The 131,063-nt window shown below is 43.7% G+C and overlaps 1 protein-coding gene across 1 annotated transcript; it reads right to left on the bottom strand.

Moving 5' to 3' along the window:
• Positions 1–7,029: 7,029 nt before the first annotated feature.
• On the bottom strand, positions 7,030–85,711 carry hk1 (hexokinase 1). The gene is made up of 18 exons (XM_063071495.1): positions 85,348–85,711; positions 72,906–73,068; positions 68,316–68,464; positions 57,169–57,288; positions 55,991–56,086; positions 46,596–46,695; positions 45,932–46,115; positions 44,051–44,206; positions 43,218–43,451; positions 39,481–39,785; positions 34,104–34,252; positions 30,055–30,174; positions 28,924–29,019; positions 24,320–24,419; positions 22,598–22,781; positions 18,251–18,406; positions 17,916–18,149; positions 7,030–7,791 (listed from the first exon to the last, which is right to left on the bottom strand). Exons 1-18 carry the CDS (start codon positions 85,408–85,410, stop codon positions 7,650–7,652), a joined length of 2,751 nt encoding a protein of 916 aa, XP_062927565.1. The 5' UTR covers positions 85,411–85,711; the 3' UTR covers positions 7,030–7,649.
• Between the last annotated feature and the right edge of the window lie 45,352 nt (positions 85,712–131,063).

Here is a 131,063-nt window from a genome sequence, read left to right on the forward strand (position 1 = left end):
GGAAAGTATGAAACAGGAAGGGAGCAATCACTCTATTGGGAGTATTGAATACCCCCCCCCCCCATAGCAACAGAGACTCTGAGGTGCAGACCAGGCGGCAGATTTTGGAAAAGTGCAAAAATATCAGTGTTGTTGTCATGGGTGGCTTCAACCTCCTGAATACCAATTGACACCTCCTAAGTGCAAAACGTTTTGATGGAGCAGAATTTATTAGATGTGTCCTGGAAGGATTCCTGACAAAGTATGTAGACAGGGTGACCAGAAGAGAACTCGTAATGTGCAGGACGGATTAAATGGGGAGGGGTGGGAAAATGTGTTCTGACAGGACAGACTGGAGAACTTGTCTACTGAAGCTGTATGGGTGAAACAGGAATTAGAAAGGGATGGCCATGCTAATGAGATTATATTATAGTCAGGGGGATTTAGAGAAACACATTCAAAGCAAGGTTGCATACAGTTACAAGAAACTATGGTTGTGATAGTAGATGATTTTAACTTTCCACATATTGACTGGGACTCCTAACCTGGATGGGATAGAGCTTGTCAAATATGTTTGGGAAAGTTTAGAAAAATCAGTATATAGAGGTCCCAACTAGAGAGAGTATGATACTGGATCTCCTGTTAGGGAGTGAGAGAGGGCAATTGACACAGTGTGTACGGGAACACTTTGGACCCAAAGATAACTTTTGGCCTCGGGTTGAGATTCTGAATTGGAGAAAGTTCAGTTTTGATGGTAATGAAAGTATCTGGCAAGTGTGGATTGGGACAGGTTGTTTTCTGGCAACAGGTGCCTGGTAAGTGGGAGGCCTTCAAAAGTGAAAATTTAAGAGTACAGGGTTTGTATGTTCCTGACAAATTAAAAGGCAAGGCTAACAGGTTTGGGGAATCTTGGTTTTCAAGAGATATTGAAGCTCTGGTTAAGAAGAAGAAGGAGGGGAAAAGTAGGTATAGGCAAAAAGGAACAAATGAGGTACTTGAGGAGTATAGGCATGGTAGTGGAGTGGTTGGCACAACACTTTACAGTACAAGTGACCCAGGTTCAATTCCCACTGCTGCGTGTAAGGCGTTTGTACGCTTTTCCCGTGACTGTGTGGGTTTTTCCGAGTGCTCAGGTTTCCTTGCACAGTCCAAAGATGTACCGATTGGTAAGTTAGTTGGTTATTGCAAATTGTCCCATGATTAGGCCAGCGTTAACTCGGTAGCACGCAGCCCACACCGGTGTGTAGACACGCCCCGGTGGTGGTAAACCAGGTCCCTGGCTGTGGGTAAATAGCCCCACTGCCTCATGGGCAGCCTCGGGAGAGACGAAGGCTATGAGAGTAAACCCAGACAGCAGATCCGGAGTGGAACCCCCAACGGCAGCTGGACGTCATTGAACATCCTTCCCGCAGCTCCTGCAGAAGCTGGTGCCAAACGCATTGCTTTATAAGCTTTCCTTTAATGCCCAGGCTTGTGATGATGATTATCACCACCCATTGTCTTTCGAGACAGATGGATGCCAACCACCACCAGCAAACTGGGGGGAGGCTGGATGGCACGGCTCAAAGGGTCTGTCCGTGCTGTATCTCAATAAATAAACAAATAAATGCACGGGAACACTTCAGAGGGAAATTAGGAAGGCTATAAGAAGGCATGGGGTTGCTCTGGCAGACAAGGTGAAATAGAATCACGAGGGTTTCTACAGATATATTAAGAACAAAAGAACAACAAGGCAGGAAATTGGTTCCCTTGAAGATCAATGCGGTCATCTACACATGGAGCCAAAAGAGTTGGGGAGATCTTAACTGGATTTTTTTGCATCTGTATTTACTCAGGATACGAACATTAGAGTCTATTGAAGTGAGGCAAAACAGCTGTATACAGGAGAGAGACAGCTTGCTGTCTTGAAGCAAGTTAGGATGGATTAATCACTAGGATCTGACCAAATGCTCTGTCATACCTTGTGGGAAGCCAGTGCAGAAATTGCAGGGGCCCTAACAGAGGTATTTAGAAGGTCCTTAGTCATGGTGAGGTGCCGGAAGATGAGAGGATAACTAATGTTATTTAAGAAACACTCTAAGAATAAGCCGGAAATTATAGGCCAGTAAGCCTGGTATCAGTAGTGGGTAAGTTATTGGAAGATATTCTAAGAGACTGGTTATCTAAGTATTTGGAGACAAGGACTGATTAGGAATAGTCAGCGTGGCTTTGTGTGTGGTAAGTCTTGTTGAACCAATCTTATAAACTTTTTGGAGGAAGTTACCAGGAAAGCTGATAAAGGAAAGGCAGTAGATTTTGTCTGCATGGACTTTGGTAAGGCCATTGACAAGGTCCCACATAGGAGACTGGTCAAGAAGGTTCAGTTGCTCAGTGTTCAGGATGGGACATTGGCTTCGTGGGAGAAGCCAGAGAGTGGTAGTAGATGGTTGCCACTCTGACTGGAGGCTGTGACTCGTGGCGTGCTGCAGGGGTTGATGCTGAGTCCATTGGATCAGCAAATTTGTGGATGACTCCAAGACTGTGGAGCAAGCAAGTCTATCAAAGCCTGAAGCAGGATCTGGGCTGGTTGGAAAAATGGGCTGAAAAATGGCAGATGCCCCTCGCTCAACCCAAATGTGCCATAGTGGTGTGTTTTCTCCCCTCTCCTATTTTCTCTGTACACCAGTGACTGCATCTTCAGTGATCCATCAGTTAAACTGATGAAGTTTGTGAATGTAAAGTTGTTTACATTGTAAATACATGCTGCTATTTATGTATATTTTATTACACATCTGTACTTTAACCTCTTATTTTTATATAATTCTTCATTCTTTATAATTATTGAATGTTGTTTTTGTTGCATGTCGTACCAGCATACCACAGCAAATTCCTAATACACGTCAATAAACTTGATCCGTGATCCCTCATTGAGTGCCACGGTACATGGCGGTTAGCGCAGAGCGATCGCTGCTGGGGGTGTCGGAGTTCGGGGTCCCATTCCGACGTCATCTGTAAGGAGTCAGTATGTCTTCTCTGTGGAATGTGTGGGTTTTTTCCAAGTGCTCCAGTTTCCTCCCACAGTCCAAAGATGTACCAGTTAGGAAGTTAATTGGTCATTGCAAAGTTGCCCCATGGTTAGGCTTTGGTTAAGTTGGGGGTTGCTGGGTGGCGCAGTGCGGCACGAATGGCCGGAAGAGCCTAGTCTATGCTATATCACAATAAATAAAAATCCTTGAATTCAATGTGAACAAATGTGAGGTGTTCCTCATTGAGAGGACAAACTAGGGTAGGACTTAAGCAGTAGAGTTCTGAGGAGTGTGATATAGAACAGAGGGATCTGGGAATACAGATCCATAATTCCTGAAAGGGGTTGCTAGGGTCATAAAGAGAGCTTTTGGCACATTGGCCTTCATAAGTCTTAATTATTGAGTACAGGAGTTGCCTGTTATGTTGATGTTGTATAAGATGTTGGTGAGGACTTATTTAGAGTACTGTGTGCAGTTTTGGTCACCTACCTACAGGAAATATATCAATAAGATTGAAAGGGTACAGAGAAAATTTACAAGGATGTTGCTGCGACTTGAGGACCTGAGTTATAAGGAAAGGTTGAATAGGTTAGGACTTTATACCATAGAACGTAGTAGATTGAGGGGAAATTTGATATAGGTATACAAAATTATGAGGAGTATGGATAGGTTTAATACTAACAGTCTTTTTCCTCTGAGATTGCATGGGACTAGAACTAGAGGTCATAGGTTAAGGGTGAAAGATGAAATACTTAAGGGGGAATCCCCTTCGCATAGAGGGCAGGACGAGCTGCTTGCAGAAGTGGTGGATGCAGTTTCAATTTCAACTTCAACATTTAAGAGACATTTGGATAACTACAGGGTTGGGGGGGGGGTGGTTATGGAGGGCCATGGTCCATGCTAGAATTGTTGGGACTGGGGCATTTTTCTTCGGCGTCATACTCTACGACTCTATTTCAAGGGGAGAATAACTGCTGGATGATCTGGGGTTTAGATGTTTCAAATAGGACAGGGAGGGAGGTAAAATAGGTAGGGGAGTGGCATTCCTAATTAGGGCCAGAATCAGGGCTATTGAGTCAGTGTGGGTGGAAGTAAGAAACAGGAAGGGAGAATTAACTCTATTAGGAGTAGTCTATGGACCTTCCCCCCCCCCCCCCCCAATAACAGCAGAGACACTGAGGTGCAGATCACAAGGCAGATTTTGGAAAGAAACAGAAATAATAGTGCTGTTGTCATGGGTACCTTCAACTTCCCTAATATTGTTCGCACCACCTTAGTACACAAGGTTTTGATGGGGCAGAATTGTTGGGTGTGTCCCGGATGGAATTCTGACACAGTATGTAGACAGGCTGACTAGAGGAGAGGCCATACTGGATCTGGTACTCGGTAATGAGCTGGTCGGGTGACAAATCCCTCAGTGGGTGAGCATTTAGGAACGGTCATCCAAACTCTGAGTTTTGGACAGGGACAGAAGCAGACAATATTGGGAAGCATTTAATAGGGGAGGGTGAATTATGATACCATTAAGTAGGAACTTAGAACTGTAATTTGGGAAGGGATGCACTCAGGGAAATGCACAGCCGAAATGTGGAGATTGTTTAGGGGGCACTTGCATGGGTTTCTGGAAAGGTTTGTCCCATTGATGGAGGGCAAGAATGGTAAGTTGAAGGAGACATAGTTGACAAGAGTTATGGAACATCTTGTCAAGAGCAAGAAAGAAGATTACTTATGGTTTAGGAAGCAAGGAACAGACAGGGCTCCAGAGAGTTGCATGGTAGCCAGGAAGGAGCTAAAGAATAAACCTTGGAGAGCTAAAAGGGGTTATGAGAAGGACTTGGTGAGTAGGATATAGGAAAACCTCAAGGCATTCTACATCTACGTGTAGATCAGGAGGATAATAGAGTGAGAGTGGAATCAGGGACAGTGCTGAAGCAAAGTATTCATTAAAGATCTCCCAACAACCTCTGACTCCAAATATATATTTCCTCCAAAGTGAGGGACATTCTAAAGTTTGTGAAGACAGCGTAAAACAGGCTGCTATGCTAAGATGCCAATGTTAAGAAAGAGGATCTTTAGGATAGGTATGTCCCCAAGGATGAATGGGATATATCCCAGGCTACTACAGGATGTGAGGAAAGACATTATTGCAGCTTTGGCAACGATCTTTGTGTTCTCACTGGCCACAGTAGTAGTACCAGATGGTTGGAGGGTGACAATTTTTTTATTTGTTCAAGAAAGATGATAGGGATAACCCTAACAATAGGGTCTTTCAAGAGACTCCTGGACAGGTACATGGAGCTCAGAAAAACAGAGGCTATGGGTAACCCTAGGTCATTTCTGAGGTAAGGACATGTTCGGCACAGCTTTGTGGGCCAAAGGGCCTGTATTGTGCTGTAGGTTTTCTATGTTTCTGTTTCTAACCCTGGGAACTATAGACCAGTGAGTTGTACGTCACTGGTGCAGCAGAGGTGGAAGAAGAAACACTGACAATTAAATCTCTTTCTTTGTGATTAAAACTTTAATGAGGAGAACTCCATGAGAACTGTGATTGCATTGAATACAGGTTGGTATCAGAGAAGACCATTATGTGGATATTGTCTCAAACATCAGGTTCCTGATTCATCCATATGTTTATTTCTTCGTCTGTTTTCCTTTATCATTTTAATTGTTCGGCTATAGGCTCTCCTTGGAGCTCTGCAAAGAGTCAACGTAATTTTCACCCCAGTCTCTTCACAAGAAGATCTTGTGTGCCCACAAGTATTGAATAAGTTCTAATTACCCAGGTTATTGAGAAATTCACCTTTTGATCTCAGTTTTGCTTTTGTGAGCATCAGATACTTGGTTTGATCCCAAGTCTCTTGTTAAGAGTCTGCAGCATCCGTTAACAGGGAGCAATGGTGTAGCAGCATTTCTCTGAACGGAGTCTGTAACCGGTGGTGTTCCACAGGTATCAGTGCTATCTTTGATATATCTGAATGATGTGGACAAAACTGTAGGCGGTCTGATTAGCAAGTTTGCAGATGAAATGAAAATTGGTGGAGGGGAAGGTACTGCAGGGTATCAACTGGAAAATTTGGCTGGAGACATGACAGGTAGTCTTTAATACTGACAAGCATGAGGTAGTGTAGTTTGGAAGTTAAACGCAAGAAGAAAATATACATAAATGGCAGGACCATCAGGAGATTTGATGGACAGAGGAATTCTGGGGTGCAAATCCATAGCTTCTTAAAGGGTGCACCACAACTGGACAGGGTGTTAAAGAAGGTCTAGTCCGACATGTTTGCCTTCAGGTGGAGTGCAGAGTATAAGGTTGGGAGATCATCTTGCAGCTGTATAAAACTTCACTTAGGCCACACTTGTGTGCTATAGAAAAGATGTGGAGGCTTTGGACAGGATTTGAAAAAGGTTCACCTAGATGTCCCATGGATTGGAGAGTATTAGGTATAAGGAGGGGCTGGACAAACTTGGATTGTTTTTGCTGGAGGGCCAGAGTCTGAGGGGAGACTAAGTAAAAGGGTATAAAATTATGAGTGGTACAGATAGAGTAGATGGTCTTTTTTTCTGGGAAATGTCAAATACTAGAGATAATTGCTTTAAGGCAGGGTTACCCAACTCTTTTTATGCCATGACCCGAGGGCTCTGTGGGCCCCATGTTGGGAACCCCTGCTTTAAGGTGAGAGGGGTTCAAATGAGATGATATGAAGTAATTTCTTTTGACAAGAGAGAGTGGTAGGTACCTGGAGTATACTGCCAGGGGAAATGACAGAAATGGGTATGATAGCAATGAGACGTTTAGATACATGAACAAGTGTGAAATGGAGGGCAGATAAAATCATGGTCAGTGCAGACATCGTGGGCCAAATGCTCTGTCTCTGTGCCGTACCATCTCAGTGTTTTGGTGACCAGCTGTGTAAAGATACCACAACATTCTCCAAAAGAAGCCAGGCTTTTCAATGATGCACAACAGATCAACTTTAATGTATCCACAATTTCACTTTAAAACAGAGTGCCTCAACAGAGTGTATAAAATTAAAGGTTCTGCAACATCAGTAAGGCATGCATCTTTATTTATCTTGACGCATTCACCCAGACAAGGTGAAAGTAATGTGTAACACAATACCCAGCTAATTTTTCTGAAAATACATCTCAGATTGCTATAATTGATCGCATTTATTGGGTAAATTTTCAGTTACCAAATATATAGACATACCTTTGTGAAGACACGCCACAGCACTACACAGAATTACATAGTGGACAACAGTGAAGCAGGAATCCTTTGCTGCTCAGAACGCTGTATGACTATAACAAAGTCGGTTATCTGGAACTGGATTCTGGTTTTAATCCTTCAACAGCTCTCAGAGAACTCAATGGACAGACACTTTAAATGCGAAGGTGACATTGAAATTTAAGTTGATACTGAACACAGTGATCATTTTAAATTGGGACTTTTGCAAATCCAGCAGCCTTGAATTAACAAGTACGTTGTTGCTAGTCTTTAGGGTATTTCAATTTTTTTTTGGGATGCTTATCTATGCCGAACTTAGCGCAACATACTTGTAAAATACCTCACCCTGATCATCAAGCCATAGCTCTTTTAGTAAGAGAGGCGTAAGGGATATGTAATACTACTCCAGCCATAGGACTTGGTGCTTCCTGCAACAGGTCCTACTGCCCCAATTCGCGAAGTCTGCATGCCACCGCCGTTATAAGGGCAGCTCCCTTCCCACTGCCGTCTTCCGATAACAGGAACGTCACATTGCATTTCGGAGCCAGTTCCTTTACTGTTTTGTGCATGATCTTTGAAAAGCTGTTGAGGAGAGAGAAATACCAATCTCAGTAAGAATGAAGCTGATCCCAGTTCACGCAACACATCCACGGATAATAAGCAAAGGGCAAGGCTCGGCCCTGGGAGTGGTGAGGTAGATGAACTGACCACCCCAATTGTAGGGAGGGGATGAAATGGGGTGAGGGGAGGTTTGCAATAGGAAGATAGTATTTGCTTAGGCAATGGATGTATGGTTAGGCAGTAATCAAAAGTTTCACAGGGCTGGTAGGATTACAGACCACTCCAGATGAAAAGGAGAACATGATACAAAGCAGAATTAAAATCAGGATTCTAATTATGACCTGGGAATGGGTGTCAAGTTCATCTGTTCTTAAAGGCTCACGGAGCTGCCAAAATCACTTAGCATTACAGAGGTCTCATCACAGCTGGGATTCTCCAGCCTATGCAGTGCTAAACTGGGGCTCCGAGCAGCAGGAAGGTGGTACAGTGCAGCTTTGATACATTAGCCTGCCACTTTGCTGTTTGCATCACCTTTATGAGACACGAGGGGTGCAGGAAATCTTGAACGACGCATACACCATAGCGTAGCAGTTAGTGCGACACTATTACAGGCTCAGGACTTCGGAGTTCGGAGGTCAATTCCAGCGTTCCCTGTAAGAAAGTCCGTACATTCTTCCCATGAGCGCGTGGGTTTCCTCTGGGTGCTCCGACTTCCTCACACGGTCCAAAGTCGTACCGGTTAATAGGTTAATTGTCCTGTGAGTAGGCAGGGGATAAATCTGTGGGTCACTGGACCGGAAGGGCCTGTACTGTGCCCTTCTAAACAAACAAACAAACTGGAAAATAATCCACGCTGGAGGAGCTCAGCAGGCCATGCAGCATCTACGGAGGGGAATAGACAGCGTTTATGTTCTGCTCACTCTGGTTCCTCTTCCCCCTTTGTCCCATCAATTAACTGCAAATATCAGCAGATCCTCTCCCACATTTGGAAGAGGGCATTCCTCAGGGACGGTCATCCCTCGCCCTTTCCCCTCCACTCAACCTCTGCTCACAGAGCAACATTCTCTTTCCATCCACTGGCTGATTTCCTTTGGTGTTGGGCATGAGCAAGGGCTGTGGGGAAATAAGGGGGAGGGGTAATAATCTTGCTCCCCCAGGGGCCTGTGGGCCAAATGGCCTCCTTGTGAGACGGACTGTGTTTGTAGTCTCCACACTCCACCAACACCTGGTTGTATACAGACCGTCCTCACCCCCGCCATTCCTGGCACATACCTAGTGACTAACCAGTCATTACAATAATAACAACTTGCAGCACAACATTCTTTGAAACAAACTCTACTTTCAGGCAGTGTTGAGCTATGCTATGGGTGTTTCTTTGATGTTATCTCAATCCTGACACACATTAAAAAAAATGACACCCCGGGTGATTTGCCGCAATGTTCCTGTTTGTGAATACAATAGGGCAGACGCTCTGCTTTGGTTGCAATCAGTTACCCGGGAACAAACTGGGATCAATTTGAAGAGGGACAGGGACACGATAGCAAAGTAGTAATCACATTAGATCACAGAAGTAGAAAGTAGACACCCTCACCTTGCAGGCCTGTCCCACTATTGCCAAGTTACCCCAGGCCTGAACTGCTCTTTCCCAGCTCCACAGAAACTTCAACTGGCTGATATTATAAAAGTTTATCTACCTCTTTAAATGTTTCTAATGATACAGACTCTTCAACCATCTTTGATAGAGAATTCTAGAGTCCTGCCAGCCTCACAAAGAAAAGATTTCTATACACCTCAATTTTAAATGACTGGATCTCTGTAATTATTTCTCAGATCAACTAGGTACAGTATGCATGGACACACAAGAACTGCAAATACTGGATTCTGGGGCATAAACTGTTGGTGGAACTCGGGGCAGGGGGGGAGCTTGCTTGCATTTACCCTATATTCCTCATAATTTTGTATATTTCTGTCAAATCTCCCCTCATTCTCCTACGCTCTAGGGAATAATGCCCTAACCCATTCAACCTTTCCCTATAACTCAGGTCCTCAAGTCCTGGCAACATCCTTGTAAATTTTCTCAGGAGAGATATCCCATTTATATACTCCCTGTAGGTAGGTGACCAGGATTCCAAACTTAGCCTCCCAATTCCAACATAACATCCCAAGGAGTTCTTCCTGCAGCGGTGGACTCATCTTGAGCTTTCAGCTGCATGTCATTTCAACTCCCCTTCCCTATCTATCCTTGGCCTTTTCCACTGCCACAATGAGACCAGATCCAAACTGAAAGAACACCTCTTGTTCTACATGAGTAGTTTAAAAGCCAATGCTATGAACATGGACTTTTCCAATTTCAGGTAACCCACACCCATAACCCTGTGTAACTTACGCACTTACTCTCTACCTAACTACTCTCTTCCCTTGGTTCACCTTTTCCGCATCCCGTAACCGAGATTAGTTTTCCTGCCTGATTTCATCTGTCCCTCATTCACACAGCTAATCGCCTGGGTTTCTTCACCCATCTGTTTGCCTCCACAGATGCTGTTTGATCCTGAGTTAGACTCGTACAGCATTACATCAAAGAAACAGGCTCTTCAAGCCCATGTGGTCTATACCAAACTATTATTCAGCCTAGTCCCATCGATGCACACCTGGACCATTACCCTCCATAACATCCCATCTATGTACTTCTCTGAAATGTTGCAATCGAACCCATATCCCTCCTCAGGTTTCCCTTAAAATATTTCATTTTTCACCTCTATGACCTCTAGTTCTATTCTCACCCAACCTCAGTGGAAAAAGCTTGCTTGCATTTATGCTATCCATACCCGTCATAATTTTGTATACCTCTTTGAAATCTCCCCTCCTTCTCCTACTCCCTAGGGAATGAAGTTCTAACCTATTTAATCTTTCCTTATAAATCAGGTCCTCAAGTCCTGGCAACATCCTTGTAAATTCTCTCTGTACTCTCGACATCTTATTGACATCTTTCCTGTAGGTAGGTGACCAGAAACCAAATTTGGCCTCACAGATGTCTTAAGACAACTTCAACATAAAACCCCATTGAGTACTTCCAGCAGTTTGTTTTTAAAATCACATATACTGTATGTTTCAGCTAATAATTATACAGATTTGCTGAAACATTTTATGTAGACTTATTACTTTTTAAAATAAGCTGTTTAGAATACAAGAAGATGAGTGCACCTTTGAGAAATGCATGCGCCATGTAGCATTCCTTTGATACACTGTTAACTGAGTGGTTGATATAACAAAGGATGTTTTGTTAGATAAAATAACCCCAGACACTAACAACTAAACTCTAGTTAGTTCGGAGCAGTAAGCTCTTCTGTAAAGTCAATAAGCACATTGGCGAGACCCTCAGCGATGCATTCACTGTAACCACTTCTGAGAGGCAGATCTGCTTCCTCAGTCATTATACAGCAACACAGCTAAAATGCAGGCCCAACGAGTCCATACTGAGATCAGTGCCCAGTTTCCTGCGTTTGGCCCATATCTCTTTAAGTCCCATCCCTTTAAGACTCACCCCTCCATCTACCTACCCAAGTGTTTCTTAAATTTTACCCCATGTCAACCATTTCTGCCAGCTTGTTTCATAATCTTACCACCACTGTGTAAGCATGCCCTTTAAATCTTGCCCCTCTCACAAATCAATGCCCCCCTAGTTTTGGATTCCTGTACCCTGGGGAAAAGACTTACTGGACTTCTCTCGATTTTAAAGATTTCACCCCTCATTCTTTTATGTTCCAAGGAATAAAGGCGGACCAATTTCCTAAAACCGTGAAGCCCAAATAAGTAACTCCTGCGTGCCTGCACTAAGCCCATAACCCGCCTTTCATTTCCACGTCTCTGTCCAAATATTAAAGATCAGTCACACATACATCAAAACATACAATGAAATGTGTTGTTTGCGTCAACAACCAACATAGCCCAAAAGGTGCGCTGGGAGCAGACTGCAAGTTTAACCATGCCTCCAGTACCACAACTTACTAACCTTAACCAGTACCATGACTTACTAACCTTAACCAGTATGTCTTTGGAATGTGGGAGGGAACTGGAGCCCTCTGAGGAACCCCACAGTCACAGGAAGAACATAAAAACTGCTTACAGATAGCAGCAGGAATTGAACCCTGATCTTCTGACAGCTGGTGCTGTGCTGCAAAGCGTTCTGCTACTGTGCTGCCTTTTCAACACTGTAATAGTATCTCCCTTTACCAGCAACTCTTTCCAGACCACCACCACCTTCAGTGTGGAAAAACCACTGACCTATAAAAACCCCTCTCACCTTAAAGCTGTGTCTTCCAGTTCCAGACTCTCTAGTCCTGGAGAAGATGACACTGAGTATATGCAGTAATCCATCTCTTCCCTACATAAATATTACAGGTCGACCTCCACTAATCTGACTACCTGTAATCCGGTTCCTTTGCTTACCCGGCACTGATAATTCTCAATGTGATCCTTCTGTAATTCGGCATTTTCACTAATCCGGCACTCCTCAGGTCCCAATGGTGCTGGATTAGTGAAGGTCGACCTGTACTAACTTGTATGTGTTCATGGCCTCAGCTTCCTATATTTCAGTGAAATAAACCCAGCTTTTCCCAGCTCTCTTCATAACCACAGCCACCCATTCCAAGCAACATGGTGGTGAACTGCTTCTACACTCTTTCTGTACAGCCTTCCTGTAGGGTGGTGACCAGAACTGTACACAACACTGCAACTCAGTCTAACCAATGTTGTCTAGACATCTACTCAATGCCTTGGCTAATGAAGGCATGCATTACAAATGCACACTTCACTACCCCATGAACTCACTTTGCCACCTTCATGGACCTATGCACTGCACCCCAAGATTCCTCCGTACATAAATGGTCCAAAGGTTTCTGCCACCTGCTCTATGTTCTATCAGTCTTTTTCAAAGTACAGCACTTCAGACTCGTTTGTATTAAATTTCATATGCTCCACCCAAAATTATGGGTGATCTACTGTACATCCCGATCTATCCTACCTCACTCTCTCTGACTCCTTCAATTTACCAGTCATCTGCAGAATTATTAAATCAGACCATGTACATTCTTGTCCAAGCGACAAAGGAGCATTGCATACACCATATATTACAAATATCCAGTCAGAAAAGAACCCATCCACCAACTACCCTCTGCTTCCTATTGTCAAGTCAATATTCATTCCAGAATGTCAACAGGCCTCAGATCCCTTACACCTTTACCTTTTGGACCAGCCTACTACGTGGGACTTCATCAAAAGTATGAAGTCCATGTAAAATACCACTACCACTCTGCCCTTCATCAATTTTAGTTACTTCTGCAAAAGATTTAATCAGGTTTGTGAGACATACTGATTTCTCCTAATCAGTCCTTGCCTTTGTTGGTGAACGTAAATCCTGCCCATTAAAGATTTCCCCAACAACTGATACAAGGCTCACCAGCCTGTTGTTTCCTGCCTTGTCCTTTTGGCCACCTCCAGACTGTGGTTAATGAAGATACAGAAGAGATCCATCACCACCCCAAGCAATATCCTCACTTGCTCCTCTAAGTATCCTGGGGTAAACCCCATCCAGCTCAGGGGATGAATCTGCCCTGAGGTGTTCCAGTGTTTTTAGTAACCTCCGTCCCTGATAAAGACAGCTCCAGCAATCAGTGTCCTGCTTTAACTCTCCAACCTCCCCCATTTTGACTCACAGTGAGAAATGCATTCCTTCCAAAGCTCCCTCATATCCTTTAACTTCACGCAGATATTAACACACTGGTCCTCAAGGGGACCTACCCTCTTGTCTCCAATATAAAAGTTATTGGGGGTTTTGAAAGAGGTGGATCTGGAGGAAGTGTAAACACAAGAAATTCTGCAGATGCTGGAAATCCAGAATAACACAAACGAAATGCTGGAGGAACTCAGCAGGTCAGGCAGCATCAAGGGAAATGAATCAACGGTCGACGTTTCGAGCTGAGATCCTTTATCAGGACTGACAAAGAAATGGGGAAGATGCCAGAATCAGTACATGGAGGGAGGGGAAGGAGTATAAGCTAGAAGATGATAGGTGAAAGAAGCTGGAAGGTGAAAGGTGGAACAGGTAATGGGCTGGAGAAGAAATCTGATGGGGAGAAGAGTGGACCGTGGGGAAAGGAAAGTAGGAGGAACACCAGGGGAGGTGACAGGCCTTCTAATCCATGTGGAGGAGGATGCATCGGGAGCAACAGATATAGTATACCCCAACATATTCGCAGGTGAAGTGTTGCCTCACCTGGAAGGACTTTGAGGCCCTGCATGGAGATGAAGGAGGAGGTGAATGGGCAGGTGTAGCATTTCTGCCGCTTGCAGAGATAAATGCCAGGGAGATTAGTGGGGAGAGATGAATGGACAAGGAAATACTGAGGGAGTGATGTCTGCGGAGAGCAGGGGAGGGAAGGTAAGATGTGTTTGGTCGTAAGGTCCCGTTAAAGATAGAGTCATAGAAAAGTACAGCACAGAAACAGGCCCTTTGGCCCATCAAGCCTGTGCTTAACCATCAATCTGCACCTGCACCTCGACCTGCACCTGGACCATAACCCTACCTCTCCCATTCATGTACTTATCCAAATCTCTTTTAAATATTGAAATCAAACCCTCATCCCCACTACTTTCCCTGGCATCTCATTCCATCACCCTTCCCCCTTTTTGTCCTTTTTGCTCTTAATATATCTGCAGAAGGCCTTAGGATTCTCTTTCATCTTGTCTGCTAGAGCAATCGCTTGTCTTCTTTTAGCTATCTTAATTTCCCTCTTTAGTGTTCAGTTGCATTTTATACATTGCTCAAGCACCTCATTTGTTCCTACTTGCCTGTACCTGCTATGCACCTCCTTTTTCTTAACCAGGGCTTCAATATCTCTTAAAAACCAAGGTTCTCTAAGCCTGTTTTCCTTGCCTTTTATTCTGACGGGAACATTCAAACTCTGTACTCTCAAAATTTCACTTTTAAAGGCCTCGCACTTACCAATTATATCTTTGCCAGAAAACAACCTGGCCCAGTCCACACTTGCTAGTTCCTTTCTTATACCCCAAGGACCAGACCTATCCTTTTCCATAATTACCTTGAAACTAATGGCATTGTGAACACTAGATGCAAAGTGTTCCCCTATACAAGCTTCTGTCACGTGCCGTCTCATTCCCTAATAGGAGATCTAGTATCGCACTCTTGCTTGCTGGGACTTCTATGTACTGATTAAGGAAACCTCCCTGACATACTTGACAAACTCTTTGCCATCCAGCCCTTTTAGACTATGGGAGTCCCAGTCAATATGTGGAAAGTTAAAATCACCAACTATCACAACTTTATGTTGCTTGCAAAAGTCTGCAATCTCCCGATAAATTTGCTCCTCTGAATCCCATGGACTGTTATGTGGTCTATAATATAATCCCATTAATGTGGTCACACCTTTCTTATTCTTCAGTCACTACCCATAAGGCCTCACTAGACATGCTCTCCAGTCTGTGCTGTGGAAGCACTGCCGTGACGTTTTCCCTGACTAGTAATGCCAACCCTCCCCCTTTAATCCCTCCCACTCTATCACATCCAAAAAAATGGAACACTGGAACAATGAGCTGCGAGTCCTGCCCCTCCTGCAACCAAGTCTCAGTATTGGCGACTACGTCATAATTCCACGTGCTGATCTATGCTCTAAGCTTATCCGCCTTTCCTGCAATACTTCCTGCATGAAATATATACGCAGCTCAGGACGCTAGTCACAGCATGCTCAAATCTCTGATCCCTAATTTTGTTTGAGGTCTTAACAACATCTATATCCACAACCACTCCACTATCTGTTCCGGCACTCACTGTTCAAGAAAGGCTCTAAAAATACACCAGGAAATTATAGGCCGGTAGCCTGACATCAGTAGTGGGAAAGTTATTGGAAGGCATTCTGAGGGACCAGATATGTAATTGTTTGGATAGACATGGACTCATTAAGAATAGTCAGCATGGCTTCGTGTGTGTTAGGTCTTGTCCAACGATTCTTTAGAGTTTATCGAGGAAATTACTAGGAAAGTTAATGAAAGCAAGGCAGTGGATGTTGTCTACATTGACTTTGGCAAGGCAAGGTCCTGCATGGGAGGTTGGTCAAGACAGTTCAGTTGCTCAGCATTCAGGATGAGGTAGTAAATTGGATTAGACATTGGCTGTGTGGGAAAAGCCAGAGGGTGGTTGCCTCCAACTGGAGGCCTGTGACTACTGGAGTGCCGCAGGGATCGGTGTGGGGTCCGTTGTTGCTTGTCATCCATATCAACGACCTGGATGTTAACTGGATCAGCAAATCTGCGCGTGAAACCAAGGTTGGTGCATGCAAGCTCGATTTCAACATATAAGAGATGGTTGGATAGGTACAAGGATGGTAGGGGATGGAGGGCTATGGTCCCAGTGCAGGTCGATGGGAGGAGGCAGTTTAAATGGATTAGATGGGCTGAAGCTCCTGTTTCTATGCTGTACTTTTCTAAGACTTTGCAGAGGCAAAGTTGATGAAATTGATGAGCTCAGTACGGGTGCATAATTCAACACCAATGCAGTCCTCAATGTAGTGCAGAAAGAGTTGGGGAGCATTACCAGGGAAGGCTTGCAACATGGACTGTTCCATGTAGCCAATGAAAAGGCAGGCATAGCTGGGGACAAGGCTACACCTTCATTTTGGAGGAAGTAGGAGGAACCAAAAGACAAATTGTTGAGGGTGAGGACCAGTTCCGCCAGACGGAGTAGGGTGGTGGTGGAAGGGAACTGGTCGGGTCCGTTGTTGGGAAATAAGTGGAGAGGTTTAAGGCCTTCTCGATCGGAAATAAAAGTTCATAGGGTCTAGACATCCACAGTGGAAGTGAGGTGATCAGGGCCATGGAATTGAAAGTGGTTGAGGAGATAGACAGCATGTGATGTGTCACAGATATCGGAGAGAAGGGACTGAACCAAGGGGGATAGAATGGAGTCGAGTGATGTTCACACAAGTTTAGTGGGGCAGGAGCAGGCAGAAACAATGGGCCTAGCTGGACAGTCAGGTTTGTGGATCTTTGGTAGGAGATAAAAACAAACAGGGTAAGGGAACTATGAGGTTGTGGCAGTGGATGGGAGATTCCCAGAGATGATGAGGTTGGTGCTGGAGTCGGAGACAATGTCCTGATAGTCCTGAGTGGGGTTCGCTTCGGGGGGGGTAAGGGAGAGGATTGAAAACTGCCGCCTGACCTCAGCAGAGGTCATTCTGCCAGACTACAACAGCATCCACTTTGTCTGCGAGTTTGATGGTGAGGCTGGGGTTGGTGCAGAGAAGGTGGAGGGGGACAGTGCGTTCGGGGGGGGCGGAGGGGCAAGGTCCAAAGAGAAGAGAGGAGTGCCAAAGTCAAGCTGGTTGAGGTCTCGTCAGCAGTTAGATACGAAAAGGATCCAGAGCAGGCAGAAAACCAGAACTGGGTATCCAAGAGGAGGAAGAGGGTTGGAAATGGGAGAAGGGGACTCCCAGCTTCTTACCTCATCTCCTCCCCACCCACCTGGCTTCACCTATCACCTTCTAGCTTCTACTCCTTCCCATCCCCCCACCATCTTATTCTGGCATCTTCCCTCTTCCTTTCCAGTCTTGAGAAAGGTCTCAGCCTGAAGCATCGTCTGTTTTTTTATTACCATAGATGCTGCTTGACCTGCCGAGTTCCTCCAGCATCGTGTGTGTGTTGCTCTGGAGAAGGTAGATGTTCTTAGTGTATTCTTGAGCCTGTGCCCACTGATTCAAGAAAAGTTCCTACAAATTGAGGGCTATGTAGGAGGGGAGGTTAGAATGATCTTGGAGTATGTTAAAACATTGACACAACATTGTGGGCCAAAGATCCTGTACTGTTCTATGTATAAATTGGAAGGAAGCAGGTGAGGGAGAGATTGAGGAGAACAAGGAAGGTGAGAGAGAAATGTTCAGATTAAAGGCCAATGATCAGTGTGTGCTGTCAGGATCAGTGCTGGGTCCCCTGTTGTTTGTCATATTTTGATGAGGTAGGTGACGTAGTTATTAAGTTTGGGGACTGGCAGCAAAGTTGGTGGTCTGGATACTGTTTTAAAACAGAAACTTGATCAATTCAACAACACACAAGAAATTTTAAAGAAGTCGAGCACTTACTGTGGATGAAGCTTGTAGAGAGTTCCATCAACGCCGACAGTGATCTCCAGGTGGTCCAAGCCCCGGTTCTCCCTTATTTTGTCAACGACCGCAGCCATCCCTGCGCCACAGAGCTGGGCAGCTCTCTTAGAAACAACACCACACACCTCCTTCACGATGATACTGTCGTCACAAGTGCTGTCGAGGCCGAGGTTCTGGAGGATTGCACGGACCTGCAGCAGAGCCAGGCAGTCACTGCATCCACAGACGGGTAAAGAACCAAAATGACACGTCAGCCACCAACTTCAGCAGAATCAAGCCAAATGGCTAAAATCTTAAGGAAGAAGTCTAGATACCTTTCTATCTGGGAAAGAAACTTGGTTTCAAAGATGCTTCTTGTCTTCAGTCTCTCCGAGATTTGCCCCCTGAACAGGAATCCTCGTCTGGTGAAATCGGTAACCACATTTCGCACAATCTCACCCAGGTACATCCCGCTGATCATCTTCTCATACCTAGAAATGACAGTGACAACAACCCTTTCAGCACTGAAGTATCACTTCCAATTAATCTCAACTGGATGTGAATACAGGGCACATGATTGGTACATTTGGGGATGACACAAAAGTTAATGGATTGGAGGAGTTTAGTTGAGGAGAGAGATTACATAGGCTGGACTCTTTTTTTCTGGAGTGAAAGACACAGTCAACAACACAGGAAGCATTTCTTCCCGAATTTCATCAGATTTCAATGAACACCAAGTCATTATTCCTTCTTTTGCAGTATTTTGTAATTTATAGGAATCCGTATACTGCTACTGCAAACAAAAAAATTTGCATCATATAAGACAGTGATAATAAACCTGGTTCTATCAAAGATTATACCCGATTTCACCACCTTCTTTACCAGAGAGGTTTTAAGAATTAACTACTCTCATGTGTTTGGGGGGGGGGGGGGGGGCAGAATGCCATTTTGCCCAAATTCCCATTAAACCTCATTCCCGTCATCTTTTGAGTCTGTCATTACCCTTACCATGGGGAAAAGAGCCTGAATTTCTGCCCCAAGTTCGAAGTAAATTTATTATTAAAGTACATATTTCTCATAGACATTTAAACAGACACTTAAAAGGGTAAAGCACAGGATTCATGTTAGTGAGGGCAAATGGAATTATTGTAGAGATTTGGAGTCATAGAAAAGTACAGCACAAAACAGGCCCTTCAGCCCATCTAGTCCATCTCAAAACTATTTAAACCTCATATCCACATTGACCTCCTCTCCACTCCCTACTATCCATGTACCTATCCAAACTTTCACGACCCTCTGACTGAAGAATTTTCCCTCATGTTCCCCCTAAACTTTTCACCTTTCATCCTTAACCCATGACCTCTGGTTATAGTCCTGCCCAACCTCAGTGGGAAAAGCCTGATTGCATTTGCCCAATTTCTACACCCCTCATAATTTTGTATACCTCTATCTAATCTCCTCTCAGTCTTCCAAGTCCTAAGGAATAAAGTCCTAACCTATTCAATCTTTCCTTATAACTCAGGTCCCCCAGTCTCAGCAACATCATTGTAAATTTCTCTGTACTCTTTCAACCTTATTTATATCATTCATGTAGGTAGATGAGCAAAACTGCACACAATATTCCAATTTGGGCCTCACCAGCAACTTCAACATAACATCCCGTCTCCTGACTCAATACTTTTGATTTATGAAGACCAATGTGCCTAAAGCTTTCTTTACAACCCTAGCAACCCGTTACACCACTTCCAATGAATTATGGACCTGTATTTCCAGATCCCTTTGTTCCACCAACTCCTTAGAGCCCTGTTCACCGTGCAAGACCTACCCTGGTTAGTCCTACTGAAATGCATCACTTCACACTCCTCAGCATTAAATTCCATCTGTCATTTTCAGCCCATTTTTCCAGCTAATCCAGATATTTCTGCAAGCCATGATAGTCTTCCTTGCTATCCACATTGACACTTGTGTGTCAACTGACTTATTTTTGTGCTGTACAACTCAATGGCCTCATTGTTATAGTAATGTTAATTATTTCTATTCATATTCCAATAGCTCTTACATCTATTTCATAATCAGCATTTAAGAATCTGTTTTGTAGTCATAGAAATGCATGTGAAGTCCATTATGTAAAGATAACCACCTTATCAATACTCAAGGCTGACTAGGCACCAAAACATTTTGTTGCAATCACTTTGAGTTGAGCAAGATGTTCTCCTAAGACCTTGTCTACTAGTGGGTCCTCAGGTGGCTGTAGAGGCCAGTTGGGTTCCACATATTCTGGTCAGCGTGGACACGAGTAAGTGGAGGTTCATGGTCAGTGTTTGGGTCTTTTGGTTGTTCAGTCTCTCCTTTTGCAGCTGCTGCTTCTTCTCTGCGACACAGTGGAGGTCGTTCTCATGTAGTGCTGCTCCCTCTTGAGTAGATTTCCTCCTGGTGTATCTATTGAGTGCTATGTCCTCACAGTTTTTAGATGTAATGTTGAATTTCTTTAAGCTGATTTTAATGTTATCTTTGAAGCATTTCCTTTGAATGCCAGGGGTTCGCTGACTTTCCTTGAACTGGGAGTAAAGGATCTGTTTGGGGAGACGCAAGTTAGGTATCCGGATGATATGACCATCCATCAGAGTTGGTGTCGCTTTATCGTGATGGAGGTGCTGTTCATGTTGGCTTCCTCCAGTACGCTGGTGTTAGTGCATCTGCCCTTCCAGCTGATCTTCAGAATCCTTCGTAAGGTTCTTTGTCTCAAGGCTTTCGGGTGTCTACTATAGATAGTCCATACAGTAATGTAGGAAGGACAAGTGCTCTACAGGCCAAGAGTTTTGTTTGGACTTGCAGGTCGTGGTCTTCAAAGACTCTTTTCCTTAACCCACTAGCACTACTCAGGCTGTGGTTGATGTCTGAGTCGATGTCTGCTTTTAAGGAGAGTGTGCTGTCAAGGTAGGTAAAGTGGGTCTAGGGTGATATTGTCAACTTTTAAGGAGGGCTGGATAAATGGCTGGTTGGGCAGTGGCTGATCTTGGACAAGAGCTAGGGCTCTATATGCCTTAGCGAAGGCACTCAGGATAAACCGGAGGTCTTCTTCAGAATGTGCCACAATTGCATCATCACCTGCCTACAGAAGCTTCACAATGGTGAGTGGTGCTGACCTGGTTCTTGGCCTTGAACCATTTGAGGTGAAAAACCTGATGTCTATTTTACATATGATTGGGATTCTTGTGGTAGGTCTTCACTAATAAGGTGAAGGATGTTAGCAATAAAGATGACAAATAGGGTCAGCACATTGACCTGTTTGACTCTGGTCTTGACAGTGAAGGGTTCTGATTCAGTGCCACTATTAGTGAGTACTGTGACTGACATGCCATACGCAGTAGACTCAGTATTCATAAGTACTTGTCAAGCTAAGTCTTGATACACTGTCTGTGCACTGCTAGGAGACTGTACCATCAATTGCTGGACACTGTTGCTCAGTGTCTTGGACTATATATGTTTTTATTTTCCAAGTGAATACGCTTCTTTGCTCACTATTTTGAATTATGTTACTCGCTATTTTTGAATGTTTTGCACTTTAGAATCAGAGGAACATTGTCTTGTTCAGCTATATCCATGTATGGTTTGAATGATAATTAAATTTAATCTGATTTGATATTATACTTCAGAGAGCTTGGCAGTCCACTATTTAAAATGCTTTGGTCAAATCTATTAAAGCCAAGTACAAGGGCTGCCTTAGGTCATGGCATTTTTCCTGTAATTGGCGTGCTGTGAAAATCATGTCTGCTCTACCTCCAGATGGGCACAAACCTGTGATTCAGGAAGTACTTCTTCAGATAGTGGAAGGAGTCAATTGAGAAGGATAGGTGCAAGCACTTTCCCTGGTGTTGACAGCAGGGAGATGCTGCTGTAGTTGCCAATTGCTTTGTCTCCCTTCTTGAATATGGTCACTATCCCAGAGCTCTGAGGGCAGTTGTTCCCTTTCCCAGACCTTCAGCAGCACGGCATGAATGTGGTGCAGGAGTGCTGGTCCATCTTCCTTAAAGATCTCTGCTAGTATCCCGTCAGGACCAGCAGCTTTGTTGTTTTTCAGGCTGCTGATGTCATCATGGACCTCTTTCATACTAGGAGGTTAAAACATGGCTGGGAACTGACAATGCTCTGCCGTTGATGACCTCAAATTGTACAGTATTTCCAAAAGCTCAGATATCAGAAATAAACTAGCACTTTTCTCTCTGGAGTGACTGAGAATGAGAGGCAACTTGATAGAGGTGTACAAGATGATAAGAGGCATAAATCAAGTGGATAACCAGATACTTTTTCCCCCAGGGTGGAAATGGCTAACACAAGGGGGGGCAAAGTTTTTAGGAGATTGGAGAAAGGTATCAGGGGATGTCAGAGATGAATTCTTTACACAGAGAGTGGTCGGTGTGTGAAGGTCCTGCCAGGACATTTAAGAAACTCTCAGATAGGAACATAGGTGATCTAGAAAAATGGAAGGCTACGCAGGAGGGAAATTAAACTTTAAGTAGTTTAAAAGGTCAACACAACATCGTGGGCTGAGGGACCTGTACTGTAATGTTCTATGTTCTATTTTCTGGCTGCCCAGTTGATACTGCTCAACTTTGGGGTACCTCAATTCACCCATCACGATTATAGACTAGGAGGTAAAAATTTGCATTGTATCAACCCACTTTTGTTTCCCTTGGTTCAATGACAGATCGTCCACTGCTTTATCGTACTCCGTCCTGATATCATCAAGGCACCCGTTGTCACCGAAAGCTCCCCACTCCATGTTCACGCACATGAGCCCCTCATCTCCCTCCACGGTCTCAACGTTCCTCGCCTCTTCCATGTAGCAGGTGTTGCTGCCAGTCCCTGAAGAGGAACAGTGACATTTGCTGAAGAGGACTGCAGCAGCAAAAGGTTCATCTCACATAGTTTCAGATACAGATGAGAAAATGGAAGCAAAGAATTCAGCAAATACAAATAATCAAGAATAAAATCGCCAGTTTGCGTGTAGTGTAAACATGAAGCTTTTCTCCTGGCAGATGAATGGCGTCCTGGCACATAGACAAGAGAAAAAGGTTAATTACTTTGTAACAGTGAGTGAGTTTGGAATTACTGAGCACTACAACAAATGAAAAACGAGAAAGAAGTTCAAGTGAAAATTGGGCAAACCCAAAGTAGGGATATTCAGCACACACTTCCGGCCCTCTTGGGAAATCAGTTTCTTTACTTTTTAAGTAGGACTTTTGTTAGCCCGAGTACAATTTTTCTATAATAAACCTTCCAATTAATACGAGCATCAAAACAACATACACAGTCTGCAGGGAGAGTTTTCTACCTCAGGTTTTATGCACCAAGATTGAAGTATATTTTTATAATCCTGTTTTTTAAAATCTGAAACCAACTCTGAAGCAAAACTCGTTTTGCAGCTTTTGCCCTCAGTGCCAGCTGCGACTTCCTGCGAGGCTGAATGTGTGTGAGCCTTCGTCATGGGGCCAGGGTCACTGTCACTCTCCATTTCCTCAACTCAGGATAGACACCAGGTTACTGCTGATCGGTGCCACACCTCAGTTTGCCAGGCAATGCAGGGAGAAAAAAAAACTTCACTCCACTTCTCTCACCGAGAACGACAGGATGGGCACAGATATTTACACGTTTCCCCAAAGTATAGAAACTCAACAACAGAATTGATGCCCTGCCCAATCCTTTTTATTTGGAAATTCATTTTAATAACAAGTAAATCTAGTATTTTGCTTCAGGGCAAATCGTGAATCTATATATTATAAAATCAGACAAAAGCCAATGTGAATGCATTTGGACAGCTTCACTCCATTTACTACAGGGTTACACTGGCAATGCTGCTGAGTCGGACCCGAGCTGTGCTGTACTGGGCTGTGAAAGGGAACAGATCCATACTGATTCACCAGGTTTGTTAACCAGACATTGATAACATGGTTGTGGGCTAACTGACTTTATTTACTTGCCCAGAACCATCTCACTGCTACCCCATTTCCCTAATTAGAGCCTCTAAAATTCAAGTCCACTAATGGCTGTATACAAACACAAAACACAATTAGCCTGTCTCTCCTGTCATCACAAAAAGCTCCAGCTTTAATATATTCTAGCACTTAATCCATGGTTTTAGGCCGACTCCTTTGCTATCAAAAGACAAAGAACTACAAATGTTGGGTATCTGAAATATAAACTAGAAATGCTTAGTAGGCCAGGCAACATCACTGGAGAGAGAAATGGACATAACGTTTCAGATTGATATTCTTTCATCAGAAATTTTCCATCAGAAGAGTCACTGTCCTGGAACTACTAACTCCAGCACTTTCAGTTTGTCTTCTACTTCATTTACTGACAACTAAATGAGCCAAATGCAGTGGGTGTCAATACTAACTCACCAACAATCATTCCAACTTCACACTGTAGATCTTCATATGCGCATGTCATCATCGTGCCCACCGTGTCATTCACAATTGCTACAATATCCAGCTCAAACTCCTAGATGGAGAAATTATAGAATAATCAGGAAGAATTGTAGTCACTTTGAAACCACGGAAGGCTGCCCAGCAGCAGACTATCCATTACATCAGATAGATAACCCACCTGCTTCAAACATTCAGAACTCATTTTTCTTCTGGTAGAATTCAACCTAGGAAGCCTAAGATTTGCTCCAATTATTTTAAATCATTATAATAATCTACAATCAATTTTTTTTCAGATAATATTGTTGTGGGCTAATTGACTTTATTTACTTGCCCAGAACCATCAGACAGTAGGTTTACCGGTGTTATTTGCGGAAAGGAGGAAGAATGTGTGTGACAGGCCAGTTTTCCGTGCTCGGTGTCAGATGTGGGAGGGTCCTGGAGTCTCCCAGCCTCCCGGACGGCCATATCTGTACCAGGTGTGTCGAGCTGCGGCTCCTTAGGGACCCAGTTAGGGAACTGGAGATGCAGCTCGATGACCATCGCCTGGTTAAGGAGAGCGAGGAGGTGATAGAAAGGAGTTATAGGCAGGTGGTCACACCGCGGCCACGGGAGACAGACAAGTGGGTCACAGTCGGGGGGGGGAGGGGAAGAGTCAGGTACTAGAGAGTACCCCTGTGGCTGTACCCCCTGACAATAAGTACTCCTGTTTGAGTACTGTTGGGGGGGACAGCCTACCTGGGGGAAGCAACAGTGGTCGTGCCTCTGGCACAGAGTCTGGCCCTGTGGCTCAGGAGGGTAGGGAAAGGAAGAGGAAGGCAGTAGTGATAGGGGACTCTATAGTTAGGGGGTCAGACAGGCGATTCTGTGGACGCAGGAAAGAAACTCGGATGGTAGTTTGCCTCCCAGGTGCCAGGGTCCAGGATGTTTCAGATTGCGTCCAAGATATCCCGCAATAGGAGGGAGAACAGGCACAGGTGTGGTACATATTGGTACCAATGACAGAAGTAGGGAAAAGGAAGAGGTCCTGAAAAAAAGAGTACAGGGAGTTAGGAAGGAAGTTGAGAAACAGGACCACAAAGGTAGTAATCTCGGGATTACTGCCTGTGCCATGCCACAGTGAGTATAGGAATAGAATGAGGTGGAGGATAAATGTGTGGCTGAGGGATTGGAGCAGGGGGCAGGGATTCAGATTTCTAGATCATTGGGACCTCTTTTGGGGCAGGTGTGACCTGTACAAAAAGGACGGGTTGCACTTGAATCCCAGGGGGACCAATATCCTGGCGCGGAGGTTTGCTAAGGCTATTGGGGAAGAGTTTAAACTAGAATTGTTAGGGGGTGGGAACCAGATTGAAGAGACGGAGGAAGAGGCGGTTGGCTCACAAATAGAGAAAGCTTGTAGACAGTGCGAGAGGGAGGACAGGCAGGTGATAGAGAAGGGACGCGCTCAGACTGATGGTTTGAGATGCGTCTATCTTAATGCAAGGTGTGTTGTGAACAAAGCCGATGAGCTTAGAGCATGGCTCAGTACTTGGAGATAGGATGTGGTGGCCATTACAGGGACTTGGATAGCTCAGGGACAGGAATGGTTATTTCAGGTGCCGGGTTTTAGATGTTTCAGAAAGGACAGGGAGGAGGGAGGCAAAAAAGGTGGGGACGTGGCACTGTTGATCAGTGATAGCGTCACGGCTGCAGGAAAGGTGGACGCCATGGAGGGATTGTCCACGGAGTCTCTGTGGGTGGAGGTTAGGAACAGGAAGTGGTCAATAACCTTACTGGGTATTTTTTTATATAGGCCGCCAGGGATATTGAGGAGCAGATAGGGAAACAGATCCTAGAAAGGTGTAATAATAACAGAGTTGTCATGATGGGAGATTTTAATTTCCCAAATATCGACTGGCATCTCCCTAGAGCAAGGGGTTTAGATGGGGTGGAGTTTGCTAGGTGTGTTCAGGAAGGTTTCTTGACACAATATGTAGATAAGCCTACAAGAGGAGAGGCTGTACTTGATTTGGTATGGGGAAATGATCCTGGTCAGGTGTCAGATCTCTCAGTGGGAGAGCACTTTGGAGATAGTAATCACAATTCTATCTCCTTTACTATAGCATTGGAGAGAGATAGGAACAGACAAATTAGAAAAGCGTTTAATTGGAGTAAGGGGAATTATGAGGCTATCAGGCAGGAAATTGGAAGCTTAAATTGGAAACAGATGTTCTCAGGGAAAAGTACGGAAGAAATGTGGCAAATGTTCAGGGGATATTTGTGTGGAGTTCTGCATAGGTACGTTCCAATGAGACAGGGAAGTTATGGTAGGGTACAGGAACCGTGGTGTGCAAAGGCTGTAATAAATATAGTCAAGAAGAAAAGCTTACAGAAGGTTCGGAGAGCTAGATAATGTTAGAGATTGAGAAGATTACAAGGCTAATAGGAAGGAGCATAAGAAGGAAATTAGGAGAGCCAGAAGGGGCCATGAGACGGCCTTGGCGGGCAGGATTAAGGAAAACCCCAAGGCATTCTACAAGTATGTGAAGAACAAGAGGATGAGACATGAAAGAATAGGACCTATCAAGTATGACAGTGGGAAAGTGTGTATGGAACCGGAGGAAATAGCAGAGATACCTTACTTAAGTATTCACTATGGAAAAGGATCTTGGTGATTGTAGTGATGACTTGCAGCAGACTGAAAAGCTTGAGCATGTAGATATTAAGAAAGAGGATGGGCTGGAGCTTTTGGAAAGCATCAAGTTGGATAAGTCGCCGGGACCGGATGAGATGTACCCTAGGCTACTGTGGGACGTGAGGGAGGAGATTGCTGAACCTCTGGCGATGATCTTTGCATCATCAATGGGGATGGGAGAGGTTCCGGAGGACTGGAGGGTTGTGGATGCTGTTGCTCTATTCAAGAAAGGGAGTAGAGATAGCCCAGGAAATTACAGACCAGTGAGTCTTACCTCAATGGTTGGCAAGTTGATGGAGAAGATCCTGAGAGGCCGGATTTATGAACACTTGGAGAGGTATAATATGATTAGGAATAGTCAGCATGGCTTTGTCAAGGGCAGGTCGTGCCTTATGAGCCTGATTGAATTTTTTGAGGATGTGACTAAGCACATTGATGAAGGAAGAGCAGTAGATGTAGTGTAGCAACACACATCAAAGTTGCTGGTAAAGATGTATTTCAGCAAAGCATTTGATAAGGTACCCCATGCAAGGCTTATTGAGAAAGTAAGGAAGCATGGGATCCAAGGGGACATTGCTTTGTGGATCCAGAACTGGCTTGCCCACAGAAGGCAAAGAGTGGTTGTAGATGGGTCATATTCTGCATGGAGGTCAGTCACCAGTGGAGTGCCTCAGGGATCTGTTCTGGGACCCTTACTCTTCGTGATTTTTTATAAATGACCTGGATAAGGAAGTGGAGGGATGGGTTAGTAAGTTTGCTGATGACACAAAGGTTGGAGGTGTTGTGGATAGTGTGGAGGGCTGTCAGAGATTACAGCAGAACATTGATAAGATACAAAACTGGGCTGAGAAGTGGCAGATGGAGTTCAACCCAGATAAGTGTGAAGCAGTTCATTTTGGTAGGTCAAATATGATGGCAGAATATAGTATTAATGGTAAGACTCTTGGCAGTGTAGGGGATCAGAGGGATCTTGGGGTCAGAGTCCAAAGGACTCTCAAAGCAGCTGCGCAGGTTGACACTGTGGTTAAGAAGGCATACAGTGCATTGGCCTTCATCAATTGTGGAACTGAATTTAGGAGCTGAGAGGTAATATTGCAGCTATATAGGACGCTGGTCAGACCCACTTGGAGTATTGTGCTCAGTTCTGGTCGCCTCACTACAGGAAGGATGTGGAAGCCATAGAAAGAGTGCAGAAGAGATTTGCAAGGACGTTGCTTAGATTGGAGAGCATGAATAGGTTGAGTGAACTCCGTCTTTTCTCCTTGGAGCGACGGTGCATGAGAGGCATTGATCGTGTGGATAGTTAGAGGCTTTTTCCTCAGGGCTGAAATGGTTGCCACAAGAGGACACAGGTTTAAGGTGCTGGGGAGTAGGTACAGAGGAGATGTCAGGGGTAAATTTTTTACTCAGTGGTGAGTGTGTGGAATGGGCTGCCAGCAACGGTGGTGGAGACAAATACGACAGGGTCTTTTAAGAGACTTTTGGTTAGGTACATGGAGCTTGGAAAAATAGAGGGTTGTAGGTAAGCCTAGTAATTTCTAAGGTAGGGACATGTTCGGCACAACTTTGTAGGCCAAAGGGCCTGTATTGTGCTGTAGGTTTTCTATGTTTCTATTTTGAGCTAAATTTCATAACTGAGTCAAACCAAGTAAACCATGAGGAGGAGGAGGAGGAAGTAACAGAGGTCTACCTTGTTGGACAAGGAAAGACGGGATGAGAGTCGGAGCTGAAGCAGATGTATTACCTGAATAGCCCATTATTGCACAGTGTATTCAATCGAATTATATATACACATAATAATTACATCAATGATTAACGCCTCCTCCAAATCTCCTACAATAACATGTTCATTTACAAGGAACTGGTAACTTAAACAAATGAAGGCGCATTGATGGGAACTTACATCTCTTCGTTTAATGGCATCCCTGAGCATCGTAACTACATCCTCTCCCTCACAATCTGTTGCCTTAAAGCCTTTCGTCCATTTAAGAAGAATACCCTGAGAAAAGACAAAACTTATCATTTAACAGCCAAATGCAAAAAAATCACTGTAGAATGGAAAAAACTACTGTGTAGTGTCAGGGCATTGCTGCTGGGAAGGGCACTGGGTGAAGAGAGTTGAGCAGTTTGAAAGGCTGGTTAGGACAGACTCTGTAGTTGGACAGAACAAAATGGACCAGAATAAATATAAGGACAGGAAAAGTCATTTACTACAAGCTAGGTATGTGGAATACTAGATGTTCATAGCAATTAGTGCCATGACCTCTTTAGGCGCTTTCTCATCAGTGGCACAAGGCCTCAGCCCTGGAACATCTAAGTCTACAGAAAGGTACATCCAAGGTGAAGGCAATGTGCAGAAAGCTGTGGGAGAGAGAGGCCACTGCTTGAATCTGGATTTGGGTGGCAACTGGGTGAGCAGCTGGTGAAAATATAGTGGTAATCAAATATGTTGCTGGTGGAGGGCTACTGAGAAGGTGGGAAATGGCATGAATGGTGCCTGGGTTGGGTCCGGTATCAGAGAAGTGGGTAGAGTCATGGAGGCTGTACATCAAGACCTCCATCGACATGCTCAGGAGTGCAGGGGGTTGGTGGGTGGATTGCGATGAGACGCGTGCTTGGGAGTTGGCCTGCACCATTGTACCCGGAATGTTTGAAGGATCAAACACCACGTACAGGATTTACATTGGTGTGGTCCCAATACTGCATGACATCACAATGACCACGTAGTTTCAGAACAGTGTCGGTGATAAGAGTCTTAGGACAACTTAGTCTTCATTTCATAAGGAATGTTAGATGGGCCTAAGACAAGGAAATCACACCACATGTGCAGGCAAGACTCACAACTCAATTGCTTAGTTAAATTTCCATCTGGCAAACAGCCATTACTGCATCTTACATAATTCTGCATTATTACATTTTCAATTCAGTTATGATTAAATTAACAATGCTATCCAATCCAATTTCAAGGCTAGAATTCATTAAATCCACATTAGAGCAATATTTTTCTTCAAATGTTTTAAATAAATGCACTTGCCTCATCTAAACTCCTCTGCTCACAGGGGAAAGAAAATGTGAAGCCAAGAGGAAGCCGTGCTCCCTTCATGCCCATGTAGTCAAGGAAGTCAGAGATGCAGTGAACGATGTGGTCAAACAGCTGAAAATTGAAAGAAAGAATCGGCTGGTTATTATTGATAAATTACCAGCGCGGTTTCACCCGACAATAAGGCTTCTTTTCCCGGCAACACACACAAAATGCAGCATCTACAGAAGAGAGTACAGTCGACGTTTCAGGCTGAGACCTTCAGCAAGAATGCTCATCTTTTTTTTTCTCCAGTCCTGCTGAAGGGCTTCGGCCTGAAATGTTGACAGTACCCTTTTCCATTGACGCTGCCTGGCCTGCTGAGTTTCTCCAGCAATTATTGTACGCAGCATGGATTTCCAGTGTCTGCAGATTTTCTCTCCTTTTCCCTAACTGCTTTGTTTTTTTTTTGAGGTTTTTTCCTGGTGAGATTAAACAATTTTTTTAAAAATTACTTCAGCAGAATGCATCAGTTCCTTGGGTTTCCATTGAATGTGCAAGACCTTGAGCATGTTGCCGGAACGCAGTACATCCTCCACAGGATTACCCAAGTGCCAACGTTAACATCTGAAGAGGCTCCAGACATACAACAGCATTACAACTCCTCACTATCAACATCTAGAGGGTTAACTCTGACCAGAAACTGGAACAGGAATGCACACAATGAAGCTATAAGACAATTAGAGGCTAGGAAACCTGTGGTGAGAAACTCACCTCCTAACTCCCCCAAAGCCTGCGTACCATCTCAAATCAGGAGAGTGAAAGAACACCCTCCTCCTGCCTAGGTGATCGCAACTTCAACAATACTGAAGAAGCTCAAAACCACTCAGGACATAGCAACCCTCTTGACAGGCACCCCATCCATAGTTCATTCACACCACCGTCACCGCGCAGCGACGTTCATTCCAACAACAATACAGCAGCGTTCACTCCACCAACGTACAAACACTTTGTACCATCTACAGAAAATGACAACAACTCACTAAGACTCTTAGCACAGCACCTTTCAAACAGATGGCCTCTACAAACTGAAAGGACAAGAACAACAAAAGCACGGGGAACACCAACTGGAAGTTGCCCTGACTTGGAAAACACATTATCGTTCCTTCACTGTCAGTGATCAAAATCCTGCCTGACCGCACTGTGTGTACAGTGACACCTCAAACACTACAGTGGTACAATTAGGCCACTCTCCATCACCTTCTCAAGTCAATTCAAGTCACTTTTTATTGTCATTTCAACCATAACTGCTGGTACAGTACACAGTAAAAATGAGATGTTTTTCAGGACCATGGTGCTACATGAAACAATACAAAAACTACACTGAACTACGTAAAACAACACAAACACTACACTAGGCTACAGACCTATCCAGGACTGCATAAAGTGCACAAAACAGTGCAGGCATTACAATAAATAATAAACAAGACAATAGGCACAGTAGAGGGCAGTAGGCTGGTGTCAGTCCAGGCTTTGGGTATTGAGGAGTCTGATGGCTTGGGGGAAGAAACTGTTATACAGTCTGGTCGTGAGAGCCCAAATGCTTCGATGTCTTTTGCCAGATGGCAGGAGGGAGAAGAGTTTGTATGAGGGGTGCGTGGGGTCCTTCATAATGCTGTTTGCTTTACAGATGCAGCGTGTGGTGTAAATGTCTGTGATGGGGGAAGAGAGACCCCAATGATCTTCTCAGCTGACCTCACTATCTGCTGTAGGGTCTTGCGATCCGAGATGGTGCAATTTCTGAACCAGGCAGTGATGCAGCTGCTCAGGATGCTCTCAATACAACCTCTGCAGAATGTGGTGAGGATGGAGGGTGGGAGATGGACTTTTCTCAGACTTCGCAGAAAGTAGAGACGCTACTGGGCTTTCTTTGCTATGGGGCTGGTGTTGAGGGACCAGGTGAGATTCTCTGCCAGGTGAACACCAAGAAATTTGGTGCTCCTAACAATCTCTACAGAGGAGTCGTCGATATTCAGTGGAGAGTGGTCGCTCCCTGTCCTCCTGAAGTCAACAAACATCTCTTTTGTTTTGTTCACATTCAGAGACAGGTTGTTGGCTCTGCACCAGTCCCTTAGCCGCTGCACCTCCTCTCTGTATGCTGACTCATCGTTCTTGCTGATGAGACCCACCACGGTCGTGTCATTGGCGAACTTGATGTGATTCGAGCTGTGTGCTGCAGCACTGTTGTGGGTCAGCAGAGTGAACAGCAGTGGACTGAGCACACAGCCCTGGGGGGGGCCCCATGCTCAGTGTGATAGTGTTGGAGATGCTGCTTCCAATCCGGACTGACTGAGGTCTCCCAGCCAGGAAGTCTAGGATCCAGTTGCAGAGGGAGGTGTTCAGGCCCAGTAGGCTCAACTTTCCAATCAGTTTCTGAGGAATGATTGTGTTGAATGCTGAACTGAAGTCTATGAACAGCATTCGAACGTACGTGAACTGAAGGGTCATTCAGATTTGGACAATTAAATGCTGGCTCAGCCTTCGGAGCCCAGATCACCTGAATGAATAATGTAAAAAATCTTTTATCCCAAGGGTGAGCAGCACAGCACCAAAGAGCAGCCAAACTATCTCTTCTGACAGTGGGAAAGAGCCTCTGAATATTCTAAAGACAGGGAACACAGACTGACTGTTACTACGTGGTCAGATCCTGTTTATTCTGCAATATCACTTCTCAGCTAATGGGATATCAATCCAGAGTCTAAATAAAGAGTTGCTCAATGAGAATAGCTTCCGCTGAGTGGTATTTACACTTTGATAAGGTGCTCCTAGCAGGCAGAAGGTGCTCTCAATGTGGTTATCAGCCTAATGGAAGTGAACTGCTCTTTGCTCACAGCTTTTCGCAGGTCAATAGCAGCTCTTTTCCTTTTGGCTCATCAACTGGAAGACAGGAGTTGGTGGCTGTTCAAGAATGTTCAACAGGCACTGTTCACAAAGGGAGAGAAAAATAAACTGAGCTAATGCAGCTGAGGACAACTGCCTGAAATTCATGAACTGAGTCATAAATTAGTCCACCAGGTAAGCTAACAGAGAATCATTATGGTTGAGAACTTTGATGGAGAATTTGAAAAAAAAAACTGGATAAAGGGCATCTGGATACCAACTATGTGGACTTTCAGATATGGTTCTTCTCAGACATTTTACTTACTTACTGCTTGTTACATCGTTGGCGCTTGGGGCAGCAACGAAAGTTCTTCATTGCTGATTCACTAACAATTTTGTTTGACCAGTCAGGGTTATTAACCCTGAGAGGTGAACTACTCTTAGTCTGGCTTCTACCCTTTGACCTGTTTGGCATGGGTGACCCTACCAAGAATCAAAGCACAAGGCCCTGACTCCAGCCCACGTAGCTCTCCGGGTCACCGGAGGCTTTCCAAACCCGACGACAAGATTGTGGTACTCTTGGAGGTCTTAAGACATTTTGCTGGTAAATAATTAGCACATGGTTTAATAATATTGCTGTGTTCCTCGCACCATCTACAAGGCTCAGGTCAGGAGAGTGCACGGGCGAGTGCAGCTTCAACAACACTCGAAAAGCTCAAAACCACACAGCCCTCTTAACAGGCACCCCACCCACAGTTCAGTCACTCCATCACCAACGTAGATAGAAGCAGTTTATACCATCTACAGGATCCATTACATAATAGCTGCATACTCTGATCTGTGATACTTGTGAAACAGAGTCCAACAGGGCAGAGCATGAGCGGGGGTGAACACACACAGAAGATTGACATATTCCCCCCTCATCTTCTACACAGCCTGCTCTGGTTGCCACGGGATGAGTAACTTTAAAATCAGACGCATCTCAGTACAGTATTAAAGCAAAAGCTGCCGCTTTTAAACACTCCTGACAGGAACCATTCCAAACTCATTTTTACACGCAGTTGAACAATTTCACTAATTTTTAAGTGGGGCGGGGAGGCCAAATTGTGCATTGGTACTATGTAGAGCACATTTAGTGCATTAAAGCAGGATGAAAAGTAAGTTTTATTAAGAAAATTGCCCACCTCTTCACCTGTTCCTTGCATGATCTCCAGAGGAATAGCGTAGATTTTGTTGTGCATTTCAACTGTTCGCCTTTTGCCACTACGGATTTTTACAAGTAGAACACGGAAGTTGGTTCCTCCAAGATCAAGGGCCACAAAATCCCCATTTTCTGTTAAAAAGATTTTGAAGAAATGTATCATGTTTTTGATGCTTAATTAGTGTTGATACATGACTTTTATCTGAAAAAAAAATACCAGAACACAAGAATGAAAAAACCTGGAGCAGGGGTCAGCCGATTAGCCCCTTAAGGCTGCTTCACCTTTCAGTAACATCAATCATGGTCTCAACACCACTTTCCCGATTTCCCTTTCCCCCTACTCCTTAATGTCATTGCTATTCAAATGTCTGACAATCTCTGCCTGCCATATATTCAGCGGTTCTACCTCCACAGGTGTTTGGGTAGAGAATGCCAAAGATCGGCAGTGAATATTTATTTCAAAGTACCAGATGTACCCTTCCAAATTATTTTGTCATTGAATCATAAATAGTATTTGATTAACTGTTCATACTGGCTATAAGTAAGCAAGCCGGTTAGCTCTTGGCTCCTTCCCACCTCCATCTGAAAGGGCAGCCCCTTATTCTGAAATGATGCCCCTGCTTATGGATATCCCCACTGGAAAAATATCTACTCAGCTTCCACCCTCTCGATTCTCCTCCCAACTGTACATCTTCCAGCAAGGTCACACCTCAACCCTCTAAAATGCTCTCAGCATAAGCCCAACCTGTTCAATCTCTCTCCATAAGTCAACTCTTCCATCCAAGGAATCAATCTACCAAACTTCCTTGAAATCAGAATCAGGTTTATTATCACCAGCATGTGTCATGAAATTTGTTAACTTGAAATCACCTCCATCACAGTAAAAGGCCAACATTCTGAAAGCCTTCCTAACAAACTAACATTTTGTGTTTCACATATTAAAGCACACAAATCCCTTTATACGGCAATATTTTTTAGTCTCATTCAAGTAACTGCTAATGAATTCTTTCAAAGAATTCACATGTTTCAGCATTATACTCCACATGCCAACTTGTCCACTCATGATGGAGTCCACCCATCTTTGAAAACTGCTGCAGAATTTCCGGTCTCTTCATCTTCATCCATTGTGAATTCTTTAACTCTGGAACACTTTTGAAAATTCTGAGTGTTTGATAATGTGCCACATTAAAGCAGACACTCTGTGCTTGACTGTTTGCTCTCAAGCTAATGGAAAAAAAAACTGGAACTTACAGCAGAGAAAATCAATAGCCCTCTGATGGAAAAAATTCATCATTTGGATTTAAGCTTTAATCTCATTTGCCATCTTTTAGATTTTCCTTTTCAGTTATCTGTGCAAATCGCCTTTAAATGTCTAGGCCTAGAAATTCAGCAAAGCATACCTTTCTTTCCGTAGAATGCTACTTAAAATATTCCTTCCACCATCCTCCTTGAATGAACTGTAACAATGGCCATATCCAGGTTAGGATCCAGGGTTAGACCCTAAACTTAAAAAGCAACATCCCACATTGCATTGGGAAGTATGAGCTAGATCCGCAGGCACCACCTGGCACAGCATATATCAAAGTCATACTGCACAGAAACAGGACACGTGGTTTACCTGGTCTGTGCTCACCAATGGGCAGCCATCGACATTGGCTGGCTGGCTGGCAGGAGGCAAAAAAAATGGGAATAAAGAGGGCCTCCAACCTGATGGCATGAACATTGACTTCTCAAACTTCCGCTAATGCCCCATCTCCCCCTCGTATCCCATCCGTTATTTATTTATATACACACATTCTTTCTCTCCCTCTCCTTTTTGTCCCTCTCACTATTCCCCTTGCCCATCCTCTGGGTTTTCTCCTCCCTCCCCCTTTTCCTTCTCCCTGGGCCTCCTGTCCCATGATCCTCTCATATCCCTTTTGACAATCACCTGTCCAGCTCTTGGCTCCATCCCTCCCCCTCCTGTCTTCTCCTATCATTTTGGATCTCCCCCTCCCCCTTTCAAATCTCTTACTACCTCTTCTTTCAGTTAGTCCTGACGAGGGGTCGCGGCCCGAAACGTCGGCTGTATCTCTTCCTAGAGATGCTGCCTGGCCTGCTGCGTTCACCAGCAACTCTGATGTGTGTTGCATAAAGAGGGCCTTTTCTGGTTGGCTGCAGGTGGCTAGTGGTGTGCCACAGAGGTCAGTGTTGGGACCGCTTCTTTTCACATTGTATGCTGAAGGAATTGATGGCCTTGTTGCCAAGTTTGCGGACGATACAAAGGCAGGTGGAGGGGCAGATAGTGTTGAGGAAGTGGGGTGTCTGCAGAAGGACGTATGGGCAAAGAAGTGACAGGTGGCCTACATTGTAGGAAAGTGCATGATCGTGCACTTTGGCACAAGGAATAAAGGTGTGGACTAATTTCTAAATGCAGAGAAAATTCAAAAATCAGAGGTGCAGAGGGACTTGGGAGTGCTCACGCAGATTCCCTATAAGTTGACTTGCAGGTTGAGTCGGTGGTAAGGAAGGCAAATGCAATGTTAGCATTAATTTCGAGAGGACTAGAATACAAAAGCAAGGATGTGATGTTGAGGCTTAATAAGGCATTGGCCAGACCACACGAGTATTGTGAGCAGTTTTAGGCCCCTTACCTTAGAAAGGTGTGTTGCTATTGGACAGGGTCCAGGGGAAGTTCACAAGAATGACCCCAGGAATGAAAGGGGAATACAAGGCGCTCTGGGCATGTATTTGCTGGAGTTTAGAAGAATGAGGGAGGATCTCATAGAAACTTATCAAATATTGAAAGGTTTGGATAAAGTGGATATGGAGAGGATGTTTCCTATAGTGGGGGAGTCTAGGACCAGAGGGCACAGCCTCAGATTTGAGGGATGTCCATTTAGAACAGAGATAAGGAAAATTTCCTTTAGCCAGAGGGTGTGAATCTATGGAATTCATCTCCAGATGAATTGGGTATATTTAAGGTGGAAGTTGACAGATTAATCAGGGCATCAAAGGTTATGGAGAGAAAGCAGGAGAATGGGATGGAGAGGGATAATAAATTAGCCACAGTGGAATGGAGGAGCAGACCCAATGGACCAAAAGGACTCACTCTGCTCCTGTCTTATGGTCTTCAAAGCTTAGCTGATTCCATTGCTCATCCAACACTGTTTACATTTTGTTAACAACTCTGCTTCCTCCAATCTCACCAGCACCGTATCCCAGGTACACACCACCCTGTGTGTGGAAAACATCCCCCTCCAATCGCCATGAACTATTTTATGCTTTACCTTAAATCTCTCTCCTCCAGCTTTATTAATCTTTGATACTGGAAACAACTCCAATAGTCTGCCCTATCTACATGCCTCATCATTTTAAATCCTCAATCGGCTTTCCTCTTGACCTGCTCTACTCCACAGAAAACAGATCTATCCACCGCAGCCTCTCCTCAGAATGAAAACACACCGTCCCAGGTACCATCCTGTCCTGGGGAATCTCGCCTGCATCCTCTCCAGCACGATCACATCCTTCCTGAAAGATAGTGACCAGAACAGCACCGACCAATGCTTTATATGGTTGGAGTGCAACTTCCCTGTAAGGCTTTTGAAAGATGGGATATGTGGGCACACCCTCTCTTTACCCTCTTGCTATTGAACCCACATAGCGACAGAGAATGTACAAAGTCAGCAACAGAGGTCAGGACTGAAGGACTGAACCTGGGTCACTGGGGCCAAGCCAGCAGCTTTACCACTCCGTACATCTTTTTGGTTTGGTTCTTGCAGGCAAGCTGCAAAAACACACAGAGTTAATTTAAATGCAGCACATTACCAAACGTTCACAATTTTCAAAAGCGCTCTGCCACTAATGAATGAAGGGACCAAATGTCCCAGAGCATGTCACGAAGACAGGTGGTGTCAGAAAGCTGTAAGTGGGAAAATAATTGAGTAGACAAGAGGCACCATAATAAAATCAAGAAATGTCAGTACACCTCACCCACAATCACAGTGGCAGCTTGCATTCCTGCCTATGGTATCCAACACTGCAGTGCCAGACAGAAGACACCTCAATGCTGTTGTCACTGTGAATGGTGAATGTAAAAAAAAGACACCTAGGTTTCTAAAGCAGAAAAATGTGACCCAGTTTCTCCTGGGGATACAGCAGAAACATACTGTCATTTGCATATCTGATATGCCCAAGTCCCTGCGTGCACTCGTATGCAAGGTGTAAGGTGTATAGAAATGCCGGTGTAATTTGGATAGAGAGTTGTTGTGAAACTTCATGCACTGTTATGTGTGGAAAACTTCTACCTCAGGTTCAAGCATACACCAAGACTTTTAGTAAGACCCTACGATAATTATCAGCTAGATGGATAAACACAGTATAGCATTTTTATTACTGCTGTTTATTATTGCATCCATTAATACTGCTGATATTGTTTGTGGGGAGGCTCACTGGGAGTCTGAGTGCGGTAGAAATATCCGCCTCGAGGCCTCACAACTTGGATGAATTGCTGCCAGGGACGAAGTGTGTGGGTGATATCAGGAGTGTCTGCATCTTGTACTTTTTGATTATTTTAACAATGGCATTTCCTTTATAAAGCAAATAGAGGCAGCTGCATAAAAATAATGAGGGTGATAAACCCTATGAACTTGTGTTGGTACGCTCGACCCTGTAGCATATTGTCAGTACCCATTTCCAGAATCTCCAGTGGTGGTTTCTCTGACTCACTCATAAGGATTAGAGATGTTTGAACTTGATTAGAACATAGGACAGTACACCATGATCTTGTGTTGACCTTATAAACCTACTCTTCGATCAGTCTCACCCTTCCCTCCATTTAACTTTAATCCATGTGCCTTTCTCAGAGTCTCTAAAATGTCCCTAATACATCTGCCTTTACCACCACACCCAACAATCTCCCCCACCAATACTTTCCTCTATTCAGCTGAAAATTATGCCCCCTTGTGTTAGTTTAATTGCATCAGAGTGCACAAAATCAAGCTGCACGAACTGCTATCTCCATCTCTTCCTGGAGCACAGAAATTATATCACTGTGCTAGTGTTCTCACCTTTAAAGTCTCCAGGAACACAGGCAACAAAACTGAGCAGCCTTGGGAACATCACCAAGGTGTTACTGGAGTTTCAAAGGTCAATAGGTGTTTATGACTTGACCAACTCATTCAACTTTACTGTTTCATGGCGATTTCTCTCTTTACCCCACTCAGCCATAAACAGATACAGAGAGTGAGAACACTCTTCTCCTCAGCTCTTTAAAGCAGCTGCTGAAACTTGGCACTAGCTTCACACTTGTACTCAGCTAGCAGTTCAACAGGAGATGCGTAGCTCAGACAGCCCCGAGAGATTAACGTGTAACTTGGTACCTGTCCCATCTGGGGTGCTACGAACAAAGGTTGGTAACATTTTCACAGTGGCAGTGTCATGAGTTTTCTTCTGTAAACCCAACTCCATCTCCTTCCTCATTCTCTTCTTCACCTCAAACAGCTGCTCTTGTGTGAGTGTAAAGCTTGCCAACGTCTTGTCCATTTCCTTGCGCTGTGACACCAGCCTCTCAGCCACCGCGGTCACCATGGCAGCCCCTTTCCCACTGCCGCTCTCCGAAAGCAGGAATCGGACATCACAGTCAGGAACCAGGCGTCTCACCGTTTTCTGGAGGCGCCTGGCAAACCTGCAAGAGACGACAGACCGTAGGAATTCTCCTGCACAGCAGAGGAGTGGAAGATTACCCTCATAACAAATGGAAGATGCGTGGAGCCGCCCTGGTAAATTTACACAGTGCAGGGTCCAGTTTTGGTTCCTGTGCTGAGCCACACCAGGTACCTGCTGAAAATAATAGTTCAAAACCATGGTTATCATGCAAGCTCGTCAGGGGCTTGTTTGGTCAGTTAAGGCCTGTCCTGCTCCTTCCCAGCATTTCTAAGCTCATTTGTTTCACAATAGTTCTAAATGGAACACCATTCCAGAGATAGGATTTATTATACAGTGACAGTTCTCCAGTCAAGATGCTTGCAATCTTGTTGAGTACAATCAGAGATTCTAGATTATTAACCAGATACAAGTAAATGTTTTGCACAGTGCGAGGGAGGAACCAGTCATTTCTGAACACCGTGTTCAGTCTGACAGGCAATTACTTCCACTGACTGACAAGCTATTCCTATCCTAGAAAGTCCCAGTAAATACTTCTGAGGATGTTTCAGGAGCTAAGATGTCAACAGTTCGGCTTTGGAGCAGGATGCCAGGAATAGTTCAATGGGATTCATGCTATGAACTTTACTGGTGTCCAAGCTGTTTGGCACAGAAGAACGGGTGTGACAAAATTCTCTTGACTGATTATGTGCTGTGAGGCTGGAGTCGAGAGGAGCAGGGCCGTGCTCTGCAGGGGAGGGAGAAGGGGATCACACTTCACTGTGTTGTATCAAACAGTGAGGGGCAAAAAGAAACTGAAGGTGTGTACCCTGACATGGTCAGGGAGTTCACACTGTGGGAAGATTAAGGCATCTTTTGAGGGCCTGAACAGGTCACTGAGCTAGGACTTTAGGGGGGCAAAGGTCAGGGCTGGGACTTAGTAAATACTGAGGATGGAGGATTGAGGCATGCCTGGGCCTCATTGAATGAATGGGACAGCAGTTTGTGGAACCGGGGTCTGGGCTTCAGAGTACCTGGGATCAGGATGGAGATCAGAACAGTGTGTGGGGGTGGGCCACCCAGAGGTTGAAAGGTAGCTACAGACTTACCTGAGAGGGGTCCCAGGCTAGTGCTGCTGGGAAGACCAGGGTGTCCCGGGAGTGTCCAATGATGGTCGCTCCTGGGACATGGTCCAGTTCCCCTGCAAGGCTCCAGACAGGGAAATGATGTCATCCATCGCACCCTGAAAAGGAAACCGCGTCAGAGGCACAAAGGTAACTCCAGCCTGGAAGTGCCTGGTCGAACAGCTGGAAAGGCGTGAAGCAACCCAGAAACTTTCCATTCTGGTTTCACTCCAGAAAAGTAAAATTAACTTTCAATCACAGAACACTGAAAAATACAGCATTAAGCAATGAAATTTGGAGACACGAGATATCTACAGGTCAAAATCCACCTTTTGCTTTGAGGCAAGTGATTAAAAAAACACACACACACACAACACACACGTCTTTTTATTCCTTGGAGCACAGGAAAATGAGGAGTTACCTTAGAGAGGTTTATAAAATCATGAGAGGCATAGGTATAGTGAATGGTCACAGTCTTTTCCCCCAGGGTGGGGGAGTCCAAAATTAGAGGGCACAGATTTAGGGCAAGTCAAAATATTTCAAAGGGCCTTGAGGAGCAACTGTATCACACCGAGGGTGGTGAGTATATGGAGCAGGCTGCTAGAGGAAGTGATTGAGGCAGCTACAAGTAGCTCTTGGACAGGTCCGTCTGGTGGAGGGGTTTAGAGGAAGGTGGGCTGAAGGCAGGAGATTGGGAATAGATAGGTGCGTACCACGGCCGGCAGGGGCTTGTTGTGCTGGAGGGCCGTATTACTGCTGCAGTGCTCTCTCACTCTCCTCCTCCCTCCGTACAGCATGGGAACAGGCCCTTCGGCCCAACACATCTGTGCTGATCGTGGTGCCAAATCAAACCAAATCCATCTTCTTGTATGTGATCCATATCCCTCCAATTTCTGCCGAAATGCCTCTTAACTACCACTATTGTGTCTGCATCCACCACGACCCCTGGCTCTAGGAACCTAGCACTGCCTAAAGAAAACTTACTCCATACACCTTCCTTAAAAACTTTCCCTTCTCACCTTAACGCCACGTGCTCTAGTATTAGACAACTCTACTCTAGGAAAATGACTGACTACCTACCCTATCAATGCATCTCATAACTTTGTAAAGTCCTATTGGAGTGCCCCTCAACCTCTGACGGCCCAGAGAAAACAACCGAAGCTCGTCCAACATCTCCTTATCACTCTCTATTCCAGGCAGCATCCTGGCGAGTCTCCTCTGCACCCTCTCCAAAGAGGCTCCATCCTTCCAAATACGGGGTGAGCAGAACTATACACAATACTCCAAATAACAGAATTCCTATGCTACTCCTCAAAAGAGCTTTGGAATTAGTCAACTGATAAATCAATATTTCTTTTCTATAGACCAGCTGTAATACGACATCACGTTGATACTCATAAACGACTAGGAAGGATAAAATTAATTTAACAGATTATTCAAATTTGTGAAGGACTGACCGCCTTATTGATTCTGCCATTGCTTGGGTTTAGGCCCGTGCAGTTGTACAGCCGTGTAGCCTGTTTGATGTGCTCTTTTCTCAGTTCAGTTTGAGCTGTTTCACAAATGGAATCTTACTGTTAGGAACACACTTAGTCCGGGTACGTTTGCTACTTGGCTGTTTCTGCATGCTGTGTTGAAGGTTTCTGGGTTTAAAACGGTCTCTACAATTGTGCTGTGCTTGACCATTGAGGAAGCATTTTGGTTAGAAGGAGTAAAAGCTGTAGGAACAAAGCTGAGGTTGCGATATGCTCTGGTCCTGCCCTGGCTGAGTTGCTGGAGCCACAAAAGCTCCTCTGTCATTGGACAACGCAGGGAAGTCATCAGTACTAACTGCTGAGAAGGGAAAAGTTGGCAAAAAAAAGTCCAACTGATTCTTGACTACTGGATAATGGATCAATGGATGTGCAAAATGGATTTGCCCTTGTATTTGTGAATCACTAGTTATATGCATGGAGCCTGTTTTATTTATACAGATTAGTCTATTTATAAAATGAAGCAAAACATATTAATGACAGAAACTATAAAATCTTTGCCCACTAAGAAGAATAATTCCACCAGACAAAAGCAGTGAGTACTGGATGGTTACACAGACACAAAATCCACAAAAGTAACCTCAGCCAATTACTATGTACCCAGACAGAATGGGAACTAATGTCCACAGACTACTGGCATAAACAGTTAGTAAATCAGATTTCTGCTAATTGGCTTTCAATCCTTAAATTTGGCAGCTGAGGTCTACTGAGACCAGACAACCCCTCTGAAGCAGATGGGTTCTGGCACCTGACACTTGCATCCCATTTAGGAGCGGCAGACCAGTTTAAGAACTGCGTGACGCGAGGGCGGAGACTTACTGTGGGTGCATCTTATACAGCGATCCGTCCATGCCCACGGTGGTCCGCAGCCGTGGCACCCCCTTGTTGTCTTTAAGGCGATTCAGGATGGCCCCGAGAGCGGCAGCGCACAGGTTGGCCGAGCGGAAGGAAACAATTGTACAAACGTGCTGGACAGCAATGCAATCCTCCTCTGAGGGCTCCAGCCCCAGGCGCATCAGGATTTCCCTGGCCTTCGCCAAACCTCCTTTGCTTCTGCAAATCAAAAGCAGGCCACAGGATCACCTGAAGAGTTGGGGAACTAGAAAACCATCTGGAAATATATTTGTTTAAAAATTCCAAAATACCAGATGAAATATGCAACTACATTGCCCAGGACTTGTGTTTCATTTCATTAAACACTTTCCATTTCACTTAAATTCTGAAAACTACCTTAATATCCCCAATACCTTATACTTGTAGAAGATCTGCTCCAAATACATCAGCCTCAACCACTAGGGAATTTCCAAGCAGCAAAGTCCAATCTGAATGGGTCAGAGAGAAGGCTCTCAATAGCTGTCTGATCTCAATCAGATGGATAGCTTATCTATTTCCTTCTAAATATCTGAGCAGGGCCGACTCAGGCACCCTACCAACAAACCTATATGTGGTCTCTACCTCATCTGACTTGGAAGCTCAGCCACTTAGTAAAGAGGAAGAGAGCTTCCTACTCCCGTGGAGCTGATCTAAGAGTCAGGAACTAGAAGGTGACAAATTAATTCAGGATTTTAACCACGTTGCTTAAAACTGAAACCAAGAACATGTTAGGAAGGGACTGTCTTATGGAATTAATATTATTCAATGTTATTACTTACTTCTCAATAGCAGATACGTGCTTTGTTTCCAATTTGCCTTTGGTAAGAAGCTCTGGTGTGATGTTTCCTTCAAACAGCAGCCCTTCCTTTGCCATCTTTACGAGGATGAGCCTCACAAGTTCCCCCATGTACATCCCGCTGATCAGCTTCTCAAACCTGTGAATTGTACATCAGTGAGCTTCCATGTGGCACCGCCAAACAACAGCCCCTTCTGTGGCTGGACACTAGCAGCATCAGGTTATCAGAATTCTTTATTCTCATTGTTCAGAAATATCTGTTTTGCTGCTGGTGGCATCCAGCTTGCTCCTGTGCTACTGACAAAACCAACCATCCGAACTGGAACACAGGACACTACATCACAGTACAGGCCCTTCAGCCCACAAAGTTGTGCTGACCTTTTAACCTTCTCCAAGATCAATTTAACCCTCTCCCCCCTCAACATAGCCCTTCATTTTTTCTACCACTCATGTGCCTATTTATTAATTCCTTAAGTGTCCCTAATGCATGTGCGCTGGTACCACCCCTGGCAGAGTGTTCCACACACCCACCACTCTGGCATTCCCCCCCATAGTTTCCTCTAATCATCTTAAAATTTTGCCCCCTGGTATTAGCCATTTCCACATTGGGGAATATCTCCTGCTATCCACTCTATCTACACCTCTTATCATCAAGTACAACTCTATCAAGTCGCCTCTCACGCTACTTTGCTCCAAAGAGAAAAGTCCTAGCTCACTCAACTTGCCTTCATTAGACATGCTCCCTAACGCAGGCAGAACCCTGGTAAATCTCCTCTGCACCTCCTCTAAAACTTCCACATCCTTCCTACAATGAGGCGACCAGAACTGAACACAATATTCTGAGTGTGGTCTAACCAGGGTTTTTATAGAGCTGTAACATTAACTGTGGCTCTTGAACTCAATCCCCAACTAACGAAGGCCAACAGACCGTATGCCTTCTTAATCACCTTATCAACTTGCACAACCTACGTGAGCCCCAACATCTCTCTGTTCCTCCACACTGCCAAGAATCCTGCCATAAACCCTATATTCTGCCTTCAGATTCAACCTTTGAAAGTGAATTACCTCACACTTTTCCCCAGCTGAAAAGGGCAAATTAAACAATTCTCTATTCTAATGAAAACTAACTCCTTCTCTGAAATATTAACTGTCTCTTCATTCATAGATACTGCCTGGCTGCCGACTATTAACAGTATTATTTTTACAAACTTCACTCATCTCCTTATTAGTTCTGACAAAAGGTCTCAGTCTTGCCAAAGGGCCTTGGCCTGAAACATAGACTGTACCCTTTTCCATAGAAGCTGCCTGGCCTGCTGAGTTCCTCCAGCATTTTGTGTGTGTGTGTTTGTTGCTCTGACCTGAAGCGATGACTCTATTTCTCTTCTCACATGCTGCTCGACCCACTGAATTCCTCCTCGTTATTTCTTCATTCTCACAGATGTGCACTACCTACTGCCTATTTCCAGCATTTTCTGCTTTTGTTTTAGTTTTCTAGCATGTTTTTTTTTAATTTTCACCAACTGCATAATCTTTTTTTAATTTCAAGTTTCACACAGCCACAAAGGTTCTAAATAGAATATCTAAAAATAGTTCTTATCAGGCAGAAGCAGGGAAAGTGAATTTTATGCACAAGCAATACCATCTCAAGATGCCCCAAAGTAAAGTCTGGTCTGTACTGTCTCAAGGCGGAATCAGAACTGGGCTTACTATCCCTCATTAACGTCATCTCATCACCTCATATATGGGCGTCAATGGGAAAACAACGGGAGTTACTCCCTGATAAGTTAAGACTGATACAAAATGTTGTAAAGTTCCTTAAGCAGCTTTTAATTTAATAAACAAGCACGTAAAATGTGAGACTTACAGCTGTTTTCCAGGATTGAGGGAACCACGATCTAACTCCCGATCAAATTCTGTCCTGATGTCTTCCAACAAGCCGTCATCGCCGAACGACCCCCACTCTGTGCTAATGCACATACGCCCTTCATCACCTTCCACCAGGTCAATGTGTCGCAGCTCCTCCATGTAACAGGCGTTAGTTCCAGTACCTGGGTGTAGAATGTGACAGACGGTGAATAACTCAGACACAGCTAATATGCCATTTCGTATAAATGAATGTTCTGTGCCCCCTAGACCTCTGAGTTAAGCTTGTTCTCCTGTGTCTTTGTCCCAGTCTCAAACAGGCTGATGAGCACAGCTGGTAGTGGGTTCACTCAGGAACCCCAGTGGGATGGCATGTACACACATCAACGAGATGGTGCAAGCACACATAGTGATGGGTACGGAGATTCCTGAGGTGGACGAAGCACACACACCCTTAGTGATGAGTACACACTCAGATTACTGAGGTGTCATTCTTAGAAACCACATGTCAAGTGCCCAGTTCTGCCCGACCACTTCCCATGCCAATGGCAGACCTGTGGGCGGGAGGCTGCCACTGGTGGCTCAGGTAATGGACTCCAGTCATCAGTGGCAGGAGAGGTTTAGCCCAAAAGTAAAAGACAAGAAATGCTGCATTTTTTTTTTACCAATAATGAGGCCAACTTCACAGCGCCGGTCATCAAATCCACAAGTCATCATGGTGCCGACAGTGTCATTCACCACAGCCATAATATCAACATCATAGCCCTTGGGAGGAAAGGAAACATTTCTGAGTGATAAAGACCAACAATAGTCCAGGAAATAAAGAATGCGACAGATAAATTGGAAAAGGCAAAGGCCGATCACACACTGGTTCAGGTCACAGACTCAGAATCACCCAGCACAGAAAAAGGACCTTCAGCCCAAATGGTCCAAGCCAACCAAGATGCCTCTGTTTGCTCTGTAACCTTTTAAACCTCTCCTATCCCATGTCCCTGTCCAACTGATATTTCTTTTTTACTTATTGTACCTAACTCAACTACTTTGTCTAACAGCTCATTCCATATGTGTACCACCCTCTTTGTAAAAAAAAATGTCCTTTAAGTTCTTATTAAATCTTCCCCCTGTCTTCTACAAGGACCTACTTCGTCACATTGTCAAAAAAAACTCAAGTTCATAAAACAGGATCTCCCATGCACAAAGCTACGCCGTCTACCCTTAATCAAACCCTGCCTTTCCAGGTGCACATATTTCTTCTGTCCGTGAATCCTCTGCAGTAAACTTACCCACCACAGATATTAGGCTTACTGGTCTATAGTTCCAGGATTTTCTTTGCAGCCCTTCTCAAAACATTCACTAACTTCCATTCTTCTGGCACCGCACCCAGGTCCACTTTAGTACAGGTCTTCAATTAGCATGCACGGGGGCATCAGGGCTCTTTACAGCCAAAATCATTGTTCCCATGGGCTGGTGCCACAAGAGCTGGCAGGAATCTGAATCACACAGCTCTGAGTGTCAATGGATCCAAAAACCCTGCTTCCGAGGACACGCTGTTGCTCCCTTTGACAGCTCCCAAGTAGCAAATGCTTGGGCACTACTTTAAATTCCTCTGGACAGTCAGGGAGATGTACATTTAAAAAAATAATTCAAGTAGGTTAAATATAGCTTTTGAGTTCAAGAGTAATGAGGCAATTTTGCAGCTCTGTGAAACCATGGTTAGTCGACACTTGGAATATTGTGTTCATTTCTGGTTGCCTCATTATAGAAGGGATGTGGAACTTTAAAGAGGGTGATTTACCAGGCAGCTCAGTAGACTAGAAGGCACGTCTTATGAAGATAGGGTGAGCGAACTGGGGCTTTTCTCTTTGGAGCGACCACGCATTAGGGGTTGGTTGAACGTGGGGTTCACCTCCAGTGTGTCTGCCTTCAGCAGCGTGTCTGTCTCCTTTTTGCCGCATCCAGCATCAGCTCTAACTTTATGAGTCTGCATGTGGACGGCACTACATAAAGGAAAATGAAAAGCAATATAAGATATGACCGCCTACAGGTTAGGGTCCAAAACTGGAGCAGTTTTGGGGGAATTAGGCAGGATCTCCTCCAAGACGACCACACTTGTTGTGGTTTGGAGGCTTGCATGTCTCACTGACCCAGAGAGCTATGCTGGCTGGAGTGAGGGTTTTATATATTGGCTCTTAATAGGATCACCTTGGCCAAATAGGTCAAAGGGTAGAGACCAGACAAAGGGTGGTCCACCGGTCCTCCAGGTTCGGAGTTTAGCTCAGGGCTAACAACCCTGACTGGTTAAACAAAACTATTACAGAAACAGCAATGAAGAATCTTTCTAGATCTGTGTGCGATGGTATGATGGCAAAGAGCAGTCAGTAAGTATGGCAGGATCTAGCGGAGGTCCATTGGGTGTGCATGTTTGAAGGGAAAGGAACCAACGGCAAGTGGGAGGCTTTTAAGAGTGTGATATCAAAAGGCCAGGAACAGCACTTTCCTGTTAGGGTGACGGGAAACCCTGGCAAGTTTAGGGATGAGCAAATCCCTGGATGATTATAAGAAGATTAAGAATATTTTTTAAGAGGGAAATCAGGAGAGCAAAGAGAAGGTATGACATGTAAAGTTAAGGAAAATTCCCAGATGTTCTGTAACTATATCATAGATGGTACATTGCCTTCCGGGTGCCAGGATCAGGGATGTCTCGAAAGCCCACGGCCTTCTAAAGGGGGAGGGTGAACAGCCAGAAATCGTACTACATAATGGTACAAACGACGTAGGGAGGAAAAAGGAGGAGGTCTTGAAGAGAGAGTATAGGGAGTTAGGTATAAAACTGAAAAGCAAGACCTCCAGGGCATGCACCAGTGAGGGTAAGAATAGGATGATTTGGCAGATGGAATTGGTGGCTGAAGAACTGGTGTGGAGGGCACGTTTTCAAATTTCTGGATAATTGCGATCTCTTCCAGTAAAGGTACAAAAAGGATGGGTTGAACCCAACAGCTATGCAGGCCAAGTCACTGGGTATGTTTAAGGTGGAGGTTGATAGGTTCTTGATTAGTCAGGGTGTCAAAGGTTATGGGAATAGAGCAGGTGAATGGAGTTGAGAGGAATAATAAATCAGTCATGATGGAATGGTGAAACTAACTTGATAGGCCAAATGGCCCAATTCTGCTCCTATATCTTATGGTGTTATGGTCTTATTTAATATAAAGGGAAGGGGTGGCTAGAAAGTAGGACCAGGAGAGCTGCCTGTGTCTTGAGCCACATGAGATGGGTGGGATCTTTAATGACTATTTCTCCTCTGTGTTTACTGAGGAGAAAATAAATCATGGTTGCTCAAGAGATAAGAGGCAAGTAGAGATGTTTTGGAGAACATTCTTATTACCAGGGAGGAGGCATTTGCAGCCTTGGAGGATGGCGAGCACTGTATTGCACAGAGGGGAGGACGGTAGGCTGACAATTGGTGAGTGCTGTATTGCACAGAGGGGAGGACGGGAGGCTGACAATTGGTGAGCGCTATATTAAACAGAGGGGAGGACAGTAGGCTGACAATTGGTGAGTGCTGTATTGCACAGAGGGGAGGACAGTAGGCTGATGAGGTGCGTGAAGTGCTTTTTCCGAGAATTGCATGGACTCGCCCATTTTTATATTTTATTAACCCCTGTGTTTCACAGACATCTCTGATGGTCCAATGTGGTGACTTTTGAGTTACTATCTTCCGAGTCATTTCACTGCACTAGTGCAAAAATGGACAAAAGAAAGTCCACCTTTACAATGAAAGCTACTGTCAATGGGTTTTACAAGGACTGGTGATCCAAGTTGTCCGATTCCATTGTGCCTAGTCTGTGACAAACAACTTACAATTGCAGCAATGGCTCCAGCAAAATTGAAAAGACACTTAAGTACAAGTCACTGCCATATGGCTCATAAAAGTGCTGATCATTTTAAACAGCTTTTGGAGTCTCAAAACTGAATAAAGCATTTGTTAATTAAGTCACAGTTAGTAAAAAAAAAAAGAAAGGGCCTAGGAAGCAGGTTACTTAGTAGCAGAACTTATTACCCAGAAAAGGAAAAGTCACGCAGTTGATGAGAAACGACTAACGCCAGCTTGTAAAATTATAGTGGGTAAAATGCTAGGACAAGATGCAGTTCAAGAAATTGAAAAGGTTTCACACTTAATGATAATGATGGCTGGTTCTTCGCTTGTGAAGATCAGGAAGGAAGAGTCCTCAGGAGCGACGGCATGATTGTTGGTGACTGTCGAGGCCAATTCTGGATCTGCAGACTCTGGAGCAATAGGAACACGGGAACATCTGGGATGTGGGCGCTTGGGCAGTAAGATCCTTTCTGCGTCTCCACTCTCTTCAACATTCGGTGTTCTGGATTCCTCAAAGTTCTTGGTTGCTCTGTGGATCAGCATTCTCCAGCGGTGTCTGTCACAAGCCAGCAGCTGCCACTCGTTGACATCGATATTTACCCGAGAGAGCTGCTGCTGCTGAAGTTGGCCTTTGTACCTCTTGCACAGGGCACCATGATCTCTCTTTCCCTGACAGAGTTCTCCATAGAGCACTGCTTTCGGTAACCTGGAGTTGTCCGTGTGAGACACGTGGCCTGGCCAGTGGAGCTGCCCAAGCAGAAAAGTGGCTCAACACTTGGAAGTTGAGCCTTCTCCAGGACCTCGTTGTTGGAGACACGATTCTGCCAGATGTTACCCTTGATGGAGCGGAGACAGCACTGATGGAAATGTTTGAGCAACCGGATTTGCTTACGGTACAAGGCCCAGGCTTCGGAGCCAGATACAGTGTTGTGATGCTGGCAGCCGTGTACACCTGGACTTTTGTGGACAGACGCAGCTTGGTGGTTCTTCCACACACGTTTCTGGACATGCCCGAAGGCACTGCGAGTCGACTGTCAACGTCCCCTACTACCATAGTGTCACTGGAGATGACGCTGCCCAGGTCAGTGAACTGCTCAACTGTGGTGAGAGGATGGTTGTCAATGGTTATCTGAGGTGGGTTGTAAACACCACCAGCGGGCTTCTTATTGAGAATCATTGTTTTCTTCAGACTGACCGTTCACCCGAAGGCCCTTGCAGCCTTGGCGAACTGTGACTGCAGCCTGCAGCTCATCCTCTGTGTGCGTACGAAGAGCACAATCATCCACATACAGTAGCTCAAAAATGGGCTCTTGCATGGTTTTTGTTCGGGCGAGAAGGCGGCCACTCTCAAACAGTATGATAAGGCAACGTATTGATAACAAGTCTCACGAATTGGTGAGGAGCTTTTATGGGATAAACTGAAACAGCTTCTCTACCCAGGATGATGAGTCAACAAATTTCACTAATAAATGTCAAGTTGGAGCATTTATAAAATTTGTAAATGATGGTGAAATTCAAGGTAACTTTTTCTGTCGTAAAGAGCTGCCCAAAGCAAGCAAAGTCCAAGATATATTTAATGTTTTGTCTTCAGAAGGTCTGTCTTGGAGGAACTGCGTTGGCATCTGTACTGATAATGCCCCATCAATGGTTGGCTCCATGAGAGGTTTCATTTATCTTGTAAAAAAAAATCCTGACATTGTTACAGCACACTGCTCTCTTCACAGAGAGGTCTGGATGATGATACAAAAATAGTTAACTTTATTAATATTAAACAAAGACCAGTTCACGCGACGATTTTTAAAAACTGTGTGAAAGCCTGGACAAAGAACACACCAATCTCCCGCTCCATACAGAAATCCGGTGGCTTAGCAGAGGAAGATTTACCAACTGGGTGTTTGAGCTGAAAGGTGAATTGCAGGAGAACTTCCAAGAAAATAGTAGGCCAGGTTTTGCTGAGTACTTTGAAGATGAAGAATGGCTGCAGAAACTAGCCTACTATGAAGACATTTTTCATCATATGAACGAGTCGAACAAGTCTTTCAAGGCCCCGGAGAAAATGTTTTGACTTCAAGTGACGACATTTTTAGATTGAAAAGGAAATGTGAATCTTTGGAAAAATCATGTTGCAAAAGGAAATCTTGAAATATGTCTATTCTGCTTGGGCTTGAGAGTGAGGAGGGATAGCAGAAAGTCTCAAATCTTATAGAACAGTGGTCCCCAACAACCGGGCCGTGGACCAGTACCGGGCCGCAAAGCATGTGCTACCAGGCCGCGAGGAAACGATACGAGTCAACTGCACCTTTCCTCATTCCCTGTCACACACACTGTTGAACTCAAACGCACGCGAGGTCATTACCCACGCGAGGACATCAGTCGGTCATTAACCTACGACTACCCTGAGTGAAAAACAAACGTCCCTTGAGAGTTTCTTTGGAAGAAATGGTAGGGGACATAAAAGGCCTAACGATGATGATAACGCAGAGACTGCTGAGGCCGACACTGCAAAAAAAAAGCTTCCTTAAACAGAAAATATGACAAGTTGTACATAAAATATGGCTTTATTGTGACCGGTGACTCGCACGCTCCAAGCCCCCTTGTGTGTGATATGTGGAGACAAGCTGTCTAATGAGGCAATGAAGCCCTCAAAACTGCTTCAGCACCTTGAGTCCAAGCACCCTGCACTTAAAGACAAACTGGATGAGTTTTTTGAGCGGGAAAAATGTGAGCAAGTGGGACAGAAGGAAGTGCTGAGAGCCACCACCTCCAGAAACGCTGCTGCTCCGAGAGCGTGGTACTTCGTGGCTGGCCGTATTGCTAAGGCTAAGAAGCCTTTCACTGTTGGTGAAGAATTGATTCTGCCTGCTGCCAAGGACATGTGCCGTGAACTGTTGGGAGAAGCTGCAGCTAACAAGATGGCACAGGTTTCTCTTTCAACTAACACAGTTTCAAGGAGAATTGATGACATAGTGGAGGACATCGAAGCACAGCTGTTGGAACGGTTTCATGAGTCTGGTTTCACTACCCGAGTCAAAGTAGTTGCTCCTGAATGCCAGTCTACACACTGTGTCACACACGGAAATGCTGGCTAGCCGAAAACATGTCACCTGATCTTAACAGCGTATTGAGTGACGTTGTTGAAGTTATCAATCACATCAAAGCAAAAGCCCTTAACGCACGTCTGTTTGAGCAGCTTTACGAGGAAGTGCATGCAGAGCACAAACGCCTTCTCTTACACACTAAAGTCAGGTGGCTATCAGGGGGGAGAGCCCTGGCCAGGGTTTTTGAGTTAGGAGAGCAGCTACAGAGATTTCTTTCAGGAAAGAAGTCACCATTGGCAGCACACTTCAGTGACGAGGAGTGGATAGCAAAACTTGCTTGTCTGTGTGACATCTTCAACCTGCTCAATGAACTCAATTTGGGGGAGAATGACAACTGTCTTCAAGTTGGCAGATAAAGTGTCTGCTTTCACAGCCAAACTGGAACTTTGGAGACGGCAAGTGGACAGGGGCATATTTGACATGTTCCCAACATTAGCTGGGAATTTGGGAGAGACTGAGGCTCACAGCTGGTGCACGAAAACCTATCTTCACTGTCGACAGAATTCGAGCGTTACTTCCCAACTGCAAATGACTCAAGACGTGCAAAGGAATGGGTCTGTAACCCATTTGTGAATGTCCCTGGTGAATCATCCATGTCAGCGCGGGAAGAAGATCAACTCCTCAAGCTTGCAAATGACGGTGGGCTGAAAAGTATGTTTGACATAACATCTCTGCCAGCATTTTGGATCAAAGTCAAGGCTGAATATCCTGAGATAGCCACGAAAGCACTGAAAACGTTGCTTCCATTTCCAACATCACATCTCTGCGAAGCGGAGTTTTCTGCAAATTGCGGAATAGACTGGACATAAGGAACCCCCTGATGACTTATAATTGACTTATCACTATATTCATGTGAGGAAAATATGCACTGTGTGTTTAATATTAAATTCATTAGATAAACCCTTTTAGAAACAAAATTGAGTTTATTAGCCACTGATAAGTGACTTATAGTTGACTTATCACCTATATTCGGTCGTGATTAACCACCACCCCGCCACCCCCATCAGTCGGTCCACAAGAATATTGTCAATATTAAACCAGTCCGCAGTGCAAAAAAGGTTGGGTACCCCTGTTATAGAAAACCACCTGCAGAACAAAATTGAACAGTATTTTTCCTCTTTTTCAACACGTGTATGACTGGATGAGGGACCCTTTCTCTGAATCTTCTGCTCAGCCTGAGGACTTGACTTTGAGAGAAGAGGAAGAACTTTGTGAGCTGCAGTCTGATTGTACTTAGGAGATTTACTGACCTGCTCTGGACAAGTTCTGGATTTCAGTGAAAGAAGAGTATCCTGCCATTCATAGGAAAACAATGAACATTTTGCTGCAGTTTTCAACTTCTTACATGTGAGAGCAAGCCTTTTCTTGTTTAGAGCGAGAATAGAGATCGTCTCATTTCAGTTGAAGGTGAAATCTGTGTGTGCTTATCTCATTTGACTCAGAACGGAGTAATTGTGCAGCAAAACACAAGCACAGATTTTACATGCCAGGCCTAAATTTGAACCTGATCATGTCACTTAGCAAGAATATGTTTTTTCAAAGTCTTATATAAAATTGTGTCTATATTTTCACTCATATTGCTTTGGCTTATGGTTTTTGGTAAATTTATTATTCAACATTGTCAATAAATTTTCATGTTATAAGTAGCATTAACTAAAATCAATTTACAACCCTTATTTAAATTAAATCTACCTTTAGAAAAATTAAATCCCATTTTGGCTTAAGCCAGTCATTTAACAGAAATGCATTATGTTTGCCTTGTGCATTTAAAAAATTTATAAAAGGGAAAGAAACATTAATTTCAAGAAAGGTAAGCTTAACTACCTGCTTTCATTTTTCGAAAAAGGTTGGCTAACAATTCATTCTCCATGCAAAAGAGGATTGACAATTATTTTCGGATTATTATATCTACAACTTACTGATCACACAACGTACCGTGAGCTGTAGATTTAATAATTGTTACACAAAGGTTCCCTGAGACCTGAAAATTATTTCAAGGGTTCCTCCAGGGCAAAAAGGTAGAGAAATCCTGATACAGATGACAAATATCATCGATCCCTGTGGCACACCACTAATCACAGGCTCCAGTCAGAGAGGCAACCCTCTATGAGCACGCCCTGGCTTCTCCCACCAAGCCAACGTCTAACCCAATTTACTACCTCATCTTGAATGCCGAGCGACTAAACCTTCTTGACCAACTTCCCATGCGGGACCTTGTCAAATGCTTCGCTAAAGTCCATGTAGACAGCGTCCACTGCCTTGCCTTCATCCACTTTTCTGGTGACTCTGACCAATCTTAATCAGATACTCCCTTTCTACACTACTTATTTAACCTCTTTATATATTTCTTGTTGTAATTTATAGCTTATTATTTTGTATTGCAATATACTGCTGCCACAAAACACAACACATGTCAGTGATATTAAACCTGATTCAGATTCTTCAAAAGACACTGCATTTACCCACCCAGGCCACTCCTACAACATCTCCCAAACCTGCAACTAACATTAGCAAGGACAACAGAACTTAAGAACACCACCACCTGTGGGTTCCCCTCTGTGTCACATGCTACCCTGACACAGAAGTATACCACTCTCTGCTTCTGGAAACCTCTGAGCATCAATACAATGGGAGTACTTTCATCAGAAGGATTGCAACATATCAAGATGACAAAGCACCACCGACTCTTCAAGGATACTTAGGGAATTACAATAAAAACCGGGCTCTGCAGCAATGCCCATGTTCTGTGAATGAATCTTTAAAAGCTCTACACACCTTATCATCTCCCTCCAGCTTTTGAGAGCTAATGGAAAATCACAAATCCTACACAGGAGAGGGATTCTTCAGCCAACACTTTTGCTCCTGTTGCCCCAGAATCGAAAGGTTAAAGTCACAAGATGTGAGCGTGCTGGGATATTCCCAGCAGTCTGCGTGGTGCTGGCATAATGACAGCATTCATTCCCTCACTATCTATCCCGGAGGGTCGATTGTCAGCATACCTCAATGGCCTCATCTGCACAGCGGCCACAGAACAATCAAAGAAAGAAAGAAAGAGATGGTTTACTAATTCCCAGAGTGTTCAGCATACCCCCTTCTTGTCGATGGCCTTGCGCAGCAGCTTCACCACATCAGATCCCTCTACTCCGCTTGCCTTGAATCCTTTTGTCCATGTGATGAGAACACCCTAACAGAAGAAAAACTAGCTGAATATTTAACAGTTTTTTTGTATTATTCCGGTAATGCAGAATGTAAACATGTATTGAAATCAAAGCTTATCCAAAGAAAAGGACAAATCTATAAAAAACAACTATGGCCTCTGTTAGTCCTAATATAATGTGACAGCTTCTGCTTTGGAACAGCCCATTGTTCAACTTGATGCATAGCAAGTATAGGGCAGCCAGATCTGACTGTTAACTGCCTGGTACTCTAACTGGGCCACTGGCATTCTGCATGATTTGGCTAGAGAGTAGAGGACTGTTGGAGCTTATGTTCCTGCGTGACGATTATGTCTCGTACAAATGGTATTAATGATGTGGCAGAGCCCAGCCTAAGCCTCATTAGAATGTATCCTGATTAATAATTTACTATTCAGATCAATAGAATTCACTGCAATGAATATCTAAGACATTATTGTTATCAGATATACAATTTCATTTATCAACAGCCTTGGACACAAACCATAATAGCCCAGACCCTGGAATCCAAAGTCTTTTCGCAGTATCCACCTTTAATACCCTCTTGTTACCGATTCAGGTGACATTACATTGGTGTCTGTATTACCTCATGCAGCTCCATTCAACATGAGTTTAAAGCTTCTTTCTTATCGTTTTGTGCTTTTTGCAAATTTGTTGCTGCTCACCTGCATCGTTATCCTATCAATCATTTCTTATTTTAATTATAAATGTGCAGCACTCCATTTCCATCACCAGCATGTGATGAAAGAGATTTTATCATCAACTAATAATACTCTCAAATGAATTACCCAAACTGACGTATGCCTTCATCAATCTTAATTTTGCAGTGTAGTCACTGTTGACCTATGTGCATTTTCGCACAATAAAATAATTAGTTACGTTGTAACAGCCTATCTAACAATTAGATTCATTCCCAACAATTGACTCAGCAGAGGAACGATTACTTACTGTGATGCATTCTTTTGCTCCACCCAATGGAGACAGATATTATTCACCTTGAACTCTACTCTTTGAACACTGTACTTTATTACACAGCTCCAGCCGAGCAAACTTTGATTAGCCTCACACTCACCTCATCCAGTTTGGTTTGTCTGCAGGGAAAGGAAAAGGTGAAGCCAAGTGGAAGCTTTTTGTCTTTTATACCTTGCTTCTCCATGAAGTCTCCCAAACACTCAGCGACGTGATCGAACAGCTGTAGGGCAGAGTGTTGAGCACAGATTAGAAAACCTTTCTCAGATTCTCACCCAGTTTGCGAACACAATCTTGCCATCTTACACATTGGAACTAAGCTGTGAATGTGAACACAGCAAGTTAATTAGGCATGGATTTGCACCTTTCTAAAACTGAGAGCAAGAAGAATTAATTAAATCACTTTCACAAACAAAACCTCTTCCAGATGAACATGAGTTGGCAAATGTTATTCCCAGTACCCCGCGCTGTGTCCTTCATTTAACACTCTATACATTTGTGATGCCGTCTTCAGGGAGCTATGGACTTGCACACCAAGATCCTTCTGTACATCACTGTTCTCATGGCCCTGCAATAAACCTCCCAAAATGCAATTTCACACTAGTCTGAATTAAATTCCATCTGCCATTTCTCCACCAATCTATCTTGCTGCATTCTTTACCAACTTTCCTCACCGTCCACAAATCCACCAATTTGTGAGTTATTTGCAATCTCACGAATCAGCCCGGCTGCATTTTCATCCAAATTATTTATATATTGCAAGCAATAGTGGTCACCATGCTGATCCTTACAGAACACCACTGCTCGAGACGTTCAGTCAGAGTAGCATCCCTTCACCTTCCCCATCTATTGTCTATAAGCAAGTCAGTTTTGTATCCGACTTACCAACTCTCAGTGGATCTTGTGTGCTTTAAATCTTCTTAAACAGTCTTACCATGAGGCATCTTGTAAAATGCATTTGTAAAGTACATAGAAACAACATCCACTGACCTACCCTCAAACATGGAGAAGGTTCCTGCTATCAATCCTATCCATCCTCATAATCCGGCATTCCACCATCAGGTACCCGTCAGCTTGCCCTGCTCCACGAAAACAAACCCAGCATGGCCAGACTCTCCTTGTAACTGTAATGCTCCATCCTAGGCAACATCCTGATGAACTCCCCTGCAACCTGTCCTGTGCAGTCATAGTTAACCTAGTGTGTGGTGACTGGAACTATACGTAGTACTTCAACTGTAGCTTAACCAATGTTTTAGGAAAATTATAACCTCACTCTGGGTGGTGGGGTGGAGATATGTTTCTACAACAGGAGGTGCAAGATGCTCCTTCCCTCCACTAGGCTGTAGATCACCCTTGGGCAAACTGTAGCACCTGCTTAGCCCCCGTCCCCCCTCCCTCCCCAACTGATCAGGCTCACATAAAGTCATGGGAGCAGGTGATCGATGGTCGTATGAGCAGCTGATGAACATCACGTGACCACTGATGTCAGGCAAGCTCCAAAGAGTACTGATAACGGCTAAGGTCACCATCTGCCCAGAAGGCGGCAATGACAAACCACTTCTGTAGAAAAGTTTGCCAAGAACAATCCTGGTCATTGGAAAGACCATGATCGCCTATGTCATACGACACGGCGCATAATGATCGTGATAACCTCACTGCCCTTATACTCCATTCCCTGGCTAATTCCAAATGACTCCTTCACTGTTTTATCTTCCAATACATCTTGAACTTGTACATCAAGATACCCCTGTTTCTCAATATTCCTTAGGGCCTTACCTTTCTTATAGCTTCCTAAATGTATCACACTTCCCAGGATGAAGTTCCTGCTACACAGCTGTGCCCATTCTACTCTGAGGCCTAAAACTATATTCTCACTAATCATACCAAGTTTCAAGTCATCTGCAAACTTACCAGTCATATTTCCTACGTCATACCCAACCTGTTAATGTATACAGCAAACAGCAAGGGTTTCAGTTGAGATCACAGCTAATCACAGGCTATTCCTCCACCATCACAAAAAACTTCCTTTACTATGCTAGTTTTGGACATAATTTTCTAACTTGCCCTGGTGTCTAACCTTTTGAAGCAGTATCCGATCTGGGACTTTGTCAAAGGCCTCACTACATCAGCCACACTGCTCTGATGATCACATTTTGTTAACGCTTCAAAAAAAAAAAAAAAAAAAAAAAATCAATCAATCAAATATTCAGACAGGATCCCTCAGTGAACCATTTTTGATGGTCCCTGCCTTTCCTAATTTGGATTAATTCTATCCCTCAGGACTGTGTCCAACACCTTCCCTAGCACTGGCAATAGACTTACAGGCCTGTAATTACCTGACTGTATCTCTGCTGTTCTTCTGATGTCTGACCTGCAACCAATGAAGTTAGGGTTCCAGTACTTTCCTCTCTTGCCTTCCATAGCAGCTGGGGATGTATCTCATCAGGCCCTGGGTACTTATCTACATCTCAAGACAGAAAAAAAAATCTAACAACTCCTTTTTTTAAATGAGGACATTCTAGAATTGCATTGTCTCCCTCCTTAAAATCTCCTACAACTCCCTAGAGAATAGAATGTCCGACTATTTCTTAGAGAGTCGATGTGAAGTATTCATTTTAGACTTTGGCTCCATACATAGATTGCCACTTTGATCCTTAACTGGGCCTTGCTCTTTCCCTACTTTCACTCTTGCCCTTAACATAATTATAAAAAAATGCTTTGGGATTTTCCTTAATCTTGTCTAACAGTGATAACTCATGCCTTTTTTGGTTGTCCTTTCCCTTTTTAAAATACCTCCTTACACTTTCTGCACTTGTGGGTGTTGGGCATTTGATTTTCCAGTAATATTTGAGTAATATTGTAAATATATTGTTTGATTTAAACGTTCTTATTCATTTAAATAATTTATTGTAAAGTGAATTGGATATGTCATGATGTTACCACCTGAAACTTGCTCGCCTTGCTTAAAGACAAACGTACATGAGTTATTTCCGGGCTCCTTGTTTTGCTTTCAATTACTTTTAATGTCTTGGAGTTAAGGAAACAGTGGTGGTGAGGAAGTTTTGAATGAACCAGAGACAACTACCTATCTGTTGAAACTCAGATGTTAGAATTTAAAAAATAGCAGTGCAGCACATGTTTCTTCGCAAGGGGACAGAGACATCGAGTTTTTAAAAAGGCAGGAAATGGAAAATTTCACAGATAAATAAACACTGATAATGATCAGAAATTTTTTTAAAAAAGCAGAAATGGCTGGCTACATTGGAAAGATGGACGTGTTCGACTGCACAAGAGATAACTGTATTTTGTATACCGAGTGAATTGAGCAGTATTTCAAATCAAATGAAATGGCCAATGAGAAACGGGTACCAGTTTTGCTGAGTGCACTGACAGCTTGCTTAAAGCTTTGCTGATATTGTGAAAATAATGCAGGAACATTTTGAACCAAAACCATTGTTGATTGCAGAACACTTTAGGTTTCATAAGCGGAATCGAAAGGAAAGAGAGCCCATTTCAGCATACATAGCTGAAATGAAGAAACTGTCTGAGGAGACCAATGCAGATTTAAAGGCAAAGCTTGTAGAAGATGCTACAAAGTAAGACACATACAAAAACAGCATGTTGGGCAGACAAAAATATATGGACTGCACAGGGAAGACAAAAAGATAAAAAGTCGAGCTGTAGTTTCAAAAAGGGCACTAATCTGTGTGCTGTTGATGAAAAATCTGATAATAATGAGTGACAGAGGACAGAATAGCCTTGAGATTTACAATATGAAAACTAACAATAGAATTGTACACTGGCTCAGCTCTTTCAGTCATTCCACAAAATTAGTTTGAATGCTATTCCGAAGATACTGAACTGACGCCTCCAACTAAGAACAGGAGAAAAGATCATTCCCGTGGGAATGACATCCGTAACAATAAAACACAGCAACCAATAAGCCACCAACAAACAACAGGAATTCTGCAGATGCTGGAAATTCAAGCAACACACATCAAAGTTGCTGGTGAACACAGCAGGCCAGGCAGCATCTCTAGGAAGAGGTGCAGTCGACGTTTCAGGCCGAGACCCTTCGTCAGGACTAACTGAAGGAAGAGTGAGTAAGGGATTTGAAAGTAGGAGGGGGAGGGGGAGATCCAAAACGATAGGAGAAGACAGGAGGGGGAGGGATGGAGCCAAGAGCTGGACAGGTGACAGGCAAAAGGGGATACGAGAGGATCATGGGACAGGAGGTCCGGGAAGAAAGACGGGTTGGGGGGGGGGGGAACCCAGAGGATAGGCAAGGGGTATATTCAGAGGGACAGAGGGAGAAAAAGGAGAGTGAGAGAAAGAATGTGTGTATAAAAATAAGTAACAGATGGGGTATGAGAAAAATAAGTAACAGATGGGGTACGAGGGGGAGGTGGGGCATTAGCGGAAGTTAGAGAAGTCGATGTTCATGCCATCAGGTTGGAGGCTACCCAGACGGAATATAAGGTGTTACATTGGCTTGTATGTAGTAGAAACAGGAGGACCAGAATTGGGGGGACACAAGTGGCTGAGACAACTACAACTTCACTGGAGATCCATCCACCATTTGCATGCTACCCCTCCTGCAAAAGAGTCAACTGAAAATGAACTAAGGGAGGTACAGTGGTACAGTGGTTAGCACAATGCTTTACAGTACAGGCGTCCTGGGTTCAATTCCCGACACTGCCTCCAATCAGCTTACATGCTTTTCCTGTGACTGCCTCGGTTTCTTCTGGGTGCTCCAGTTTCATTCCACAGTCCAAAGAAATGCCTGTTGACAGATTAATTGGTCATTGTCAATTGTCCCACGATTAGGCTAGACTTAAATGAAAATGCTGTATGAATGTCGCAGCAGTGTTCAAGGATGGTATTGGAAAACTCAAACATATCAAGGATGAAATATCGCTAAATGAAAAGGCCACAATCAAGTTTTACAAAGCCCCTCCAGTTCCTTATACCATCTGTAGTCAGTGAGCTAGATCATATGGAGGCTGAAGAAATTCTCTCCAAGGTTGAATGGCATCCATGTGCAACACCGGTGGTCCCAGAAGCCAAGAAGAATGGGTCTGTCAGGATGTGTGGTGATCTTAAGATCACCGGCAACCCTGTAACAAAAGTAGATCAGTATCCTCTGCCCAGGATAGAGGATATCTTTGCAAATCTTTCTGGAGCTCTTCCAAAGAGCTTCTCACCAAAAACACTCACAAAGGAGTTTATCACCCTAATAGGCTTATTTCTGCAGTAGCATCTGCGCCTGCACTCTGGCAGAAAGCCATGAACCAGGTGCTGCAAGGCTGGTACATGGATGACATTATTGTTATCGGTGAGAACAACAAGGAGCATCTCCAACATCTCAAGACAACGTTAAAAAGATCAGCAGATTATGGGGTTGAAGCATGACGCCACAAGTGTGAATTCTTTAAACCAAGCATCACTTACTGTGGTCACACCATCCAAGCACAAGGCTTACACAAGTGCGCTGAGAAAACTTAAGCAGTGGTAGATGCTCCAAGGCCAAAGGACGTGTCACAGTGTCAGTCCTTTCCTGGAATTGTCCATTACTATAACAAGTTCCTGCCAAAGCTGGCCACTGTGCTCCATCCCTTGAAGTCATGACTACAGATCGGGAAGAAAAGGCAATGCTCAAAGCAGTGTGAGGTGGCTTTCAAAAAGGTAAAGGAAGTGGTGATGCCAGACACCGTACTCACACATTGTGATCCACATCATCCAGTGAAGTTTGATGTTACGCTTCACCTCGTGGTACAGGTGCAGTTATGTCACATGTGACGAGTGATGGAAGTAAACGCCCCACAGCCTTTGTATCATCTTTCCTTGCAGCTGCAGAGAGTAATTACACAGAGACTGATAGAGGCCTTGAGTCTGGTTTGGGGTGTAAAACATTTCAACCAATACTTGTATAGGAAAGAGTTTACCCCCATTGTTGAATATCAACCACTAGTGTCCATTTTCAATCCACAGAAGGGTGTTCCACTAACAGCAGCAGCAGGAACGCAGATATGGGCTCTGTTTCTTCGAGGACACAAGTACAAGATCAAATTCAAGAGGATGACAAATCATGGAAATGCTGATGGATTGCAACCCTTGGAAAAGGAAATACCTAAATAATTTACAAAAGAGAATATTCCTCCTGATGTATTCTCCCTAACGCAAATTAAATCTCCCTATTACAGGAGAGTTGATCTAAAGGGAAACCAGAAAAGATCCCACACTGTCTCAGGTCTACATGGCCACCCAAATTGACTGGAACGTGCAGCAGAAAACCCAGTTCCACCATTTTTACCAGTGCTGGGGTGAACTTGCCCTTGACAGAGGTTGCCTTATGCGGGGATTGAGAGTTGTTGCACCATCCAAGCTGGAGGAGCTACATGCCGGTCATTTAGGCATTGTCAAAATGAAAGCGTTGGCTCAAAGTTTTGTCTGGTGACCTGGGATAGATCAGCAGCTCAGAGTCTAAGGAATGCACCGCAAGCAATGTCAACAGAACACTCTACACTAGCACAGACTCAGAGCTCCCCAATTTCCTCCTTGCATATGGCAACCAACAACTCACCAGCTGGGTCGTCCCTTGTGTAGACACTTGGATTTCCTCAAACCCAGTCTCAGAAGGAGTATGCAGGAAAAAACAGCTGAGGCAAATTGAAGGCTCCTCGAACAAGGAGGTGTGATGTTTCACTCCTGGACAAGCAGTCCTGGCGAGGGACTACAGAGGTGATCAAAAATGGTACTCAGAAAGATTAAAGACAGAACTGGACCACTCTCCTACACAGGGGAGATTGTGTCTGATATCATTTGGAGACGACACATCAATCAGATCAATCAGTCGAGGAGAGCGGAGTCAATCGTGAGAGAAGAAAGGTGACCAGAGCTGTCCAAACCACTTCCTGCAGTGCCAGAGTCAACTCCTACAACCAACACGGAGGAGCCTCCAGAACCAAGGAGAGTACCTTGACTGGTCGCATCATTGCCTGTCATGGAAACAGCAGTAAGCAAGAAGAGAAAAGCCAACAAAAAGTATTGGACACAGCCCAGTCCATGTCAGGAAAAGCTCTCCCCGCCGCTGAGCATATCTATCAGGAACACTGACACGGGAAAGCAGCATCCATCACCAAGAACCGCCACCTACAAGGCCATGCTCTCTTCTAACTGCGGCCTTCAGGAAGGAGCTACAGGAGTTTTAGCCCCCACTCTAGAAGGTTTAGAAACAGTTATTACCCTTTAACCATCAGGCTCCGGAACCAGCTCGGATAACCCCACTCACCTCAGCAATCAACAAATTCCACAACCTATCGGCTCACTTTCAGGGGCTCCACCACTCATATTCTCAGTACTATTAATTTATTTATGCTTTTGTTTTGTCAGTCTGTGTGTGTATTTTTCATTGATTCTATTGAATTCCTTTGCTCTACTGTGAATGCTTGCATAAAAGCAAATCTCAGCGTAGTACATGGTGACATAAACTTTGAACTTTGACGGAGCAGTCATTCTTCAATATGGGCATCCGATGCTATGAGCTGGGGTGTATGGTGCATGTCTAGTCACCACTATTATACACCACATCGCTCTCTAGCTTTTTTGGACTCACCACCTTCAGAAAGTATTCTCCAAATAGCTTTGGTGCAGTCTTGTTGTACGCCAATGATACATGATTTGTTTGCTCTTAGTCCACTGTCTTGAGACAGTTGGCTTACTCCTGGACTGCACTGTGGCACACTGCCACCTCACAGTTCCACAATTCAGGTATTCAGAGAGAAGGCAGACACATTTTTGAAAGATGAGGGAATTGAGGACCATTAGAACAGGCACAAGAAGAGGGTCTGAGGCAGACCATCACGAAGACGCTGCTGGGCCGGAGGAGAGGTGAAGGGCTGAATGGTCTCCTTTTCCCACTTCGTGTTATAATCCTGACCTGGGCGCTTTCTTTGAAGTATTTACACATTCTCCAAGGACTGTATAGCTCCCCCAGTTCCCTCCCATTCCCCATCAATATGTGCGCTGTTCGGTTAACTGGCCAGGTCAAATTGCTCAGGTACACTCAGGTGAGTGTAGTTGATCTGCAAGTCAGGGATTTAGAAATGGGCTTGCTCGGAGACCTGACAAAAACTCAATGGGCTGAACAGGTTTCTGTATTGTAAGGAATTGGGAGAAACATACATTGTACTTAGTTTCCCCACGCACTAACATGCTGCCAGGGATACATCTAGTAAGTGTTCCTTCAATGGAGCTCTCATTTGACACCAATACATTGAGTTCCACTGGTACCTTTAACCAACCTTGATTGTCTCCACCTGTGCATAGCTCATCCACTCCATGGGCATTTGATGTCTATTTTATTGTGCGCTCTTTGTAGAAATGCTCTTTTAATCCATGCCATGCATTACTTTTCCTACACAAGGCCAATATCCCACTGACTGCAATTATGTCCTATCATTTGCCTGTCCTTCCTGACAGTCTCACTACACACTGCCTCTACTTGTACACCAACTGTGCCAACCTCAGCTCTATCAGTCCGGTGCCCGTCCCTCTGCCAAAATTAGTTCAAACCCTCCCCAACAGCTCGAGCAAAGCTGACCGCAAGGATATTGATCGCCCGAGTTCAGGTGTAACCCACCATTTTTGTACAGGTCACACCTTCCCTGGGAGGAATCCCGATGAATCGGAGATCTGAAATCCTGCAACAATTCCTCAGCCATGTTATCATCTGCCAAATCATCCAGACGCGTAGCACAGACAGCAATCCAGTGATTACTACCCTTGAGGTGTTGCTTTTCAGCTTTCTACTGAACTCCCTATATTCTCTCTTCAGGACCTCATCCCATTTCCTACAATGCTATTGGTACCAATAGGTAAGCACAACCTCCAGCTATTCACCCTCCCCCGTCACCCAATGGACCCAATCCGAGATATCCCTGACCCTGGCAGCTGGGAAGCAACATATCATCCGCATGTCCTTTGCCTGTCTGTTGTTCTAATTGTGGAACCCCCCATCATTACTGAACTCCTCTTCTGAGCCACAGAGCCAGGCTCAGTGCCAGAGACCCCATCACTGTGTTTTCCCCGGTAGGCTAAGCCCACAACACTTCCAAAACTCTCTGCTTATTACTGAGGGGCACGGCCATAGGGGTACTCTGCATTTGCTGCCTATACCCTTTCCCCCTCCTGACAGTCACCCATGTAACCGTCTCTTGCAACTTTGGGGGATGCCCACCTCCCCGTAACTTCTATCTATCACCTCCTTATTCTCCTCTACGAGCCGAAGGTCATCCAGCTGTAGCTCCACCTCCTTAAAATGGGCTCTAGGGAGCTGTAGACCAATCCAATTCATGCAGATGTAGTCTTTCAGGGATCCAGGAGGTCTCCCAGAGCTACCATATCTCACACTAAGAATATAGAGTGCCTATATAGAGTATTCACTCCCCTTGGAGGTTTTCAAGTTCTATTGTTTTACAACATTGAATTACAGTGGATTTAATTTGGCATTTTTTGACACTGATTAACAGAAAGTGACTCTTTTGTGGTACTCTACAAAGTGCTCTAAATTAACTACAAGTATAAAACACAAAATAATTGATCGCAAAGTATTCACCCACTTCAAGGCAATATTTAGTAGATACACCCTTGGCAGTAATTACAGCCTTGAGTCCGTGTGAATAGGTCTCTACCAGTTTTACACATCTGGACTCTGCAATTATTCCCCATTCTTCTTTACAAAACTGGTCAAACTCTGTCAGATTGCACGGGGATCATGAGCGAACAGCTCTTTTCAAGTCCAGCCACAAATTCTCAAATGGATTGAGGTCTGGACTCTGACTTGGCCACTCCAGGACATTAACTTTGTTGTTTTCAAGCCATTCCTGTGTAGCTCTGGCTTTATGCTTGGGGTCATTGTCTAGCAGAAAACAGATCTCCTCCCAAGTTGTAGTTCTCTTGCAGACGGCATCAGGTTTTCCTCCAGGCTGTCCCTGTATTTTGCTACATTCATTTTACCTTCTACCTTCACAAGCCTTCCAGGGCCTGCTGCAGTGAAGCATCCCCACAGCATGACGCAGCCACCACCAAGCTTCACAATAGGGATGATTTTTGATTCTCGGGGGGTTTGGCTTACGTCAACCATAGCATTTAGTCTGATGGCCAAAAAGCTCAATTTTGGTTTCATCAGACCATAGAATCTTCTTCCAGCTGACTTCAGAGTCTCCCACATGTCTTCTGGCAAACTCTAGCTAAGGTTTCATGTGAGTTTTTTCCAACAGTGGCTTTCTCTTTGTCATTCTCCCATAAAGCAGCGACTGGTGAAACACCCGGGCAGCAGTTGTTGTACGTGCAGTCTCTCCCATCTCAGCCACTGAAGCTTGTAACACCTCCAGAGTTGTTATCGGTCTCTTGGTGGCCTCCCTCTCTAGTCCCCTTCTTGCACGGTCACTCAGTTTTTAAGGATGGCCTGTTCTAGGCAGATTTACAGCTTTACCATATTCTTTCCATTTAATGATCGACTTAACTGTACTCCAAGGGATATTCAGCAACTTGGAAATGTTCTTGCATCATCTCCTGACTTGTACTTTAAATAACCTTTCCACCGAGCTGCTCGGAGTGTTCTTTTGTCTTCATGTAGTTTTTGCCAGGGTACTGACTCACCAGCAGTTGGACCTTGCAAATACAGCTGTATTTTACTACAATCAATTGTACACAGGTGATCGCCACTGAAATAATTATGTGACTTCTAAAACCAACTGGCTGCACCAGTGATGATGTGGTTTGGGGGCGAATACTCACATAATCAACTATTTTGTGTTCTACACTCATAACTAATTTAGATCACTTTGCAGAGATCTGTTTTCACTTTGACACAAAAGTCTTTTTTTCTGTTGATTAGTGTCAGGAAAAGCCAAAGTAAACCCAGTGCAATTCAATGTTTTTAAAACAATAAAACGTGAAAATTTCAAAAGGGGGGGGGATGAATACTTTTTATAGGCACAGTATAACCTTAACTCTGGATCCATTCTCACTGTTCAAGCCATGTACTAATAACTTTTAATTTCACACTTTCAAAAGAAAAGCTTGGAGATGTGGAAGGGAAAGGGTAATAGAAGGAAGTGTGATGGTTCTCCAAAGATACACTCCTGTGTAATTATTCAACTGAACATAATATAGTTTATGTTGTGGTTATTTATTTCAAATACAACAACTTCCAAATGAATAGAAGTGAATGAAATGATGGCATACCCGTGACCCACTGCCGTGCATGATATCTTCCGGAGTAGGATAGATCTGGGATTCCATCTCCACCTTCTGCTGTCGCTCGTCAGACACCTTCACGCGCAAAATTCGAAAAGAGGACCCTCCCAAATCCAAAGCAAGGAAGTCCCCTTTTTCTGTAGGGAATACCAGAAGAGAGAATGATTGTTTTGTTACGGCAAGTGCAGAATGTTGGAATTAAATCCCTGAGGACATGTTCTAATTTGCATTTCCACCTTAAGGAAGAACATAAACATTAACCCCACCAGTTCAAACAAGCCCTGCCACTAGCCCATGACCACGTAGATGCCAATCCACTACAACACATGCTACATCCTTCCAACGACACAAGTTCCAAATTCTACTCACATCAGTGAGGCTCATCATTTACTGCACTTCCACTGACGATAGGAGAGGCAGGTGGAGTTCACTGAGCAGGGAGCCTGCAGAAGGACTTGGACTGATTGGGAGAAGGGACAAAGTAGTGACGGATGGAATATACTGTAAAAAAAACACGAGGCAGAAAGAGTATCTGATGGCTCCCAGTCACCCAGCAGAAAATATAGGCTTTGGCCACTGGCTGGGTTTAAAATATTCCGCCCCATGGGGGCATGCTCCTTTGGATCATCAGCTGCTGCCGCCACCCAGCTTGCAGGATGGAACTCTGCTCCCTCCCTGTGATACTCAAGCTTATCCCGGGAGCTCATGAACTGGAAAACGTTTCGAAGATACGATTAACAAAGTGGAAACACGACTGAAACAGTGAACAAAGAAAACTTGATAAAGACAGAGGACCTAATCTCGTAAACACGAGGAATTCTGCAGAAGCTGGAAATTCAAGCAACACGCATCAAAGTTGCTGATGAACGCAGCAGGCCAGGCAGCATCTCTAGGAAGAGGTACAGTCGACGTTTCGGACCGAGACCCTTCGTCAGGACTAACTGAAGGAAGAGTTAGCAAGAGATTTGGAAGTGGGAGGGGGAGGGGGAGATCCAAAATGATAGGAGAAGACAGGAGGGAGAGGGATGGAGCCAAGAGCTGGACAGGTGATTGGCAAAAGGGATATGAGAGGATCATGGGACAGGAGGCCCGGGGAGAAGGAAAAGGGGGAGGGGGGGAAAAAACCCAGAGGATGGGCAAGTGTTATAGTCAGAGGGACAGAGGGAGAAAAAGGAGAGAGAGAGAAATAATGTGTGTATATAAATAAGTAACGGATGGGGTACGAGGGGGAGGTGGGGCATTAGCGGAAGTTAGAGAAGTCAATGTTCATGCCTTCAGGTTGGAGGCTTCCCAGACGGAATATAAGTTGTTCCTCCAACCTGAGTGTGGCTTCATCTTCACAGTAGAGGAGGCCCTGGATAGACATATCAGAATGGGAATGGGATGTGGAATTAAAATGTGTGGCCACTGGGAGATCCATTTCTGGAGGACCTAATCTCGCTCATTTCAAGAGAGGTATTGGCTAACAATTCCCAAGACAGATGTGAGAATCTCACTGAAGTGTATTGTAATTGATCCTTCTCCTAACCACAGCCCCTCCCAAATGCTGCTACACAGAGAATTAATATGAAATATGCTAACAGATATATAAAATTGTCCAGTGCATAACCTAAACAGGATAAAATAACTACAGTGGCAAAAATCTGCAGTGGATGATGGGTATAATATAACACAAATCAAATATAGCTTTTCCTCCCCTAAGTGACGTCAGTTCTTGGTGTATTTCTAACAATGTGACCTTGCAGTACACAACATCCAGCATGCAACATCATCTGTAAGAGTAACTGTGCAAATGATAAGTGTTCCACTTATTAACCTGACAGCCCACTCCAAGAGGCTATCAGCCGCAGTCATTTTAATTGCATTAATAGTCTGTGAATGAAGGAGAACAAACAGCGAGTTGCTGGGCCTCTGGAAAACTCAGTCAAACCTGCTTTTTTTTCAGATCTGGTTCTGCGCACTGAGGTGACGTGAGTCAGCAGAGGCAAAGGGAAGGCGAGTGGAGCCTAGCTGGCAGAATTGGATTTAAACAGTGAGATAAGGTGCAAAAGTATGATTGAGCAATATGAGGAAGTGAGAATGAATTTGAGTTACAGTGTTTAAATGTTTAACTTTTACACCTAATTCACCCAGGTGTCACTTGTATATTCACATATGAAAACATATGCAGTGCAATCCTTCCAAACAGATCAACAATTGTAAGACGTTTGCTGAACAACCAAATAATTATGCATTGTTTAGCCTATTCACTCTCCAGAACTAGGCACATTGACTCTACCCTACCTGCAGCAAACCTTTTTGAAAGGGTGTGCCCAAATTAGTGATAATCTTCATAAATACAGGCTCTCATGTGCCACGGTAAATTTAAATACAGATTATCACTGACTTGTGAATTAGTAACAATATTTATGGACTTCAAGGAAAAAGGATTGAGTCCTGTTGCTTATTTACTGCTTTACTATTGACAGATTGAAATAAATGAGGCACATTTTAAAAATACAATTGAAAGATAACATCATTTCTAAATAGTGCTGTTAATGTAACCGCTTACTATCAAAATACTGATGTGTACTCCAGGTCTGCAAAGATTTCAGAATGTACCATCCAATGTTACGTGCAACCACCCAGCTGGCGCCATGAGACTTTTCTTGTGAAAATATCTCGCTAACCTCGGGTCGTAGAAAATCATTCACTGTTTCATTTGAGCAATAAAGCATTATGTATCTGTTTATTATGGATGGAGTTTACCAAATAGAGGAATTGCACTGCATGCCACGTATCAACAAATTTTCTTCGCCACCGCCCAGGTTAGACCAATCCTTCCAGTCCAATTCAACAGAAGATCGGCAACACGTTTCCAAATACAGATGTGTACAGCAGCTGTCTTTACCTGCCAGTAACATAATCTGGTTTTTAACATGAATGCTAATGATCAATCCAACTCTAGCCAAATACAGCAGCACACATAGCTAGCTAACATGGCTTTTCCATCCAGGTGGTACCCTAGTCATAGTGGAACTTCTGCACAACACACAAAAATTACCAAGCAGTAAGAAGTCCATGCAGTCCACTTTTTACCATCCAAAAACAATACTGGTGATGTTGACTAGGCATGGCAATCAGCCTGTAATGACTAGCCTACATCACAACCAAACAATAGGTGGAGAAAACCTCAATAGCAGAGTATGTCATTGACCTTGAGAAGCAACCATGCCAAGTATCAAAATTATATCTAAACAACAGGAATTCTGCAGATGCTGGAAATTCAAGCAACACACATAAAAGTTGCCCAGGCAGCATCTCTAGGAAGAGGTGCAGTCGACGTTTCAGGCCGAGACCCTTCGTCAGGACTAACTGAAAGAAGAGCTAGTAAGAGACGAAGGGTCTCGGCCTGAAACATCGACTGCACCTCTTCCTAGGGATGCTGCCTGGCCTGCTGCGTTCACCAGCAACTTTTAAATTATATCTAAGCTGCTTTTGAAGGAATTGATTCTATTCGCCTTGACTTCTTCCAGGACAGTCTGTACCACAGAATGGCCCCCATAGTTTCTGAACTCTGTCATACTGGCCCTCCACCACTTTAATAATTCCCAGATCCTTTTCCATGGACATTCTCTCCCTGTACACCACTAATCCACACTAGGATTATCTGGGGGCTCTCTACTTCTGACCCAACCAACTCCCCTCATTATCTCTTTCACCAGGCTGAAAATGTGTTCACAAACACTGAAGTTCTCCTATGGGTCATTTTCTGTCAATCAAAGATGCCATCACAGGAACACACACAGCTCCAGTCTCTTTCTCCATTAAACTGATGACTGTATCGACACTGCATCCAACACGCTCAATCACCCTTGTTGACCTCGTGATCTTTGCTCTTGCCTTCACACGGTCCCTAATGGGCTCTTCCATTTCCTATCTCCACCTCGGGGCACCACTATCCTCAGCAAGCCCACAGATTAACTACAGGAGCCCTCATCCCCCATGACGCCCAATGAGGGCTATTTTCCATTGTCCCACGTTCTGCGGCTTCTTTCCATCTGTTCTAACACTTTCCACATCAGATGTCTTGGACATTCAGGCAGCTGTACCTTCCTCTCCATCGAAATTATTATTATGAGAAATTATCTACCATCAAGTTATCTACAGCGTTTCCAATTCAAAACAATTCCTTCCATCCAAACCCACCCCCCCATCACTGCTGCCTGATCTAAGTTCCTCCTGTAGATTATTTCTTGTTCCCTCGCTTCCTTCCTGTTCAGGAGTCTGTCTAAATGCCTCTTAAATGTTGCTTCTACCACCTCGCCAGCAGCACATCTAGGTATCTACTATTCTGTAAACAAAAATTGGCCTCACACAACTTCTTTAAGATTTGCCCTCTTTGAGGAGAATAAAGATACCCTACCTATGCCTCATAATTTTATATCCTTCTATCAGGTTGCCCCTCCCAACACCATGTTACCACCAATGTACATTCTCCTCCTCATTTAACATACATCTCCATCCACTACACCTTCCTAACCAGGAGATGTAGAATATCTCACATTGCAAGATAATTCTCTGCAGAGAGCACCTCACCTGATCCATCCGGAGTTGATCTAACAAAAGTGGGCAACATTTTGACTGTTGCCGTTGGATTAGTGTCCCTTCCTAGTCCTTTCTCCATCTCCGTCCTGAACCGTGCCATCACATCAAGTAGAGTTTCATCTGAGAGGCGTGCTGCATATAGATATTTGTCGATCTGTTGAAGAAAACAATGTTTTAGTTACAGCCAAGAATACACACACACATACACGCACTCAGGCCTCTGCTGTTCACGCTGCTGATGCTTGACTGCATCCAGTTCAAACTAAGTCATCAAGTTCGCCGATGACACAACAGCGGTTGGTCTCAATGACGATGACGAGACTGCATACAGAGAGGCAGAGTGGCTGGTAGAACAGTGTAAGCACGACAATCCGAGTCTCAACATTGACACGGCCAAAGAGATTACTGCGGACTTTAGGAAGGTGTAGGCTGACCACTGCTCACTGCATACACAGCTCCTCTGTGGAAAGCACAGAGCATCTCCATTTCCCGAAGAGACTGAGGCAAGAAAGGCTGCCCCACTCCCTGTTCCCCCATTTTAACCAATTTTTACAACACCATCAATTCCATGCTAGCACCTTTCCTGTAATATCATGGGCTCTTGTTAAGCAGCTTCATGTGTGGCACCTTGTCAAAGGCCTTCTGAAAATCCAAGCACACAACATCCACTGATTCTCCTTTGTCTATCCCATCCGTTATTTCTTCAAAGAATTCTAACGTATTTGTCAGGCTAGATTTCCCCTCAAGGAAACCATGCTAACTACAGCCTATTTTGTCATGTGTCTCCAAGTACCCTGAAACCACAACCTTAACAATCAACTCCAACATCTTCCCAATCACCGAGGTCAGACTATTTACTGTTTACTTTTTAAACTTGTATCACATATGCATCTTATTTTTTGTTAACTTATTTGTGGTAATATTATTTTATATGTTATGGCTGTGAGTTATATGTAGTGTTATGCACCTTGATCTGGAGGAACATTGTTTCATTTGGCAGTGGATATGTGTACGGTAGAATGACAATAAACTTGAACTTGAAGGCGGACTTAATAATTACTCAATGCAACAGCACGTGGAGAACAATTCGACTCTAATTTAATTCAATCAGTGGAAATGATCTTCATCTAATAAAGATGTTATTGTTCTTCAGTGCGTCATCTCAACATTAATCCAGGCTCTGCTCAGCTGGCTTCTGTATGTCCAAGGCCTTCCAAAAAACTGTTCTGTTCCAAAATCCAACCATCTCCCTAAGTTTGTATTTATCACTGTGTAGACTGATGTAGTGGGAGTTTATGTTACTGCTGTAAATGGAGACCAGTGCATCTCCAACAGCATTGCATGCCCACAGTGCTCCACGTAGGCCCTGAACAAGACCATGTACAACCAAAGCACCAACTCACCTCCTTCCCGCTGCATTTCAATCCCAATGGATAAAGGGTGACAAGTGCAAGTTTCCAAACAAGTGGCATGGGATCAGGTAGCCCTATATTTACAAAGTTCACATTTTGTGCTATGGTAGGCCATGCAGCCCATCTAGAATATACTAGTTCTTGCAGCAATCACGTTCATCCACTTGTAAATTATGCTCTCCCACATGCCTATTCACATCCCCTTGACTCTCACCAATACTTGCCACAGCCAATTAACCTATCAAGCAGCACAGATTGGGAACATTGAGCTGTATTATCATACGAGGAGTGTTTGATGGCTCTGGGCCTGTATTCACTGGAGTTTAGAAGAATGAAGAGGGAGATCTCATTGAAAACTATCAAATATTGAAAGGCCGAGATAGGGTGGACATGGAGAGGATGTTTCCTGGAATTAATTCGGAAAATGTGTAGGTGGTTGATGGTTGGGTTGAGTTGTTCTCTGATCTTGGCGATTTACTTGCAAACGTTTCGTCACCATGTGAGGAGACATCATCAGTGTGCTGTTAACTGTGGTGTGACCTCCGAATGCTTGGTCTTTATACACTCATCAATCAGCTGATTGGTTGTCATTTTGGAAACTCAATTGTGATTTGAGGAGGAAATCTCGTTTGCTGACTGGTTGTGTGGCGAACTTCGCCCGTTGTGGTCTGGAATTTTGCCCACATTGGATCAAATAGGATCCAGATCTATGTTGGAATACAGAATTGTTCAGGGAAAACTGCGCTCCGGGAATTCTCTCCATGACTTTCACTAATGCCCAGTCAAATGTGTGCATTAGGAAGGGGAAAAAAGATTATGAGAGAAAACTGGCAGGGAACATAAAAACGGACTGTAAAAGCTTTTATAGATATGTAAAAAGGAAAAGACTGGTAAAGACAAATGTAGGTCCCCCGCAGACAGAAACAGGTGAATTGATTATGGGGAGCAAGGACATGGCAGACCAATTGAATAATTACTTTGGTTCTGTCTTCACTAAGGAGGACATAAATAATCTTCCAGAAATAGTAAGGGACAGAGGGTCCAGTGAGATGGAGGAACTGAGCGAAATACATGTTAGTAGGGAAGTGGTGTTAGGTAAATTGAAGGGATTGAAGGCAGATAAATCCGCAGGGCCAGATGGTCTGCATCCCAGAGTGCTTAAGGAAGTAGCCCAAGAAATAGTGGATACATTAGTGATAATTTTTCAAAACTCGTTAGATTCTGGACTAGTTCCTGAGGATTGGAGGGTGGCTAATGTAACCCCACTTTTTAAAAAAAAGGAGGGAGAGAGAAACCGGGGAATTATAGACCGGTTAGCCTAACGTCGGTGGTGGGGAAACTGCTGGAGTCAGTTATCAAGGATGTGATAACAGCACATTTAGAAAACGGTGAAATGATCGGACAAAGTCAGCATGGATTTGTGAAAGGAAAATCATGTCTGACGAATCTCATAGAATTTTTTGAGGATGTAACTAGTAGAGTGGATAGGGGAGAACCAGTGGATGTGGTATATTTGGATTTTCAAAAGGCTTTTGACAAGGTCCCACACAGGAGATTAGTGTGCAAACTTAAAGCACACGGTATTGGGGGTAAGGTATTGGTGTGGGTGGAGAATTGGTTAGCAGACAGGAAGCAAAGAGTGGGAATAAATGGGACCTTTTCAGAATGGCAGGCGGTGACTAGTGGGGTACCGCAAGGCTCAGTGCTGGGACCCCAGTTGTTTACAATATATATTAATGACTTGGATGAGGGAATTAAATGCAGCATCTCCAAGTTTGCGGATGACACGAAGCTGGGTGGCAGTGTTAGCAGTGAGGAGGATGCTAAGAGGATGCAGGGTGACTTGGATAGGTTGGGTGAGTGGGCAAATTCATGGCAGATGCAATTTAACGTGGATAAATGTGAAGTTATCCACTTTGGTGGCAAAAATAGGAAAACAGATTATTATCTGAATGGTGGCCGATTAGGAAAAGGGGAGGTGCAACGAGACCTGGGTGTCATTATACACCAGTCATTGAAAGTGGGCATGCAGGTACAGCAGGCGGTGAAAAAGGCGAATGGGATGCTGGCATTTATAGCGAGAGGATTCGAGTACAGGAGCAGGGAGGTACTACTGCAGTTGTACAAGGCCTTGGTGAGACCACACCTGGAGTATTGTGTGCAGTTTTGGTCCCCTAATCTGAGGAAAGACATCTTTGCCATAGAGGGAGTACAAAGAAGGTTCACCAGATTGATTCCTGGGATGGCAGGACTTTCATATGAAGAAAGACTGGATGAACTGGGCTTGTACTCGTTGGAATTTAGAAGATTGAGGGGGGATCTGATTGAAACGTATAAGATCCTAAAGGGATTGGACAGGCTAGATGCAAGAAGATTGTTCCCGATGTTGGGGAAGCCCAGAACGAGGGGCCACAGTTTGAGGATAAAGGGGAAGCCTTTTAGGACCGAGATTAGGAAAAACTTCTTGACACAGAGAGTAGTGAATCTGTGGAATTCTCTACCACAGGAAGCAGTTGAGGTCAGATCATTGGCTATATTTAAGAGGGAGTTAGATATGGCCCTTGTGGCTACGGGGGTCAGGGGGTATGGAGGGAAGGCTGGGGCGGGGTTCTGAGTTGGATGATCAGCCATGATCATAATAAATGGTGGTGCAGGCTCAAAGGGCCGAATGGCCTACTCCTGCACCTATTTTCTATGTTTCTATGTTTCATGGGTAGAGACGAGGGAGAGTTGGTCATGTCGCTTCACAGCCAGTTGATGTTCATGGATCCTTGACAATAGTTCTCTTCCAACTTGGCCAACATATTTGCTGCAGTCCCCACTTGGATTTTGAAGACCACATCGGTCTTGTCCAATAGCTTGGTTTGTTCTTTTGGTCTGCAAAGCACTCTCCTCAACATTGCTGTTGGCTTTTGTGCAACCACCATTCAATGTTCTTGGAGCAGCCGGGCTGTGTCATTTCGAAGATATTTTGAATGCATGGAAGACCAACCCACTTGGTTGGTGTGTTGTTGACCTCGTAGACATCTGCATATGAAATTCCATTGGTATCCATTTCATGTGAATACCGTAAAGAAATATCTTGGAAATGACGTCCCATGAAGATCGAGAGGGGCACAAATTCCACTGGGCATCAGTGAAAGTCATGGCGCAAGCGAACATGTGGCATGTAAGAGAATTCCCAGAAGCGTGGTTTTCCACAAACACTTCTGTAAACAAGCACGTAAACTTCAATCCTATTTATGAGCCAATACAGGCAAAATTCCAGACCACAGCGCACGATGTTTGCCACACAACCAATCAGCAATGAGACTTCCTCCCAACATCACAACTAAGTTTCCAAAATCCATCAAAGTTGCTGGTGAACGCAGCAGGCCAGGCAGCATCTCTAGCAGGAGGTACAGTTGACGTTTCGGGCCGAGACCCTTCGTCTCTTACTAGCTCTTCTTTCAGTTAGTCCTGACGAAGGGTCTCGGCCCGAAACGTCGACTGTACCTCTTCCTAGAGATGCTGCCTGGCCTGCTGCATTCACCAGCAACTTTGATGTGTGTTGCTTGAATTTCCAGCATCTGCAGATTTCCTCGTGTTTAAGTTTCCAAAATGATGGCCAATCAGCTGGTAGGTATATAAAGGCCAAGCATTCCGAGAACACACCAGAGTTAACAGCGCACTAATGATGTCTCATCATATGGTGACAAAACGTTTGCAAGTAAATTGCTAAGATCAGAGAACAAGTCAACCCAACCAGAATGTTTTCCATAACGGGAGATTCAAGGACCAGAGGGCACAGCCTCAGAATACAAGGATGTCACTTTATAACAGTGATGAGGAAGAACTTCTTTAGCCAGAGCATGGTAAATCTGTGGATTTCAATGCCACAGATGGCTGCGGAGGCCAAGTTATGCAGTACATTTAAAGTGAAGGTTGATAGGTTCTTGATTAGTAAGAGCGTCAAAGGTTATGGAGAGCAGGCAGGAGAATGGGGTTGAGAGGAATAATAAATCAGCCATGATGGAATGACAGAGCAGACTCGATGGGCCAAATGGCATAATTCTGCTCCTACGCCTTATGGTCTAAACGAAAGTACGAGGAAACTGCAAAACCCAGGAGAAATCATTGCAGACACAGAGGGAACCTGCAGACTCCATACAGGTGAGAACCAAGCAGGTCCCTTGGACAGCTGGAAAGTCTGTTCTCAGTCAGGACAGGGTAGAGAGGAGAAGCAGCTGTACCCAACTGGAACAGGAAAGTTCAAATTAATTGAAGGTTTCTTTCAATTGTTACACTGAGGAGATAAGGGTTAATATTTGCTTTTGATGGAATCTGCATGGATTTCAAATGAGGTTATTGACAGAACTCCACTCAGTAGTCTGGTCAAAAAAGTAAAAGTCCAAGAAAAAAAAATAATGACAAATTGGGTCTAAAATCATCTCAGTGGCAGGTAACAAATTGCAAAGGTTGTCAGGGTTTGAGTGACAGGAAGGCAGTTCAACGGGGTTCATGTCTCAGTCCCTTGCCGTTTCCAATATACAATGATTAATAAATGAGTCTAGAATGTTTGCAAATTCTACAAAAGCTGGCCATGAGGAAAGCATTTTCAGAGAACAGACGAATCGTCAGGTCAGTTGCATAGAAAAGCTGTAACTGTGGTTTAATACGACGATGTGTTTTACAGCATGGATTTGCAACAAGACAAGGAAAAGTGTAACAGAGCAAAGGGCATTTCAAAGTGCAAGGTAAATTTATGATCCAAGAACATACACGTCACCATCTACAACCCTGAGATTCATTTTCTTGCAGGCATATTCAGTAAATCCAACAACCATACAACAATCAATGAAAGACTGCACCCAACAGGGTTAACAAACAACTAACATGCAAAAGACAGCATACTGTGCAAATATAAAAGCAAATAATAACAATAAAAAATAAGTAAGCAATAAGTAGAGAACGAGATGAAGAGTCCTTGCAAGTGAGTCCATAGGTTGTGGGAACACTTGACAGAGAATTGGTAGTCCATGTCCAAAGATGCCTAAAGGTAGCAGGACACATCCATAAAGTGACTAAAAGGACACGTGAGTGCTTGCCTTTATTCGCCTCGATGCTGGGGCGAAGTTTGCTGGAACTATTTAACATTGCTAATGTGGAGGCTCATGGTCACCATAGAAGAGGAATGATGAGACATCATTCAACAAGATGTAAAAGATATTTACAAAGATGTTGAAGGATTGAGGCCAGAGCTTTCTTTGAAAGAAAGGACACTGAAGGGCCTAGTCAGAGGAACCCAGAGGGGTTTAACAACCAGGTACAGTAAATGATAGAAAAGTTCACATGGAGCTGAGAAAATGCTTTCTTTTACAGAGTGATGTGGGTCAGGAACTCAGCCTGATGGGATAAAGGAGGGAGAAACCTCGAATGCTTTGGGCCAATATGGGTGCTGATGTATAACAGTTCCCATACTAACTGAGGTACAGTCTTCTTCCTTCATGACTGCATGGGGTTTACCCCATGTGATTTGGTTTTCCCAAAAAAACTTGGTAGGTTAGTTGGCCACTGCGAATTGCCAATAGTGTGGGCAGATGGTTAGAGAATAAGCCATCATTAATGGGCATGAGAGAGAGAATCTCCGGCTGTCCATCGATTTTCGATGATGACTGAGACCTGGGCAAGGTTGTATGGAAGACTGGCAGTTGCCCATGCTGCAAGTCTCCCCTCTCCACGCCACCGATGTTGCCCAAGGGAAGGGCACTAGGACCCATACAGCTTGGCACCAGTGTCGTCACAGAGCAATGTGTGGTTAAGTGCCTTGCTCAAGGACACAACACGCTGCCTCAGCTGAGGCTCGAACTAGCGACCTTCAGATCACTAGACCGATGCCTTAACTACTTGGCCACGCGCCACACAGAGAGAGAACAGGTTACAGGAAAATATGATTAAATGTCACATGCACATAAAAAATGCAATGAAATACGTAGTTTTATGTCAAATCAGTGAGGATTGTACTGGGCAGCCCACAAGTGTTGCCAGCACAGCATGCCCACAACTCACTCAAGCCAAAACGTACATCTTTGGAACATGGGAAGAAACCAGAGCACCTAGAGAAACCCACAAGGTCACAGGAAGAACATACAAACTCCTTACAGGCAGCGGTGGGAATTAAACCATGGCCAGCGATCGACAGCAGGCGCTGTAAAGCAATGCGCTAACTGCTACACTCCCATTCATTTCTAAGATTAATGAGGTCGCTCTAGAGCTGACATGAACTCTAATGTCCTCTCTGTGTCTCAAGTACATACTGTAAGAATATGAATATGAACACCACAATTAAGTAGTGCAAAAGTAGTTGAAGACAGACATGGAATAACGGCCCTATTCTGTGCTGTCAATTTTCTACAGGACACTGACTGTGCCTCTGTTCAAGAAGACTCTGCTCGTTTTGTGCAGAGATTCCTGTTCATTTATAGTCACAAGAGGGTCTCAAAGGACCATGGTTCCTCTGCCATACTTTCACTGCTCTCTGACAGGGAGCATTATCCTCAGCCAAGCTGATGAAAGGGACGAATTTTGAACCTGACTGATCACAATATCTAGCTTTTCAGTGTTGGTGATCTCTGCCTGGCTTTTGAGAAATACCTTTCCTGGAACAAATGACTAGGAATGCATTGAGAATTATGTTAAAACTTACCCGACCACTATTTTAACCTTGTAGATTCCTTGCTCCTACCAACCAGGAAGCAACTAGCTACAACTGCAAAATGCTGCCACAAATTTCACTGTACAAGAATTGGATTATCTCTTCAGTACATTGCCTTCATTAGCCTCAATGCTGGAGGGAAATTCGCTATAACTATTTAACATTGCTAATGAGGAGGCTCATGGTCACCATAGAAGAGGAATGACGAGGCATCATTCATCAAGTTGTAAAGGATATTTACGAGGATATTGAGCAGGACTGAGACCTACACTCTCCACACAAACACTGTCCTTTTTCCTTGCTCCAGAGGTTACTGTATTATCCCAAGGTCAGAATGATACACACCTGCGACTGTGCTGGAACGTCACTGAAATGCTCCACAATGTATTAAATTTCAATTACTCACCATCCTAGTTCAGCATCAGCTATGTAGTGAAGCTACTGGGTATCCCAATGTAATGAACACATTCTGTTCTTACACACGGCCATAAGCCAACTTTGTCCACAATTTACAGAATGGACAAAGTTGCTTCATATGGTAACCATACCCCCTACAATATTGAAATGAATGGCAAGACCGATACCAAAGAATAACTACTAAAAGTGAACAGAGCCTGTCAGATTCATATTTGACTTTTAAATCACATGTACATCAAAACATACAGTGAAATACTCCATTTGTGTGCCAGGGACAGCCTGCAAGAATCATCCCCAATTCCGGTGCAAACATAGCACGCCCACAATGTTCAGCAGAACAACACAAGCAGCGACAGCAACAAATGTATGTATGGGAATCCATTACTTGGGTGTTTGAAACCCAGGGAGATGGCCCGTTACAGTTCTGTTGTGACGACAGGAGATTCCAGGTGAACGTGATGTCCACAGCTGAACAGTGAGTCAACATCTTGACTCGTAACTGATGAGAGGCAACTGCTGAGGTTTGGGAACGTACAAGATGCTCAACGAATCCAAAACCACCGACTTCAGAGAGGCACAAATTGACTAATGAAAAAATAAGAGGTTTGATGAGCTGAGGAATAAAGGCTTCAGCCACATTCCCCTGGCAATTCGTTCTTTACCACTCTAGGTTGCTTCACTATTAGAAGACTTTGGGTATATACAGGGATTTTGAACCAATTACCAAGTCCACCATTCCATTACTGTCCTGAGGGAGAAATACATTGAACAAGCATGTTGTTCACACAGTTCTGTATTACTCTTCATCCCTAAATGCTCCCCACAGGACACTAAGATGTCACAAAGGCCAAGCTGGGTAAGCACACCTTAGGGAACTAGATGAGATGCATGACTATAGTTGGTCTACAGTCACCGTTACCGTGACTAGATTTTATTTCAAACTTAATGACTTGAACTTAAATTTCTAGTTGCCATGATGGGGTCCAAACTCATATCCTAGGTCAGTGGTCCTGAACTCAGGGTTCCCATTCTGTTAGTTAAGATCAAGTTCCAAATGCCTGCTGCCTGATTCCTAATTGTATCAAGTGCTGGTCACTTAATCACACGTAGTCCAGGCTGGCAATAATGGCACAAGTGCAATAAATATACCGTGTAAAATTCTCTCGCTTGTCTTCAGATCCTTTTAAAGTCTAGCCCTTCCATTTCCCATAACCTAGTCTAGTCAAGCAATGCTCTCATCACCTGTCCTCCTCTTAATCTGGCCTCCTGATGATTCCCAGATTTAACTGCTACCCTAAGTGCTATAGGGACACCCAGGTGGTACGCTGCCTCCCAAGTGCCAGGGTCAGAGATGTCTTAGATTGGGTTCACAACATTCGAAAGGGGAAGGTGAGCAGCCAGAATTCTTGGTACATATTGGTGCCAACGACATAGGTAGGAAAGCCGAGAAGGCCCTGAAGAGAGATTTTAGGGAGCTAGGTAGAAAGTTAAGTTACAACAGGAGATAGAAAAAGCATGTCAAAGGGGCAATATTACAATAGTCATAGGGGATTTCAATATGCAGGTAGAATGGAAAAATCAGGCTGGTGCTGGATCCCAAGAGGGGGAATTTCTAGAATGCCTACAAAATGACTTTTTAGAGCAGCTCGTGATTGAGCCCACTAGGGGATCAGCTATTCTGGTTTGGGTGTTGTGCAATGAACTGGAATTGATTAGAGAGCTTAAGGTAAGGGAACCCTAGGGGTCAGCGATCATAATATGATAGAGATCACCCTGAAATATGAGGAGATGCATCTGTATTACAGTGGAGTAAAGGGAATTACAGAGGCATGAGAGGGGAGCTGCCCAAAATTGATTGGAAGGGAACACGACCAGGGATGACAGCAGAGAAGCAACGGCTGGAACTTCTGGGAGCAATTTGGAAGGAGCAGGATAGATACATCCCAAAGAAGTATTCTAAAGACAGGATGACACAACTGTGGCTGACAAGGGAAGACAAAGCCAACATAAAAGCCAAAGAGAGGTCATATAATACAGCAAAAATTAGTGGGAAGTTGCAGGATTGGGAAGCTACTATCCAATGGAAATAAACAACTTTCAGTTGCATTACAGATATAAATATATAAAACAAATCGGTTTGTTTGTTTGAATATGATAAAAGGCAGAGATAGCCAGGGAATTTCCCAAGGTAGAGATAGCTAATCAAAAAAGAGCAATTTTAAGCTGATTGGAGATTAGTGGGGATGTCAGAGGTACGTCCTTTACACAGAGTGGTGGGTGCGTGGAATGCCCTGCCGGGTGGTAGTAGGGGCTGACATTAGGGGCATTTAAAAACTCAGGCACATGGCTGAAAGAAAAATGGAGGGTTATGTGGGAGGCAAGGATTACATTGATCTTAAGAGTAGGTTCAAAGGTCAACAGAACATCCTGAGCTAAAGGGCCTGTACTGTGATGGAATGTTCTATGTCTATGAAAGCGATTGTTCACAGATTATAAAAACTGAGAAACTCCACAGCTGCAAGTGGGCTGTGCTCACAGGTCACATACATTTCTCACTGAAAACACAGCATTCTGGATGCACTAGAGGACAATAGGGAGAGGAAAGTTCAAGCAGATGAGTGGGATTTCCATAGGGACGATATATTATGCAAAAGTCTCAGAACTGTGTGAGCTTGCACCCTATACAGGAGGCACAAATAATATAGCCAATATCAGACCAACTGTTTGAGCTCCATGGACTTGTTAACAAATGTGTTTGCTTTAAAGGTCAGAGGTGGTGAATCCTCTCTCTCTCCAGTTTGTGAAGTGGTTTAAACTAAATATTGCAGATAATAATTAACATGGCTTTATTTTTTGAAATACTTAGTTGAACAAGGACGAAATGTGTCACAGTGACACTGTGTCATTCAAACCAAAGAGCCATACAATAGGCCTTATGGAGTACAATAGGGTTCTTCAAAAAAAATGCTGCCTAACCTGAAGGAAAGGGAGTGGCAATATGACCCAGCAAACAATCAACTGTCTTCAAGATGGTGCATAGGGGTCATCAGTTATTAAAAGGTCCAAGGCAAAGCAGAACGTCAGAATTTTTTCCATTAATCCTTTGGTCCAGCTGATTCAGAGTAAACTATAATACTGTTCTGTGGCAATCACTCTTTTAGTTGTAGTCACTTAGCCCCTCAGCTTTCACAATTTAACTAATATAGTTAGTTAAATTAGCGTGACTTATTGCAATATCTTTCCTAGGGAGAAAAGCACAGCATTTACATTAGTTTAAACAGGGTCATTCAGATAAATTAACAAACCATTAATAATGGATTTGATACGGCTTAGCCAACTGAGCATTTCCTGTTGTCATTTTAGGGTTCCAGCATCCAAATAATTTTGTTTTGGAATTCACGGATAATGCTCGTTTCCAACGCTAACATGATATCCGGTGGGGAAGGGTTAACGCTCTTAATCCGGAATCCCACGCAAGTGGGGGGGGGGGAGAGAGGGGATTTACTAAAGAAAGGAAAAGCCAGCAGAGAATTCTGCCGATTCTAAACTTCAAAATAAATGAATCCACACACACAGGCATGATCTTTGTCCACGACCACTCCGGGATTCTATAAAACACAGCATCCGCTGACATAGACAGCCCCTCTCTGAATATAGTATGAATGACACCGCCATGCTGGTTTCAAGGACACTGCAGTGAGATTAAGGAAGCCATTACAAATCCTTTCAGAATTATACTCACAGATCAGGTTACAAAAGTAACAATGCAAATTTAACAAATAGCCCCCATTTCTCTTTATGCCTTTTCTTTTGCGATTAACGGGAAATTCAAGTACAGTAGATGTCATGGGTTAAAACTCGCCTGGGAGGGGACCACTGGCGCAATATCTGTGTGAACAAGGAAGCTCACCTTTTTAACTTGGTCGGCCTTCAATTCTGTGAAGAAATAGGCCAAAACTTGTGCGGCTATCATCCTGCCGGGACGCTAAGGGACTCACACGCTTTGAGGAGGACAGAGGCGGCAGCCTGTGACTCGGAGCAGGTACGGCGGCCCTCGGTGAGCACGGGGTGGTGGTGGTCGCCTCTCCACAACAGCTGCCTTCTCCCCGGCACGATTCGAGATGCAGAGAGGCCGTTTGGGAGCGATGATGGCAACAGCCCAGAACCGATTCACTTCCTGTGTTGTAATCGGATTGTAGAGGGAGCCTTGCTGCATAAGGGAAGGAGGAGAAGTGTGGAGCTGTGAGTGGCTGCCCCCACCTTGCCGGCACAGGAAGCGACTCGGCTGCGGGGCTGACTGGTTGCGGCTGATGCATCCGCGGCACGTTCCTCACGTCCGAGCACCATGGTTGGCATCCCCAGCCGGGACCCAGACACCGCCGCCAATTTCATCCTGCATTGTACAAATATATAACCAAACTATCTACAGAGCTGTCAATCTCGCGTCGCCGACGCATACTTTGAACCAGGAGACCCCCCCCCCCTTCAAAAATCATTTGGCGCAATTTACCGTCCGGGGCAACGTGGGATTTATGATTTAGTTAATTCGTTTGTTTGCACCACAGCGAACCTTGCGAGATAAATGAATTTCGGCTGCACAGTACGCGACTGGCCAATTTCGCGTTACAGACGCCACATTATAATCCGAGAACATTTTAGTGCCTAGTGCCCTCCAGTCAGACTGGAGGGGGAGGGAAAGGGAAAGTGTACCCAACATCACCCTCATCCTAACGACCATCTTCACGGGTGCTGTGTTAAGCCTGTCTGCAGTATTGCCAAAGAGGGGCCAGTATTCCGCCTGGAGGTCCACAACCCAGGGGCATAAACATTGAAATCTCCGATTTCCAGAAAACTGCGCCCCCTCTGCCCTTTCGCTCTCCTCCTGATCTACCCAGTTCTTCCTACACTCGCCCCAGCTCCCATCACCCCGTTACTGTCCCCTTCCCCCATTATTCCCACCTCCCTTACTTGACACCATGCTCCACCTTCCCTTTCTATCAGTTCCAAAATCTGCAACCTATCACCTCCCAGCCTGTCACTATTCCCACTCACTCCTCCTCCATCTGCCATCAGCCCTCCTCAGCTGAATCTCCCAATCAATTACTTGCTCTTGTTCCACCCCTTCCCATCATCTTTTTCACACTTACATCCTCTCTATCTCTTTCAGTCCTGAAGGATCTCAACCCAGAAACATTGACTATCCATTTCCCTGCACAGCTGCTGCCTGACCTGCTGAGTTCCTTATGCATCTCATTTGTTGCAATGTTTCATTACATTGGATATCATCATAAGACCAAAAGACATAGGAGCAGAATTAGGCCATTCAACCCATCGAGTCTGCTCTACTATTCCATCATGGCTGATCCCAGATCCCACTCAACCCCACACACTTGCATTCTTGCCATATCCTTTGATGTCCTGACCAATCAGGAAACTATCAACTTCCACTTTAAATATACCCACGGACTTGGCCTTCACCGCAGTCTGTATCAGGGCATTCCACAGATTCAATTCCCACTTAGATAATAGTCTGCACTATTGTTCCTTTAACCAAAATACGTTATCATACATTTCCCAACACTGTATTCTATCTGCCACTTTTTTTGACCATTCTTCAAATTTGTCCAAGTCCTGCAGCAATCGCATTACTTCCTCAGCACTACTTATTCCTCCACCTATCTTTGTATCATCCGCAAACTTTGCCACAAAGCCATCAATTCTATTATCTAAATCATTGACAAACAATGTGAAAAGTGGTGGTCCCAAAACTGACACCTGAGGAATATCACTAGTTACTGGCAGCCAACCAGAGAAGTCCCCTCTTATTCCCACTGGCTGCCTCCAGCCTGTCAGCCATTCCACTATCCATGCCAGTATCTTTCCTGTAATGTCATAGGATTTCATCTTGTTAAGCAGCCTCATGTTGGACACCTACCAAATGCCTTCTGGAAATCCAAGTAAATGACGTTCACTGCCTCCCCTTAGCCCACCCTGCTTGTTACTTCCTCGAAGAACTCTAACAGATTTATCAGGCAAGGCTTCCCTTTTCAGAAACTATGCTGACTTTGACTTATTTTATCATTAATCTCCGTACCCTGAAACCTCATCCTTAATAATAGACTCCAACACTCTCCCAACCACTAAGGTTAGGCCAATTGGCCTATAGTTTCCTTTCTTTTGCCTTCCTACCTTCTGAAAGAGTGGATTGACATTTGCAGTTTCCCAGTCCTCTGGGACCATGGCAGAATCAAGTGATTCTTGAAAGATCATGACAGATGCATCCGTTATCTCTTTAGCAACCTCTCTCAGGACTCTGGGATGTAGTCCATCCAGTCCAGGTGACTTATTCACCTTAAGACCTTTGAGTTTGCCAAGTTCTTTTTCCTTTGTAGTAGCACTGGCACTCACTCTTGCTCCCTGACTGATGCAAAGTACTCTAAGTTTATCTGCCATTTCTTTGTCCCCCATTATTACCTCACCAGCATAATTTTCCAGTAGTCCAATATTAACACTCACCTCCCTTTTACTCTTTATATAACCGAAAAAACTTTTAGTATCCTGCTTTATATTATTGGCTAGTTTGGCTTCGTATTTAATTTTTTCCTTTCTTATAGCTTTTTTGGTTTTTTGTTGGATTTTAAAAGTTTTCCAATCATCCAGCTTCCCACTCACTTTTACTACCTTATATGCTCTTTCCTAGGCTATTATGCAATCCTTAACTTCCTTTGTCAGCCACGAATGCAATCATATTATCATCACCGCCTCCTAAGCATTCCTTTACGTTAAGTTCCCCGATAAAATCTGGGTTATTACACAACACCCAATCTAAGGTAGCCCTTCCCCTAGCAGGCTCAAGCACAAGTTACTCTAAAAAGCCATTTCGTAGGTAATCAACAAGTTCCCTCTCTTGCGATCTGACACCAACCTGATTTTCCCAATCTCCTTGCATATTGAAGTCCCCAATTACAATTGTGACATTACCCTTATAAGATGCCTTTTCCAGCTCCCTTTGCAATTTCAACCCCACATCTTGGCTGCTATTTGGAGACCTATATATGATTTCCATAATGTTTTTTTTAACCCTTGCGGTTTCTTAACTCCACCCACAAAGAGTCAACATTCTCTGACCCTATGTCACCTCTTTCTAAAGATGTAATTCCATCTCTTAGCAACAGAGCCACACCACCGCCTATGCCTTCCTGCCTGTCCTTTTGATACAAAGTTTATTGTTTAATGTTCTCAACTCTGGCCTTCTTTCAACCACGAATCAGTGATGCCCACTATGTCATACCGACCAATTTCTAATCGTGCCACAAGCTTGTCCACCTTATTCCGAATGCTACATGCTTTTAAATACAGCACCTTCAGTCCTGCATTCTTCACCCTTTTGAATTTTGCCTCTGTGGTACAATTTAACTCTTTACTCTGTCTGCATTTGTACCCAATCATTGGCTTGTCCTTCCTTACATTCACGTTACACCCATCATCTACTTGTAAACCTGCTGGTTCAACCTCAGCTCTATCATATAGGTTCCCATCACCCTGCCATATTAGTTTAAACCACTCCCAACAGCTGTAGTAAACCTGCCTGCAAGAATATTGGTTCTTCCCATAACCCTTGACACACTTACTAATTAAGAACCTATCAACTTCAGGTTTAAATATATACCAAATGACTTGGCCTCCACAGCCACCTGTGGCAATGAATTCCACAGATTCACCACTCTCCGACTAAAGAAATTCCTCCTCATCTCTGTTCTAAAGGGATGTCCTACTATTCTGAGGCCGAGCCTTATGGTCCTAGACTCCCCCACTATAGGAAACATTCTATCAATGTCTACTCTATCTAGGCCAGTGGTCCCCAACCACAGGGCCGCAGAGCTTGTGCTACCAGGCCATGAGGAAACGGTATGAGTCAGCTGCACCTTTCCTCATTCCCTGTCACACACTGTTGAACTTGAACATAGAGTTGCCAACTGTCCCGTATTAGCCAGGACATCCCGTCTATTTGGCTAAATTGGTTTGTCCCATATGGGACCGCCCTTGTCCCATATTTCTCCCACTAAGGTAGAACGTTCCTATGAAACCTTTCGTGCCGAAATGGCGTGAAGCGCAGAAGCAATTACCATTAATTTATATGGGAAAAATTTTTGAGCGTTCTCAGACCCAAAAAAATCTACCAAATCATACCAAATAACACATAAAACCGAAAATAACAGTAACATATAGTAAAAGTAAGAATGATATGATAAATACACAGCCTATATAAAGTAGAAATAATGTATGTACAGTGTAGTCGGGAAGATGAAGCCAAAACTGATTTATGGGAAAAAAAATTGGCACGTATGCACATGTGCACATCATATGTGCACGTCACGCATGCACACACAGGTGCCTGTGCAAGGCTTCATGGTCATGGTAGTCTTTCCTGGAGTAAACACAAGTGTCCCGGGATTTGACTGCTACTTTTGTCCCTTATTTGGGAGTGAGAAAGTTGGCAATCCTAACAGTAAAAGACACGCTGAGGTGGGTTTAACCCTACTTGAACACCCCCACCCCCCCCCACCCAGGTCGGCCGGTCTGCAAGAAAATTGTCAATATTAAACCGGTCCGTGGTGCAAAAAAGGTTGGGGACCCCTAATCTAGGCCTTTCAATATTTAATAGGTTTCAAAGAGATACCCCATTATTCTTATAAGTTCCAGTGAGTTCAGACCCAGAGCCATTAACCGCTCTTTATATGTTAACCAAAGGTTATTCTTGTGAAATTCATCTGGCCCCTCTCCAAAGTCGACATATCCTCTCTTAGATAAGGGGCCCAAAGCTGCTCATAATATTCCAAGTCTGGTCTGACCAATGTCTTATAAATCACCAGCATTACAGCATTGCTTTTATATTCTAGTCCCTTTGAAATGAATGCTAACATTGTATTTCTCTTCCTTACCGCCAACCCAACCTACAGGTTAACATTTAGGGAACCCTGCACCTCTGATTTCGAATTTTCTCCCTGCGCAGAAAATAGTCTATGCCTTTATTCTTTCTATCAAAGTGCAGGACCATACACTTCCCTACACTATATTCCATCTGTGGTCTGGCAGACCTCAGTATGTGTGCTTGCAACACTGTGTGTCCGACAGAGTGATCAGCAGCACTGGGGCTCCACAGGGGACTGTCTTGTCTCCCTTTCTCTTCACCATTTACACCTCGGACTTCAACTACTGCACAGAGTCTTGTCATCTTCAGAAGTTTTCTGATGACTCTGCCATAGTTGGATGCATCAGCAAGGGAGATGAGGCTGAGTACAGGGCTACAGTAGAAAACTTTGTCACATGGTGTGAGCAGAATTATCTGCAGCTTAATGTGAAAAAGACTAAGAAGCTGGTGGTAGACCTGAGGAGAGCTAAGGTACTGGTGACCCCTGTTTCCATCCGGGGGTCAGTGCGGACATAGTGGAGGATTACAAATACCTGGGGATACGAATTGACAATAAACTGGACTGGTCAAAGAACACTGAGGCTGTCTACAAGAAGGGTCAGAGCCGTCTCTATTTCCTGAGGAGACTGAGGTCCTTTAACATCTGCAGGACAATGCTGAGGATGTTCTACGAGTCTGTGGTGGCCAGTGCGATCATGTTTGCTGTTGTGTGCTGGGGCAGCAGGCTGAGGGTAGCAGACACCAACAGAATCAACAAACTCATTCGTAAGGCCAGTGATGTTGTGGGGATGGAACTGGACTCTCTCACAGTGGTGTCTGAAAAGAGGATGCTGTCTAAGTTGCATGCCATCTTGTTCAATGTCTCCCATCCACTACATAATGTACTAATTGGGCACAGGAGTACATTCAGCCAGAAACTTATTCCACCGAAATGCAGCACAGAGCGTCATAGGAAGTCATTCCTGCCTGTGGCCATCGAACTTTACAACTCCTCCCTTGGAGGGTCAGACACCCTGAGCCAATAGGCTGGTCCTGGACTTATTTCCTGGCATAATTTACTTTTTACTATTTAACTATTTATGGTTTATTACTATTTATTATTTATGGTGCAACTGTAATGAAAACCAATTTCCCCCGGGACCAATAAAGTATGACTATGATTATGACTATGACTATCTGCCACTTTTTTGCCTATTCTCTTAATAAGTCCATCTGCAGACTCCCTGCTTTTTTAGCATCACCTGTCCCTCTACCTATCTTCATATCGTCCAAGAATTTGTCACAAATCCATCAGTTATGCAATCAAAATCATTGATAGATAACTTGAAAAGAAGTGGTCCCAACACTGACCCCTGTGGACCACCACTAGTCACCAGCAGTCGGCTAATCTACCATCTTTCCTGTAATATCATGAGCTCTTATCTTGTTTAGCAGCCACACGTGTAGCACCTTGTCAAAGGCTGTCTGAAAATTCAAATAAACAGCATCTATTGACTCTCCTTTATCTTCCTGCCTGTAATTTCCTCAAATCATTCCAACCTATTTGTCAGGCAAGATTTCCCTTAATGCTGATTTTTGCCTGTTTAATTATGTGATTCCAACTACCCGAAAACCCCATCCTCAAGAAAGGACTCCAGCACCTTACCAACCAGTGAAGTTACCATTCGTAAGAAGGTCCTTTCAGTGCAACATCTTTGAACACGTGTTTCACATTGGTCAGCAAGGCCTGTGGGAGAAAGGCACGGTGGATGTGAGGGAGGAGGCAGCCAAAGCATCTTGGCAGAAGGCCTCACCAACAATCACTTTGCTGCCATTGAGGGGGGCACTCCCTGCCAGAGCCTTCCTGCCGGATTGGGGCTCTCGCTTCCAAAGAACACTATCCCTCGGAAGGCTGTGATGAAGATGGGACAAGTGTCCTCACCTTCACGAACTGTGCTTTTGCAAAGCAGTTCCGGAGGAGGATACGAGGTTTAAAGTTCATCTCGGTCCACTGTGTAACGGGGGGTGCCCTCCGCTCTCGGATCAGAGGTGCACATTGAGTGGTGCCGGAACTCAGTGAAAGACGCTTTTTGGTCCACCGGAAATTTGTTGAACTTCCGGCACAGCAGGGATGATGGCAGTGCAACAGGGAACCTGGCCAGATAAATGGGATATGTCTATTCATCTCAACCTGTCCAGCTGCGAAGCTCAGTCGCGTTCTCTATTGCAGGAGATACGGAGGAAGAGGCCTCAGGGCAGTGGCAAGTGGAGGGAGGAAGAGTGTTCAGAAAGACCTTTCCAGAAGCAAACTGGCTCCTGACCACGACAAGATGAGGGGAGAGTTCAACAAGTGCTGATGGTGGGTGGCCGAAGCTGTTCATCCTCTGTGGACAGGTGTGTTCATGCAGGTCAGTGCTACAGGGGAATGGAAAAGAATGGGAAAAAGGGAAGCCCAAGTCAGGAGTCTGTGAGGGTAGAAGCCAGCCAATTGCCCCCATCCCTCCACCCTGATTGAGAGCGTGTTCTGTGTGTTCATCCATCGTCAATGTCGATGAGGACCTCAACAACATTATGATGGTGTTGAGATTAGCGCGCGATTTGGATTTAAGTGAGGGAGAGTTGCAAAGCGTCTGCCTCACTCTCTCTTCCCAACTCCCATCTGGACCCAGTGGCGAGACAAGAGTCGAGATGGCTGGAGATGGGACTAGACGCAGTGGATGACCTTCTGTGTCTTGTCCTGCTCTACACGTTCCATGACGCTTGCAGAGACCACCTTCTTGACCGTTGGACCTTCCATTGGTCTCGTCCGCTCAATCTGCCGGAGTCTGTCTTCACATGCTGGGATAGGCAACTCCCTATCTCACCGGGGGTATGAGACCCGTTGACTACCCTCACCTGGTTTAGCCGGCTTGTCGAAGCCGTTGCCCGGGGTGTGGCCGCTGTCGCATGCAAACAGCTACAGGAAGCCACAGGTGAGAGCTAAGTGCCAGGTGGGGACCAAAGGTGGACTAACCACCTTGAAAAGGACGCAACATGTTCCGCCACCAGAGGTGCTACCCCTCCCTGACACCCCATACACCCCCTGACTGAGAGTAGCGCGGTGTTTGACACACAGCAGCTCCGGATATGGAACAAAATCAGTGTCCAAAGCACCCAACTGTAGTGTAGGGGACAAAGAATAACACAGTTTCCCATTGACCCCAACTGTATGGGACAAAGAATAACAGTTTCCCATTAACCCCAACTGTAGGGGACAAGGAGTAACACTAAGTCTCATAGATTCAGTTGTGTGAGGACCAGGAGTAACACAATGTCCCATTGATCTGGGTGTGTGAGACCAGCAGTAACATGGTGTCCCATCGATCCAGGAGTAACACAGTGTCCCATCGATCCAGTTGTTTGGAGCCAGGAGTAACACTTTGTCCCATCGATCCAGCTGTGTGAGACCAGGAGTTACACAGTGTCCCATCAATCCAGGGTGTAGGGAATGAGCTGCCAGAGGAGATGGTAGAGGATGGTACAGTTACAACATTGGACAGGTAAATGGATAGGAAAAGGAACAGAGGGAAAATGAGCCAAATGCAGGAAATGAGATTAGCGCAGATAGCCACTTGTCGGAGCAGACAAGTTGTGTCGAAGGCCTTTTCCTTTCTCTGTGTACAACTCTATGAGTCCTAAAGGGACAGCAAGTGGTACAGGTTGTGAGGGAGGTGGGCTGGATTACAGAGCTTGTCCCAGATGTGCCCTCATCCATACAAAGGAAAGGAGTAACAAGTCCTCAAAGAAAGAAAAATCCTCCCCCAGGCCTGACTACAAGTTGAAAGGGGGAAATCCAGATGAAGCACAGTGTCAGCCCATCGCTGATCTGGGAATCTAGTACAAACGTAGTGTCCGCACGTCACTGATCTGGGAATCTGGTATAGCACAGTGTCCGCCCATCACCGATCTGGGAATCTAGTACAAACGTAGTGTCCGCACATCCCAGAACTGAGAATCTGGTATAACACAGTGTCTGTCCATTGCTGATCCAGCAATCTTGTAGAACATTAGTGTCTGCCTATCACAGATCAGGGAATCTGGTACATCTCAGTGCATCTTGGCTCTGGGTGTCTGTGTGTATATAAACCCATTTTATATATAGATAACAGTGACAGTGTTGAGATTTAAACAAAACTTCGCGTAGTTAACATTTGGAACTATTATGTCTGGTAGTTAGACATCCTGCCTCCCTGTTTCACGATGACTGCATGCAACTTGCATCTAATTAGTTCACAAACACAGACCGGAGCATCAAAGAAATCCTGTCTAGACAAACAGACACATGCCACTGACAGATAGACACCAATATGTGCACACACTACAAACAGATGCCAACTTGCCCTCACACACTACAGAAAGAGACAGACACACAAACACACACACACCACAGACAAAAAGACACAAACACACACTTACATACCACAGACACAAAGACTCACACACCACAGACAGACACGGACACACATCACAGACAAAAAGACTCAAACACACACTTGCACACCACAAACACTAACACTCACATACCACAGAGAGACATATACACACACAGTCAGTCAGCACAGATAGTCACAAACACACACTCAAGCACTACAGAGAGACAGACTTCTTGCCTCTGGGATTTTCAACATGATATTTGGGAGTGTTCAAATTAGTTGGCGAGAGATGGAGATCAGAGCACCACGTCTTTAAGTAGGGGGATTGAGAGGAAGGTAGATGTCATGACTATCTATAAGGAAGAATGGACAGGGAGAAGGTAACCAACACAATGGGAAGGGAGGTTATTTTAATGCTAAGAGGATTATAGGTAAGGGAGGGGAATTTAGAGCATTGATCGGTACATGGGAGAATGATGTTGTAAACAATGCAGAAACTTGGTTGAGAGAGTGACAGCAATGGATGCTTCATGTTTCAGGGTTTAAATGTTTTAGAAAAGAGAGAGGGAGGTAGAAGGGTAGGAGAGAGTAGGGAGTTGCATGATTTATCAGGGACAATATCACAGTTGGACTCAGAGGGAACATATTAGAAGGCACATCCATTGAGTCTATACCAAGAAAGGAATCAGGAGAGCTCAGAGGGGCCATGAAAAGTCCCTGGTAAGTAGGATTAAAGTGAACTCTGAAGCACTCTATACCTAGATCACGAGCTAAACTCTTGATGTAAGATAAACTAATCAATAAGCTTCAAGACCTTGGCCTCAATATCTCAGCATCCTCGATTTCCTCACTTGCATACCCCAGTCGGTTCAAATTGGGGGAAAAAGAACATCTCCTCCACAATCTTCATCAGCACAGGTGCACCACAAGGCTACGTGTAAGCCCCCTGCTCTACCCTCTTTATACTTATGACTGTGAGAATAAGCACAGCTCCAGTGCCATACTTAAGTTTGCTGATGACACCACTGTTGTTGGCTGAATCAAAGTTGATGATGAATCAGCATATAGGAGGGAGATTGAAAATCTGGTTGAGTAGTGCCACAGTAACAGCCCCTCTCTCAATATCGGAAAGACCAAGGAGCTAATTATTGAGTTCAGGAGGAGGAAACCTGAGGTCCATGAGCTGGTCCTCATCAGGAGATCAGAGGTGGAGAGAGTCAGTAACTTTAAATTCCTCGGTGTTATTATTTCAGAGGACCTGTCCTGGGTCTAGCACCTAAGCGCCATTACAAAGAAAGCATAGTAGTGCCTCTACTTCTTTAGAAGTTTGGAAAGATTTAGCAAGACATCTAAAACTTTGATAAACTTCTATAAATGTGTGACGAAGAGTATATTGACTGGCTGCAGCACAGTCTACTATTGGAAACACCAATGCCTTTGAACAGAATATTCTGCAAAAAGTAGTGAATACGGCCCAGTCCATCACGGGTAAAGCCCTCCTCACCCTCCTCACATCCACATGGAATGCCGTCGCAGGAAAGCAGCATCCATCATCAATGACCTCCACCATCCTGGTCATCTCACTGCTGCCATCAGGAAGAAGGTACAGGAGCCTCAGAACCCATAACACCAGCTATAAACCCCTCAACCATCAGGCTCTTGAACTAGAGGGTATATCTTCACTTATCTTCACTTGCACCATCACTGAACAGTTCCCACAACCTATGGACACACTTTTGAAGACTTTTCATCTTATGTTCTCGATAGTTATTGCTTATTTATTTATTATTATTTTTTATTTTTTCTATGCTCAAGCTGATAAAACCTAAGGTATGCACAGCCAGCTCAGATCATGGAGATGTTGTACTCTTCCATTGGTTAACCTTTTCTTCTATGGTGATAATTTCTTCATTTTTCGGGTTGTGCTTTCATTTAGGTTTAGTGGTGTATACTTCTTATCGGAATTGCATATGCTCGTATGGAGTGCTGAATCCTGTTTTCGTTTATAACTGTTGTGTAAATTTTTTATGTCTGTTATTCTTGTTCCTCCTTCTGTCCCAGGTAGTGTTAATCTAAGTACGTTCTAGTGTACATAGTGTTTTCTGAAATTTGTCATTTAATTTCTTATTTTTCTTTGTAAGTTTTCCAGGTTGGGTTCAGATCAAGATAATATACCAAAAGGATATGTTAATATGGGTATAGAGAGAGTGCTTATTGCCTTTGTTATATTTTTACTATTGCATTCTGTTTGGCAGATTTTCTTAAGCCTTCAAGTAAATTCTGTCAAAACTTTTCCCTTTATCGCAGTATGATCTATGTTCTTTACTTGTTGATATCTCAAATACTTTTATGTTTCATATTGATCCATCAGTTGTATTGTATCCTTCTGCTCTGTTTTAAGTTCTATTAGCTATTTGCACCTTTTTTATGCTTAATGTTCTGCACTTATCTAGTCCAAAGTTCGTATTTATATCTTTCAAAAGTAGTTCCACTAATTGAATTAATTGCTTTAGCTCTACTGATGAAGGACCATATAATTTCAAGTCATCCATGTGTAGATAGTGTGTGGAGGTATTACTCGTTTGGTTGTTTCTGATTTGATGCCCTGTTTTTGTCCGATTCAGTAAGTTAGAGAGCGGATTTCAAGCTAGACAAAACCATAGTGCGTTCAGAGTCAGCCTGAAAAATGCCTTGGTTTATTTAGATAACAGTGGTTGTTCTGTTTTGGTTGTTAGTAGATAGGTTGATTATAGTACGCAAATGCTTCAGCAGATGTAGGAATTTCACAAGTATTGGGTGTAGTTTATATATGTAAAGAACTTTTATTAACTGTTATGTTTTGTAACTTCAAAATGGTAAACTAACTTGCAGGAAGACACCGGAGTCTGAAATACGGGTCTAACTTCGAGTTTACTTTAAGTGAGGTGTGCGTGTATCATGATGACATATACAATTCACGTATTTATATATATATAACCCATAACAAATTATTTAAACAAACAAGAATACTTAATCAAACAACATCTACACAAGATTACTAAAATATCAAATACACAACACTCCTCACTGCTTAGATATAAACTCCAACTCGACAGAGTATGTGTCTCAACTTTTATACTGTGTAACACAATACTATATACAGACATCTACAGGATAGTACATTTTAAATTGTCCCATTCAGTCCTAAAGATTTCATAGTTGTGGAGCCTTTCTTACTCTTGTGGGATAATGTCCTTCCTACTATGGGGATCACTTTACTTGGCAAGCAAGACTTGTCATCATGAAACAATCGCAGGTTCAGAGGCCTCCTCCATGGTGGTTGTTAGAGCTGGCACTGAGACTGCAGGAAGTAGTTCTGATAGCAGAATCCACCTTTCTTCTTCTTCCTTTTACTTCTTCTAATTTGTGCTATTTGATCTTGGGAAGGTGCATTTAGTTCACTGGAGTATTCTCTTACTAATCCTTCTATTGCTCCCTTTACGACCTCATCTCTCCTCTTGGTTTCCATAACCATAACATCATCTGACGAATCCTCTGTTTTCATATCTCCAATGACCCCTTTCTTTTTGGCCTTCCATCCATCCTACTGAAGCCTTGGTCTTTGCATCTGCTTTTACGAGCAGTTTTTTTCTCCCACTTGAAGTTCATGCAATATCCTTAATGCATGCAGAGTCCATTCTGGTTCTTTGTACCCAGAAAAGACAAATGCTTGCAACTTTCCTGAAGCTTCTTGAACTCTCTTCCAATTTAAATCCAAGCCACATTTCGCAAGAAACTGCCCAGTTAACTTATCAGAAGCTTTATCAGATATGTTGCCTTCCAAAACTGTTGTAGTCGGACTACTGAATTTTCTCTTCATGCTTCCTCCAAGCAGCATAGTCCTTCCTTGGTCCAATATGCTTCCCAACCGGAGTCATAGAGGTTGGCACCAACACCTGTTTGTCCATCTTGAGCCACAGTTCATGGTGTTCAGCAGTAGACAGTAGTAGCATCATCCAGTACATTTCTTAATTCACTTTCAGTTTGCTTCATTGCAGGGGATGTGGCATACAAATGGTGGATGGATCTCCAGTTAAGTTGGCTCAGTCAATCACTGCCCCCACAATGCAGATCCTTTGCTTTCAACCATGTTAAAGCTCAGTGTGGCTTGTTGGTTGTTGTATTTCACTATTTCAACTGCCATTCCCACAGGAGTTGTCTTTTCTCCAGTCTAAGTTCTTAGTTGGATATCTGCAGGCTTCAGTTTGATATCTTTGAAGATGCCATTCAAACTTGTTTTGTGGAATATCTGAAACAGCTGAGCTGGTGTACAATTCTCTTTTAATTAATTTGCCGTTCACTTCTGGTGTAAGCCATATTCCTTGTCTATTGTTAATTTTCACACTGTAAATCTCAAGGCTATGCAGTCAGTTGTCACTCTCATCATTATCAGATTTTTCATCAACAGCATGCAGATTAATGGCCTTTTTGAAACTGTGGCTTCACTTTTTTTCTTTGTTTCTTCTCTGTGCAGTACTTGTTTGCCTGACATGCTCTTTGTATGTGACCTACTTTGTTGCACCTTCTGCGTGTTTTGTTGTGAACTCTGCTTTTGTATAGAGTATGTGAGCCCCTGCCACAATGGTAACTCAATTTGGGAAGCTGGTTTCTGTTTAGATGCTGCAATTTTATTCACATTCACTTTCATTCCTGACTGCAACTCAATTGTGTCTTTGTCTGCAGTTTCCATTGAAACAGCAATTTCAACTGCTCTTTTAAATGTCAGGTGGGCTTCTGTTAGGAGCTGTTTTTGAATGCTTTCTTTTAAGATTCCACAAACAAAGCGATCTCTCAGTGCAGTATTCAGCTGACAATGCCCAGACAATCTCTTCAAATCAGCCACGTATGCAAACACAGACTTCCCTTTTTTTTGATTCCGCTTATGAAACCTAAAGCTTTCTGCAATCAACAATGGCTTTGGTCAATATAACAACACAAAAGATTTCTGCTTTTCTTCCAGGCTTGATTTAGAATTACCGAATTTTTAATCAGTTGTTCTTTACATCCTTTCATCTTTTCATATCTTTTCTGCGCTTCTGTTAGGATATTGTGGTTATCTAAGTGAGTGGTGATTAGTTGCGAGATGCATGATGTTACGTTTTTATATATCGTTTGTGAACAAGTAATAGGATGATATTTTGATGGGTCATTTGTAATTTGTCCTTAAGGTAAGAGATATGTTTTACCTTCTATCAAAAATTCAGGCACTTTTTCAGGACTTCTAAGAAAATTGTTGATATATATTGATAGGTATAGATGAAGACAAGTACATTTTTTTTACCCAGAATTATGAATATTATCACTGCCAGTGTTTTTCCTGTTGTGAGTATTTTTATAGCTTCTTTTAGCATATCCATTGTAACTTTAAATATTTGAATGTCTTCAATTGTGTGTGCGTTCTTTTTCTTCCCCAATCCAGCTTGCTTCTTGATTGTGTGTCACTCTGTTTGACCAGCTATTAAACCAAAAGTTCATTATCTCTGTGTTTGTTGGCAATTCTGTGCCAGGGTTGGTGACATTTTGGTGCATCAAATTTATTCAATGTCCTTTATAAACCGTTTTCATTGTTTCTGAACTGATAATTTTGTTTTCTTTGTCTGGTGTATTTCATGTATCTATTAAGTCTGGCTTTGTGTGCACCAAGCTTTTATTTTAGTGTATCTATTAACTCTACAGTACTTTTGTTAGGCTGATCGTGTCTTGTATGGATCTTATATTTCCTCAGTATTTCCTTAGCTTTTCTCTTAACTTTCTTGCTCAGGTTATCCTTTTTATACTCCATTAAATGGGCTATTTCTGCTCTTAAAGTTTCAATTTTGTTTCTTAATCTCTTCTGCCATTTTGGTGTTCTCATTCCATTACTCAGTTTTGGATTTCTATTAATGAGAGCCTCTATTTTGGAGCCATTGCACTGCACTGCCATTAATGCTGCACAGTATATTATTGCGTGTAGTTCTTCAAATGTTTCAAGTTTTCCTAAATATTGTGGTAATATAATATTGTTGAGAGTATTAACAATTTTTGCTAATTTTGGTGACGTCATTTCTTTTGGTCGGTAGGGTGTTCTTTTGGGTCAATGCCCATGTATTCTGTTAGTGTGATGTTAAAGGTTAGGATAATTTTGTTTGTAAGTTCAGCTTCATCATAAGCATTCTGTGGAGGCTCTATATCTGTGTTGTTACTATTACCATCAGGTTGCAGAACAGTTGCTGAAGTAATTATATTTTCATCAGCACTTCTTGGGGTAGCATCTTCATTAATTTCTTGTATAGCATTGTCCTGGTCTTCTTTCCAGCTCTTATGCAACTTCATGTTTTATTTGGTTTAAGATGTCTATAGGGATTAAGTTATTTTCCACATTGATCTGCTATTCATTGTACATTTACTTGCATGAAGGGATATTGTGCAATATAATGATACTTGCTTCATTTTTCTGGGTTGTGCCTTCATGTAAGTTTAGTGGTATGTACTTCTCATCAGAATTGCATATGCATGCATAGAGCGCCGAATCCTGTTTTCGTTTGTGAAAATATATCCTTAGATTTTTTTTATATGACTGTTGTGTAAATTTTTAAATATCTGTTATTCCTCTTCCTCCTTCTGTCCCAGGTGGTGTTAATCTAAGTACATTCTAGTGTACATAGTGCTTTAAAAAATTTGTTATTTCAGTTCTTATTTTTCTTTGTAAATTTTCCAGATAGGTTTGGATGAAGATGTTGTGCCAAAAGAATATGTTAATATGGGTATAGTGAAAGTGTGTACTGCCTTTGTTACATTTTTACTATTGAGCTCCGTTCGGCAGATTTTCTTAAGCCTTGAATTAAATTCTGTCAAAAGTTTTTCCTTTATCACAGTATGATCTACTTTTGTTGCTTGTTAATATCCCAAATTCTTATATTGTATGTTTCATATTCATCCATTGGTTGTATTGTATCCTGATGTTCAGCTTTCTATTCTATTAGCTCTATTGCACCTTTCTTTATGATTAATGTTCTGCACTTAGCTAGTCCAAAGTTCACGTTTATATATTTCGAAAATAGTTCTACTATTTGAATTAATTACTTCAGCTTTACTGATGAAGGAATGTATTATTTCAAATCATCCATGAATAGAAAGTGTGTCAGAGTATAATTTATTTTGTTGCTTCTGATTTGATATCCTATTTTTGTCCAGTTCAGTAAATTAGAGAGCAGATTTAAAGCTAGGCAAACCATTGTGGGCTTAGAGAGTCACTCTGAAAAATGCCTTGGTTTATTTAGATAACAGTGGTTGTTCTCTTTTGGTTGTAAATAGATAGGTTGATTATAGTGCTTCATTAGATATTTTGGAATTAAACAAGTATTGGGTGTAGTTTATTTATATTAAGAACTTCTATTAATCATGAGTGTGGGGCAGGATTAAATATTATTTTTTTTCCTTTTATATTTGCACAGTTGGTTATGTTTTACACATTAGTTTTCCGTTCATCCCTTTGGGTGTCGTCTTTCATTGATTCTGTTGTGTTTCTTGGATTTACTGCATATGCCCGCAAGAAAATGAGTCTCAGGGTTATATATGATAAATAGATACTTCATTGGTCCCAGAGGAATCTACAGTGTCACAGTAGCATTGTAAGTGCACACATATACAAATATTAGAAGAGAAGTAAGAAAGAATAAAAAAAGAAGTTAGCTCAGACAGTCTGACAGGAGGGGGATCATCACTTCCCCGGCTACAGATTGACTCATTATAGAGCCTAATGGCCGAGGGTAAGAATGACCTCATATAGCACTCTTTGGAGCAGCGCAATACTTTAATAATAAACTTACTTTGAACTTTAAGAGCACCGACATCAAGGAGGAGGTTAGAACGACTCAAGGATAAAGAAGAGTACTTGTGCGTGAATACAGAAGATGTGGGTGTTTATAAATAAATACTTTGCATTGACATTTACCAAGGGGAGGAAGTGGAGGATAGTGAGATCAGTGTGGAGTATATTAATATTTTAGGGCATTTTGAGATTAAGGCGGAGGTAGTATCGGGTGTCTTGAAGGTGGATAATTTAGGGTGGCACGTAGCTACTGGCACAACATATTACAGAACCAGTGACCTGCGTTCAGCTCCTGCTGCTGCCTGTAAAGAGTTTGCATGTTCTCCCCATGACTGTGTGGGTTTCCTCCCAAATCCCAGTCTCGTATGGGTTAGTAGGTTGATTGGGTGTTGATGGGATATATCCCAGACTGTTGAGAGAGTCAAGAGAAGAGATTTCTGGGACCTTGACCTGGTATTTTTTTCCGAGTTTAAAATATCTAGTACAGAGGACATATATTTAGGGTGAGAGTGGTTTGGTTCGAAGGAGATGTGCTGGGTAAGCTCATTTATACAGAGGGTGGTGGTTATCTGGATTGTGTTGCAGAGGGTGGTGGTGGAGGCAAATAGTAGAAAAGCTCAGAAATATGCAGAGAATGGACAAATATAGACTTCAGTAGGCAGATGGGATTAGTTGAGCAGTCTTTTAATTACTAAATTAGTTCAGCAAAATATTGTGTACCAAAGGGCCTGGGCCTGTGTTGTACTGCTCTATGTTTTATATTAATTAGGAGTCATTAGAACATTTATTTTTAACAGTTGGTAATAAACCAATGGAAATAATGTTAAAGTCAAAAACTGTTTAAGCAAGAAAAAGTAGTTTTTGGGTATGTCTTTACCTCCAAAACTGATTGCAACTCTTCAAAGTTCAAAGTACATTTATTATCAAAGTACATATATGTCACCATATACAACCCTGAGATTTATTTTCTTGTGGAGGTCCACAGTAAGTACACAGGATTAAAGGTTGAACTTGAATCAACAGAGGATGCTCGACAATTGTGGCAGAGCTTGAATATTATCACTTCTTATAAAGTTAAATCAAACAACGTATGTACCAACATGGCCTCATTTCCAGATGAGCTCAATGCTTTCTATGCTCACTTTGACCATCAGAACTTGGAGGAACCATCACAAACTTCCATAGCCTCCGACGATCCTGTAATCTCAGTCTTTGATGCAGACATGCGAGCCGCCTTCAGAAGAGTGTACCCACGAAAAGTGTCCAAACCAGACGTTGTACCTGGCCAAGTACTAAAGACCTGTGCTGATCAACTGGCTGGAGTGCTCACTGAGATCTGTAACCTCTCAGTCTGGTAGTCTGAGGTACCCAACTGATTCAAGCAGACTTCAATTCACAATCAAGTAAAATATCACCAGCATGTGTTGTGAAATTTGTTAACTTAGCGACAACAGTACAACGCAACACATGATAATATAGAAAATAAATAAGTAACTAAATCAATTACAGTATGTATGTATGTTAAATAGTTAAATTAAAAATAGTGCAAAAACAGAAATCATTTTTAAATGATTTTTGATTCGGAGCAAGAAGGCTGCGGGTGAACAGCTAAGGATTTCCGGAGCAAAGGCTGTTTTACTACTCGGGGTAAAAAGGAGGCAAGACTGCGCAGGCATGTGACATCAGCCAGTAGAATGGGAAAAGTTTAAAAAGAAGACCACCATATCCAGCGGGCAGTGGAGTGAGAGGTGGCAGAGTGCTAGGGCTTTGGCTCAATGGGCTTAGGCGGTAATGGGACAAGGTGAAGTAGGTTTACCTGTGTTAATAGCGGAAAGGAAGTAGTATGTGTGTGATGCCGGTTTTCTGTGCTCGGTGTCAGATGTGGGAGGTCCTGGAGTCTCCCAGCCTCCTGGACACCCATATCTGCACCCGGTGTATTGAGCTGCGGCTCCTAAGGGACCGTGTTAGGGAACTGGAGTTGCAGCTCGATGACCTTCAGCTGGTCAGAGAGAGTGAGGAGGTGATAGAAAGGAATTATGGGCAGGTGGCCACACCGGGGCCACGGGAGACGGACATGTGGGTCAGTCAGGAGGGGGAAGGGGAAGAGTCAGGTACCAGAGAGTACCCCTGTAGCTGTACCCATTGATAATAAGTACTCCTGTTTGAGTACTGTTGCAGGGGACACCCTACCTGGGGGAAGAAACAGTGGCCGTGTCTCTGGCGCAGAGTCTGGCCCTGTGGCTCAGAAGGATAGGGGAAGGAGGAGGAAGGCAGTAGTGATAGGGGACTCTATAGTTAGGGAGTCAGTCAGGCGATTCTGTGGACGCAGGAAAGAAACTCGGATGGTAGTTTGCCTCCCAGGTGCCAGGGTCCGGGATGTTTCAGATCGCGTCCAAGATATCCTGCAATGGGAGGGAGAACAGGCACAGGTTGTGGTACATATTGGTACCAATGACAGAGGTAGGAAAAGGGAAGAGGTCCTGAAAAAAGACTACAGGGAGTTAGGAAGGAAGTTGTGAAGCAGGACCACAAAGGTAGTAATCTCGGGATTACTGCCTGTGCCACGCGACAATGAGTATAGGAATAGAGTGAGGTGGAGGATAAATGCGTGGCTGAGGGATTGGAGCAGGGGGCAGGGATTCAGACTTCTGGATCGTTGGGACCTCTTTTGGGGCAGGTGTGACCTGTACAAAAAGGACGGGTTGCACTTGAATCTGAGGGGGACCGATATCCTGGTGGGGAGGTTTGCTAAGGCTACTGGGGAGAGTTTAAACTAGAATTGTTGGGGGATGGGAACCGAACTGAAGAGACTGGGGAAGAGGTTGTTGGCTCACAAATAGAGAAAGCTTGTAGGCAGTGCGAGAGGGAGGATAGGCAGGTGGTAGAGAAGGGACGCGCTCAGACCAATGGTTTGAGATGTGTCTGTTTTAACGCAAGGAGTATTATGAACAAAGCGGATGAGCTTAGACCGTGGATCAATATTAAAGGGGCGACACAGTAGTGTAGTGGTTAGCACAACACTTTACAATACAGGCAACCCGGGTTCAATTCACACCGCTGATTTGTAAGGAGTTTGTACATTCTCTCCGTGACTGCGTGGGTTTCCTCCGGGCGCTCCAGTTTCCTGCCACAGTCCAAAGATGTACCAGTTGGTAGGTTAATTGGTCATTGTAAATCGATCTATGTATTTGTGGTGAGTGTGTGGAATGGGCTGCTGGCAACGGTGGTGGAGGCGGATACGATAGGGTCTTTTAAGAGACTTTTGGATAGGTACATGGAGCTTAGAAAAATAGAGGGCTATGGGTAAGTCTAGTAATTTCTAAGATAGGGACATGTTCGGCACAACTTCATGGGCCGAAGGCCCTGTATCGTGCTGTAGGTTTTCTATGTTTCTATGTTTCTAAAAAGTGAGGTAGGGTTCCTTTTAGGAATTGGATGGCAGAGGGGAAGAACCTGTCCCTGAATTATTGAGTGTGTGCCTTCAGGCTTCTATACCTCCTTCCTGGGTGATGGAGATCCTTAATAATAATGGATGCCACCTTTCTGGGCCATCGCTCCTTGAAGATGTATTGGATGCTATGGAGGCTTGTACCCAAGATGGAGCTGACTAATTTTGCAACTTTCTGTAGCTTCTTTCAATCCTGTGCAGTAGTTCCCCCCCACCCCCCGCCAATTACCAGATAGTGATACAGTCTGTCAGAATGCTCTCCATGGTACATCTATAGAAGTTTTCAAGTGTTTTAGGTGACAAACCAAATCTCCTCAAATTCCAAATGAAATATGGCTGCTCTCTTGCCTTCTTTGAAGCTGCATCGATATGATGGGACCAGGTAAGTTCCTCAGAGATACTGACACCTAGGAACTTGAAATTGCTCACTCTCTCAACTTCTGATCCCTCTATGAGGATTGGTTCATATTCCCTTATCCTCTCCTTTCTGAAGTCCACAAACAGTTCTTTGGTCTTACTGACATTGATGCAAGGTTGTCACTGTGACACCACTCAACGAGTTGGTATATCTTGCTCCAATACGTGCTTTCATCTCCATCTGAGATTCTGCCAACAATGGTTGTATCATCAGCAAATCTATAGATGGCATTTGACTTATACCTAGCCACACAATTACACCAGTGCCTAAGAAAAACATGGTAGCCTGCCTCAACGACTATTATCCAGTAGCACTTACATCCACAGTGATGAAGTGTTTTCAGAGGTTGGTGATGAAACACCTCAACTCACGGCTGAAGAGCAACTTGGATCAACTCCAATTTGCCTACCAGCGCAACAGGTCCATAGCAGATGTCACTTCATTAGCTCTTCGTTCAACCCTGGAACATTTGGACAGCAAAGATGCATATATCAGAATACTGTTTATTGACTACATCTCAGCATTCAATACCATCATCCCCTCAAAACTAATCAATAAGCTTCAAGACATTGGCCTCAATGCTGACTTGTACAATTGGATCCTTGATTTGCTCACTTGTAGACCCCAGTCAGTTTGGATTGGCAACAACATCTCCTCAACAATCTCCATCAGCATGGGTACACCACAAGGCCGTGTGCTTAGCCCCCTGTTCTGCTCACTTTACACTTATGACTGTGGCAAAACTTCTTCAGGAAACGATGCTGACTTTAGCCCATTTTATCATGTGCCTCCAAGTACTACAAAATCTCATTGTTAAAAATGCACTCCACTATTTTACCCAATACTTAGGTCATGCTAACTGTCCTATCATTTCCTATCCTTTGCCTCTCTCCCTTCTTATTGAATGGAGTGACATTTGCAATTTTCCAGACTTCTGGAACCATTCCAGAATCTACTGATTCTTGAAAAATAATTGCCAATGGCTCCACAATCTCTTCAAGCTACCTATCTTAGACCCCAGTGGTGTAGTCCATCTGCCCACAATGTTTGGCACAGCATTGTGGGCCGAAGGGCCTGTATTGTGCTGTAGGGTTTCTATCTTTCTATGCTCCAGGAGACCTACTGACCTCCAGACCTTTCAGCTTCCCAAGCACCTTCTCCTTAGTAATAGCAACTACACTCATTTCTGCTCCTTGACACTCATGAATTTCTGGCATATTGCACAGTGAATACTGATGCAAAATACTTATTTAGTTTATCCGCCATTTATTTGTCCCCCATTGCTACCTCTCCAGTGTCATTTTCCAGTGGTCCAATATCCATTTTTGCCTCTCTTTTACTCTTTATGGACTTGAAAAACTTTTGGTATCCTCTTTTATATTATTGGTTAGTTTATATTCATGTTTCATCTTTTCTCTCCTTATTGCTTTTTTAGTTGCCTTCTGTTTGTTTTTAACCACTTCCAAATCCTCTAACTGCCCATTAATTTTTGTTAAATTATATGCTCTCACTTTTGCTTTTATGCAATCTTTGACTTCCCTGTGAGCCACGGTTGCCTCATTCTCCATTTAGAATACTTCTTCTTTGAGATGTATCTATCTTCTGTCTTCTGAATTACACCCAGAAACTCCAGTCATTGCTGTTCTGACATCATCCCTGCTAGTATCAAATTTGGCCAGTTTCTCTCTCATGCCTCTGTAATTCCCTTTACTCCACTGTAATACTGATACTCAAACTGCAGGGTGAATTCTATCATATTATGATCACTGCCTCCTACAAGTTCCTTTACTTTAAGCTCCCTAATTAAATCCAGGATTGCCTTTCCCCTCATGGGCTGAACCACATGTTCCTCTAAAAAGCTATCTCATAGGAATTCTACAAACTTCCTCTCTTGGGATCCAGCACCAACTTGATTTTCTCAACCTACCTGCGTACTGAGGGAGGGGAACATCAACTCAGACCATGAGAGGCCTGCGTCAGGCATTTTCATGCCTTACAAGGAGCAGATTGGAAGTCTGTGTGGGAGGCCACTCCTCACACAGACACTAGAGCAATGTGTGATTAAGTGCCTTGCTCAAGGGCACAAACACGCTGCCACAGCTGAGGCTCAAACTAGCGACCTTGAGATAACTAGACGAACGCCTTAACCACTTGGCCACGTGCCCAACACAAATTTCAGTGCGTACTGAAATCCCCTATAGTTAATGTGATATTGTCTTTTGATAAGTTTTTTCCATCTCCCGTTGTAATTTGTACCCCACATCCTAGCTACTGTTCAAAAACCCGAATATAATTCCCATCAGGATCCTTTTAGCCTTCCAGTTTCTTACTTCTACCCACAAGGATCTTCTGGTCCTACTTCACCTCTTTCAGGGATTTGATTTCCTGCATGTTCTAAGCTTGTTAAATATATACATGAATATGCAGAGATAGATCACGTCTGCATCCGCCACTCCCTCTGGAAGCCTGTTTCAGGCACCCACCACTGTTAACTTGATCCTATGCTTCTCTTTTAAGCATTTCCCCCCTCTCCTCTTAAATGCATATACTCTAGTACTTGACATCTCTACTCTGGGAAAAAGATTCTGAATGTCTACCCTAGATTTGCATTATTTGTCACATGTATGTCGAAACACACAGTGAATTATGTCATTTTGCGTCAAATCAAATCAGCAAGGATTGTGCGGGGACAGCTCACAAGTGTCACAGGGAGAAAATACAAACTCCTTACAGACAGCAGTGGGAATTGAACGCTTCATTGTAAAGCATTGCACTAACATACCACCCTTTCATTATAAACCTTTATCAGACCTTAGCCTTCCCCACTCCAGAGACAATAACCCCAGTTTTTCAAACCTCTATTTTACTGCCTAAACAATACTGTAAAAGATCTTTTTAGCAATATTAGTTTAAATAAATAAGCTGAGTAAAAGATAAACTTACAAAAAGAGTATTATTGATTTGAAGAATAAGTGTGTAACAATTGGTAAGAATTGTCAGTTGCTGCTGATAATTCTTAAGTATGTGGTATGAAGTAATTATCAGACAGCCTTCTACAGTGGCTGTGTTGAAAAGCTCAACAGCCTAGTCCCATCTTTGGTGTGTTTTCTGGAATCATGCAGACTACTGAGGTTATTCCTGGAACTGTGCGTCAGGGGTTATAATGTCATTACATTGGACTGCAAATGACCGCCCCTTGCTAGCACATTTGAACAAGTTAAAACTTCACTCGCCTTTGTGAACATTCTGTAAAATTTTTCTGTCTGAATGTGAAACACAAAAATGCAAATTTTAAACCAAACCAAACAAAATCTAATCACAAACAAGAGAAAATCTGCAGATGCTGGAAATCCAAGTAACACACACAAAATATAATCTGGCATTCTTGAAAGTGCCCGAAAGTCTTAGGATGCAACACAATTTTCAGGACACAGTTGTAAGAGTATTTTTAATTTTAAAAAAGTATATATACAAGGAATACAAAAAGCGGCATATTGCTTTCTTTACTTTCATACTTTTGTTTAGTCCATACGTTCATAGTTATTGGTTCTAATACATTGGTAGTATTAGCAAATTCTGAGTAACCATTGCCACTTGTGTTCTCCTGAGATAAAACATACTTCAAGTGAATGAGAGGCTTTGTAAATGTGCCTTGGGCTTTCAGTGTTCGGTGACAGAAGGCAGTTCTTCCTCACAGAGCTTTAGCATGTCCTCCTGCAACCCATAATGTGCCAGCTAGATTCATTTTGTTGTACTGGGAGACCGGCAAGATTCAGGCAGATCAAAGGGCATTTTTCACTGAGCTGATTTTCCAGCCGTACTTGGTGGTTCTCTTGGTATGGATCCCCAGCAACAGCCCACAGATCAGAGAGACTTCTGTTGCATGGCTGCAGTGGATGGACCTCGATAAGGGCCTTTGCCTCAAGGAGGTGGGTGATCAGCTCATCCTCATTACGGCCATGCTGAGGGCAGCGTGCATGGGGAGAGAGATGGTGGCAGGGAGGATCTGCTAGAGAGGGTCCCTCTCACTAAAGCCAAGCGAGGATTTGGTGCCTGTTGGTGAGACATTCTGCTGAACGGTTTTGACAGTTTGCTCGGGGAACAGACTATCAATCATCAGAACTTTCAGTACCAAGCCCTGGAAGTCTCCAATCAGCACCCTGTTCAACACTTGTGACTTTTTCCAATAAAGTGACCCTGAATAAAGGGGAGGAATGTTTTTACAAGGGTGCCATGTTTATATAATTGTGGAATTCCTGCTAGGACTCAAAATGAATTGAATCAATTGCAGGGTATCTATATAAAAAATCAGCATTAATTCTGCAGAGCAATTGGAGCTTCAGCTAAATGATTTAGATAGATAATGAACCACTGCAGGTACACAATTGTGAAGATAACACTCCTACCCTGAAAAAGGTGATTTTTTTACCGTCTTCATTCAACATGTACAACAGTGCACCAGTGCACCAGACAACTCCTCTTCCACAAGGTGTCAGGAATAAATACTCCACTTCCACTCAGGATGTTTAAGAGAGGAAAAGTCAACTGAAAATTTTTAATGTAAAATGCACTATTAAAATAAATCTTCCTAGTAATAAAGAGGTGTTGATTTTCTGACAGACAAGTGTATATGTCAGCTTAGATTCACAAATCACTTCTTCCTTCAGAGCTTCTTTAAATACTTACTTGGCCTCAGCAGCTTGCATATTTAAACCATCCAGAAATGCATTTTAAACACATATTCAAAGTAAAATCTAAAGAATATCACAATGGTAGAAACACAGTTTGGACCAGAGTCAGTCAGAAGCCCCGTTCGGTTCCTGTTCATCCCAGACAAGAAGCTTTGAGGCCCCGAGCCACTGTTAAAGTTCAAAGAACATTTATTATCAAGTATGTATACATTATACAACCCTGAGATTCTTCTAGCAGGCAGCCACAAAACCAAGACACCCAAAAAAAAAAACCCAAATATATGTATATACACATAAAAGGAAGACTGTCTAACACTCAATGTGCAGAGAATAAGAAGCACATCAGGCCCATAAAAAGAAGCCATTAAAAAATAAAAGAATAAAATAAGCCATAAAGAGACCATGGAACACCCAATGCGCAATAAAAGATAAAATTGTGCAATAAAATATAAAATTGTGCAATAAAATATAAAATTGTGCAAACAGTAATTGCAAGCAAAGAACTTTTCTAAACTGAGTCTGCAAATAGTGTCCCATGGTTTAGCGCAGAGCCAAGTAAACACGGTGGAGCAGCGATCTGCACTGGCCCCACCTCGACTCAGGCTCCTAAACCCTGACCTTTTCAACCTGGCCCAGCACTTAACTCTCCATCCAAACACTGGGTTCTGCTGCTGCGAGCAGTAAACCAGCCCGAACCCCGCCTCTGGCCTTGACACCCTGACCTTCCCAACCTGGCATGGCACTTAAATCTGTCTGAACAACAGGTCCTGCCGCTTGGATATGCTGGATTTCACCCCCAAAATCAAAACACACGGAACCTGAAAACTGTGATTTGTCACCTCACTCTCCTCCTCGTCTTCCAATCAACTAACTCAAACTTTGTTCTACTTGTCAAAGTGTAGGGAAATTCCTCGATCCAAATCTCACAACGTGAAGCTCACGTTGGAGAATCAGTGTGATCGGCAAACTTGCTTTTTCCGTACAAGATCAGTCTGTTTACCTTTTTTACATAGAAACATTGAAAACCTATGGCACAATACAGGCCCTTGGGCCCACAAAGCTGTGCCGAAAATATGCTTACCTTAGAACTACCTAGGCTTACCCATAGCCCTCTATTGTTCTAAGCTCCATGTATCCATCCAGGAGTCTCTTAAAGGACCCTATCGTAACCGCCTGCACCACTGTTGTTGGCAACCCATTTCACGCACTCAGCATTCTCTATGTAAAAAACTTACCCCTGACATCTCTGTACCTACTTCCAAGCACCTTAAAACTATGCCCTCTCGTGCTAGCCATTTCAACCCTGAGAAAAGGCCTCTAACTTTCCACACGATCAATGCCTCTCATTATCTTGTACACCTCTATCAGGTCACCTCTCATCCTCCGTCGCTCTAAGGAGGAAAGGCCGAGTTCACTCAACCTATTCTCATACGGCGTGCTCCCCAATCCAGAGAACATCTTTGTAAATCTCCTCTGCACCCTTTCTATGGTTTCCACATCCTTCCTGTCGTGAGGCGACCAGAACTGAGCACAGTACTCCAAGTGGGGTCTGACTAGGGTCCTATATAGCTGCAACATTACCTCCCGGCTCTTAAACTCAATCCCATGATTGATGAAGGCCAATGCACCATATGCCTTCTTAACCACAAAATCAACCTGCCCAGCAGCTTTGAGTGTCCTATGGACTCGGACCCCAAAATCCCTATGATCCTCCACACTACCAAGAGTCTTACCAGTAATGTTATATTCTGCCATCATATTTAACCTTCCAAAATGAACCACCTCACACTTATCTGGGTTGAACTGCATCTGCCACTTCTCAGCCGTTTTGCATCCTATCAATGTCCCACTGTAACCTCTGACAGCCCTCCACACTATCCACAACACCCTCAACCTTTGTGTCATCAGAAAATTTACTAACCCATCCCTCCACTTCCTCATCCAGATCATTTATAAAAGTCACAAAGAGTAGGGGTCCCAGAACAGATCCCTGAGGCACACCACTGGTCACCAATCTCCATGCAGAATATGACCCGTCTACAACCACTCTTTGCCTTCTGTGGGCAAGCCAGTTCTGGATCCACAAAGCAATGTCCCCTTGGATTCCATGCCTCCTGACTTTCTCAATAAGCCTTGCACGGGGTACCTTATCAAATGCCTTGCTAAAATCCATATACACAGCATATACTGTTCTACCTTCATCAATGTGTTTAGTCACATCCTCAAAAAATTCAATCAGGCTCGTAAGGCACAACCTGCTTTCACAAAGCCATGCTGACTATTCCTAATCATATTATGCATCTCATAAATCCTGCCTCCTAGGATCTTCTCCATCAATTTACCAACCACTGAAGTAAGACTCACTGGTCTATAATTTCCTGGGCTATCTCTACTCCTTTTCTTGAATAATGGAACAACATCCGCAACCCTCCAATCCTCCAGAACCTCTCCCATCCCCATTGATGTCACAGTGGGGGGCATTGGTGGCAGAACCAAATGCAAGACACAGACATTGAAGCACTAGGAACAGGAATGGACAAAACCAAATGATGGGACAGGACGCAGACTAGGAGTAGGGACAGAAATACAGACTAGGCTAGGGAAGCAGGGCCAGGACAAGGGACTGGGAACAAGGAGCCTGGGCATGGACTCCGAGCCAGAGACTGGACAAGGACCCAGAACCTGGGTCTTGACTTGGGCTTGGACCCCAAAACTAGGCGAAAACGTGACGAGGCTCGGGTTCCTGAAGACCAGGCGAAAACGTGACGAGGTTCGAGTTCCTGGAGACCAGGCGAAGATGTGACGGGGCTTGGGTTCCTGGAGACCAGGCGAAGACGTGACGAGGCTTGGGTTCTTGGAGGCTAGACAAGGACATGATGGGGCAATGGTACTTCGAGGCAACTCCTGGGCAGGACACGGGACTCACCCCAATGGAGACAAGGACAGGAAGGGACAGACCCAACCGCAGGGTAACGGTAAATGGCCTGGCTTACCCGACGGAGCCAAGGGACAGAACCAACCGCAGGGTAACGGCAAACGGCCTGGCTTACCCAATGGAGGCAAGGGACAGAGCCAACCGCAGGGTAACAGCAAATGGCCTGGCTTACCCGACGGAGACAAGGAACAGGAAGAGACAGAACCAACCGCAGGGTAACGGCAATCGGTCTGGCTTACCCAACGGAGGCAAGGGACAGGAAGGGACAGAACCAACTGCAGGGTAACGGCAAGTGGCCTGGCTTACCCAACGGAGGCAAGGGACAGGAAGGGAGCTAGGTCCGGGGTGGCTCCAAGACTCGAGGTGGCCGATAACCTCAGCAGGCTACGGAACAGCCAAATCCATATCTCGATGATTGCTCTAGCCTTTCACCGGTGCATTACTCCAAGGGGAGACTGGCGAGACAACCCCACAACCACACTCAATCCCAGGGCCACTTACATTCCCAGCCCCAAGATGAGCATCAGTTGCTTATGGTTAAGTCCAACCGAAACAAGGGACAGCCAGAAGACCCGGAGTCCGCGGATCAGACTGTGAACCGGAATGCGGACTTCGGACCGGACCATGACAATTGATGATGCAAAGATAATCGCCAGAGGCTCAGAAATCTCCTCCCTCGCCTCCCACAGTAGCCTGGGGTACATCTTGTCCGGTCTCAGTGACTTATCCAACTTGATGGTTTCTTAAAGCTCCAGCACGTCCTCTTTCTTAATATCTACATGCTCAGGCTTGTAATGCAGAAACATTTAGAACTGAAACCATTGTTGATTGCAGAAAGTTTTGGGTTTCATAAGCGGAATCTAAAGGCGGGGTAGTCTATTTCAGCTTACATGGCTGAACTAAAGAGATTGTCAGAACATTGTCAATTCAATGATAGGTTTAGCTGTGCACTGAGGGATCATTTAGTTTGTGGAATCTTACAAAAAACATTAAAAATGGTTCCTACCTGCAGCACAACTCACATTTAAAAGAGCAGTTGAAATCACTGTATCGATGGAAACAGCAGCTAGAGATGCAAGTGAGTTGCAGCCAGGAATGAAAGCGGGTGTGAACAAAATTGCAACATCTAAATAGAAACCTGCCTTGCCAAACAAATTGTGTTACCATTGTAGCAGGGACTTACATATACTACATCAATGCAGGCTTAAAGGCGAAACTTGCAGAAAACACTACAAAGTAAGTCACATACAAAGAGCATATCAGGCAGACAAAAATAAATGTACTGCACATGGAAAAGAAAAAGATAAAAAGTCAAGTTACAGTTTCAAAAGAGTACTGCTCTACATGCTGCTGATGAAAAACCTGATAAGGATGAGAATGACACTGGACTGTGTAACCCTGGGATTTATAATGTGAAAACTACAAGAGACAAGCAGTATGGCTAACAGCAAAAGTGAATGGTAAATTAATTAAAATAGAATTGAACACTGTCTCAGCTGTTTCAGTCATTCCACAAAATGAGTTAGAATTGCATTTCAAAGATACTGAGCAGAAGCCTGCCTCTATCCAACTAAGGACTTATTCCGTAGAAAAGATAACTCCCATAGGAATGACATTCGTAACAGTGAAATACAGCAACCATCAAGGTAAAAACAGGAGTGGCAGCATTGTGAGGCCATGATTGGCTGAGACAGTGGAACTTGATTGGAGCTCCATCCACCATTTCAATGCCACATCCCCTGCAATAGAGTCAACTGAAAGTGAATGAAAAAGGTAATGGATGATACCACAGCAGTGGTCTAGGATGGCAATGGAAAAATGAAACATATCAAGGGGAAAATAGTGTTAAATGAAAATGCCACACCCAAGTTTTACAAACCCTGTCCAGTTCCTTATACCATCCATGATAAAGTAACCAGTGAGCTGGATCTCATGGAGGCTGAAGGAATTCTTTCCGAGGTTGAGTGGAGCCCAGAGGCAACGCCAGTTGTCCCAGTAGCCAAGAAGGATGGGTCTGTCAGGATCTGTGTGATTTCAAGGTCACCATCAACCCAGTACTGTAAGTAGATCAATACCATCTGCCTAGGACAGAGGATATCTTTGCAAACCTTTCTGGAGGGAAAAACACTTCAGGAAAGTAGACTTAGCTACAGCTTACTTACATATGGAGATGGAAGAAGAATCTTAAGTGTTTCTCACCATAAACATTAACAAAGGGTTTTATCGCTATGATAGGCTTATTTCTGGAGTAGCATCTGCACCTGCACTCTGGCAGAAAGCCATGGACCAGGTGCTGTATGGCTGCCCAGGCACTCAGTGTTACCTTGATGATATCATTGTTACTGGAGAGGATGACAAGGGCCATCTCCAAAATCTCAAGCTAATGTTAAAAAGATTAGAAAATGATGGGATTGGAGTAAAATGCAACAAGTGTGAATTCTTTAAACCAAGCTCCACTTACTGTGGTCATGCCATTGTCACGTAAAGATTACACAAGTGCACTAAGAAAATTCAAACTGTTATGGCGGCTTCAAGGCCAAAGGATGTGACAGAGTTGTGGTCCTTTTTAGGATTAGTCAGTTACTATAACAGGTTCCTGCCAAACCTGACTACTGTGCTCCAGCCCTTGAACTGATCGGGAAGAAATGGCAATAGACAAAGCAGTGTGAGGTGGCTTTCCAAAGACAAAAGAAATGGGGATGCCAGACACTGTACTCATACATTATGATCCACACCATCCAGTGAAGCTTGTCTGTGACTCCTCGTCTTATGGCATAGGTGCAGTCATGTCACTTGTTACGAGCGATGGAAATGAATGCCCCATAGCCTGTGTATCATGTTCCCTTATCACTGAAGAGAAAAATTATGCACAGATTGATGGTGAGGCTTTAAGTCTAGTCTGGGGTGCAAATTGTTTCAACCTGTACCTGTATGGGAGCGAGTTTACCCCCATCACTGATCATCAACCACAGGTGTCCATTTTCAATCCACGGAAGGGTGTTCCACCAACAGCAATGTCACAAATGCAGAGATGGGCTCTGCTTCTTGGAGGACACAAGTAGAAGATCAAATTCAAGAGGACAACTAATCATGGAAATGCTGATGAAATTTCCTGTTTTACCCTTGGGATAAGAAATACTTGAAAAATTCACAAAAGGGGGCACCCCTCTGGCTATACAATATTTTCCCGAATGCCAACCGAACATCTCCTTATTACGGCAGAGATGACCTAAAGTGAAACCAGAAAAGATCCCACTCTGTCTCCGGTCTACATGGCCACCCAAAATGGCTGGAATGTGCAGCAGAAATTTCAGTTACCCCATTTTTACCAGTGCTGGGATGAACTTGCCTTTGACAGGGGTTGCCTTGTGTGGGGATTGAGTGTTGTTCTACCACCCAAGCTGAGAGCTAAAATGATGCCAGTCATCCAGGCATGGTCAAAATGAGAGTGTTGGCTCAAAGCTTTGTCTGCTGGCCTGGGATAGGTCAGCAAATCGAGCAACTCATCATCACTGTTCTGAATGCCACCCACGTCCAGAAGATGCTAAGAGCAGTACCTCTCCATCCCTGAGGAAGACCAGCATTGCTCTGGCAGAGGACTCGTGTGGAGTTTGCTGGACCATTCATGGGCACAGATTTCTTGGTAGTAGTGGATGCAGCTACAAAGTGACCAGAAGTGGTCCCAATAGCCTCCACTACTGTTGATGTGTCGAGAAGCCTCTTCTCAAGGACAGGTGTTCCAGAACACTTAGTTATTGACAATGAGCCACAGTTTGTGGCTGAACACTTTCAGTCATTCCTGAAATTAAATGAAATAAGGCATATTGCATCTGCACCATATCACCCGGACACAAGTGGCTTGGTGGAAAGGTGTGTCCACAGTCTAAAGAAGGCACTGTGAGCAACGTCAGCGGAACACACTACACTGACACTGAATCAGAAGCCCATCAGTTTCCTCGCTGCATATCATATGCAGCTCACTCCACAACTACAACTCACCAGCCACACTGTTCCTGGGTCATCCCTTGTGTTCATGCTTGTATCTCCTCAAGCCCAGTCTCGGAAGGAGTAACACACATCAAAGTTGCTGGTGAACGTAGCAGGCCAGGCAGCATCTCTAAGAAGAGGTACAGTCGACATTTCAGGCCGAGACCCTTCGTCAGTCCAGTTAGTCCTGACGAAGGGTCTCGGCCTGAAACATCGACTGTACCTCTTCCTAGAGATGCTGCCTGGCCTGCTGCATTCACCAGCAACTTTGATGTGTGTTGCTTGAATTTCCAGCATCTGCAGAATTCCTCGTGTTTGCGCTCAGAAGGAGTATGCAGGGCAAACACCCGAGACAAATTGAAGGCTCCTCCAACAAGGAGGTTTCGCTCCTGGACAAGCAGCCCTGGTGAGGGACTACAGAGGTGATCAAAAGAGGGTACTGGGAAAGATTACGGACAGAACTGGACCGCTCTGCTACACAGTGGAAATTGTGTCTGAGGTCATCAGGGCAGGTCACATCGGACACTTCAGGAGCACAGAGTAATTGTTAGAGAAGAAGTGTGGCCAGAGCCATCAGAACAACTTCCTGCAGTCCCAGTCAACTCAAACAGCCACCACAGAGGAAGCGCCAAAACCTGGGATTGTTCTGCTGCCACAAGTCCGCCCTGCCAAGCGGAGTGAACACCCTTATCAGGAAAGACATTATCCCACTAGAGGAAGAAATCCTCCACAGCAATTAAATCTTTAAACCCAGATGGGACAAATTAACATTTACTATGCTGTGGATGTCTATATAATAATTATGTTATATATAAGCTGACTAGAGGGCAATATATTACATATGTGAGTTAAGATGCATTTTATGTTAAGTTGGAGTTTATAGCTAAATAGGGAGGAGTATAGTGTAATATTTCAGTAATATTAGAGTAATTTTATAAATATATTGTTTAATTAAGCATTCTTGTTTGTTTAGATAATCCTTATGGGTCCTTATGAAGTATGTGAATGGCATATGTCATTACTCCAGCACGTCATATGTGTGCTCCTTACTGAAGAAGAAACTATGTACGCAAGTATCCCCGGGTTCCTGTGTTTTCTTTCAGTTAGTTTCTGAAGTTGTCATTCTGGATTCTGTCCCCTTCCTTTCCAGTGCTAATGAAGGATCTCGGCCTGAGTTCCTCCAGCATTTTGTGTGCATTAGTTTTATTCTTCCCTTGCAGTGCTGGACAGAGAGCAATTCAACTGTTCAGAAATCAGAGACAGTGAGAGGGCGTGATTGTGTCACCGGGAGCCTTCAGTACACTGCTAGCTTAGTGGGAAGAATATTAAGGAGCAAGCGTGTTGGGATATTGCACAGATGTGGAGCCCTAACAGTGTCAGCAGGAGTTTCCAAGAAAATAATATAATAATTTCGTAAGGAGTGAGGGAGAGCAGGGTATATTCAGGAGAAGTTTCCGGATCAAAAGGTTACAAGGAAGATTGCATCTCTGTACTTGGTTCTGGGAAAGGAGCCAGGCTGTGTGGTGAAATTATCCAGAGAATGACACCCAGCAACTGTGATTATAATGAGCAGCTTTGGAAAAGATTAATCATTCCAAGTTAATAACAGGCAATTGGACAAGAATCATTTTCAATGGGCTTTGTTCTAATTGTGTTATTGCTTGTAAAAATTGAGTATAATTGATGTTTAATTTATAGTTTTCTTCTGAATGCTTCTTATCTGATGCTAGGTGTCTGTGATGCTGCTGCGGATAAGTTTTTCATTGTCCCTTTATTGGTGCATTATTGTTATATGTACAGAGATAAAGTTGCAGACTGTTCGTACAGATCAGATCATCGGGGTAGAACCAGGTAAAGCAATAACACTGCAGGGTAAAGTGTAACAGCTACAGAGAGAATACAGCGCAGGTAAACAACCAGGCACAAGATCATAACGAGGTAGAATGTCAGGTAAAGAGTTCATCTGATCATACTAGCAAACCATTTATTACACCGGGGAGAAGCATGAAGCATATGGCATGTGACCTTGAAAGGGCTGAGAATAGATCCAGCCCAGGTAAATGGGAATCAAAGTTTGGCAACAGAACTATAATTAAACCATGGGCTTGTTCCACTTACATGGAATTTAGGAAAACACTGCCAATGCGGGAAATCTGAAACAAAAACAGGAAAAGATGGACACACCTACAGATCAGGCAATAAGCATGGAAGAGAAACAGGAAAAGGCAGAAGTTGTCGCGGGGCTGTTTACTCAGGCTTATGCTGGGCCTGATCAGGACAGGGCCAGATGGCCAGAGTGGAAGTGGGATGGACAGTTTAAGTGTTAGGCAGTAGGGAGCTCAGGGTTACCCCTCCACACTGAACACGTGTGCTTCACAAAGTGGCCACACAGTATACGTTTGCTTTCTCCACTTCAGGCAACATTGAATGAAGTGGACTGGATTGGAGGTACACGGGAACTGTTGCTTCACCTGGAGGGGGTATTTGAATTACCAGATGGTGGGAAGAGAAGGGAAGGGACATGGAAATTCACCTGAGGAGGAGAATGGAGAAGATAGAGAAGAGCAGGCAGTCTCAAATGGGGAGGGAGGGGAGAGGATGATGTGTCTGATGATGGAGGGTATGACTTATAGTCATAGAGTTATAGAGCATAGAGCCTTTGGCTCATCTAGTCCATGCTGAACTGTTATCCTGCCTAGTCCCATTGACCCATACCTGGTCCATAATCCTCCTCACGGCCCATCCATATACCTGTCTAAGATGCTGAAATCGAACCCACATCTATCACTTCCACTGGCAGATCGTTCCACACTCTTGCTATCCTCTGAGTGAAAAAGTTCTCTCTCATGTTCCCCTTAAATATTTCACTTTTCCCCCTAACCCTATGACCTCTATTTCTAGTCTCACCCAACCTCAGTAGAAAAAGGCTGCTTGCACTTACCCATCATAATTTTGTATATCTATTTTGTAGATTATAGAAATCTTCTCATGTTGGCTGAGATAGTAAATGAGTAGTTATCAAGGAAGAAGATGCTGCCCAAGTCCCATCAAAGGAAGGTGCGTTTCAGACTCTGGATTGGCTAAAAATTACCGAATCAGGTAGAGGGGGTGGAAGAGAGGGTAGCAGGACTGGGCGGATACAATCAAGGATATCGAGGGAAGTAAGGGAGTAAAGAACCAGAGATTCAGAGGTGTTATGTCATACTGATGCTCTGAGGGGGCAAGTTCTAGACACGGGTGTGTAGATTGATTAGAGAAAAACAATATATATTTGTTAAAGGCAAAGTTTTCCTAATTTATTTGATGAGGTAACAATCAGCATTGATGAGGGAAATGCCGTTGATGTGCTTTATACATTTTCAAAAGGCATTCAATGAGATGTCACATGATATAACCATATAACCATATAACAATTACAGCATGGAAACAGGCCATCTCAGCCTTTCTAGTCTCTGCCGAACTCTTACACTCACCTAGTCCCACTGACCTGCACTCAGCCCATAACCCTCCATTCCTTTCCTGTCCATATAGCTATCCAACTTAACTTTAAATGACAACATCGAACCTGTCTCAACCACTTCTGCTGGAAGCTCATTCCACACAGCTATCACTCTCTGAATAAAGAAGTTCCCCCTCATGTTACCCCTAAACCTTCGCCCTTTAACTCTCAATTCATGTCCCCTCATCTTCCCCACTCTCAATGGAAAAAGCCTATCCACATCAACTCTATCAATCCCCCTCATAATTTTAAATACCTCTAGCATGTCCCCCCTCAACCTTCTATGTTCCAAAGAATAAAGACCCAACTTGTTCAACCTTTCTCTGTAACTTAGGTGATGAAACCCAGGTAACATTCTAGTAAGTCTCTCTGTACTCTCCCAATTTTGTTGACATCTTTCCTATAATTCGGTGACCAGAACTGTACACAATACTCCAAATTTGGCCTTACCAATGCCTTGTATAATTTCAATATTACATCCCAACTCCTATACTCAATGCTCCGATTTATAAAGGCCAGCATACCAAAAGCTTTCTTCACCACCCTATCCACATGAGATTCCACCTTCAAGGAACTATGCACCATTATTCCTAGATCCCCCTGTTCTACGGCATTCTTCAATGCCCTACCATTTACCATGTATGTCCTATTTTGATTAGTCCTACCAAAATGTAGCACCTCACATTTATCAGTATTAAACTCCATTTGCCATCTTTCAGCCCGCTCTTCTAACAGGTCTGAATCTCTCTGCAAGCTTTGAAAACCTACTTCATTATCCACAACTCCACCTATCTTGGTATCATCTTCATACTTACTCATCCAATTTACCACCCCATCACCCAGATCATTAATGTATATGACAAACAACACTGGACCTGGTACAGATCCCTGAGGCACACCACTAGTCACTGGCCTCCAATCTGACAAACAGTTATCCACCACTATTCTCTGGCATCTCCCATCCAGCCACTGCTGAATCCATTTTACTACTTCAATATTAATACCTAACAATTGAACCTTCCTAACTAACCTTCCGTGTGGAACCTTGTCAAAGGCCTTACTGAAGTCCATATAGACAACATCCACCGCTTTCCCCTCGTCAACTTTCCTAATAACCTCTTCAAAAAATTCAATAAGATTTGTCAAACATGACCTTCCACGCACAAATCTATGTTGACTGTTCCTAATCAGACCCTGTCTATCCAGATAATTACATATACCATCTCTAAGAATACTTTCCATCAATTTACCCACCACTGATGTCAAACTCACAGGCTAGGTTTACTCTTAGAACCCTTTTTAAACAATGGAACAACATGAGCAATACACCAATCCTCCAGCACCATCCCCTTTTCTAATGACATTTGAGATATTTCTGTCAGAGTCCCTGCTATTTCCACACTAACTTCCCTCAAGGTCCTAGGGAATATCCTGTCAGGACCCGGAGAATTATCCGCTTTTATATTCCTTAAAAGCGCTAGTACTTCATCTTCATTAATCATCATAGCTTCCATAACTTCCCTACCTGTTTCCCTTATCTTACACAATTCAATATCGTTCTCCTTTGTGAACACCGAAGAAAAGAAATTATTCAGAATTTCCCCAATCTCTTTTGGCTCCACACATAGCTGTCCACTCTGATTCTCTAAGGGACCAATTTTATCCCTCACTATCCTTTTGCTATTTATATAACTGTAGAAACCCTCGAGATTTATTTTCACCTTACGTGCCAAAGTAACCTCATATCTTCTTTTAGCTTTTCTAATTTCTTTCTTCAGATTCTTTTTACATTCTTTATATTACTCCATGCTGCCTATATTTATTGTAGATATCTCTCTTTTTTCAAACCAAGTTTCCAATATCCCTTGAAAACCATAGCTCTCTCAAACTTTTAACCTTTCCTTTTAACCTAACAGGAACATAAAGATCCTGTACCCTCAAAATTTCACCTTTAAATGACCTCCATTTTTCTATTACATTCTTCCCATAAAACAAATTGTCCCAATCCACTCCTTCTAAATCCTTTCGCATCTCCTTAAAGTTAGCCTTTCTCCAATCAAAAATCTCAACCCTGGGTCCAAACCTATCCTTCTTGATAATGATATTGAAACTAATATCATTGTGATCACTGGACCCGAAGTGCTCCCCAGCACAAACCTCCGTCACCTGACCTATCTCATTCCCTCACAGGAGATCCAAAACTGCCCCTTCTCTAGTTGGTACCTCTATGTACTGCTGCAAAAATCTATCCTGCACACATTTCGCAAACTCCAAACTATCCAGCCCTTTTACAGTATGGGCTTCCCAGTCTATGTGTGGAAAATTAAAGTCTCTCACAATCACAACCTTGTGCTTACTACAAATATCTGCTATCTCCTTACATACTTGCTCCTCTAATTCTCACTCCCCATTTGGTGGTCTATAATACACCCCCATAAGTTGTTACTACACCTTTCCCATTCCTCAATTCCACCCAAATAGCCTCCCTAGACGAGCCCTCTAATCTATCCTGCCAGAGCACTGCTGTAATATTTTCTCTGACAAGCAATGCAACCCCTCCCCCTCTCGTCCCTCTGATTCTATCACACCTGAAGCAATTAAATCCAGGAATATTTAGTTGCCAATCTCACCCCTCCTGTAACCATGTTTCACTAATAGCTACCGCATCATACTTCCAGGTATCAATCCATGCTTTAAGCTCATCCACCTTTCTTATAATGCTCCTAGCATTAAAATAAATGCATTTAAGAAATTTTCCACCTCTTACTCTCTGTTTATCACCAACGGTGCAAACGACTTTACTATTCTCTTTTTCTTCCTTCTCTCCTACATCTGTTCCTACACTCTGGTTCCCCTCCCCCCTCGTATCTAGTTTAAATCCACTGGAGCCTCTCTAGAAAACCTACCTACAAGAATATTTGACCCCCTCCAGTTCAGATGTAAACTGTCCCACCAGAACAGGTCCCACCTTCCCTGGAAAACTGCCCTATTATCTATAAATCTGAAGCCCTCCCTTCTGCACCATGTCTTCAGCCATGTGTTGATCTGCGCTATCTTACTATTTCTGAACCTGCCTGCATGTGACACTTGTAGCAACATTGAAATTGCTATCCTGGAGGTCTTGTCCTTTACCTTGGCACCTAACTCCCTAAACTCGCCTTTCAGGACCTCCTCACTCTTCCTACCCATGTCATTGGTGCCTACATGGACCACAACATCCAGCTGCTCACCCTCCCTCTTGAGAATGCCGAGAGCTCTATCCAAGATATTGTGGACGTTGGCGCCAGGGAGGCAACAAACCATCCGGGATTCTCGATCTCTTCCACAGAACCTCTTATCTGTCCCCCTAACTATCAAATCCCCTATCACTACTGCTCTTCTCTTTTCCCTCCTTCCCTTCTTGTCATCAAGATGGAAAAAAAATTGAACAAAGTGAATTAGAAATTGACCACATAACAGAAAACTGAGATTAGTAGTGAAAATTTGTTTTCTAGACGGGAGGGAGGGAACAGTGTGGTCCCTCAGGGACAGATGTTTTCATGAGTATAACAGCTGGAATGTGGCAGCACTGGGCACAATGTCAAAAGCTGCAGAATGTCACACAGCAATCAGGCTCAGTGAAATTTAGGGAAGCTGGTTCTGGCCTTCAAGAAGATGAGGACAGACTGGTGAAATAGGAAGGCAGCTGCAAGATGGAATTTTACTTTGTAAAGTATAAAGTTCTGCATTTTGGTAGGAAAACTGAGAATCAAATGAAATCAAATTTTCACATTTAATTAATATTCAACCTTACGTGAATACAGCTGAACAAAACAGTGTTCCTCTGGGGTCAAGATGCAAAACATACAGAGCACATTCAAAATAGTGAGCAAAAAGTCACAGCCACACAGCAAAATACATATATAGTCCAAGATCCTGAGTGACATATCCTGCAAACTGAAGTGCAGAGCCAGTGCAATCCAGCCTGTCATTCCACTGAACAAACACTGGAGGGCAGCACTGATGGGAGAGGCCAGCCCCCAACTGAGCATGGATGCCATGCTACGCCGCCTCCAGTGTCTCCTGTCCTGGACTGCAGCAGTAGGCAAGCCCGTGGCTTGAGGCCTACAGCCAGGATTACCCAGCTTCCCTGCCACCTGTCACACCACCAAACAAGGGAAGCAGGTCTGTGGCATCTTCCATTATCAATGTCCAGCAGGGTCTTGCGACTGAAAGAGAAACATCCATGGTTACATTGTACGCTGCCTTTGTGCACCATCCGATGCCTTTGAGTAGCAGGCAGCAACATGGTCTGCTCCCAGGCCAGCTCATTTGAGCTCAGTCCGGCTCCTCGACACCCAGTCCAGCTACTCTGATCAACGAGCAGCTCACTGACTTGCAGTGTTTGAATTTCTTGAGTCTAGCATTGTCTGGCGATTGTCAAAAAACCCCACAATTAACAAAGAGAAAAAAAAAACACATTTGTTTGGCCCCAAGAGGCCACTAGATCCGAATATGCCGTCATCTTACTGGAGGGGGGAGGGTATAAGAGGGAAGATAAACCGAGAGGGCATGATTCCATTAGGGATACAACAACCTACCCGACAATCTAGGAGTGTATGTTTATTGAAAGGGCAGATTGAGGAAGTGCTTTAAAAATACTTCAGGATTCTGGACTTTGAAATTAGAGACACAGAGTTCCTGACCAAGGGAGTTGTGAGCACCTTTAAAAACAGCAGGAGAGCCACACTAAGAGTATTATTCTCCAACCCACCCCCACTCCCCTTTTTAGGAAAGACGGGAAGAGTTTGGAGAGGAGACTGCAACAGAAATATCTACAGCAACAATCATGAAAGAATTCCCTTATGTGGATAGACCAGAGAAACTGGGGCTGTGCTAATCAGAATCAGAAAGTGGTGAGAAGAGTTTATAGGGATACTTTAAACCCAAGGGCAGATATGAAGAAGCTGCTACCCACTCCCTCCTTATTTGAAGACAAATGAATTGAATGAAAGTGAAATAAAAGAATTACTAAGATCTAAGAAAAAGGTTTCTCAGCTCATAGAGAGGATTACATTGCCGGGAGTAAAGGTGAGAGTTACACTGTCGGGAGTAGAGGCAGTATTCAAAGTTGAGACTGGCTAAACATTGGAAAGAAAAGAGCTTACGAGGAAATGAGAAAGAGCAAAAAAATGGGATAAATTAGATTGTTCTTATGTTAAACTGATACAGATTTGATGCACCAAATTACCTTTGTCCAATCTATAGCCTTGCTGTAATTTGATTTAACAGGGCTTTAAGTATTGTGCCTCCCCACCCACGCCCCCACCTTTCCCTTGGTGTTTTGCATCATATTTTAACTACATCTGAACAAGACCAATGTCCAAGGCTCCTGAGAGGGGCTGGTAATTCTACATGGTATTGTTGTTATTTCTTATTGTCACATGTACCAAGAATCAATGAAAAACGTGTTATATGCTGTTCATTATATAGTGCACTGAACTACAATAAGATAAAATAGGACAATGTAAAATAAAGTATAAATACTGCCAAAAGACAGCAGTGTAGGTAAACAATAAAATAAAAGATCACAATAAGATAGACTGTGAGGCCAAGATTTTTTATCGTATAAAAGGTCTGTAAATGCCTGCTAGAAAATGAATCTTAAGGTAGTATATGGTAAAATATACGTAGTTTCATAATAAATGTACTTTGACTTTGGCTTTGTCCAGATGCTCCAGAGATGAGTGTAGGGCCAGGGAGATGACATCTTCCAGAGAACTGTTTTGGCAGTGGATGGGTTACAGTGTGTCGAGGTTGTCTGGAAAGTAAGAGTTGATGCGTGCTATCACTGGCCCCTTGAAACACATCATGGTGGTAGATGTTAGAGCCACTGGGTGAGCATCATTAAGGCATATTACCTAGCTTTTCTTAGGTACTGGAATGATAGTGGTCTTCTTAAACAAGGAGGGAACTGCAACCTGAAGCAGGTTGCGCACAATCAAGATCTGGACAAACTTGGATTGACTTTTCTGGAGCATCAGGGACTGAGGATCAACTTGATAGCAGATAAAATTATGAAAGGCAGAAATAGGGAAGATAGATTCTTTTGGAAATAATAAACACTAGAGGGCATAGCTTTAATGTGACTGGTGCAAGTTTAAAGTTCAAAGTAAATTTATTATCAAAGTATATATATGTCACCATATACAACCCTGAGATTCATTGTCTTGCAGAGATACGCAATAAATCCTTAGAATAATAACCATAACAGAATCAGTGAAAAATCACACCAACCTGGGCATTCAACCAATGTGCAAAAGACAACAAACTGTACAAATACAGAAAGAAAGAAATAATAATAATAATAATAATAAGCAATAAGTATTGAGAACATGAGATAAAGAGTCTTTGAAAATGAGTCCACAGGTTGTGGGAACATTTCAATGATGGGGCAAGTGGAGTTTTTTTTTACACAGAGAGTATCTGGATTGGGCTGCTGGGGAGGTGGTAGATGTACTGTACATAGATGTACAGATACACTGCACATACCACAGTAATGTTTGAAGGAATTTAAGACAGGCACTTTAGTAGAACAGGAAATGGAGGGATACAGACTATGTGCGGGAAAAATGGATCCGCTTAAATTGGCATCATGGCAGCCATACACATGATGTGCTGAAGGGCCCATTCTTATGCTGTACTGCTCAAACAAATATTTGCAGGAAGAACTCAGTGGGTCAAGGAACATCTGAAGGAGGAAAGGAATTTTCGATGTTTTGGTTGAAATTGCTGAAACCCTGCATCAAGACCCTACTGTTCTATTTGGAAGAGCCTGTTTCTTTTGAGACTCCCCAGCATTATGCTGGGTGTAGTGCATTGGTTATATGTACTGATATGACTTCTAACCATTCATGTATTAACCATTTCTGTTATTGGGAATTGTTTACCATTAACAAAACACATTTGGTTGAAGTTCAGACATTGCCTTCCCTGATGATTTGTCATTGCAAACAGTGCACATGGTCCTGTTTACATCAACAGCATTGAGGTTGAGCAGGTCGACAGCTTCAAGTCCTTAGAAGTCCTGAAGAAGAGTCTTGACACAAAATGTTGACTGTTTATTTATTTCCATAGATACTGTCTGAGTTCCTCCAGAATTTTGTGTTGTGTTACTCTGGATTTACAGTATCTGCAGAATCTCTTGTGTTTATGATCAGCAATATCCTTTGTTGGTCCTAACTTGTAGACCCCACTGCCAGGAAAGCACAGCAGAGTTAGCACCTCGACTTCCTCAGGGAGGTAAAGAAATTTGGCATGCCCCCGTTATGGAAGTATATCTGTAACTGTGAAGTCTTTATGAATTTACAACATTTGTAAAATGTAACGTGACAAAATGCAGGTACAGCAGGCGGTGAAAAAGGCGAATGGTATGCTGGCATTTATAGCAAGAGGATTCGAGTACAGGAGCAGGGAGGTACTACTGCAGTTGTACAAGGCCTTGGTGAGACCACACCTGGAGTATTGTGTGCAGTTTTGGTCCCCTAATCTGAGGAAAGACATCCTTGCCATAGAGGGAGTACAAAGAAGGTTCACCAGATTGATTCCTGGGATGGCAGGACTTTCATATGAAGAAAGACTGGATGAACTGGGCTTGTACTTGTTGGAATTTAGAAGATTGAGGGGGGATCTGATTGAAACGTATAAGATCCTAAAGGGATTGGACAGGCTAGATGCAGGAAGATTGTTCCCGATGTTGGGGAAGTCCAGAACGAGGGGCCACAGTTTGAGGATAGAGGGGAAGGTTTTTAGGACCGAGATTAGGAAAAACTTCTTCACACAGAGAGTGGTGAATCTGTGGAATTCTCTGCCACAGGAAACAGTTGAGGCCAGTTCATTGGCTATATTTAAGAGGTAGTTAGATATGGCCCTTGTGGCTACGGGGGTCAGCGGGTATGGAGGGAAGGCTGGGGCGGGGTTCTGAGTTGGATGATCAGCCATGATCGTAATAAATGGCGGTGCAGGCTCGAAGGGCCGAATGGCCTACTCCTGCACCTATTTTCTATGTTAAAAAATGGAACCTATGTGATCCCAGAGTGCTTTTTCCTGGTTTGGCCCAAAAGGTAGATGCTGCCTGACCTGTGGGAAGCTTGCAAGGCTGTGTGATTTATAGCAGGGAGTGTTTTGACATTACATGATTGAAAACAGGGAAAAAAGGACACAGCTGTTGGGGGAGGAGCCTCAAAAACTGACAGGCTCATTACAGACAAATACTACACATTCAAGATGGTTGCAAGATAAGACAGGAATGCAACTAAGAAATGGAATGACCTCAAAGACGTGAAGTTACTGGACTCTATAAACATATAAAAATGATCTGTATCGAGCTGTAAGATCAAAGCTACCTACTTAGTGTATGGAGGTAGAATTCCCTTGCAAGTAATTTGATCTACCCTGAGTTAGTTGCAGTCTGCTATTGTATATTTAGAAGACCTCGATGAATGGCATACAAGACCATCAATCTTTACCAATTATTATCAATACATCATAGTAACATCCTCTCTGGTTTCTTAAAGCTTGGCACAGCCATGCTCTGCTTGTGACCGTGAGAAACTGCAGAGAGTTGTGCACAGAGCTCAGCACATCATGGAAGCCAGCCTGCTCACACATTCTTTTTCTCTCTCTCCTTTTTCTCCCTCTTTTCCCCTCACTATATCCCTTGCCCATCCTCTGGTTTCTCCCCCCCATCCCCCTTTTCTTTCTCCCAAGGCCTCCTGTCCCATGATCCTCTCATATCCTTTTTGCCAATCACCTGTCCAGCTCTTGGCTCCATCCCTCCCCCTCCTGTCTTCTCCTATCATTTTGGATCTCCCCCTCCCCCTCCCACTTTCAAATCTAGCTCTTCTTTCTGTTAGTCCTGACGAAGGGTTTCGGCCCGAAACGTTGACTGTACTTCTTCCTAGAGATGCTGCCTGGCCTGCTGCGTTCACCAGCAACTTTTATGTGTGTTGCTTGAAATTCCAGCATCTGCAGATTTCCTCGTGTCTGCCCTTTGTCTCCACCTCTCACTGCCAGGGTAAAGCAGCCAGCAAAATCAAAAACCCAACCCACCCTGGAATTCTCTCTCCTCCCCTTCCCATTGGACAGAAAAAGTCTCAAAGCCCGTACCACCAGGCTCAAGGAGAGCTTCTATCCCACTATTATAAATCTATTGGATGGTTCCCTACAATGATAGAAACAGACTCTTGACTTCACAATCTTCTCTTGATATGTCCTTGCATCTTACTGGCTGCCCGCAATGCACTTTCTCTGTCACCGTAACACATGATCCTGCGTGAAACACGCACAAAATGTTGGTGGAACTCAGTAAGTCAGGCAAGATCTATGAAAGGGAATAGACAGTCGATGTTTCAGGCCAAGACCCTTTATCAGGTCCTGATGAAGTGCTTTGGCCCAAAAGGTAGATGCTGCCTGACCTGCTGAGGTCCACAAGTATT

The sequence above is a fragment of the Mobula hypostoma genome, chromosome 19 (assembly GCF_963921235.1).
Source record: "Mobula hypostoma chromosome 19, sMobHyp1.1, whole genome shotgun sequence".
NCBI lineage: Eukaryota > Metazoa > Chordata > Chondrichthyes > Myliobatiformes > Myliobatidae > Mobula > Mobula hypostoma.

What these genes read in the sequence shown, in the direction of transcription:
- hk1 (XM_063071495.1), bottom strand. Translation starts at nt 85,410, where the DNA reads ATGATAGCCGCACAAGTTTTGGCCTATTTCTTCACAGAATTGAAGGCC. An exon ending in AGCAGAGGAGTTTAGATGAG is followed by an intron (nt 29,020 to 30,054) that starts GCAAGTGCATTT and finishes GTCTTTTCTCAG; the next exon opens with GGTATTCTTCTTAAATGGAC. An exon ending in CTCTACAAGCTTCATCCACA is followed by an intron (nt 7,792 to 17,915) that starts GTAAGTGCTCGA and finishes TCTCCTCAACAG; the next exon opens with CTTTTCAAAGATCATGCACA.